The sequence below is a fragment of the Motacilla alba genome, chromosome 10 (assembly GCF_015832195.1).
Source record: "Motacilla alba alba isolate MOTALB_02 chromosome 10, Motacilla_alba_V1.0_pri, whole genome shotgun sequence".
Taxonomy (NCBI): domain Eukaryota; kingdom Metazoa; phylum Chordata; class Aves; order Passeriformes; family Motacillidae; genus Motacilla; species Motacilla alba.
In genome coordinates this window covers 15,546,716-15,690,894 of record NC_052025.1, presented here as the reverse complement: position 1 = coordinate 15,690,894, position 144,179 = coordinate 15,546,716, and positions in this window count along the sequence as shown.

Below are 144,179 nucleotides of genomic sequence, written 5' to 3'. Positions count from 1 at the left end.
ATGTCACGTTTCCCAAAATTGAATAAAATGCTAATAATACAGCAGATCTCCAGATCAGCAAGTAAAGTGGCTTTTAGCTCTGAGTTCAGCTGGAGACAGAGTGAATAACAACAGTCAGCTTACTCTGTCCTAAGCAAAATGGTTTTATTACATCAATTGCCTGTGTTTCAAGTGTTTTGAAGGGTTCACATTTATTTTCATAACCTCGCTGAATTTGGCACCCTTGCCAGTAGTGCTGGAAATTTCATATTGGGAGCTTTTCATTATAATAGGCCAATTAACTCACTCAGGTCACATTCCCTATATGAACTGCTTTTAATAGTCAGCCTTACCACCCATTTTGTGGCAAACAAAAATCTGCAACAAAACCCAAATTAATTCATTCATTTTGGTGAGTCCTTCCCAGAGGAAAGTATATATCAGCTGGTTAACCAAAAAAAAGGGGTGCTTGGACAAAGAAATAGAATATATGTCCATCATACTCCTCCCTGAAAATTACAGTGTCTGCTTTGTGGAAACCATAACACTTGTTTCTGTCTTATGGATCAGTATTTCTGCACAATTTTTTTTTGGTCCTTTGTGCCAGGTAGCCTTGGTGCAGAGGCTTGGATCTTTATCCTGATGGAAACTGCTGCAGCATGGGAAGGGTGGAAGGTAATTTACAGCCTGGCTCTGAGCTCCACAGTAATGTTCTGCTTTGCTGCGAGAGACAGAACTGCATTTCCTAGAATAAGGACAACAGTTGCCATTTAATGCATTTGTTGAAGGTAGCATTGATTTGATATTTTATTCTTGAATGAAAGTTAAATGCTCAATATATTATGAAAGATGTGAAAGAGGTACTTATGAACACTCTATATTCCATTGTAATAAAGAAGGTAGAAGAAACCTCACCACAGAGACAGATGCCACAGAGATAAGACTTTATGTCAAAACTTGAACAGTCACCCATTACTTCAGGGCTCATGATTTTTTCACTAGACTGAAGTTATTATAGTGAATTCCAGTCCCAAAATTTGTTCACAGTTTCCCACTGGTATAATTTTAAATAGCGTTTTAAATGGAAATAAACAAATGCATTAAGGCCATTATGACTCTTGTCCTGAAACTGGGGTAATAAGCAAACAAGAGAGACACCAGTGATGTCTAAATATTTTAAATACGTCTGAGAAATGATCTGCTGTTCCCACACAGCAAACAATTTGTGGAACATGGCAGATCTCAGTCAAACTAAGAGCTCCCAAACAAATGTACCTTTCTTCACTACAAACTGTTAGGAAATACATTTTTGAAGCTGAGCCTCTATCAGAATATGATATTACATGACACTGTAACCTTTTTCCCTCCAGAAAACCACCCTTTATGAATAAAACATAGGTGACCTTTAAAAACTTAGCAGTTGTACTAGGTGATTGCATATTAACAAGCTTTTTGAGGAACTAGGACAGGCACTGTACGTTTCAGTTAAGAACAGATAATAGAACTATTCAAATAATTTATTATTTTATACAATATAGGGAAATGTAAGAGAAACTACCTCAACAAGAGTCTACTTAAATTTTTGTACATGTAATTTTATGTGGCTTACTCCATTCATCTAAATTATACAGTCACTGCTAAATGAAAGACTTCCTTTTAAAGGACAACTCTGATTCTCCTTTGCTTGAAGTTTATGAGCAGCTTTGGTTTGAGGCCACTTGATTGGACAAGTTGCAGTGACTACAAGGCATTTTTCATAGGTGATCAAAGGTATCTGAGGCCTTCTGTCCTTCCTTTGCCAGGATGAAAGGTTTGGAGACAAAGACTGAGCTGATTTAAATCAGCAGAAATGGGGAGACATCACGGCACACACAGCAATGTATGAGGGTAAAGAGGACTCAGTCTTTTGGCTGACTTTCTCTAGGAAAGGCTCTTGACTTTATTTGATCATCTTTATTAAAGCCAAATGAAGAAAAGAGAGAGTAGGTTGACACTAAAGAGAACATTTCTACCAGAGGGGTAACTCTGGAAATTCATAACATTTATAAGTTTGAATAATTACACTAAATCTCATCTTCTTCCTTTCTTCATTCTCTCCCTAGTTCTAAAGTCTAGTTACAAGAAGGAGAAATTTAGGATGATATTCTGATGTCCTCCAGCTCTTGAATGGTCCATCATGTTGGCATCTCTCCTTACACATTCAGTACATGGACATCTGACAAATGAGAAGAAATAAATTGCTCAGCACTTTCCCTCTTTTTTTTCTTGCTACCCCAAAACCAATCCTGTGGCATGTGAGCAGGATTTTGTCTTTTATTGAAAAACCTAGTAGTCATAAACCTTATGCCATGAAAGCAGTCAATTCCCAGCTTAGTAAAGATGAAATAGTAGTAGTCACAAAGCAGATCAACCATTACAGAAGTCGAAATGATTATTTTGAAACCTGATACCCATTGAATCTGAATGTATCATCTGGAATCCTGGAAGGCTGAAAAATCGTGCCCTGTTTCTTGTTTTCTATGCACTATGTCAGGCATAATTGCCTGAAGGTGACTAGATTTTATTTCAACCTTTTGCTACCTCAGCAGTTCCCTTCGAGTATTAGAGCTATTTCCAGGCACAGAAAAGAAAAAAAATCACCAATTTTCATCATTTTATCATTTAATGTCCTTAGGCTGGCTGAAAAGTTTCCATGTGGGAGTTTTGGGGGTGCTGGGTGTGTTATCTTTCCCTTGTGCAGGCAGAGCACATGGTGGTTTATCCTTTGAGCCGGTGGGAGAGAAAGGGAAAAATGTTCCACCAGACCAACCTGATTGGTTTTTCTCCAATGTGTCATTACTGTGTTTCAGAGCATCTGTGTTGCTGCTGTATGAACTGGATAGGAGCACAAAGTAATCAATTTCAGTTGAGAGCACTAATTTATCACCTTGCCATCTTTTATGCAAGGTAGAGGATCTCTCTCTCTGTGTTTCTCTTTTACTTTCTAAATGCAAAATCAGGACAATAGAACCCCCCCCCCCTCCCCTTTTCCTCCCTCTCTTCCCTCCCTATTTGTTTATAAGCCCTTGTAATTAAAATAAATGCTCTGAGAAGCAGAAATGTACATTATCATGCTCCATCATTGCCTGTAAAAGGGCAAGAGTCATTCTGGTTCTTTGTGGAAAGTATACAGAAAACTCCAAATTTTAGCCTCTTCTGCATTGCTAAGAACCTCCTCTTAATGCACAGCTATCCACCAAACCATAGCAGATATAGAAATCAAGTATCCTTTTATCCTCTCCTATGAAAATGGAAAAAAACCCTGTTTTGTTGTCCTAGGCATGAATATTCTCTATCAAAACTAGGAAAAAAAAGTGCATATGGTGGACCCAGATTTTGGGTGCCAGAAACAGCTGCACTTTGCCATCTCATATCACAAGAGATCCGAAAGAAGCCACTAAAGAAAGTCAGAACCTTCCCTAATCATGTGCCTACATGTTCTTTTGGAGTCAAACATGAGCTTGGAATTTAAAGTCCATTAATTTCTTGGTTTGGTTTTCTTTCGGCATTTCTCCAAAAGCTGAATTTCCCAAATTCCCACTTATTTTAAATACAGTTTTCAAATAATATTTTCAACCTTCCCAAGAGTTTTTCTAGCCTTCATTTGAGGGAGGCTGTTTAGTTAAAGCCAAGAAGGTTTTGGGTCCATAAAGGTACAATTGATGTGCTTTTAGGACTATTACAGATAAATTTACTCACTATATATGTGGGCCAACCTGAACATAGTGAAACATCCTATCCAAGGTACTGGGTATTGTCCTTCCTTTTTTCCCCCACATTGTCTTTAAGTCCTTTTTACCTGAAACACTACTCACCAACAAGTTCTGTTTGCATTCACATACTTTTTACTTTCTTTGTTTGCTATTCTTTCAGTCTTTGAACCTTTACTGTTGATGTTAAAGTCTTTCATCATCATTTTCCTTAGAAAAAACACCCTAGTTTATGCACACACATGGATATGTATATATATTTTTGGAACCTGACATTCCTCTGCTGTTCCCAGTATATCTTTCTAGGCCCCAATTTCCTAACCAAAAGCACATTACAGATCTGATTCTTTCCACAGCCTAGCAGCACATCAATAAACTAAAGATTATTGTGCTTTGTCAGGTTTTATTTTGTAACATTATGGGAAATTCTCTGCTGCTTTGGATGAGTGCATAAACTCTTATTGCCTGACAATTAACAGAGCTAGTAATAGAAAATGCAATGTAATTTACCTTAGTACAAGGGATTTTGGTTAACAAAAATTAAACTATTGAACTCTCCTGTCGTAAGGGAAGGACATTCTCTCATTATGTGTGCAATTTTTTTTTAGGCGGTTAAATAAATAAAAAGCCCTGTACACAACAGCAACTGGGTGCTGAGCCTTGGGTGGATTTATTATGAAGTCCATGTGGAATTCTTCTAATGTGCTTGCTTTGGAACTAAACAACATGATCCCTTTGCAAAATAAGCATGCTGTAGCCTTTTCTGGGATACAGAGAGAGTTCACCAAATAAATAATGTTGAAGGGGGAGTTCCTTTATGTGCTCTGTAATTCCACTGTGCTGGAGATGACTTCTTACCTCTGTTGCTGAATTAGGAAGGTCAGAATTCAATTCTCTCCCTCAGCTACTACTTACCATAAATGTCGAGGGGCCACCACATTACTCTGAGGACCAGTCAATCTTTTCAGTTTGACCTCCAAAGAGGTGGCTTGTGTATTTTTGATCTCCCTGGCTTAGGAAGGTCATGTTTCTTTTCCTTTTTTTCCTTCTCCTTACCATTTTCTTCTCCTTTTATTTTTTTTTTAAATCTATTTAGGAAAAGAAAGTAAGCTAAACCTTAGAACAAATTAATTTAAGTTAGCATTTCCCCCACCAACTGGAAATTTTAATCTGTTTGAAAGGAAACAGCACATAAATGAAATCCTGAGAGAAACAAAGCTGAGGAATCAGGGTGAGGAGCTGGCACTGGGGTTCAAAGCATGGCCTTAAATTCCATGGTGCCTGATGTGAGCCTGAACAAATCCATGCAGAATTTGCTTTTTGTAGGCTACACGAATAAGTTTTACAGTCACTTTCCTCAGCATACCTAAAGAAGAACCTCAGTAAGAAAATTTACCTTGGCACTGCAAGTTTTAGCTCTGTCACTTGAATAAAACTAATTTTTTTTTTTATATCATAAAAGACCCACTTTGATCCATTGCTAATTTCAGGCCAAAGAAATGATCTAATAAAATGTAAGGCCATAATGATGAATTCTTTATAACCTCCTCATTTTGCATAGTTTCTCTATAGTGAGACTTATATCTGATTTTTAAATGAGTGAGAGGGAAAGGTTAGTGTTTGTGCCTACCTCTTTGTTTATCCATCCCTTAAGATTTCCAACTGCTCACAGCCAACGTTCTTCACTGGCACCAAATCAAAATTTTGGTGAGGGTGAGGTTTGGTCTTTAAAATATTGGACAGGGTTACTTAGTTTAGATGTCACATGTCTATTTCCTGTGATGTCTCTGTGGGTTCTATATTTTCAATTTCGGAGGCCATTTAGATAATCCCAGCCTAAGGTAAGAGTGTTTTCCTTTCCTGTAACCAGAAGTGTGCACATGAGTGAGAGAGTTAGGACAGTTTCAACAAGGGCACAGTCCAGTTGAGCGTGGCTTTTTCTGGAGAATTAGGTGTATTTGAACAGTGGGCTTTGTGAGGAAGGCAATAATAGCCTCACATAGACAGATAATGATGGATGTTATGGAATTGAGAATTGGGGTTTAAAATTGTGCCCTCTTGCCCTCAAACCTCCTTACACACGCAAGCAAAACAAAGCAGAGTTTGAGATGGAAGAATTAGACTGGATTGGTTGAAAAGCTTCCCTTTTACTGGAGGGGGTAAGCCTGTATCAGAGTGTTGAAATCACCTACTTGACCCTTGTCTAACCCTCAATCCAGAATGTACAAAGTGGGACAGAGCTAATCCCAGCAAGTAGGTTTAAGCAAACACACTAACAATTTACTACCACTCAGAGAATGTCACTTTCTGAACCTCCAGCTCACATGATTTTGGAAGTAAGAGCCATTTAAAGCAGAGATGCATTACTGGGAGAATATGAAGGTCCACTTCAAACCCAGGGAAAGCTTCTGGCTCTTCACCACGGCTGAAGAAGACACCTTTTGTCATTACTGGTGTCCATGGAGAAACATGCACAATATGTGACTTCCAGAGTACAATTTAGTGCCTCTGCAGCAGCTTTTCCCACCCTTGTCATTTCCCTGAAAGCTCTCAGGTCTCCCATCCAGCCACGTGCCATGACACTCAGCATCCTCAATAACACGAATGAAAGCAATTACAGAAAATATGAGTATGGGGAGTTATTGATATTTATGAAGATTTTCCTTTATAAAACTGCCTATGAGGAGGTATTTCAGGCTGGAAACCTCTAGACTCTTCCTATATCACCTCAAAGCACAAAAGACTGGGAAAAAGGAAATGTAAAAATTCTTCAGATTTATCCTGCCAGTTGGAGAAGTTTTCTGAGTTTTGCCAAGGGCAGGCTGTGCTGATCTTGGCTAGGTTGATCTGTCCCTTACCTCCCAGTTAGGTCTGAAAATTTAAATTCTTTTATCACGAAAGTTACAGTGGAGATAAAACAACCAACTACAATTGAAACTGGTCAAAGCCACAGGATACTCACTATGGAATGGACTCTAACCCTCAAAAAATACTTCTACACATCACACAGGGTCAAATAATGCTGATTTTTAAAAATGGTTTTTTTTGTAATTTCAGTAGAACAATCTGTGTGATTACCTTTCTCAGTCCTGAATAGGAAATTTGTGTGGTTTTGAACATAAAATGTAACTTTGTGGCTATACTCAACAATTGAGCTTTGTAGGTCCCAACACCAAAGTCCTCTCAACTTTTAGGGGAGTTTGGATTTGATCCCATACCAGGACATTATGGTTTAGATTAAGTTTTGATGTTCCTTATTTCCAATAAGATAATATGATGACAGAAGTTCAGAAAAATGTGGATAGACACTGACACAAAAAAATTATAATGATGTAAGGGTTGTTTGAGGGATTTTAATGTCTTATGAAGCATATATTACATTCCTTATTTTTCCTTGAATTTTCTGACTTAATTTGCCCTACAAAAATTAAATAGTATGTTGTTAAAACATTAATCAAGAACAGAAACAATTCTGATTAAGAAATAAAATACATTACAATGAGAAAGAAGTGCAAAACTACCAAGCGCTACCATAAATTACTGACAAAACCCAAATTGTAGTTATGTAATTCTTTGTTTGCCTGTGTTTTAATATTATTTTTCTATTTGTTCCAGCATGGGTATCTCCTTTTAAAGATAGATATAGCCTGGAGCAGGAAAATACCACCAGCCTGCAGCAGGAAAAAGGAGACAGTGAATGTTTCCCACTGAAATATACAGTGAGCTCATTAAAAATACAGTCAATTTTTTAATAGAAAAATCATTTTAAGTTTGCTTATATGGTGCAAATAAATCCAAAGGCCTGAATTATTGAGTGTTATTAAGCCTAGTGCCTTGAAACTGTCACTATTGCTCCCTCTGCACTTCCAAATGCAGACCTTAGTGCCCACAGTCCCCAGAAATATTTTCTTTCTCAAATGTGTGTGCTGAAGCCAACAAGACCCTTCCTGAATCCCTCATTCTCTTCTCAGTCCTTTCCTGAGCTTTCCCAGGAAATGGAGCCAAATTCCCAGTTTTTGGAGGGGAGGTCAGATTAGGAAGATGATCCCATGGAAAACAGGGGGAACAAAGTCAGTCCTATAAGAGAATGAGTGGAGTGTGGAAAGCCCTGGAGTTTGGATCTCCTCTTATCTGACTTCTCCCACTCTGCCTCATGCTGAATCTGCTGTCTTATCTGTTTCTCATATTTGGTATGTGATTTTGTTGGCACTGACAGGGATTCTTTTCTCTCATTCTGGAAGACATGCCAAAGAATGCAATGAAAGCTCCTATGACAATCTTTTAATGGTATATGCGAAAACACGAGGAATTTAAAAGGAAGAAGGAACGTACTTGCAATTAAAATCACATGCTCCATCCTGTAAATAGACTTCCACTGAAAGAGTCACATCTCAGGCACATGCTGCAACAGCTCCTGCACATGGCTCGAACTGTCATGGAACTACTTGCTGGTAAAATATTTACATTTCCTTAGGCTTATGCAGAGGGCACCTTCTCCTGAAGCAATGGCAGGGGAGGGAACTCTCTGGACACTAATTCCTCTCTATCATTTCAGTTCTCTATAGTAAATGAATCCCAAAACAACCCTGACATGTTTTTCAGTTGTCAGATTAGTTTAGTAGCTTCATGTTTTCTGAATTTGTGATGCAGCCTTTCATGCTCACACTTGCACAGAGATCTGCCCACACGCACCGTTACACTCCTTCATTTCCTTTCCCATTCCTGCTGGTTCTGGATCAAATCTGGAGCTGAGGGCTGGCCCTGGCACACATACCCAGTTTGTTTTTTTTCAGTACAGCTCATTTTAGCTGAAGGAAAAAGCTGGACACATTGCAGTCAGGTACTTACAAGCAGCACCAGTCCCATAGTCTTGCACAGCCCCAAACTTTCCACCCTTTATGTTCCAGGAATAAAAAAATGCGATTCTGCTGATGTTTTTTTGTTTGGAATTTATATTTATTTCCTTAAGAATGTGAGTTCCTTCTTCATGTAGCTCTGACAGGCATTTGTCACTCCTCCAGACAGCACAGAAAGGATGAGTGTGTTCCTGAAAGGCTGGATGAACATGTGGACTTGCATGTCTAGGACTCATAGTGACTAAACCACTTTGCAAAATTGGGTTTGTTTTAACCATAGCTTCACTGAGCTTTGCTGGCATAAAATCTTCTCCAAGACTTAATGCTGAAGAAATGCTAAATTCTGTTTGGAAAATTTAAGCAATTGTATGTAAGGTTATCATAACTGTGTTGAGTTTGCAAAGACATCTGTTGCCAAACCGTAGAATGGTTTGTGGTTGTCCCTAAACAGGAAATATTTTGAAGTTTTACCATGTCAGTATGAAAGAATAAGGTTAAAAAATGACATTTTCTCGCTCATTTTATAAAGTATGGCATGTTAGCTGAAGTAAAGTTTAACATTAGGATTAAATACATTACTGTCACATGTTGTAGAGAGCATCAGAAATAACACCTCATACATCTTTCTTCACAGTTAATTTTTGTCTTCTGTGCCTTAGACGCTCTGCCAAAATTTTCAGGTCTCTGTCCATGGAGTTCTTTATCAATTGGAAAAGAACACCAGTCTTGAAGTGATAATGTTAAGCACATTTCCACAAGAAAGTATTGCTTTAACAAGGGTGGAAAACGCTCTCCTTAGAAGAGCAATTATCATTAAAGATTCATTATCAAAAGAGTAGTTACCTAAAGCAGAAAAGTATGAACAGTACCACTGATTCATTCCCCTGACAGAGGATGACAGCAATCCCAAGATGAATATATTCCAAGGACTAGTACAAATTTGGTGTGTCTGTCTCTGGGTGTAATATGGCTATTGCTGTACGACCAGATTGAGCACATCTTTAACGGATGCCAACAGGCAGATACCTTTAACAATGATAAGTGCTTTACACTGCATGAGGACCTGCTCATATATTTTGACACACTGGCTGAATTTTCTCTTTGGTTTTTCAATTCCAGGTCATCTTCTCAAAAGGATTAACTTCATCAGCGTCTTAGAACTCAAAGTGGGCCTTCACCTTCACACCAGAGGCTCATGTGCTTTCAAAACATTTGAGATTCCACTTCTGCTCATCTGTAGGCACATGTGGCACAAACTGTGATCTGCCTGTCTTTATCATGAATCATTTGCATTCCTCTGCACAGTATAAAGCACTCAAGCTAGAGATGCCCCACACTTGTTTTGTGTATGATAAGGATTTATTCCCTCCCTGGCTCAGACTTTGGGAAAAGGAATTTTTCATAATTAGTTTACTCCAGAGTAGATTTGGGAGGAGCTAGACATTAAGATTTACAGAGTTCTTTGAGATTTTTAATTTAAGATAGAGATGAGTATCTTTTAGAGAATATATTTTGTATGCACACATTAAGCTCTGCATATAGACATATATAGACATGTATATGTGTGCCCACTTTGAATAATAGATTTGGCTGATTTTAGTAGGAACCAGCAGATTGAATATTTTTTGGTATTATCTTATTAAGTCACAATACACCTTTTAATGTGAAAATAATAACAAAAAGAAATTCTGCTTTGCCAAGAAAAACAATACAATGACAGTAACCAACTGAGTTGGCTTTTTCTCGTATCAGAGTTGGGCAGGAATGCCAGACCAAATTATAAAGTCCTTCCCCAGGCACAAAACTCAACAAAATCAATGGGAGTTTGTTTAAATATAGATTTAATTAAATCCAGAGTAGATGGCCTGTTATTGGTCACTTTGGTTGGGATGAAAACCTTAAGGAGACAGTTGGATCTTTCCCATCACTGCCATTATATAAATGTTATTTTTGCTAGGATATCTTCCTTTACCCCCACCCCCCAAGCAGTTCAGAGACAATAAAACACCAGGAATCCCTGAAGAGTGGTAAAATGCTGACATGATTTAAGGAGGAAGACTCTGATAAGAAGATAAAAATCTAATAAACAGAGTCTGGAGGACCTTGGCAAGTCTCAGCTGCTTGCCAGTGTAAGCAAAGCCCCTCCCAAGGAAAACAAAGGGAACCTTAATCTCAAGGACATTCCACTCACAAACCATCTGAAGGAGAAAGTCAAGGCCATGACCTCTGCAGTCTGAAGTTATGAGCATACTGACAAGAAAATATTTGACTTGGTTCAAGAAGCAAAATCAGTCTCTGGATTTTTTAATATCCCTTTTTTTCTTCCATAAGAGACAAAATAATGCAACGCTGTGCTACAGCTAAATATGTGCATATACACACACCTCATTATTAAATGCAAAAGATATTCAGATGTATAGGATGCATGTATATTATTATTATGCATGACATATACACGACTTCCAACATCTGCACCCCAAGACTTCCTCAATAAATAAGTGGATTGTATATGAATGAGGCTGTTTTTTGAGCAGAAAAGGCACAATGTCAGCAGATTAAAAAGTTGCCTTTTTGTCTTTCTTTGTGTAACCTTAGGCTACTTAAAAGCTTCTAAAAGATAGCCAGGCTGTAATTAGTTACAAGGAGTCTAAATTGGTTCAGATAAATCAGATAGAAACACAAAATGGCATCTAACAGCCAAAGTTTTCTCAGGCTGCAAAGATTCATTGGTCACCATCTATTTACCCCTAATACTCACTCTCCTCCCCTTCTGTGGGTGCTTCCTAGGTTTTTATCATTGGAAGTTATGACACCAGCAACCTTTGAAAAGTAGGGTCCTCAGAATGCCCCCCAGCTCTTTTCTGAAGTTTCTCCCCAGGTTGGATAGATTGGTAGGGTTTAGGCACTGAAGGTACATAAGGAGATGTGGGATCTTCTCAGCTCCCTGGGTGCTGTGGACTTTGTTAGTGATCGAGTTTTGGCGGTCAAGCTCAAATTTAAGAAATGCAGGTGACTTTTTCTGAATCCAGCTCTTAAAGCCAGTACAGCACCATAAAAATTCTTTCCTGTTCTACCTATTGCTGTTTATTGCTGGGCATCTGTAAACTCTCCTTATCTTGGAGGAAATTCTCCCCTGGTGCAGGGGATTAGGACGTGGCGTGTCAATCTCCACTCACTAATGGGAAGATCTCCAGCTAAATATTTCATACAGATTTTTAATGCCCCATTTGTTTCCAGATGCTGGTAACTTTATTAAGGTTAATTGTAGTGCCCTGAAACATGGCTGTGAAGCACATTATTCACACACATTGCTGCAGCTCACTAATCCTGTGGGTTTCTTAACCAATGCCCAACACTTGGATTTCATCACTGGAAGCTGTAATCTTCTCAGACCAGCAGAAACTTCTTGAGGTGAAGATCACTAAGACATAATGCCAGATATAAGTAACCCTCTACATATTCAGAGAGGATCCAGACTGACCCCAGCTCTTCTTAAAAAAGTAATTAATACAATCCCTGCATAAGAATGATCATTACTTTTGCCGTGCTTCACCAGAAGCTGGGAATGTGGATTTTGAGCTGTGGGGGAGGAAGTTGTACAACATAAAGAGAAGCAAGGATGATATGTTAGAGAGATAAGCCTGACAAGCAGAATTTGGGATCAGTCTGGAGCTAGGCTAGCATCCGTCAGAAGTCTGAACTAATCTGAACTGAACCCTGCCCCTCCAATAACCTGCCTTGTTGTTGTGGCACCTGATGACATTTTCTGCCGTGTTGTGTAATGACTTAAGGGCTGTAATGGGTTGCATGCTGCTAAATGTCATCAAATGCCATGAATCATAAACAATCCTGGCTTCTAAACCAGAGATTAGGGATATTTATGAAGTTTAGTCTCAGTTTGGGTTTTCCAGACTATTGAAGTTCAGAGGGTTCCTTTTAGTCTTCCTTTTTTCCTTTTATTTTTTTCTTTTTATTGCTCAGGCTGCTTCCTGCTGCTGTGATTGACCCTGCTGCTAATATACCCAAACTGCAGAGCTTGATGTTAATCCAAAGAAGTTGAATGCCTGAACTGATTGCCTGCTGACAGCCAGTGTAAAACCCGAAAGCATGACTGCAGATATTGAGATTAGATATTGGAAGATGGGAAAAAAAATAATTAAAAGAAAAAGAAAAGGATGAAACTGTGCAGAAGCATCAGGAAACAACCCCTGTTATCCCATTCCTCAAGTGCAATTTCTGGCTCCCAAAACTTTGCAAAGTGACAAACCTTTTATTGATCCTATAAGAATGAAAACAGATACAACACAGAAGCTGTAAAGCACAAAGATAAAAGAGGAATAAAAGGACAAGGCACTTACTGTTGTTTGTTACAGTCTTAAAAGGAATTAAATGTAGAAAAAAAAAGGAAGAAAAAAAAGACAAGCAACATAAAAAGTAGTGAGTGGGTGCAAAATCCTGGTTTGGTCATAGGTACACTGATTCACATTGCCATGTTCATACAGCATGGTGCTTCATGGGATGGCTCTCTAGATCCTTGATTTTGGTTTACTTTATACAAATGTCCTGAAGAAAGGACTGAACATTATTTTCATCTTCAGTGTGATATTTCTGTTCCCCTATGGCTTTACATGAGGACACCAGGGGATCACCCACACACATGTGCACAAATGCTCTCCAGTGCCCTGGAGTGATCCCTCTGGTTGTGCTGGGTTACAGTGTTTGATACTTACACATGTACTGATCATATTTGGATTTCTTCTCCCCACCCTCATTAACAGTTGTTAAAGATTTTCTATTTGACAAGGATCTCATGTTGTCTGCCAGGTCATCTGATGCTGTTCAAGATAAATGTCCAAAAGCCTTTTTTGAAAGCTCTTTTGAGCCAAATGGAAGCACTTTGGTGAAATCCCTAAGAAAAAAAAATAAATTACTTAACTGCTCTGTAAAAGGCCTGATTCTGCCCCAACCTATTTTTTCAGCTGCAGAGTTAACCTTCTTATACGTGTATTACAGCAAGGAGCACTGACACTGAGATAATGTAAATATTCATTAATAATGACAAATCATTCTGAATGCTGCACACAACACAACCAATAAATGCAGGGGTTCCTGCATAAATAAACAAGCAGAAGTGTCTTAAGGTTTAAGGCTTTATTGTGATATTTCCAAAGCACTTAAATAGTGGAACTCCTTTGGACACAATTGGAAATTCTGTATTTGGGCAAGCTGCAAGCACCTGAAAGCATCTGCTAGGAACCCAGGGTTAAAAGCAAACAGTTTGTGTTTATATGCTACTCTACTGCTGAGCCAAGCTCTTAGAAGTGTAGGCAACCATCCATCCCTCTTCAACTCTCCCTCCTCTGCACTCCCTTAACTTGTAGTAGGAGTTGAGGGAGAAGTCAGAGGTGGTTATTGTGCACAAATCATCTGCTGGCTGAAGTTTTTGGTGGCAGCCCAGAGAGAAGAAGGAAAAAAAATTAGAAAAATTTCAATTTCAGGACCATTATTATTTTCATTAATCATAAGAGGCGCTGTCACCCCTGTCCTTATTCTTTAGAGGGAGATCTATTATACGGTCCATTTAGTCCAAGCCATATTACCTCATATGTTTTCCTGGCTGACCAAATAAGACTTAAGAGATAAAACAATTTACTGTTCATTATGATCCGTGTCACTGGAATCAATCTATTAACCTACATTAACTGGATATGTGACGATAGCTCACATACACGCTTCTCCAATTTAAAAAAAAAAGAAAGAGAGGATGAGGGAGGGGCTGGAGGGGGGGCTTGGGAAGGGAGAGGGAGAGAGAGGGGAAAGGAAATCAAGGCCCATAAAGTGCAGCAGACGTATAATTTGCCAAGCGAATACAACTTAATTTTCCAGCGGCCACTGCTGCGCCCTCCACATCTTCATGCAGCCCCTGACCTGTGAAGAATTCTAACAAATTGGCTTCTATTGTGAAGCCAAAAGGTGCCATCAATGAAGGGACGGTTCGCTGGTCCTAAAGTATGATGGGAAATCACAGGCTGGAATAAAGAGCTGCAGTTTTATGAAGTTAACCCGTTGAGGTTAAATCCAAGCAGGGAGGCTGGAACAGGGCTCTTGCCCCTTCCGATGACTTAATAGGGAGGAGAGGGCTTATTCAGATGTGCTGCCCAAGTAAAGGGAAAACTCCCTGACTGAGCACAGCAGAAAGAAGAGTTTCTCTCTTCTCAGCAAGTTCTGCTGCGCCACAGTGAGGATTCATTGCCTCTGTTTTGCTCTCTGTGCTTGATAGATTGTAAATGTCCAGAGGGAAGAAAGAGAATCAATAGGTGGCCTTCCCAATGCTCGTTTGCACAGCAAAAGAACTTCTGAGTAAACAGCCAATGAGTGCAGGTAGCGCCACCTCTACACAGCTCCATCAGTCTATTTACTCTGGATTTGCCCTTATTAAGAGCTCATCTGGGTGCAAGTTCTATTTTTGTTATTCCCTCTTCCAGTGTGCTGGAGCTCTGCTGGCAGCTGAAAACTAGGAGATATTTTCTTTGTGCTGATTGCCTCAGTGATTCCCATCCCAGATGTGCTTGCACCCAAGCTCTGGCAGAAATCTGTCCTCCTCACAGTCACCACATTTGAGCCTAAGCTCCAGAATCACATGTTGGGAAGAGGTGGGAATGATATTGGTAACATTTCTAAAATGGTTTTAATCTGCTTTTTGCAAGCATTAATGTGGCAAGGGTTAAAGTTCATATCATTACTACAGCTGCTCTAATTGGATACTGGAGGTATATAACTTGGTCTGTATCCACTGATTCTAGCAGGAATTGTATCAAAATGGACTCACTTTCCCCCCCTTGAGATAAGATGAACTTTAACAGCAGGGACAAATGGGGTCATATTCACCTCCATGTAACATAACACCTGCCTTGAGGGTTCCTTCCAGCCCATAAAATTCCATATACATGCCTACAAAGCCTGTGAATATCCAGGATTTGTTTTCTCATTCTTCTCTTAAAAAAAATTAAAATAATGAAGGGCTGCTGCAAGGGTACTCACAGTGAATGTAATGAATGGTAGAATAAAAATAATGTTATGGTTGTGCCTCATGGTTTTTGCTCTATGCAGTAAGCCATCGTGCTAGAAACTGGACTAACATTTTGCAGAGACTGTCACTGCCCCACTGTGCCTTCAGGCAAGAATAGAGACTGCAAATTAACAGTCTGAGGGAGAAAAAAGACAAAAAGACTTGCCAGAGGCCATCCTAGAAACTCAGTGGTAGAGCCAAGGATAGAATCAAAGCTAACTGCTTTGCCCATTTGACCACATTTTCCTTAATCTTTATAATGATCCCAGCCATTCCAAAATACATATCTATATACAAATATTTTTAAAAAATCTCACAACTTCAGGGGGTTAAGGGAAAGCTGTGAACTCTGTCCTTAACCAGGTCTCAGGTTGGGTCTTTGGGCTCATCCTTGCCCTGTTGGGTCAGACACTGGTCCATGAATCTGGCTTCTGCTCAGTCATGTTCCCTGCTCAGCCATGCAGCCTCCAGCACTTCAGATCTTCATATCTCAGATTTCCCACTCACAACATGAGGCTAAAAATAATTTTCTCAAGTCAACGGAACAGGCTGAGGTGCTCCTGGAAAACTGCAGGGCATGAAGTTTACTGGGGTCAAAAAAATCAGTCACTGACACTGGCTAGATTCAGAGTTTTCTAAGAAAAAAGAAGGATTATAGAGGTTACAGAAACCAGTTCCTTATCCTCAAAAGCACAATCTTCAGAAAAGTGAAAAAACCAAAAAACCTGCATTGGAAAACATGATTTATTCTTAAGAGACTTTTGCAAAATCTGTATGAGTCCCTGTAGTGGAACAAAAAACAAAATAAATTTTCCAAGATTCTTAATCCAGGACTGCAATTCTTTAATTAAAAAAGAACCAAACCAAACAACAGACGACTAAAGCAATATAGCAAACCAAACTGGTTGCGCTCCTATGCTCAGAAATCTGTAAGGGCAGAACTTACTAACACCCAATTAAAGGAATTCAATGTTTATCTCACTGCAGGTAAATATTCAGTGATAAGTGAGATAGGCAGACAAGAGGAGTAGTAAAGACATACATATCTCTCCTTGAGAGGCTGGAGGCTTAAGAAAAACAGGGAAATTAATGTACTGGAGGTCTAGTCACAGCTGGAGAAGGAAATAAAAGGTTGGGAGTGCATTAACGTCATGGTCCCAGACTTTATTCCCTCTCCAGAGCACACACCATTGCGACCTCAAAATCTGAAAATTAAACAGAAAGGAAATGTTTGTTCTCACAAAATAGCGATTCATTACTGGGAATGGAGATATTTAACCAATAAATGATTGCTTAATGGCCCATAGGACCTTTTCTGCAGTTACAAAAACACTGTATGTTGTTAAACAACCAAGGATACCTCTTGAAAATGCCATGCTTACAAATAACATGAGGGTTTATTTGCTGCTTGATGAATGTCCATAAACAGATCCTCCCCAGGTGCCCTGACATTAAAGGACACCAGGGATCAAGGTGGGGTTGAAGAGAGGAAACAAGGAGTTGAGATGGAAGAAATTTGTGCCTGCCTTTTGTTACACACCTCTGCAATGACTTACAGCTTGTCCATCTGTCTGTCTCACTGATGATTCTTATCTTATCGTGGGCATCTCGGTGTATAATGAAGGGGAACAAAACCACAAAACCTATTCTTTTCCACAGAACACAATCTTTTGGAAGTGGAATGTTGCTATGAGACTGTTCTCAGGCCGCTGTAGAAATGATCTGATTGAATATTTTATGGCTGTTGTAAAGTTTTTCTGCATTTCTCATGAGAAGTCCAAGCTCACCAGAGACCACAATAACCTCAAGTTTTCCTGCTGAGCAAAAGAGTAAGTGTTGGACATTGATTTGGGGTTTGTCTCTCTGAAACAATTCCAAGCATGGGTTGTGACTGAGCAGATTACAAGATCTGCTGCTTGGTACAGCATTACAAGACTCAGCACTTCCACTGGTCCCAGTCATCTCTGCTTAACCCTGGGCATTTCCAGCATGACAACTGCAGCAGGAATTAACCCCTACTGCCACATGAACATGGAAACACAGGGCCTGGAGCAGTGACAGCACATGTAACTCATCAGAGTCATTAGCAGTGATATAAGTGACTTGTGCAATTGGAACTCAAGTGTGTGCGTGTGTGTATCCACATGTGTGTGTGCATAAACAAAACATCTGAATTCAGGGCTTCCAGGGAGACAATTTTCACTCCCCATTCATCCCAGGACACTGTTAGAGGTTCCTAATTAGAAACATTCTCCTTCATTAACATTCTCTTCCTCCACCAGTGCTGGCATAGACAAATAGCCTGAGTATTCTGTTTTGTTATTTAGGCAGATGATTTTTGTGATTCTCCCCATTCAAGAATCTCAGGTTCATATGAACATGGCCAAGAAATCAACCTGCAGGGAGTGAGGATCCTGCTTTCTTCATCAGCAGCTCAGTAACATGGGGAGGGTCGTGTGCTTCACTTGACTGCAGCCACAGACATACCCCTAAGGCTCTTGGTACATGGCAAAGGAACAGTTAAGATCTCAGTTTGATGTTTTTGTGAAAGTCCAGTCATTCTAGGGAAAGCAATGGATTTATCCTTAATGGCATTATTTCTGTCATATCTGTCAGAGACATTCACTAGCTACATATTAGTACAAGTATATTTGAATAATGCAAACAGATTTGACTATTACCAATTGAGTTGGTGATTATTTAGTTACCATTTCATTCCATGCAAGCAGAATTGATTACTTTGACAGTAAAAGGATGTTTGTAACCAGCAATGTCATTCCGCTGCACAAATATTCTTCCTTGGGGAGAGGACAGAAAAGCAGAGAGGTATGTGGTACCTGATAGTCTTGTTGCTAACTAGAAATTGTTCAAATGCAGTGATGAAAAAGACAGTATAGGGACATAAACAGAAAAAAAAACCCCACCAAAACCCAGGCTGTGGAGACTTACTCTTTTCATCCAGAAAAAAGATACAAGAAGGTGACATCAAGGCCAGAAAAAAAAGCAGTGGGGTTATCATGGGGACAGCAGAGGTGACAGTCAAATTCCAACAGCTGAATTTCAGATCATGTACAGCTTAAGAGTGGGGCAAGAAGTTATTCTGCCATAACACAAACCAACTTTTTGTTGTATGGACACAAGGAAAAGGGGTTTACCCTGTGGTCAGGTCACAGCACTGCCTCTTCAGTGCCTCATTCCTTTGGACCAACACTAGAGCACAGAAAGCGTGTTCCTAAATGAGTCCTGTCTGTGGCAGCTGATGTGTGGTGACAGGCACTGCTGTAACAGACCCGAAACTTTATCACTAAAATTTCTTCCCTTTCCTCTCAGCTATCCTATTGAACTTCTAGCAGAGAAAAAAACACTCAAAGGAAATAAAAAACTGTCTACTGGAAACTCCTCTGAGCAACCCCACAGGAGATATTTGAAGCTCTGATGAGGCATCAGATTCTCAATTACCAAGGCACGCCTTTTAACATGCCCAGAAACTGACTTGCTGACATGCTCTGAAGAGTATATGAGTTGCCAAGGTCTGCTGGCATCAAGCCTAAATGTTTCTCCTTTTTCTGCTCAGGTCTTCCATTTGGCATCAGAAGATGTCATGGTGCCAATGTCAGTCCACCTGGACTGCAAACAATGCTTCCATTCACTTCCCAGCTTTTAATCAGTAACTAGTATCACTGGTATTTTCATTCAGGAGTGTTTCCTTTAGCTGTGGCTCCAGGTGCCCTGGAACAACCACTGATAATGAGGGAGCAGTCGATTTACCTGCTGTAAGGACACACCATGGGATATTCTCAGCTGCAGCACAAGGCAATGGGTTTGTAAGGCAACTCCAACATGTTGTACCTGCCAATGGGTGGAGCAGCTGAGAGAGCAGAGCTGGCCAATTAGCAGAGTCACCCAACTGCTGGCTGGACCTACATTCTGTGCCCCTTGCTCGTTACTGCAGTCAAAACTCCGACTAATATTCTGACTTAAAGGTCTTGGAAATATGCTATGTGAGCACCCTACACAGTGAACTTTATTCAAGAGGAAAATCCACATATTCTCTTTGTGCTTGGTTGTGTTTCAGTATTATTCAACTTAAACTCATTGCTTATGAGGCAAAGCTCTGATGCATCAATAATCAAGAGGGCTGTATGCTGAGCCATAACTTTAAATTGGCATCAAAGATGACTTAACATGTCAAACCTTCTGACGACTCCTCAGGAAGGTCAGGAGGAAACAAAGAGCTAGATTTGTCCTTAGCATACTTTCCTCCTTTTAATAGAGTTATGCCAGGGCCTGAAATGTCCATCAGAAAGGAGGGTTAAGTTGTCTCCAGCTAACGAAGATGAAAAGAATAATTTAATGGAGGTGGGAGCCAGAATGCAGTGTAGGGATGAAAGGACGAGCAGTAACTGAGACTGAATTTAAACAACTCTGGAGAATAAAACGATCCTTTAAAAAAAAAAAAGATAATTATGTCTTACAACAATTACCCTGGCTATGAAGCAAAATTAGCATAGTCCTTTCTAATTTAAATGTGTTGAAAGTGCCTGAGCATGACAGCAGAAAATTACAAGGTTTACGACACGGGCTTTGGTTAAAGTGATGGCAATCGGATTATTGTAGCTTTTTGTCTGTTGATAGTAATGATTGCAAAGTTACCTATAAATATTAACTATTTAGTACTGGGAGACTTTTGGTTTAGATGGCTAAGATTTACCCCTTCTAGTCACTCCAAGGAATAAAGTTGTCACACATAAAACACTTTCCTTTTTAAATCAGAGATGGTTCCTTCTGATTCATCAGTCTGCTTTTCTAATATAATTTCATGAACAGCAAGATCTTAATTTATGATTGAAATCTTTGCTTAAAATGATAAAAATTATAATACCCATTTAATAACTACTTCCTACTTTATCTTCATCTTTCTCATGCAATATGGTTGTTAGGGGGTAAATAGAGCCTGGATCAAAACTATTTTTATTTATGGATTGAAGGAACCAAAATTGACCTTGTGTAGATATTTCTCCTGGTTTTCCAAAGATCTTTTCAAGGCATATCCTTAATTCCCAATGTCCAGGCCTGCAGCAAATCAGGAGATTTATTTAAAAAATTAAAAATGAGTAAAAAATCATGATCTGCACTCACACTGTAGCAACAGTGTGGTAGTGGTGAATTAAAATGTGAATAAATTTACCTGGGTTTTGTCCTGGCTTCAGCAGAGACACATTAACTGCCTGCATTGCTCGCATTTTCTTTACATGGCTTTTACCTCTGTTACAGTGATGGTCATCAATTTTTACTTTGAGATCTCAAATTCTTAACAGTGTTATGACCAGACTGTTTTTAAAAAAGACGCTTTTCTCCTCCTTGGAAATAACAGGCAAAACAACATTGGGCAAGACTCATGGACTCATGTGAGTTGGACTAGAAGTAAATCTTGGCCAAGAAAAGATGTGCAGCACAGGGCGGGACAGAGTCCAGTTGCATGTTGTACCCCAAAGTTCATCCTACACTTTTGTAAATATTCTGTGGTGGAGTCTGTTCCTGCTCCATGTGAATTCAAACATTGTGATTTATATTTGTACTAAGAAGGTCAGTTGCTCAAATACTTTCATTTATTAAATTAGCTCTGCAGTAAATTAATACGATTTTCTTAAACAACTTTACAACTTGGGAGGTTTGGGAAACAGAATTGAGCTCAGCTGTTTCCTGTGGAATCTTGTTTTCTTAACCTCACTGAATCTTCTCTGCTTGACTTGAGATATATCTATATGTCTATATATAGATAGATATAAATTTTTGTGCACACAAAGCAAAAAGCGTGTGTAAATTAGAATTCAGGTTCAAGTATTAGTCTACTTGATTAATGAATAAACTGATTTGTTCTTTGCATTATTGGGTCTGACATTCAGATTAACATAGGTTCTTCCCAAGTTTAGTAAAAGCTTTCTCTTTTTTTTTTCTGGCAGGATCCTGGGGAAAAAAAAATCCATGCTATTGAAACAGTGGTTTATTGAATTAATACAATTACATAAAAAAGCTATGTCATATTTTAAGTAGATCTCTGATAAGATGCTTTGCTCTGAATACTAAAAAGAATTTGGACTCCCTGTACGCCTGATTCAAATTATTATCAAAGACATTTATTTTTTGTATGTGACATGTTGTTAAATATGTTAATTTCCTAGAAGCACAGTGTATGAAGTGCAAGAGCAGCTGTGTGGGAAAGTGAGCTTCAAAACAGCAAGGCTGAGGTCTTCTTGGGAATTAGTGTGGTCCAATGGGTAGGCGAGTAGCCGACAATTCCAGACACCTGGGTTCTGCTCCGAAATCTGTCATTGACCTATTATTTTCCACTGGGCAAATAATTTCACTCTTTGCTTTTCTTTTCCTATCCAATAAATGATCAAGAGTAAAATCTTTTTTTACCTTAGTTTTGTGTCACTATAGTACACTCAAGTTTGATATGTAGAAATGCCTGAGAAGTAAAAACTTGGCATTATTGACGGATAATTGATTTCTTTTAGAGCCCTTGTATTTAAGGAAGAAGTATGAAGCCCAATTGCATCTAGATACAAACTCGTGGCAGAGCTCAAAGGCTTGGCACAGACAGCAGCAGTGGACACATAATTTAAATGAATAAATGATTTCAACTTGAATAGTAGTTCCATTTAATTTGTGGTGACGATGGGCAGGGCTATTTAATTGACATAGTAATTGATTTTGATGATATTACCTGCTTGAGTGAAGGTTATATGCTGCAAAGGGAGCCACTGTGCTGAGGCAGGCAGAGAACCAATGATACCCATAGGCCAAAAAGGAATAGATCAGGGAAATCAGATCTTGGTTCTATTGCTAAACTGCTTGGCAATTTTGATTAATTCACTTCAGCCCTTCCAATTAATATTGAAATAATAGTCCTTTTAGGAGCTAGGATGGGTAACTGCAACCTCATGCACATTAGAAGGAAAAAAATTTAAACCATTAATGTTGTATTCCTCCTGAACAGCTCCTTTCTTCTCCCTGAGGTACCGGGGATGAAGGTCCACCACAACATGTGTTCACAGCAGGTATTTTTGTCTGTATCTGGACTCACATTCTGGACAGCTTATGAGGAAGGCAACCTTTGGAGCTTCCACGCCTTTGTGCCTCTAGAAGGGTTTGTGTCCATAAACATGATTTAATCCACAACAACTACTGAGATCTTATTCGGACTTTTGATATCTCTAAAGAGTACATGGTTAGACTGCAGTCTGCCTGAGACTTCCCTGCATTTTTCCTGTTGTTCCAAACCAGGAGTCTGATTTCATTATTTTCATATTTAACTAGACCTAGTTCCAGGCCAGAAAAGCAGGGATACTCCTTGGAACAACAGAAGGAAAATACTTGATAAACCACTTTCTGCATCTGTCCATTTATTCAGTTGTTTCTTGTGTGTCCTTCTATAATTCCATTATAAATGTCTTAAATGTGAGGATTTTTCCAGCTTCTCTTTGAATGTTAACCCATATTCTGTTCATCATAGAAAGGCTTAGAACCATAGAAAGGCTTGGGTTGGAGGGAACCTTTAAGATTCTGTAGTTCCAACTCTCCATCCTGTTTTAAGATCTGTTTGGTGCCCAGAATTCCATGTCATTTCTCCAGTGAGTTGTTTCAGTGGTGGAAAACATTTCTGCCTTAGGAGGAAATGTTCTCTGTATTCCAGGGCTGGATCACTTCCCTTGAAAAAATCACACCAGAGCATCATCAGGGATCAGGACCTGGCTCTCACTAGGGCAGTTCTTATAAAGCCCAACACTTCACTTTCACACTGACACCTTTTTACAGAGTCCTAGAAACAGAAAGGAAAAATAAAGGTGATGCAAATGCTTTAGAAAGGCCCCTCTGCACTATCAGACTTTTAATGTAAGCAAAACACTAGCCAATAAAATTTTCAGATAGTTTATCCCTTGCCATTTATGTCTACAACTCACAGCAGAAATCCAGAAACAAAATAAACAAGAGACCAAAAGGATCTCCCTCTTAATCAGAATAATTAAGGTGTGGAAGATCTTTCTAGGGAACTGAAGTTAAGTTATTGGGAACTATGTTCTGAGCATTTTTTTCTTTTTTTTCAGTTTCTGTTCATTTTATGTCTGAGTTTTATGTTTGCACTTATTTAAGCTGTCTGGGAAAAGAGGCTGTACATAAAAGACGATTAGTTTTTAAAGCACTCCAGGGTTGGATTGAGGAAGAATTCTTTGTTTTGTTTAGTTTTAACTTGTTGGTGGTGTTGTTGGGGTTTTTTTTTGCACTTTAGATAGAAGACATAAACTGTAGCTCTTAAACAGCTGAATATTGAGAATAAAATTACCAACGATGTCTTTCTAGAAAAGAAAGAAAATCAAGGAGAGAACAAGTGAAAATAATCTGTGTCCTGTAGCAGCCATGCAATGATGCTGAAATACTGGGCCAAATTCTCAATGGATAGAAATCAATATACCTCCAGTGAAGTCCATGAAACAACATCACTTTGCACAAGCTGGGGGTCTGATAGCTACATATATTTTTATCTATCTGTATGCAGCATTACAGGGAAAAAAAAAAAGAAAAGAAAAGATAAAAGAGCTCTTGAAAATGAATGAAGTTGATTCTCAAAATAAAAGGGTTTTCGATGTTGAATATTTAATTCATGGATAAAAGGACCTTGATTTCCTGCATACAGCCACCACAAATAAAAAAAAAAAGAAAAAAAAAAAAGAAAAAAAAAAAAGGCACATCTTAAAAGGGAAGCAATGAGCAGAAACTGACCTTTCTGTGAGCAAGCAGATGAGAGAAGGTATTTGGTTAATCCCATCTGTCGCTGATTGGTCAGACAGAACCGTGTTGAAAATGTCTCCATCTGGGCTAATCTGCTCTCAGTTGGATGAGCTGAGGCCTTCAGAGTTAACCTGACATTTAACAATAATTACCCTTTCGGATGACCCCAGCCCAATCTCCTGCTCTCTTAGAAATCTCTCTTTTTTTGTGTGTGCTCCCAAACCCCTTGACTCCCATGTTAGAGATAGCTGAAAAGGGATGATACGATAATGAGATATGCTGTACAAACACACACACACACTTGTGCCAGCCCACACCCACAGATGCCCCATGTCCCCAACACCCCTGCATCACTTATCAGATTCCTGCGGCATATAGGAGGGGAGATATATTAAAAATCAAGGTGGGGATAATTTCCCAAATTAAAGAGTAGTCGTGCTCGCTTGCTAACCTTTGTGTGGAAGCTCTAAGTTTCTTTCTGGCAGTTGGAAGTCTCTTATCTGCAGTGAGGAGAAATGGTGCATGGAAATAGGTTCAGATAGAAAAGCAGAGTTCAGAGGTCACAAAGGCTAACTGTAGATGAAATGTGGCTATTTCTTTTTACCTGAGGCTGGCTTCATCTTTCCTCTGAAAGGTCATTGCGATAAAACAAAAACACATCTCAGGAGAGGAATCATTTATCTCTGGTCAGGTTCTCCCTTCCATTTTGGTACTTTATTTATTTTCCTCATCTTTCAACCACATTTCTTCCAAAGTCACCTCCTTCCAAGCCTCCTCTTTCCACTGAAGTCCAGTGCTGAGTTTTGAGTGTTGGTAGAAGTTTGGCTTTGTTATACTTATTGTCTCTGCTTTTACTTGGAAATCACGTCCAGAGACTTGGATGATTCCCCAAATCACTTTAATCTGTTGGTGATGAGCTGAAAAGTTTGAGAAAATAGCTATATTAATGGAAAAAGAACAAGGACAAGTCTATATGATAGGAAGCTCATTTCCAGGGTCTGATTTATTTAATATCTCTGCTCTGACATACATAAATCTTGTCTCTACCTCAGTTTCTTTATTTGTCCAACTAAAATTATAATAGTCATTTCACAAAAGTGCTATGAGATTAAATTTAAATCACCTTGAAATTCTTAAATAGAAGACAATTAAGAAGAACTATATATTTATACATGGTATATCCTCTTACATCTTGGATTGGATCCAATAACCAGTCTTAATTACAGTAATTATGCCTCTGGTCACAGCCAGGAGCTAGGAGTGGAGTGAAGAAATCAGGAAAAATGTTTAATTGATGCCCTAAGAAAAACTTCTTTGTAAAAGTCTTGTTTTCTCAGTTCCTAAACAGTTCTCAGCTGTGAATTCAGCTCCAAGCTTATGTGTTAACTTTGAACCAGCAAACAGCAAGGATTTTTCCAGTTATTCACTCTATAGTTCCTTGCTTGAAGTCCCAAGTTTATGAGGCTGGATCCCTCAGTATTTCTGGGCAAAGTTCCTTTGACTGCAGAACTGCTGGGAATTACCTGACCTGGATTTGTAGTCCAATTCTGCATATTTTCATGATCCAAGCAAACAGCCCATTTCACTGAACAATGTTCAAACAGTCATCACTTGGCAAAACCTTGGCTTTTGCTTTTGCCAGCCAAGCAAACTGTGGCTGTTTCCTGGCCTCACACCCTGTGGTGACTAAGGTGACATATGGAGGAGCTCAAGTTCAGTCTGAGATTTTAGCAACTTGCACATGTGATAGTTTCAGTACTTTTCTGGAGTCTCCAGATTAATTTAAGTGTGACATCATCTTTGATGATGGGTGGAAAGGGTGGAAGCTTTATTTTTAACCTTTATTTCTTCCTGGTTGCAGCTGCTGCTGCTGGTGTCATGCCGTTTGACATGTTCAGGTAGGACATTGGCTGCAGCCTTGGCTTTCACATGGTTATATCAAAGGTGGACTTTCTGTGGAAGAGATGGTGTTTAAGGTGGGAGGTAGGAAACAAGCTGACACGTGGGTGTCCACTCACCTGTATATCTTTGCTCTACAAAGTAATTAAAAAAATACCTGACTAATGTTTTTCTACTCTCACCCTAAGGACCAATGTCCAATTAATTCTGTGGTGGATGATCATAAAGCTAAAATGCTGAGCTCTTGGTTATCTGCAGAAGCATTTGAGAAGCTTAATTTGTTTAGGCTGAAAAAATGACTAATCAATTCATTATTGCTGAAATTGATATTCATATTGATCATAGGATCATTAACAGATGCCAAAGTTTCCCTCAATGATGTGAAAGTGTGCAACCTAATTTTCTACTAGATACTATTCATCTGTGAAGAAAAGCAGTCCACAGTGTGTTTACGCTGTAGTAAGTTGTTAAATGGCCTCATCCATACCTGATTCACCCTCTCTACCCCTTATAGGCAAAAGCAAATATTCTTCAATAACAAATGTTAGGTGAGACTAGTCTCAGCCCCACCAAATCCTATTTAAGGTATGTTCATTTGGATTTCTACAGTTTATGTACCTGTCCTTCAAAATATCTTTGGAGGATGTCATTCATTATTGCACAGTAAAAAATACACACTCAGGGGCCCATAGACACTCAAGCAGTTTCTCTTCCATATTCATATTAGCCAATGCTTTTTGCCCTGAATAAACCAATGAAGGGGATGAGATGAATAAGTTTTGCTCCATCTAAGAAAGGAGAACACAGTTTTGCCCTTTGAACTTCAAGGATAAAATTGTCTGTCTTATTCTCAGTGAGTGACACAGTTTGGAAGGTACCCTCAGCTGGACAGAGGAGCTGCTAACCCAGCAAGGGTGCTGAGGTGTTATCCAGACCAAACATGTAATACTCATTCCTTGCAGCAACAGAAGCTCATCAGGGTTTATTTTAGTTAGGTCATGTCAGTGCTGGCTTTTATTGATTCACATGATTCTCACATCTGAAATAGAACTATAATATCAGTGATACGTACTGCTGGATTAAGTGTTTACCTCTTTGTTGTACAGGAGCTATATCCCCTGACAGTGTAATTGAACCAATGTTTTGCTTCAGCTGATTTCCATCCACAAACTGTTTTGGAGTTCAGAGAAGAGATCACCTTAAACCATTGAATTCTCCATTTTCACAGTCAATTAGTGATGGTTGCCAATATGGAGGAGGGCAAGGGATATGGGCTGCCCTTGAGAAAATGTCATACTATGCTGATGTCATAAAATAATAATACTACATACTAGGCGTCATTACTTTTGCTAGTACATAAAGGCAGCCAAGCACCAGAGCTACTTGGCTGTACTCTTTACACAGCCTGGGTCAGGTAAAACTGGGCTGCTGGAAATGCAAGTGGAACAGCCTGTGCCATTTGGGCAGACTGAAATTTAATACCACAAGGTCAGAGTTTACAGCACCAGCCTTCCTATTATCCAGTCCCGATTGTCACCCTGTGAAAATTGGCCCAACTGCTTTGAAATCAAGAGCTGTGTGGGCGCATGGTGTTTTCTCATTTTATGCCCTGGGAGAATTTGGCCAACCATTCCTCTGTACGTCATTGAAACATGGCTATATATACACCTATTAATGGCCTATTGAGTTACTCAGAGCCTTATAACAGCCTCTGTATTTACAGGCCCTTAGGAAAATCTGCTTGATGATCATGCAGGCAATAATTAAGCACAGTAATACTCAGGCAGACAGAACCATGAACATAAAATTCTCCATACAGAATTTTCTAGGTAGGATAAAACACATGAACTACAGGTTGGCCTTTGCCTCTGTGCTATTTTTTTTCCTGTAACATGATCAAACCAATTATCTTGATCACACTCTGACACCTATCAAACTGCAAAGGGGAAATATATATTTTTGGTAAAGGCAAAGAACTCTCTGTACCCAGACAGATGGTAAACGTGTATCAGTTTCTTCCCTCTCCTCTTTAGTTAGTTTTTTTTTTTTTCCCCCATTTGGTTTAAGTCACCCAGACCTTGTCTTTTCAGTAATGTCATAATCAGCAAGCTGAAGGCAAGGCTGCTGATAATTGTTCTTTATGTTGCTCTCTGTTTAGTATCTGATTCAATACATCTGCGTGGACACCATTCCATCACCTTCTTAGTAACAGAGGTGAAAAAAATCAATGGCAATCAGATTACCTTTTTAACAGAAAGGCTAAAGGGCCAGTGTGTTAAGTTCACAGTGCATCACCTTTCATTTAAAACATCTCACTTCTGGGGGCTCTGTTTTATTTTTTTATTATTTACCCTTTATTATTATTTATAGCACCGAGGGTTCCTTGGTATACCTTGATATAATTGCATTGGTCTCCCCTCAGTCAGACTGGACAGCTGTGACATCTTTTCTGCAGGCTGCAGTGTTAGTTTTGATGAGACAGCTCTGTCCCCAAGTCCTTGTTTCACGTGTGGTTCATAACAAAATCCAGGAAAGTCTGAACATCTTGTATAATTGTGTGCTGGGATTTTTACTGTTCACCCTCTCCTCTCCCCCTCATCCTCTGGGACAGACCCAAAGGAACACTGTGACTTACAAGATGGGCTGTGTAGACTGACTGCAGCACCAGGTGATTTTGAAGAAATTTAGGGATTTTTAGCAATCATGAAGAACAAAAAAAAATTGATAACGATTTCAGGATATGGTGTTAATAGCCTGGGATTCCCCGAGCACCCTAATTGTAGAAATCTACATTAATGAACCGCTTAAATTGTTTGAAGTTCATAAACATGCTATATCCCTTTCAAATTACTGAGAAGATTTATTAGAACCTTCTTCTGACCAGATATAGCTTGCAGGATTATCTTATACTTTCCTATATTTCCACTCGGTTACGTCTCCCCCTGCACCTTCAAGTCCTTTCTTACTCTTTAGTTCCACTAAATTTGGGTGAGTTCTGTATCTGAATCAGTCATTTCTCTGCCATGGGTAAAACAATTGCCAGGCATATGCTGGATAAAATTGCTGGAATCTTTTCTGAAAAAAATAGTGCAGCACAAACTTTATTAATCAGGCTGGGATATCACAATTTGCTATCATATATATGAATGAGCAGGGAGTGTCTCTTACAGAGAACTTGTCATCTTTATTACATGAACCATTCTCATCAGCCAAGGGAGAGTTTAGAGTGGGCTTGAGTTAGAATTTTTTAGTGATACTGAATTTTCTGTAGTTTGAATAACAAAACAAGTAGTTTGTATATATTATTTCATCTTTCTTCCAAAGCCAAAGTTGTGCTTAGGCAGGTACTTTGTGCACAGCAGCTTACAAAGAGTTATGTCCAGCAAATCCCCGAGGGAGAACAACAGGCATGATAAAAAGAAGTGGATGAGTGATTAAATTCAACAGGGTCTTTATTTTTCATTCCTTGGAAAATGCTCAAGAATCTTTTAGCTTGAATTCCAGGTCGAATTGCAGGTAACTCTTAGGACTTCTTCATCACAGATTGCTACAGTAATTTCAATTCATTAAGTGTTGCAGAAATTAGTAATGATTTTAAGTAGTGGAATAAAATTACTTTAAGAAATGGTAAATTCCTTATGTGTTTTCTCCTCCCTTCATTTGGGTTATGGCTATCAAAAGCATAATTTTGACAATAAATTAAAGCCAACCTCATATCAAACAGGTTGCAGTCAAAATCCAGCTGTTTGTTTTTAAGAAAAGATGCAAAAGGAAAGTAATTCAGAGCTGATGAAATGTTTGTTTCTGCCAGTTCTGTAAGTTGTGTAAGTTTGCAAACTACATAGAAGACCTTTCAACAAATTAACATATATCAAAAATAGTAGGGGAAATATGGATTAATCAGACATTTAGAAGTGATGAGTGAGTTGAAACTGAGTGCAGACAAACATCTCCTCTCTCTGATCTTAAGACAGTAGTGTTTATTGGGTCCCAGCTCCAGTTTCCCTCGTATTTTTCCAGTTGAGAATTTTGAAAGCCTGAGATATGTTCCCTACCAGAGACAAATATGCTGCATCAAGGTCATGAGGAGGAACAGCTTTAACCTGGCAAAGAACTTGTACCCAAACAGCTTCAGCACTCAACTCCTCAAGCAGACAGCAGAGAATTTACAGCCTCAGCCTGCTCCAACCTCTCCATAATTATATATGCAACCCTACACCTCTGATAATTACCAGGCAGGCAAGAAGTTACCCTCTGGCCCCACATAAGGTGGTCTATTTTGTACCTTGAATTTTCCAGTGGAAACATCCCCTTAGTGGGATTGCAGGTTGTGCTGCTGCATAAGGCCCACGTCTGGTTTGAGGGTGGCACAAGGGAAGCAGGGAGGGAAAGACAATAAGAAGGAATATTGGTAAAAAGAAAGAAAAGCTATGATCTTGCAAAGCAGGATTCATGTGGCTACAGAGAGCTGCTGGTGCTGAGAAGGGTCAGGTTCTCAGCTTGGGTGATTGGGATCAACAGTGATTATCTGCACTGTAAACCAGAATAACTCCTCACAAAATTTTTAGCACATTGCATAGTATTTTTGTGACTGGTATAGAATTTCATACCTGGGGTACACATTATCCAGCACTGAAAGACAAAAGCAAGGTGTTTAGGACAGATCTATAGAGGATGCACTATCAAACCTTGCACATTTTCTTTGCTCAGTTCATAGAATAGGCTGCTTTGTGAAGCCCTGGTCAGTTTTGGGAACCTGTGGAGAAACACAGCATGAATAAAGAGTGCCCTTTACCTTTTACAATCTTTTAGGGACAGAGTTGGTTTCTCTATCAGTGAAACAAACTCAGGATTTATCAAGTGCACTGATGTAGAAAGCAGCACTGTCCATAGGTGTCTGAGTTTCTGGCTCAAGGAACCAGACCCTCCAGAAGCCCTACACACCTTATGCCAAAAGCCTGGAACAAAAGGACAAGTTTCTGTGTGAAATCTGTCTCTTCCCATGCTTCACTCTTGCTAAGATGCAGCCTTACAATGCAGAAGTGAAAAATGTGTGTATTTTAATAATTACAGAAACTACACCAAGCTGGGGAATTTGCAGGTGTGAGAAACTCAGCTCAGAGGTGACTCTGATGACACCAGATGAGATATACTGAGGGCTGAAGGAAGTGGGAGATTTTTCTCCCCCTCACTTGCTTTTATAGTGCTGTTATCCAGGGAGCTAGAAGCAAAGACTGTTATGGTGAAAGGAAGATAGAAGGGTTTCTGCAGGATCATCATTAGAGCTGGATGAGCATTAGCTCAATAAGTTTGCATTTTCTCTAGAAAATCAGCTCTTGTAGATGGAGAATTCATCTGTGGGACCTGGGTCTCAAGCAGGGTGGCAGCCTGAGCTGTGGGGCTGTCTTCAGTGGGGCTGTTCAGAGAGAAAGGAGGGGGTTTGGAGCTTTCCAAGTGTGTGTGCCAATACTACATGAAAATTATATCTTGTGCTGGCTGAGTCTGAATTGTACATGCTCAGGAGGTGGCTCCTGGTGTCCCTGGGGTGGAGAGGGCTGCTGGAGCTGAGGACTGCCACACAGTTCTGAGTGTGTCTGGAGCTGGAGGAACAGAGGGGCTGGGTGCCCCTGTCACTGCCGTAGCTGCCTCCAGCCTTGCTGCCCAGCCAAGTTCTGTCCTCACTTACACAACAGCCATTTAGATCTTTGACCAAAGATTTAATTTATTATTAGGGACATATGTTTCTCATAACTATGGTTTCTGTCAGAACCCATGAGCATTAGGGGCTTTTTGTTGAGAATAATGGAAAATTCCCATTGAGAAAAGTTCCCCTCTGCTGTGCCATTAACTTAGCTCCATATATCTTCAAGAGTGTGGAGAGGGAGGGTTTTAAATATTTTTAAACAATTAATTTAAAAAGCTTTTTCTTCCCTCAACTTTTCTCATTACAACTTGATATTAAGTTAAATAGTTTCATGAAACATTCTTCTTCAAATTAAAATTAATGTGTTTCCATTTTTATAACCAAGCAACAAATCTTTATATTTTTGGAGCTGAGAACACGCCAAAATCTATTTACTTAAAAAAACCCCCACAAGCCAAAGTTAAAAACAGAAATGGGTTGGGGTAGTTTATATCTGAACCATAACGCAAATTCAAGGATCTTTCAGGCTAAAGTGTAAGGATTGCTGCATCTGATTCAGCCAGGGATCTCTGCCAGGATGAAAGAGGAAGAAAAGTTAAGAGATTTAAACTTTTACTCCAGCAAAAGTAAAAGCTGATTTTTCTGTGGCCTTTCAGTAGTCAATGATGAGGTGCAAGGCAGAAAAACTCCAGTTATTTCTTTTGCAGATTTGATTCAATAGACAGCTAACTAGGAGTAGAGTAGAAGATGAATTATGGTCAAAAAGGAGATGGAAGCTACTCTTAATTGCTTTTCTGATCTCAGGGATACTTCAATAGCTGTTCTAAACCTTGTTTCATATGTTAACTTGGGTACTACATATTTCAAACTGGGCTAGTAAGTCACTAAAGGTAATGAGGACTCCATGGTGTGATGTGAGCCAGGGTCCCACAGAAGCCTAATGACACCAGATTTAATTGGAAGGTGTAGTTGATGGACCAATAAAATCCCTAAAACCAAAAGCAGCAATATGGGGGCTGAGGTTCTGCCCACAAGTAATTGCTCAATGGTGTAAAACATTGCAGAGAAAAGCCAAAGTCATATTTTTGCTATTAGGGAAGACAGAAATCAGTTCACTTGCTTCCTTGTTTTGATATTCTGTGCATTTAAGAGATTAGATTGATAAAAGTCTAAGACAACTGTGTGGTGGCTGGGCTAATCTTTCAATATGTTACGGCAGATTATGCCTGCATCTTAATGTGGGTTATGCCTTACATGATGGAAATGATCACAAAGTCTGGAAAGCCACAAAACCAGCACGGGGATTTATGTAGTGTCAAAAATATGTTGCTTCCCAATCTCATTATAATGGTTACATAATACTTGTACTTTGATTACAGTACTTTTCAACAGGTACCTTTGCTGCAGGTAGAGATAGAGGTGCTCCACAGAGTCTGACAAAAATGTGACTCTCAAAGGTTGTGCCTTGGCCATGCTTGGCTTGCCACTCTCCCAGACACCAGGTGCCCTTGGAGGATATATGGGATATGTGCTATCCTTGTCAAAGAGGATGCCTTCTTTGGGATGGGGATTATCTGCACACACCTTCTGCCTGACACAGAGAGCCAAGCACACAGACTTGTCTGGCTGAAGACCAAAAGAGCAGCTTTAGGGTGGATCCATGTCAAACTTTTCCACCTATTGCTTTTGTTTTCCATGCGTTTCTGTTTATGCTTGTAAAAAACACCCCCTCCTGTATTTGTGCCATTTCTTGTTTCTGGGTACTGACTTTTTTTTTGCTTCTTCCTTCAGCTCATTTCAGGGGGAAAAATGCTAAATCATATAACAAAGTTATCCTAAAAAAATGTAGGGTGGGAAGTGCTTTGAGATCATGCAATGAAAGACCTCATGAAGTACATTTCTTTGAGGGGATGTTTACCTTACCCACTGTTTTGTTGCTGCCAAGTTTGTTGGTGGAAATATTATTCAGTGGTACGGAATGACCCTTTTACTCAGAGCAGATGTATAAAATTAAAAAAAATATGTATATCAAAAATTAGAAGGTATCAACCCTAAACTTTTCTATTTCTATCTTTATACAGTATATATGGGCACATCACTACTTTCTCTAAGGAAGAAAAACATATTTATGAGATCATCTAATGTGTCAGCTTCTTCATGTATTGGTGACAAGGCAGAAGACTTCAGCCTGATGGCAACGACTGAAAAAAATCCATGTAGGTTATGAAGTTGAACACTTTAGGCTTGCACAAGTGTCTGTCTCTTGCAGGGCTCCTGACAGGAGCACCAAGACAGCGCCTGCTCCCTGGGCTCAAGAGCTCTCTCCAAGGCTCAGAGCTGTGCTGAACAGCCCAGTATGTGAGAAGAATGATATTTCAGCACTGAAAACCCAACCGTTATATTTGTTTATACTTTTGATTATTCGTAAGTTCCCTAACTACCCCTGCATATGTGACTCCGAGGCTGCCATATTGCACAATGTGTTACCATGGTGGGTCAGATTAGAGCTACATTGCCAACCCTATTCCAGTAAGAGAGCTGGCATGAAGAAAAGATGACTGAATTAGTGGCCAATTGGGACATTTTCTGACCTACTCTTTAGGAACCAAGTCCTCTGAACTTTCCCATTATCCTTCGGCTTCATCCTTTTAATAGGGACCAAATTTCCATTAACAATTGAACACCGACAATAAGTGCCATCAGGAAAAGGAAATTCAATTTTAGTGGGGGATGACAGCCTTACCTTTTCGCGCTTAATTGGCCGTATTGTCTCCAAAAGTTAATTGGTTACTTAGTCCAGGTAGTTAGTAAAATGTTTAGCTGCGTCAAAAAGCCCAGGCTCCTACTGTTAATGGGGCATGAAATGGAATGTTTGATACTGCAAATAAAATCAGTGATATTCAAGGATGTTATGGTAGGTAATGCGTTGAAACTGCCATTTAATGGGTCCTGGAAGATTAGGGTAGTGTCAGCTGGAACCGCCCGGTCTCTTTTCTGACATTGTTAGTTGCCTCTTCATTTACTTAACGGCTGTCTGCACTGATTACATAGGCATAAAACTCCCTACAAAAAAACAACAGAGACACGCTCTATTAGCAGTCCAATTAGAACTATTTGCATATTACAGTTCATTTCTGCTTAAGTGAATCCCTAATACAACTTTAGGAAAAAAAAAATTCTATTGTCATTTAAAAAAAAAAAAAAGACAGGAAAAGAAAGGAAAAGCCTTAAAGGTGATCTCTTCTCTACCTCTTCTTTTTCCCTGAGCAAATTTAGTAAAGGGCCATAAAAAATAAGTGGTGGTGGAGCAGTCCAAAGGTAAGAGATTTCTGTTGCAGCCTTATATGATGATGACGACTTTTTAAAATATCAGGAAAATCATGTCAACTTTTTTTATATGGCCATTGGGGATTTTTTTTCCCAGATTGCTTTCCAATATGGGTTTTTTTGGAAAGTTTTCTTTAAGAAATCCAAAGGTAAATGTTAGATCAACCTTCACCTTGGGTTTCTTGAGCTAGATAGCTAATGTGTCTGAGAATGGATCTCAGGAGGAGCACACTTGATGCTGTGCAGTTCACCTACCCTATTAGCAAATGGTGGAAAATGATTCCTCCCCTTCTCCCAATCCTCTCCCCCACCCTTAGAGGCTGGAGCTAATAGGAAGGGAATACAGCTCTCTGCTCCTCTTGAAAATACTTTTGTCTAAATTTAAACCTATTGTCAAATGGCATAGAATAGATGTCTTGGGACTGAACTGAAGCAGGTGAGAACAAATGCATCCAAATTATCTGAACTTCAGAGGAGCCATCTCCTGCAGGAAATGTGGGAGACTTGGGATGACCTAATTGTGGCCTTCAAGTACCTGAAGGAAGCCTACAGGTATAGAGGCATTTTAGAAGGGCATGGAGGGGCAGGACAAGGGGGAATGGCTTAAAATTGACAAAGAGTAGGTTTAGATTACATATTGGGAAAAAATTCTTTACTCTGAGGGTGCTGAAGCACTGACACAGGCTGCCCAGAGCAGCTGTGAGTGTTCCATCCCGGGAAGAGTTCAAGACCAGGTCGGATGGGGTTTGGAGCAACCTGGTCTAATGGAATGTCCCTGCCCAGAGCAGGATGTTGGAAGAAGATAAACTTTAAGGTCCCATCCATTCTATGTCTCTGTGAAGTAAGAGAAGCTGGAACTGGTGGTGGATGTTTCTGGAGGCCTCTCTTTACTCGTCTAGAATGGGAAGAATATAATCCCCATGGCCAAGTCACTGTGCGACTTAAGTGAGAGCAGTGCTTTGAGCTCTGCATCTGCAAAGGCAGCAGCTGTGCCCATACAAACAGCAAGAGAGCTGAGGGCCATAGAAACAGAACCCTGCAGGACTGTGAGGTGAAGGCTCCTTTAAAACAATAGCAATATTGCTAGTAATAACCAAAGGAAATAATTTCTACTCCTCCTTTAAATTTCTACTTTCCTGTAGTCTGCTGAGCCTGTTGTATTTAAAGGCCCCTTTTTAAGATGGTAATTACAATTTGTGCACATGCTTGCTCGCAGGGTAAGTAGGCTGTTTCTCCTGTGAAATAAAAATGCTGGCTTTTTTTATTTTTTTTTCCATCTCTTTTGTTAGCATGTTTCTCAGGGCCCCTTTCTCATGGAAACCTGGGGGCTGACAACCAGCAAGAAGTTTCTCACCTGCCTCTTGGTTGGCTGGGATATCTCTCCGAGGGTCTCCAAGCCGGGCTGGCTGGGTGGAAAAGCTGAGCTGGTTGATTGGTACTTGGATTAGAGGCACCTACAGGAGCCCAGGGGAGATCTTTGATGTTCAAATGCTAGTGTAAATACCGACAGAGTTATTTCCAAAGCTCGCACAGTTCAATTCCTTTTTACATGCAGACCTAATTTCACAGGTCAGCCAACCCACCTCCGCTATTATCTGGATTTAGCGATTAATAGAGGATTTCAGTAGTTGACTGTGACAAATAGTGACTAGGGAAGGGGGGGGGGGGGACTGTTCTAAAACAAGGTTTTTAACAGGTCGCTCTCCCCAAATCCATTATTTTTACTCTGACACACAAACAATTGCAAACAAGCCCAGAACCAAGCAAATCCCTCAATGCAAAGAGTGCAATTCTCTGTTTCTCTCTCCCTCCACCCCTGCCTTGCCCATCAGAGGAGTCACAGTGTGCAATATGTATTGTTTTTATGCCCTGTTGGGTCCTTTGTGTCCGGCCTCCTGCTTTATATCTAACACTCATTCACACTTACCAGAGATGAGTATTGTCAGACAAAACTCTGGCACTCAAACTCCCGCTGCCTCCTGGGGCTGCCCAGCCCCAGAGGGCACAGCCACGGGGGGACAGGCCCTCTGCCCCCACAAACACTCCCTGCCAAGAAAATGGCTTTCTGGAAAAGAACTGCCTGCTAATAAAACTGACTTAAATCAGTAAGCAATGATTAAGGATTGGGCAGTGCTTTCTGCTGTTGTTACTTGAATACACCTTTTTTTTTGCTCAGGCATTGGGGAAAAAAAAAAAAAAAGCTCCAAGTTATTTTAGGGACTAGTTTCTTGCACATGAGATGAATGAAAGAGAAAAGCAATACTCAGGAAATATTCATTTTCTTCCTTATATATATATATTAAAAAAAAGAATGGCAACCAGAATTGCCTTTTTAAATAAAACATCAGCCCAGGAATGCAAACTCTACTCTGTTTATATTCAACATCTACTCTGTCTTTTTTTTTTTTTCCTGGTTCAATGTCATGCCTAGTGGAATAGCAATTCACAGAAAACATGGGATAAATCATTAGTTCCAGTTTATTCTACTTTTATTTACAACAAGGATTTCTTTACCACTGAACAGAATTGATTGCTGGTGAGGGACTATTTGACTATTGGTGTGGGACTACTTGGGCACTGCGGTAGTCACTGAGGGAAGGTGGCTTTTTTGGGTGCAGAGGGATTATGTAAAGGCTTGATCCATGGTGTGGGAACGTGTGCCTCTTTCTAAGAGTTATTCTGCAGAGTACTCCAGATTCTGGAAACCGTTTTACCTTTTATTTCCATTAATTAATGTGAACAAGCAGAGGATTTGTTGATTTAAAAAACAAAAAAAAGGATAGAATACTAGGTACTGCAAATAAAATCTACTCACTTATTTGTTAATCACAGTGGTGATTTTATTTTGCTTCTCTGTGAGTGAGAGGGGAGAGTCAGGTTGCCAGTTGCACTTTGCATTTATGATTAGATTTCCTTACTGATCCTCCTGGGACTTCCAGTACTGAAACAGGAGAAATTTATTTCCTTTTATTTGTGTATTTTGGGGTTGTTTTTTTTTTTTTTTTTTTTTTTTGTTCAATTTTTTTTTTCAACAGTCTTACTCTAAAAATATCCAAGTTTTGCCCTCAAAAAATTTGCCAGAGGCTTTCAAACTGAAAAGCCACATTTTGTTACCACTTGGAAATTTGCATCGCAAACTCTGGTGAACTTTAGCTGCACGCTGATGACCCGTGTGCCTGCGAGCCAAGAAACTTGCCTTGTAAAGGGAATACACGGGCTGAGAAGCTCCAGGGTCAGCTGGAGCCAGGAAATGCAGTGTCACAAGAACAACAATTTGCATGAGTCCTGCAAAAATAAATGCGCGTATTGACATCTCTGGGCCTGAGTCAAACTCTGAGGGTGGGTCATTCTATTCTGGTTTTGTGCCCGTCTATTAGGGAAAATCAGAGCTGTTTTGTTATTTTGTTTGTGTAAGCAAGAGTCATCTTTCTCCAGTCTTGGTTGCCTGTGTGGGACTGGACTCCAGCTCTGGAGCCCTGGCTCTGAGCACCCTTGTCCTGACCTGGCGTTCAGCAGCAGGATCACATTACTAATGAGTGCATGTTTGAGCTCAATTAAAATAAATACATTTTACAAAACTCAGCCTAGCTTCAAATATTCAGGCAGCTGTCTCTGCCAGTCACCTGCCAGTTTATTGCTTCAAGTCCTTTCCTCTAACTTAAAATCCTCTTAGCCTCTGCTCAGGGACAAATGACTTTTGTTGTTCCTTTTTGTTTACTGCTTTGGCTGTACACACAACCCTTCTTGGAAATTGCTTCTTTCCCAAGTATGGTACTTTGGCACATTAAATAATTTGGCTTTTAAAAAAAACCAACCAGCTCACAACATTTCCAGTATTTCTGTCCCACTGGAAGGGAAAAAAAAAGCCAAAACAAGAGAAGAGTGGATTCCTCACTTGTTGAAGAACTGGCAGAACAAATCTGTTCATTAAAGGGAACACAGACTTAAGGAGAGCATGGTATTTCCAACTTTTTAATATCAGGATATATCTTTCAAGATGTTTTGCAGTATTTTGGGGGAGAAGGAGGCTAAACCATATTTTTTCTGATTTTATTTCATTTTCCTGTTGCTCTTTCTTCTGTTAAATGATGGAGGCTCCCATATTGACAACACTGCTTTGCATCCAGCCTCCTGACTGCAGCACATTCCTTACTTCCACAGCACTTCTCTCCTGTAGTAACTTCAGTCCCATTTCTGCTGAACAAGTTGCTCTAATATATGTATGTGTATCTACTCATATAAATAAATACGTTCCCTGCCCTCTGTAATTGCATCAGTGGCTTCCAAACTTGTTGAAACACAGGCTCATTGTTAGCTTCCTGAACTGGCTGTGAACAACTGTGTTTTCATGAGCCATCCTAAAAATTTATAATCAAACTGGTGGTGGAGACAATGCTGCCATTGACCACACTGAGCACTCACTGCAATTTACAGAGCAGTTGAGTACATCTTCCAGCCATTTTCCTCTGGTTTTGCCTTTCAAAGTCACAATGAACACTTGTGCTTTCTTCAGATTTATGAAATTCCTCCATGTTCTATCATTTTATTTTTTTCTAGCTCTTCCCCGGGCTCTGCCCATGTGCTCCTGCTAATTCAGCGTCCAGTACAGAATTACATGTACACTTGTAACAGAGTTTTGGCAGACAGAGCTTTTTAAAGCCAATGGCAATTTCATGCATACGTATCCAAAGGTATTGACCCTCAAGGACTCTTGTGGTTAGACATGGATAGCGAGCATTTGATTACCTGTGTGCACCTTCAATTATATCAAGGTGTATGTAATTAAAAACGAAGTGCCTGATTCCCTGCTCTGTTACTCCATTTCATGCTGGAATTATTGAAATGAACAATGTGCCCTGCTGAAAGTGCTGTAGAGGGGTGTAAATGTGCTCTCTGGTAAGTTTTGGTAGAGTTTATGAAGGAACTTGGGAAGGTTATCTTTCTCTGTGGATATCCCATCCCTGGCAGTGTTCAAGGCCAGGTTGGATGGGCCTCTGAGGAGCCTGTTCTAGTGGAAGGTGTCCCTGCACACAGCAGGAGATGGAATGAGATTATCTTTAAGGTCCCTTCCAACCCAAACCATTCTATGATTCTACATTCCTGTATATTTAACAAACCCATAGAATGAAAACACACCAACACATGCTATGTTTTCATCATTGATTAACCGGTTTCATGACCTTTTCAGCACGAGAAATAATTGGCAGTTTTAACTAACAATAAATTGATCCCATTATTCAGTATAGAATATTCCACTGATTTCAAACAGGATGCATATTAAAGAGGCCAGCTACTCTCTATCAGTGTCATGCACAGGAAAATAAGCAGGTCTGTTATATGGCATCTATGACAATGGCAGGACAAGCCATAAACACAAACATTCACACATAGCCAGGTCTCCAAAGCTCCTGTTTGCCAATTACAGTAATGCTGATGACATATCTAGTTTAACGCACACAGCATTAAAATAGTTCCCCCTTTTCTAGGAAAATCTAATTACAACAAGCCCAAGCACTCAATCAAACCTGTTATTCTGTGGCTAAACAGCCCAGTGTTAATGCAATTTGAGGAGATCCAGGCCGTGACTGGGAACGTCATGTATTAACAATATCTAATGGGAGCTCCCGTAGGTAAATGAATATGCTAACAAGCAAGGTCGCTGCTAAATCTAATATCTTTAAGCTGTTTAATTCCAAACAGTCCCTTAATAAATCAATTGACCGGGAGAGCTGATGCCCCTATCAATTATTCAGGAGGGCAAATAAATATTTCAGATGATTTGATAGGAAGGCTAGTGTTGGCCTTATAGAAAGCTTTGCATTTCATTAGCCTCTTGCTAAAAGTTTTATAATGTGTGGAACAGTGGTTTCCCTAATCTCAAAACCCCAAGTGTGGGGAAGAAGAGGCTGAGGTGTCCTGCTTCAACCACCTCATCTGCCAAGGACTTGATGACAGCTGAGATGGGAAGAGATGGGAATAGTTTCAGGCTTCCTAGTGACAACTTCTCCACCCCAACAAATGATGAGAGGAAAATCAGAACACACTTTCATTTCTGGGGAAACCAAAAAAAAAGTAACCTTAGGAAGCTCGGATTAGTGGTTAATGCCACGTGCCATGCTGCCTTTTGTAAATGAGGGAAGTCATTTATGTTTGTATTGGATTATTTGTGTGTTTATGTTAACACTGAGCCGTGATTCAGGTTTGCCAAATGCAATTCCCTTGAAGGAAAAGCAGAGTTATTAAAAGAGGTGCTGCCTGTAATTGATCTGCATTAAGTAAGTGAAACTTGCAAAGTGCTTGAGATACTTGAATGGAAGAAGCCAGGAGTACAAAATATTATTCTATAAGAGCAAAAGTATTATCATTGTATCTGAAAAATTGCTGATCATTGAAACATGTGGTTTATTATAAAATCAATAAAGACAAAGTTAAAAGAGAAAGGCAGAGAAAATGTACCTGACGCTGGTGAACAAAGAAGAGGGAAGTCCCTGAGGAAGCTTCTTCAACCGTGTGTAAATTTGCTTGCCTCTGCCCAATCCATTTATACCACTAATACAGATTAAAAGTCAATGATTACTTACATAAGCATTTCAGTTTATTGAAAGAAACCTGTGCCATAAAACATGATCTATTGTTCTGCAATGCACACGGATCTGTGTCTCCCTGTGATAAGTCAGGGCCTCATTCCTGCCATAGCTCTCCCACCCATGTCTCTCCTCCACAGAGAGTGCCTGCAGCAGAAGGCTGAAGAAACAGGCTTAGGGTGTAAGTGTGTTGGCACCAAAGTCATCAACACTGAGCCTGAAGCCTCCCACTGAGCCTCATCACTATGGAGAACATAAAAAATGAGATTTCTTGCAACAACAGCAAGCAAGGAGGTCTCTGCCTGGCATGGTGCTCACAAGGGAGCTCAAACTCCCCAGCAGTGCTCTCCACGTGGCCTGGGTTTAGGCTCTGATGAGAAAGGGGACTCAAATCCTACTCCTCCAGAGTTATAGACTGTATGAAACTCTCCAAAGCGTGGTTTGTAAAGATTTCCTCCCCACTAACACAGCATAAGGGATTTTCCACAGGTGAAGAGTTCCAGCTACAAAAGTCCTTTTGGTGGGAATATTGTTTAAAAATTAGATGTAAGGCAAGTTTTTAAATCATTTTGGACACATAAGAAAACACTACACTTTCAGAACTTGACTAGAAAAGCTTCTGACACTCCAGACTGGGTCCTCAGCAGAAATAGTCTGATTTACGCCTCCTCTAGAGCAGGCTTTTGGTTCTTTCTGCTTCTTCTCCCTAAATAGCAAGATCCATATAAAAATCACTGAATGAGGATCTTCTATGGCAGCAGTTTTACATTGCAAATTACTCAATGAGGTATGAAAGAAACATCTCAGCTGCGCGAAATCATAATTTAAATGTTAGGTTTGGTTTATTTTCAGCTTCGTGACTCAATGGGGTAGATCCTCTCTATGGCACTGAAAGTAAAATCTGGCCAGGTTTAAAATCCAGTGCAGGGATTTCAACTCAATCATTAAGTAACCTCTTTCTTGAACTCAAAATGCCATGTTGTCATGTGTGTGCTGAAGCTGAGCCTGGGTGCCACATAACATTGCATGGCAAAGTGGGAATGGGAATTACTCTGCATGGGGAAAATACAGAAGTAGTAGAAGGATATTAAGGGATAGTGCAATCATTTACTAAACATAAAATTTGAATTCTAAACCACTTTTTTGTTTATTTTTAGTTCAGTTTCTACTTGTTTAAAAACAACAGCTTCTTTTAGGAATGAAATCTTTAGTTGCAGAGAATATATGGCTCCCATAAACTCATGTAAGAGTCCCTGTTCCTGTTTTTGAGAGGGAAAACTTTTTCAATCTTTTGCAAAAGCTATTTCTATCGGAGGGGACACAATCCATAGGAATTTCTTCCAAAAATAAAGTTATATGGGAAATTGGTGTGAAAGGTTTTTTTTCTTTTCTTTCCCATTAAAAAAGAAATTCTCAAAACATTTTCTTTAGATTCAGTTCATGAAAGGTCTTTCAGATTCAGCTGTCCTTAGGGACCTCATGGACAGTGTTGGTGAGGATTTTATGAAAATATTGATGCAGAAAATCACATGAAGTTTTTTATTATATTGAATTTTGGTATTCTGGATAAGGAATTATGAAGTAAGTACATGACAATCAGGTTAGTAATTATTGAAGCTTTCATATTTCTTTTACTCCCATCATTTCAGATTTCCATGAAGGACAGGGTCTATCCTAGTGGGACTCTAGATATGGAGTAAATATACACAACTGCTCTGATTTGTCAGCAAAGCTCCTGCTATTAGCAAGAAGTGTTTTGAAAATGTGCCCCCTCACAGAATTACATGCAGATGCTGTTGACGTCACTTTTGTCCTTTTGTTCTTTTTCTTAAAAAAAAAAAAAAAGAAGAAGAAGAAAAAGAAAAAAGAAATATATAAAGAATAATAATGAGAAAGTGTTCATCTAACTCATTCACAAGGTTCTACCTGCCATCCCTTATGCTCAATGAGGATGTGAGGGCACTGTTAGGCATATGTGCATGTAAATTACCTCTAACTGCACATCTCTATTATAGGCAATTACACTAATGTGCTAGAATGATACATTTAGTGTCTTCAGAAGATAGAAGCTGGGTGGAGGGCAGACTGATTTGAAGATCAATCTGGATGAAACAAAGAATGGTATTTATTTGGCAGACCACTGGGGAGAGCTGGCTAAAACTGCAGAATGAGATAACATTAGCCATTTGATAAGTGAGGGTTGCAATTTAGGAGTCTTATTTGCTTTTAATTTAAAAAAAAAAAAGTCTGTGGATTTCTAAGCTAAGATTGGGAACTACTTTTCTCTGTATAATAGGTGTCTCAAGCAGCATGAATTGGCAACCAGGAAACGTGCCAGGTGTTTGAGTTTGGCCTACCCAGTCTGTGCCTCTATCCAGGCGTCAAAATGTGAGTTCTTATGCTCATATATGCAAGGCAGAGCCCCTGTGGTCACTCCCTGTGAACAAGAAAAAGTGGTGCCAGCCTTCTCTGTGAGGTTTCCAGCAAAGTTAGGAAGTGTTTCTTTATGGAGAAGGGGAATTCAGTGTACTTGCCTGCCTGTGCCTTCACCACTCCTGAAATGCTCTTTGCTGGACAACTTCTGTTGACTAAAAAAAAAAGTTCTGAATTCATAACAGCAATAACTTAGGAGGCGTTTGTTGCATCCTGGCTGCTTTACAGTTTTGTGCAGAATTTGGGTGGCTTTATATTAGTGCCTGAGTCTCAAAGGCTTTACTTAGAAGTTAAAGGAGGAAAATTCTTGCTTCAGCAAAGGAGCCATGAGGTGTGGAGGAAGAAATGTCTGTATTAAAGCAGGTGTTCCTATGACTTTCCCATCCACAGACCCACCATGGCTATGGGCTGCTTCTGTTACTTGTTCATGTCCTAGCCTTGGGAAGAAACAGAGGAAAGCTGCATGAGATTACCTGTGAGGGCTGAGTGACAGCTCGGGTGGCACCACTACCCAATATTGGTATCATAACATGAATTTTCTATTTCTGTTATTGTTATACATGTGGCAATCCCTATGGAAAACTTAAGACAGAGAGTTTTCATACTATGACAAGGCATAAACTCAAGATGTAATGACATATTAAAAATTATTATCTGATAATATATGTTTTTGTATGCAGTAGAGGCTGGGGGCTGACCTGCTGGTCCTGGTGGACAACAGACTGTCCATGAGCTAGCAGAATATCCTGAATATCCTTGTGGCCGGGAAGGCCAGTGGTACCCTGGGATGCACTAGGAAGGGCACTGCCTGCAGGGCAAGGGAGGTGATCCTGCCCCTCTGCTCAGCCTGGTGAGGCACACCTGCAGTGCTGTCTCCAGTTCTGGGCTCCTCAGTACAAGGAGACATGGAGTTCCAGGTCCAGGAGAGACACTAAATCAATCAGGAGCCTGGGAAATCACTCCTGTGAAGAAAGGCTGAGGGAGCTGGGCTGGTTGAGCCTCAAGAAGAGGTGAATGAGAGGGGACCTCATTAAAATTGTAAAAACATTTGATAATCCTGACTGCTTGCAGGTGACAAAATGAGCACACTTCCCTTCAGAAGGACACTGGCCAGGCTGGTGTTACAGGGACACAGTGCATGAAGATCAAGTGGTGGGACAAAATTTTGTGCATTTGTGGGATGTGGGGGAAAACAAAAAACAGTGGAGGGAGAGAAAAGAAACACAAAAAAGAGACAACTCTATTCCATAGAGGCTAAATATCTTTACATGCTTTCTGGAGAACTTAGCAAATTTTCCACCAAGGACCTGCTTTTTACAGGGATTTCCTTTGCATGCTACAGACTGCTTTAAAGAGTTTTCTGGTTTTACATTTGGCTGTACCATGAGGAGATTACTTCCTGATGCTTAATAAATGCAGAAAGGAGATTCATAGGGCCATGCATTTGCACACACGCACGCATGCAACCGAGATGCCCAGCAGATAAGTGCAGTATTTTTGTTTACAAGGAGATATTACACTGGAAATCCTATTAGCAATCAGACAGTCTGCTGGCTGGATTTACTGAACTTCAACCAAAGGAGTTATTCCAGCTGCCATATTAACCCCCTAAAGGCTTAGTTTTACATTTTAGATGCTCCCCTAACTTGTGGAGGGATAAATGCACTGTAGGCACAAGCAAAGTTTTGCCAGTTAAAGTGTTCAAGATCAAGAGAGAAATTCATGGGCACTCCCAGTAAGGTGATTTTATTGCACTTACATCTGCAACACAGGGATGCTGATGCATCTGAAATCATGCCTGGTCATCATAAAGTCTTCCCCCAGCTCAAACCTTAGTCCCATGTAGTTTGGTGCTGTGAGAGGGATGGAGGGACACATCCCTTTTCCAGGGAGCAAGGCTGTGATTTGGAAAGGGGATATAGGCAGTCAGACTCCAGCCCCCCAGTATCCGCCTGTGTAAGGCTTGCTGCAACATCCTAGCTTAAAAAGACAACAAGCAGATGGAGAGCAGGGAAATAGGATGCAACATACACAAATTAAAAAGTCGCAGATGTGGTAGACGCATATCCTATTAGTTTTGTCTGGAGCTGGTTGAAAAATGCTAGGGGTAAAAATTCAAATGGTTGCTAAAAGAAAAAAAAATGGTGTTGAGAAATGTAAAGATTTTAACCTCCTTCTGGCTTTACCTTGTGCCATTTCACTCACCTTGGGGCTGGGGATGTGCACAGGTGAAAGTGAGAGGCCAGAGGAAGAAAACAGTGTTAAAAGAACCAGAGTATTTGAATGTATGAACCTCCAATGTGTGATATTTTTTATGTTTACACCCTAAAACCTGTTGACTGTTTGTGCTCTCAGGTGCAGACTTCAAAGATCCTGAAATCTGCCATCAGATTTGAAATGTTTATTTTTTATTTTCTTCAAGGATTCATTAGGTCAAATAATTTGGGCTCTGGTTCAGAAAAAAGAAAATTCAGATCTGATTTTTTCTTTGGTCAAGTGTTAACACAGGATCAGAGAATCCTGAAATGACTCTTTTCAGCTGTTATTTGTCATACATTTTGAGCTATTAGCAGTGATTACACTCACAGTTTATGACTCTTTCTCAGCTTATTTAAACTCAGCCCTCACCCTGTCTGCATTTCTAACTGGATATCTTTTCCTGAGGATGAATCATTCAGCACCACTGCTCTGATTTCCACTCTCCTTTACTCTCTGTGAACTGAGCATGTTTGACAAATTCTGACCCTTTATAAAAATACCTGGCTTAGTTTTACAAGATTATTTATTTTTATAGCTCAAAGCCCAGCAGGTGAAGAAAAAAATGAAGACAATTTGGTAAATAATGAACACAGGGATGACATATTGTTTTCCTGCAATGAGGAATAAATGCACTTTATTAAGTGACCTTTACTCTAGTGGCTGCCAAGAAAATGGAGATAATAAAGCTCCTACTTAAAGAGGATTTTAGTTGAGAGGGGGTATTCCTTAAAAAATAAAAAGGGAGCCATTTCTTTATTAAAACATTATTGTAGCAACATTGGTATAAGCTAAAGTGTGTTATTGAGACCATTTGTGTTCTTGTTCTGTCTTTTAATTAATTTATCCTTGCAAATCCTCTGATTGAATTACTGTAGCAAATGAAAGTTTAATTCCCCACTTTTCTGGCTTGCAAATCTTTATCCTGGGTCTTGCTTTATTGTTCCACATCTTTCCAGGAGGCAGAGTGTATTTCCTGGGGATGGCACCGGGGCTGGCGAGTGCCACCTGCCTGTGTTTAGCCATTGTTTCCATGTATGATCATAAGCAACTTAACCAGCTCTGCATCTAAAGAGATTACCATGACCAGGCACCAAGAGGAACCTTTCCCCTGCTCTCAGTGTAGTACTGGTCTAATCCTAAGTGTCAGGGAAGGCTGAGAGAGAGGACAAGGGTCTCTGTGCCTGTTGGTGTGCAGGACAATGTTCACTGTGCCTGGGATGCTGAAGTTTTGAGGTGAGTTGTGTCTGGGAAGTCATCAGCCCTCCTTATAGGGTGTGCCCAGGGTGAACCATTCACACACACCTGTAGACATGCTGTGTTTGTGGGGTTTAAAGATTTTATATGTCAGGCAGGAGATTTAGCTCTAGAGCAAGGTATAGTTTCTTTAGGTAGGGTTGTATTATCTAATAGTATCACAGAATGGTTTGGGTTGGGTGGAACCTTAAAGTTCCAGCCCCCTGCCATGGGCAGGAACACCTTCCACTAGACCAGGTTGCTCAAAGCCTTGTTAACCTGCCCTTGGATGCTTCCCAGGATGGGGCCCCCACAATTTCTCTGCACAACTTGTTCCAGTGCCTCAGCAGCCTCACAGGGAAGAATTTCTTCCTAAAACATAATCTAAACGTTCTCTCTTTCTGTTTGAAGACATTCCTCTTTGTCTTATCCCACCCTGGCTTCCTTGTAGATCCTTGTCAGACACTGGAAGGTGCCTATAAGATTTTCATGCAACCTTCTCTTCTCCAAACTGAACAGCCCCAACTTTCTCCTGCCTGAAGACACAGAAGTGTTGCCCCAGTAACTCCACAGTCACTCTTGATTTTGACAGAATTGATTTTGTTTGAGCACTCTGTTTCTTTCATACTTTTAAATTTAGGGGTAACTTCCATTGGTGTTTCAGCCCATGAAACCTACCCTTAGGGCTCACAGACACCAGTAACCAAGAGCTAGACAGCTCTTCTAGCAGGGCTAAATATGTTCTTTAAGTTTCAGTTAGGGATGAGCTAGACCACATAACAGGCTCATCATCCAGCAGCCAATTCCTGGGGAAAGCCAAAGCCCAAATGGAAAATCTGGTCCACGAGCCCCACAGCCAATGCCACCATGTTCTAACTGCACAAGGACTAGGGACATATCCTGCACTAGAAGCTGTGGTTTGAGCTCAAGCACTGACTGTGGGGTATAGGTATATGCTAAAGGATGTCATATCTATCTTAAATATGTATGAGTGAAGACGAGGTGAGGGAAGCTGACAGAGGATTCAGAACATGAGCCCACAAACCCTTTTTAGAGATCATCCCCCCCCCCCCAAGTTACTAAAAGCATCAAGGAAGAGAAAAAGAAGCAGAGATGTAAAATGCAAGTAGCACTTTTTAATAGATTTTTCTTCCTTTTCCCCAAAGGGTTCAGCTGCAGAGAAAGAGTGGAACATAATAATCCTTAGCATTTATATAGCACTTTACATTTCCAAAGCTCTGTACAAACATTAACTGATCAATCTTCACAACACCTCTGTGAGTTAGGGATGTGTGATTAACCCCATTTTACATTGGGGGGAACCATAACATTTCAGAACCTCTCCTCAAGAGGTGCCTGGCTCCTGCGGCTCCCAGTAATTCAAATTGGAGTCATCCCTGACACTTCTGAGCACCGGGCGCTTCGCCACCGCCTCAGGGCTACATGGCCACTCTGTGCCTGCTGCTCCAAAGGCTCTGTCTTCCCTTCCCTGCTCTGACTGTTGGACAGCCCATGCTTTTGCACACCTCTGCCTTTCCATTTCCTCGGTGGAGTGATACCAGTGACTGGAATTTCAAGAAGCAGAACCTTACCTGGTTGATGTGCCCTGCCCTTATCTCGACCCACGTGACTTTTGTTACATTTTCTCTCCCCTCCCTGGCTGAGTAGGGGAGGGATGGAGCTTCTTTGGTGGCCACCTGGCAAATGTCTAGGGTCAACCCATCACAAAATGTATTTCCTTTTTCTTTTTCTGTCTTTTTTCTTTTCTTTTATTTTCCTTATTCTTTCTTTTCTTTTCCAACCCCTGGAAGGATTTAAGCTGAAATGTAATCCTGTATTGAGTGAAAGCACACAAATACAGTGATATACCAGCTACCTGATGCCTTTCTCCCCCATTCTTTTATCAATCTTTTCTTGATAATATCCTGTGTTTTAGAGAAAATGGCAGGTAGAGTAGGGGATTAATGCAACAACACAGCTATCTTACTTTTTTTCCTCGTGCAGGAATAAATAGATGTCTTTAACATGAAATCTTGCTGTAAATTGTTGAATTGTATTAACTTTTTCATGCTTACTGAGTTTCCACCCCCTGAGCATGTGTTGCCTCTTCAAGCAGAGCTCTGCTTTTGCAGGAGATGGAACTGTGGCAAAGCTTTCATTTTGCTTCACTCCGTTTTGCTCCTTCAGCTTTGGATTCCTGAGGCACAAGTGCTTCCATATTAATTCATCCTGGGTGACTGTGAGGACAAAACCAATCCATTCACTCAGAGAGGTGCCCAACTGTGGCTGGAAGAGATTTTTCCCAAAGTCATGTTCTAAAGGCAGGGATGGCTCAGTATGACATGCAGCAGGATCATGACCAGAGTTCTTCACCAGCTGGTGTGGGCTGACCTCAGCAAAGGCCATGCAGAGAATGCAAATAACAATTGCAAACACTGAAAAGAGCTACTGGATGTCCCACTAAAGCACATTTCTCCTCTACGATGTGGCATCAGGTACTGAGGAACTCATGGGAGTCACTGCCACTTCATCATCAATATTCACTGCTTTGGGTCTCCTAATTTTCTTGAAGAATGTTGTATCTAGTTAGGAAATGGATTTCTTGGTGTCCTTCATCTAAAAGGTTTTAAGAAGAAGACAAAAGGCTCTAAATAAGACTGATGGAGAAGAGGGAATAAATAATTTAAAGAATTTCCTCAGGTGTCACTGCTTTGAGTATTTTGTGCATTTATTCATTTGTTCACCTAGAAAATATGGCATTTGCTACAACAACAGAAGGCTCAGGTCTGGATTGATACTCCATTTCTGGAAAAAAATCTGTTCCTTCTGCACTGGGATGTGACCTGTAGTCTACTGCTTTTTATCTGTATTACTGAATCTTCTGTTTTGGGAGCTGCTCAAAACAGCTTTTCAGTCTGAATGCTAATCAAAAAAAAGTGTGTTAATTGAATATACTTCTGATGAAACTGGTTTGAAATGAGACACGCAGACTGGAGTCTGCATTTTCTGAAGTTAATAAGAGATATTGAGGGGACAGGATTTTTTTTTGATGGGGGAGCAGCCCACTGATCTAGAGATAAGTATTATTGTAATGAAGACTTATAAAATAAGATCATCCAATGATCTCTGTTGTACCTGACACTGGTGGGGTCTCTCCAGATCTGCACTGGTGAAAGAGAAGCCCTGAATTTGGTGCCCTACTACTTAAAAATATGTAGTTGCCCTTTAAGATGTAAATCTATTGAAATCCAACCTTAGACATTGCCAGGGTCACTCTGCTTATTACTTTATGACATTTCCAGATTAAAGGTGCAGTGGGGGCTCACATTAATTTGCTTTATGTTTGACTAGAAATGCTTCCCATCACTATTAGAGCACACTTGGAGCTCTCTTCATTTTAGAATGCTTGTCAGTCATTCGAGAATGATATGCCCTACGTCTGGGATGAATAAGCACATCATATATTAGTCAGAGGCTTTTCCTCTGGAGAGACTCAAGAGAGCTGACAACTACTTCCAAGGAAGGTGAAAAACATACCCATCCCAGCAGCTGAATGAAGGAGGAGAGGGGAATTATTCTGCTAAAATGTTATCTGCTGAGGTGATTGAAAGCATTTAGGCACTTCTCCTGAGGTGGCAGATTTTAGGACTCATCTGTGGGAAATGGGCACCAACAATTCCAGATGCAGTCTTGTTCTGTAGGAAAGAAATCTTCCATAGGGATCTTTTACATGTTGTGCAATCCCCTAGGTCCCAGGCAACAGTGGGACTTTCCTTTTCTATTTAATTTATTCCACTGATTTCCATCTTGAAGTTTTTCCTAGTTTTGTTATCAGCTTTGAAGCTGTCTGCATGCTTCAGAAAGTGATGGTTGTACTATGAGGGTGGAGGTGATGGAGTACCTCTTGTTTACTGGTGTTAATGTGTTTCTGGGCAATATTGGAGCACTCCAGCATGGGAAATATTTGTTTCTGCTCTACCAACAGACAGAACATCAGCCTGGAGTTTTGCTAATTTTATTTCACAGTGAGAGGATTTTTGCTGAATGTCACAACAAAATCCCCTTTATGTCTCTTTAAGGAAGTGCACCCCCTCACATCACTGTGGGTCACAAATCCTGCAAAAACTGGGTGAGAAAAAGCAAAAAAAGCAGATATTTTAGCATTTGTTTTTGAATCGCTGGGGTTGCTTGAAGCTGAAGCTCAAAGCCAGTTGTGGAAATATCCTTCTCTAAAAATACAAGGCCTGATTCTGAAAGAGATGTCTGAAAATTGCATTCCCCTGAGACACCAAATTTTTGGTGTCTCTGAGGACACACAGCCAAAGAGGCATAAACATCTTTACTTTTATACCAAGCCCAGTGGAAGTGTCTATGCACTTGATTTGTGTCTGTTTAAATGCCTGGTGTCCCTGGCCAAGGAGTTTTGGAGGATCAGGTCCTTCAGTCCCAAGTGATGAATTTCAGGCAGTCTTAAATGTCCTCTTCTGTTTTGCAACTTCAGAGAGAATTTTTTAAAAGTATGGATTGGCCTAATTATTTATTTTTCCACCATTAGAATTAGGCAGTCTCTGGAAGGAATGAGATGACAATGTGGCTAAAATGCCATCAAAATATGACACTTATGTGGAGGCAAATTAGAACTGTAGTGAGCAACACAGAGGCTCTAAAATGTTTTATACAAAATTAACTGTGTGCTAATGTGGCACCTTGAAAATGAAGGCAGTGAATTTCTGACTGATCTGTGTGTCTATCCATCACTACTTGTAACAGATCCCTACCTCTACCTACTCCTGTTCAGCCCTTCTCAAAGGTATATCCAGCTGCTGCAGATCTGCTCCCCCAGCAGCTTTGTCTGGTCTCACTGCTCTTTTCCCTGGGAAACCTGTATTTCCTGTCCCATGTGATACTCTAAAACACTTTACAGAGCAACATTACCTGGTAAAAACTTACACTTTCACAAACTCAGTTCAAAAACTGCTGTAACCATTTGTGCAGTAACTCATTTGTGCATACCCTCAGTTAGATATTAAGTGCTCCATCCTCTCTCTCCCCAGCCTCAGTTTAATGTCCTTCCCTCAGTTATCCACAGAATTATAAAGCTTAATATATAGCTTAATCCATTCGTGGGATTTTATCTTTTCTTATATTAACTTATCTATAGATGCTCTTGCAGGGATGGCATATGTTGGAGACAGTCATTTTTAAAGCCATATGCAGCTGGTTCTTGTGTGAATGCAGCACCCTGCAACTCATGATTCCTCTTCACTGCTAATTATTTCCTATGGCTTTTAATACTGCTCAGAGTCTTAGAATAGCTCTGAATGATGATAGACATATATTATTATTACAGGTTGTATTAAGCAGTCGTAGCTCAAGTTCTAATTACATTACCCTTCAGCCACGGCAGCAGTAACACTTGGTTTGGTTCTTGAGTTTCTAGGAATAATCTCACCAGTAGTTCTTCATCAGGCTGCAAGGTCAGGGAGAAAGGAAATTCTCCTGCCCTCCTTTTTATGCAGGAGCTCAGAGGGTGTATTGTGGAAAGGGATAAAACCGGTCATGAAGGGAGGGGATGCAGACGAGAAGCTCCATGCACTCCATGTAAACAGGGACTGTGGCAGCATCCTGGCTCTGCTCCAGGCAGGGTGGGTACCCTGGGAAGTGAGCTCTGGGGATGTGCACATGGACATGCAGGTGCATTTCAGGGTGCTGGAGTTATGGGGTTGGTCTTCTGAGCCCCAAGGAATGCAACAGTGAAGATTTCTAAATCCATCCAGTATAGAAGTGTTTAAGTTAGAAAAAAACTCTAAAATGAGTGAGTCCAACCACTAACCCAGAACTGGTAAGTCCAGACACAAGAAATGCAAAACACCCCTTCTCCCTACAGTGCTCCCAACAGCAATGACCCTTTCCATAAGCCTATGATTTTTACATGGTTGCACAAAGTCCAATAGAGTGGGAACAAGGCTGTGTGTGTATCTCACTTTCATTTTTTTTGGCTGAGTAAAAGCACCAATGAGGAAAGGATGGCATTTGAACCATGGAACCATGGAATCCCAGAACCATGGAAATGGCCTGGAGGCACTTTACACACCATCTAGTTCCAGCCCCCACCAGTGCCACAGGCAGGGGTGAACCCACCAGCTCAGGCTGCTCTGGTCCCCGTCCAACCTGGCCTTGAGCATTTCCAGGATGGGACAAAAGATCTCAGAGCCAGGAGGCAGTTAAAAAGTATTTCTACTTTATTATTCTAAGTCAGTGGGTGGGCAGGGTCATCATACATAAATGCTTGTTGATAGCAATCCTGATTTGGGCCTGTAACATGTTTATTAGTATTCAGTAGTTGTTTATAAATCTTAAGGGAAATATTTTTACTATTTAAAAATGGACTAGAAATATGACAGACATTTTTCAAAGAATATTTGAAAAAATTCCTGTGGTATTGAAACAACATGTGCTGAACATAAGGACATGATTTTTTTTTAAAATGTTTGGTTATCCAAATACCCAAGTAAATAAACAGCATAAATAACAAAGGGACTATTTCTTTGTTCTAAAATTCCTTTATCTGATAATCTCAGGCAGTATAAATAACTAAGGATAGGTTTTATTATGTCACACTGTGCAGCAATATAGTATTGCTGGTTCTTTGGGACAGCAAGTCTCTCTCCACAGTCCCCAGAACATTTTGGCTACCCCTATAAACTTATTGCAATGTATTTCTCTATTGTGGAATTTTCTTACAGTGCCTATAAAACCCAAGCACCTGATACTAGAATATCTCATTTATACAGCAAAATCCATCCCTCAGCACATGAATTTTTACATGCATATCTGCATGCATCCCAGGTAGTTTATGTTGGTCATGTATGTATCTCTGAAAATCAATATGCATGTTATAATCAATTAATGCCTTGCAATTAAAAAATCTAAAAATAGAATAACCATGACTTTTAGGGATTTAAAAGAAAAAGAGACCAGTTTTATCAGCTTGAAAATGAATGGTTTCCTCACTATGTTAATTAATTGCAGTTGACAAAAGTAGGATCCTTCACTCCTCCTTTCATGTTGCTAATTCCATCCCTCCCTCCCTCTCTCTCGCTCTCTCCCCTCAATTAAACGTATGAGAGTATACCCTCCCCTTTTAGAAAGAAGCTTTTAGATTAATCATATTATCTTAAGGTTCCAAATCTCAATGCCTGCGTGACCTTTCTTCCGTTAGAATCCATTATCTTAAACTATCACAATAATCCTGGCTTTAGGGAGGGAGAGCGGGAAGCAGGAATCAAACCTAATAGATGGCAAATAAGATTAATCTATGATCTAAGTGCCGATTACACTTGGCCCTGCCCTTGAACACCCAGGTGTAACCTTGAAATTCACATCCGCTAAGACACTGCAATTGGATTGTGGGTCCCCGAAGGGCTGGAAGGGGCAGCTGGCCAAACTTTACCCGTTATTCCCCAGCAAGAGGAGAGCTGTCTCAGCCTGCAGCTCTCTTACTGTGGAATTTGGCAGCAGCACAGCTGAATGTTTGTTTTGGGATGTTTAGCATTTTTTCAGATAAAACAGTTATTTTCAGGTCCTTAATTTTTTGTTTGTCAGAAGCAAGCAGCCGGGGAATGGGTGAACTTTTACCTGGACCTCACAAGAGGAGAAAGCTCTCTTTTCAAAATCTGATAACTCTGCAGAAGAAAACAGAGATATTTTCTTTCTTTATAGGCTGACCTATGGACCCTGCCAAAAAAAATGTTCCATGTGAACTTGAGTTTGCAAGGCCCTTGTTTTTCAGTCCCAAATACTCTGCTCTCTGAGAAAGGACATCTGTGATAAGATGGAAATTGGCACTGGTAACTCATGTACTATGGGTGAAACACACTCCAAAGAGGCAGACCCAGAGGTAATTTTTCATCAAAGAACTTTTCAAAGCCATTATTAAAACTAGCATAAATTTCCTCTGTTTCTGGCAGCTTCAAGAAGCAGGACAGGATTGATTTTGATACAGCAGCTCGGTAGATTTTTTTTCTATTTATATGTAAGGCCAGATTCTCTGCTGGAATAAAATGAAGAGTTTACTGACTTGTTTGAACATTGATGGAGAGATGTCACCTAGAGGTGGTTGTAATGTTCAACTGGAACCATCTAACCTCCATCAGCTCCATTTGGGGGCAACAACTGAACCCCCCCAGCAAAGGGGCAATATTTCTGGTTGTAGCTGTGTGCACACGGAAATTCGTTTGTGGGACAATAATGCAAGAGAGAGGGGATTAGCAGGAATGTACACTGGAGGAGAAGTCTAGTGGAAGATTTCCTGCCCATGGTGGGGGTATTGCAACTACATGGTCTTTAAAATCCCTCCCAACCCAAACCATTCTATGATTCTGTGTCAACATGAGGCACATCTGGTGGGAGGCTGGCTCTGAAGCGGCCCTCCAGTAAACTCACAATTAGAGGAGAAGGGAAGAAGAAAGAGAGAGGCAAAATGACATGGATAACAGGTACCACACTGATAGCCTTGCAGGGCCAGAAGTTGTCTGAGGGGTGAAAATGCTGCAGCCCACAACATCAAACTCTCCAGAGGGCTGGGAGCATCCTGCCCTGCCAGGCTCTGCCCACCTCTGGCAGTCATATTTTAGGAGGTATCCACAGGATGGGATTCCCTGCCTGGAATATCATGGACAGAGGCTATTGTTTCACTGCCTCTTCACTTTCTTTGCCAGCCTATGAGTGTTGGCTCCCACAGGTATTTTAAAAGCTTTGCTCAGCTCCTAGTGCTGCAGGGCCAGTATATAAACAGCATGACAGAGAGTTTGTCACCAGCTCCCTTTCCTGGACACTGGCCTGCTGGGACCTGTGGATTCTATGTAGGTATGTAAATAAAACAGGAGATAATCTGACCCCACTTCTATTTAATTTAAAGAGAAATCGATGGGGAGGGAGAAGGTACAAAACGGACTGGTCAAGTGGGCTTTGATCAAAAAGTAAATCTGCTCACACAAGTATTGATCAGCAACATAGTTTCTTTCTCAATTCTCTTTGTGAGTACATGAATGCAGCATTAAAGGTGCCCATGGTCCCAGAATTGTGATATTTTAGAAGTTTTGTAGTGTCATGAAATGCTGTATTATTAGCCTACCCAGCTGGATGGTCATTATGAATATGAATCTGTTATTATATTTCTCCAAATTCTGTGAAATTCCTCATAGGGATTTTAGTTTTATGGGCATATCTTAAGGACCCTCTAGGAGCAGCTCCCAGCTTCAACCTGTGCTCCCCTAAACCTGGAGAAAATGAAGAGCTGGATACATCCATAAGCTGATCCATGGAATACTCTGGGACAGGGGGTACAAGGCAGAACTTAGAGGCACATCTGAGGATGATGATGGGGATCCAGGGGGATGCTCAGGCAATGTGGTGACACCAAGAGCCAACCAGAGCACGCAAACTCTGTGTCTTCCATCCAGAGAGGGTTAACTCTCACTTGCAGCAGGCAGCCTCATGCCATTAAGTCAGGGAGAGTAATGAAATTTCATTTAATTTGTCAGGAAGAAAGTGCTAATGTTAAAAGGCATTTAATAAAAAGGGGGAGATTCTTTGAAAGGAAGCCTTTAAGTAATTACTTCAAGTGTCTTAGGCCTACTCACCAGAATATTTACATTAGTGTCTCCCAGCGCCAAAGTGTAATTAAATTAGTGCAGCATTTACATTCCATCCTGGGTTTTTTTTTTTTTCAGAAGTGTGATTTTATTAACAATTCTCAAAAAAAAAAAAAAAAAAGAAAGAAAAGCAAGCCTTGATCTAATCAAATCAGGTGTTAGTATTTTTTTAATGTTCTCACTGAGAAAACTACTTAGTGAACTGGCTTGGACCAGGCGGGGAGAGAGGAGAAAGAAAACTTGAGTTTCTGCCTTGGGACTGATGTGGAAAAACTAGAAAACACTTTAGAGACTGCAGAGATCTCCTGGTAGAGCTCACAGGGTGAGTCTGGCTGTCTGCACCAACCACAGAGGTGCCCATGGGAGAAGAGAAGGGGATGGAGAGGAAAGGGAGTGGGAGATGGCATTGGAGGGAAGAAACAGACCTGCAGAGGTTTCAATATCAGACAAAAACAAAGTTCTGCAAAATGCTAAAAAAATATGTTTTCCATATTTTCTATTAAAAATTTGTCTTTTCTGAAAAATATGCATGTAATAGTCTTCTAGAGGAGGAAGACTTTTCTACCTTGAACTAAAGGGAATACAGTCTATTTTCCTTAGCTTCATTATAGAAGTTGTGTTTTAAAAGCAAATTTAAAGAAAGACAACAGAAATCCACTACAAAAAAAACACATTTGGGAAAAAAAAATTTCTGGGACAGAAATGGTTCAGGTTGTTGAACACAGTCAGGGAATTGCCACTGCCAGCACCAAAGGACACAGGAACTGCATACCAAGAAAGAAAAGACTATGGATTTTTTTTTTTTTTAAATAAAACTGAACTAAGCAATTAATGCATCATTTTACAAATGTTGAAATGCTTTGGCAAAAGATACATAATTACAATTAAAAATTCTCTCAGGAGGTAGCTCACCATTACGTGTCACTTTGGTCAAAATGAGAAAAAGACATTTCCATCACAGAGAAATTAATATCTTCTGTTAAACTTCTGGGATGATATGGGGGATACAAATTCAAGAAGAAGCTAAGCCAAACAGTTTTAGACATGACTCTTTCTTTATTATCTAGAGAGAGGAATCTTGGCTAGTTTTATTGCATGTGAAACTTTCCTAGCTAGAAATGTATTTTGAGTGATGATGAGAACAAATAAACAGGAATATTTTGCAGAGTTGCATCGAAACACTGCCTATGGCTATATAAAACTGAAACCACTGCAACTGCTGCACAGCTTTCACCTGGGACCTAGGAACTCCAGATTCACATTTCTGCTGTGTTTATTTATCAATAGGAATTTCATCCAGCATCTCTACCAAAATATATAAAAGAAGTGCTTAAAAATGGCACAGTTATTTGTCCTTTGCTTGAATTCACATAGTCCTGTATCTTACAAATGCTCTGGGTGGGTGCTCTGGCTCCTATTTTGCTTGGTGAAATATCATTTTTAAAATATTTGAAGTGTGAATGGTCACCAGTAGAGAGGGTCCCAGGGTCCTTCAGCAGCTCTTGATTTTCACCAGGTCCAATTTGCCTGTGAGTGACTCAGAGATGTTCCAGCAGGAACACAGTACCCTGCACAGTGAAGATAAACTGTGTCTGTGTTTAAAGATTTCTGAACACAAGAAGGAACACCTTTGTGGCTGAGAAAAATCTCCTGCTTTTGCCACTGCTTCTCTAAGCATCTACAGTGGAGGTTGCCTGGGATTTGGTGCTAAATCAAAGGATTTTGCAGGATAGCAATAGCTGAACCTTCACTAGGGCAGGAGCACACGTGTGTAACTCCATCCTAGGCACAACAATTTCCTCTTCCTGTGGTATAGTGGATACAAAGACAAGCTAAACACTCAGAGATCCTAGAAAAACATCTGAGCTAGGGGAAACTGTCCAGCATGTCAATGAAATGTTGACGGGCTGACACTTTCAGAAGGAAAAGAGGAAAGAACTGTAAAAGCAATGCACTCTGCTTCTTCCTGCCAGGGTTGTGATGTTATTTACAACTTTCTAAGGTCTCTTGTATGTATCTGCCTGACTCAAAGTGGCTTTTTTATTTTTTCCTGTGCTCTGCAGACTTCACACTCTTTGAAGGATGGCTGACTGAAGGCTGTGTTTGAAGTTGCTGTGTGAGTCATGACAAATGTTTTAGTCTCCCAAAGCGACTCTGATATGGGTCTGGTTGGGACAGCCTGGATGGTGCTGCCATGGCCAGGTATGGATCTGGATGGGTTGAACTGATCTTGGCTGTCTGATCAAGAGCCAAGATGCTTAATAACAGCATGGTTAAGAGGAAGGAAAGGAATTGAAATGCCTGTGTGCATAAAGAGGGCCTTGGTCATGGAGATGTGGCAACTCTAAGGCTTCTTCATGTGTCCCAATGTGTCTCTATCAATTTAGTTTGTGGCCAATCAAACCCCCATAAACTAATGCTGTTGTTCTTGTCTGTAATGACACCTCACCTCTCACAATTGTTTTCCAAATAATTTAGAGATTGGCAGCACAGGTTTTATTTTACCATAGGTTTGGCTTTTCAGGTATTGGTGTTTTGAGTGTGGAGTTTTATTTGTGGACCAGCAAACAAAAAACTCAATAAACCATGCTGGGATGGCCATCATCAACCCATGATGTGCCTGCATTGCTCATCAGACCTGGTGCCATCAACAACTGAACAGTCAAGGGGTGCTGTGTCTCTTTATATGAGGTTCAAACCAGGCACCCAATCAATGCTTTAGGAAGGTACAAGACCCTCATGCTGCAACCATTCCAAACACGCGTTTGTAAGGGAGATGAGGTTCAGGAGGAACAGCACTGTTCTAGATTAGGGCAAAAATAAATCAGTCCTGCGAAAAGACTCTAAGATCTGAAGAAAATGGAACTTGCTGAATGCTGAAAACTTTCGAAAAGCCGCACTTTTCCTTTAGTGCCTGAGCAGGAGCTAATCTCTTTCAGAGTTCTGGTCCTGCCTCTTAAAAACACATTTTTTTATGGTAGAACAGCTGTTGTTGCTTCTGTTGTGATGATCTGGGTGAAAAGTTTGGTAACAGAGAGGGAGGCTTTAAAAAAAGCAAAAGATTAAAAAACTTCAAAAAAATTCCTCCCCAAACTTACCCACTTAAAAGAAAAAACCCCTCCTGCTCTGGCCTTTCAGAGACATTAAACATCTAGAGCTTTTTAATGCAATTAAAACAAATGCTGACGTTATTTATAGTTAAATTACTGGCAAGAAAAACAACTAATGAACAAACCCCTAGTTTGTACCATTAAAAAAAAAAAAGAAAAAAGAAGGAAAATCCTAAAGGGAATGATTTGTAAGGATGTGGTTAAACCTATTTATACCCTGGGTTCTATTTGTTTTACAACCAGCGGTGCACGAACAACATGAAAGGTTATCTTTGACAAGGTTTTAGCTATTATTTTCTTCCAGTGAAATGGTATTTCTTGAGAAAAAAAGGTCTTCAGAACAAAATAACAATAAATCCTGATTTAGATACATAAAGCTGCCATCGATATCACATAATATCAGTGTTCTTTCTCACTCGATACAGGCGTTTTTAAGATAAATGGTAAAACTGAACTGGAAATCCATCTGGCCAGCTGCCTGATCTAATGAATAACCCCACTTTGGCTCCTGCAATGTAAGCAGAAAGAGTTCTCTCCCGGCCGCTTTCGTCTGTCATGAATCTACAAGACAGCCGACATAATATCTGGGCGACAACAGCGTGCTAACAGTGCAGTGACTTCCATTTTCTTTGCTTTCTATTGATTTTCACTTAATAACTGGCGAAATACTAAACGTCCGCCCTGAGTACCTAATAAATCCTGCCTGAGCTTTTTATTGAGGAGAATTTAATAAAAACAACCATTGCGGCTGAGGGATTTTTCTTCTGGACAGAACATGGTAAGGGGTGGGTGGTGTTCATGGAGGTGGGGGGAGAGACATTTGAATTTTCTAATTTTTTTTTTTTTTAAATATCCCCCCCTCCTTCTCTTCATTGCTCTCTTGAGGACCCAGAATTGTTCCTTCCAAGAGGACCCAGTTACTTTGCCTCGTGTTTGTTTTCTCCTTGACCAGAAATGGCTACTGCATGCACGTATTGCCATTAGGTGGGGAAAGAAGGACATCTGCAGAAGGAAGGCACTTCCATCATGTCCATCCTACGCACCCACACTTACTTCTTCAATCTGATTTCAATTCTGTTAATTGTTATGAAGGCTCCCTAATTGCCAAGTGCGGGGGCTGTCAGAATCCTACAGTAACACACTTTTTATTGTCCCATTTTACAGCTATTTTATGTTTGACACTTGACACGCAGGCGTGAAGATCTCCTGTCGGATTGGTTGGCTACTGTAACAAAATGGCATTTTTAAGTTATACGAAGTGTTAAATCTGCATCCAGTTAGAAACAAAACAAAACAAAACCCGGTGGTTTATAAGTTGACAATTAATCCTAATTGTTAGCTTGGGAAAAAAAATCCACTGGAAAAACAAAGTAAAAGGCCAAACTCCTTCTTTCTCCAGCTGTCCAGCAAGTGTGTATGTGTGTGTTTATATGTTAATACATATGTTATGTACAGTTTTCCTCACTGAAGATGAAACAGGCAAGAATGGGACACCATTCCTAAGCATAGTGCATTATTTTCCTCTGCATAACCCCACAGAACGGCTCTCTTTCTTTGCCAATAAACTCAACAGAGTTCCTATTATACAAAGCTGCTCTTTTAGAGCATTTGACAGTTTTTATTTTAATTGACACAGAGGCAGTTTCAAAGTCATTGGGTTTAATGAACAATCATCTTAGCATTTGCCTGCTCAAATCCTCTTATTCCCAGCAGTTCACAATAAAGTTTATTCTAACGGTTGAAATTAAAAAAGGAGAGAGAGGCAAGTAGAAATGTTGAGGAGCTTATATAAAAATCTGCAAATCTCAAGTTTTGTGCAGTGCTGTTATGAAAACTACTCAGCCATGCAAAGCAATAAGAGGTTTAATTACTCATTGGTAGTCCCTCTGCTGCTCCTGATGTGGCGTGTGGTGTTGCAGAGGCCTGGGAGAGATAATTGAGGCATATGGGTGGAGTACAGCGCTGCTCTGGCAGCTCATCTGTTTTTTTTCTCTCATTTTTGTGTGCCTCATTTCTCCTGAGGCAGCAGGCTCAACAGTTCAGCACGGAGAAGGATCCAGTAGATGACCATGATTTCGAGCACGTGAGGACCTCACAAGGGAAGAGGACAATCTCCTGGTGGTCTGGCAAATCCATGCTGACTCAAAGCAAGAGTCAGCGTGAGAAACATCTGAACCACTGAAAAAAAAAAGATCTATTTTCAGGTTTTGTTAATTTATCCAGTCTAGGCATTACTGGGCTCATGTGGCCGAGGATTTAATGGCTTGTAATAGGCGTAACATCAGTGACAGCCATGGCCTCTCCCTTCTGCAGGGTATTACAAGGTAAAGGGAAGGGCAGGATTACTGAACCTGAACAGAACCTGGACCCTGAAAACCATGTGGAGGGAATATCCAAACCCAGAAATTATTAAATCTATTTTTTATTTAAGGGCATACAAATTTGTCCATTTTAGGGCAGACTAATTCATGAAACACCTCTGTTGTACAACTTCATGTGGCAGCTCTGTGAGAATAAGCACTAAAAGTTTCTCCTCTGGTTTATTAATATATGTTAATGACATTCAGCAGCTGGAAGTAAAATCGATGTTCCAGCAGGGTGTGATCAAATTGTTCTTCATAGCTGACCAGCCAGTAATTCATGTAATACCTGTCATTACAGCTTGGAATCCTCTTTCCTAAACTAAAATCTTTCTGCAGTTTTCACCAAATGGATAAAACAAGAAGAGATTTTATTACTATCTAAATGGAGTAATAGAGTGACAGGACATATTTGCATTCTGAATAGATTAGCTGGTCTTTTAAATATTTATTTGTGTCTATTTTCAAAGTCCCTGATCCTCTGAAATTTTCCAAACACTTCTGATTTGACAGACTGGGAAATCTGTCTGCAGCTCCAATTATACTTGAAAAGATACATATAAATGATTTGACAAGTTAAAAATTAGCAGCGAGTTCTATACCTAGCATGATTTGGTGAGCAGCAGTTCATAATTCATGATACTTCACTGTAAAGTTCATGTAAATGCTGTATGTGTGGGATCCTTTAATTGGTAAGCATAAAGGTGTATTGCCATTCACCTAATGTATTCTATTGCTCAACAAAAGGTTGTTGTAGTGAGCCCTGATTGTGACAAATGATTTACTATTAGGAACATTCTGTAATTATTGTTCAGTGGTACCACAGACCGATACATCATTAACATGATAGACGACCTTTTATATCAGCAAAAATAACTAAATTAATAAAAATGGCTTCATTCCAAACCCTGTCAGAAAGCCAATACTCGAAACAATCAAGTATCAGTGATACCTGAAAAGACCAGAGTTATATTTTTGTTAAGCAAATCTTATTGTTTGTGTAATAACATTGACGTGCTGTAGAATAGAGGGTTGGATTTTCAGCTGCTGTGAATCAATGATCTAATTAATTCTATTTATGTGGAGACACACCACTCCACATCTGTCAAGGGTATGATATGTGGGATTTTATTGTACTGCTAAAAGCACAACTGCAAATGAAGTAACAGAAAACTTTTCTTTTTCCTCCTCAAGAATTCTGGGAAGAAATGCAAGTGTGCTCTGACATGCTGGTTCTTCAGATGCTGCTCCTAATTCCATCCACACAAAACCAGTGTGACTCTCCTGAATGACATGCTTCATCCAAATTTTTATCTGCAGCATTTGAGTTTGGAAAGGACAAAATCCATTTTTTTTACCTTTGAAGTTAAGGATTTGGAAAACTACCTGAAGAATTGAAAATAATTTGGTTTCTACTCAAGATCATGAATTCTTTGTTATCTACTATCCATATTCAGTTTTTATTTTTTTTCCCAAATATTTTGTAAAATATGTCTAATGTCTCCCATTCCCTCTCTTACTTCAGGATGGGGCAGCCTCTATTTTAGAAAGGAAGAAAAACCATGGTGGGACTTATGCTGGAGAAATCCCTGCAGAAAGCCATCACCATGGTTGAATGTACCACTCTGGAATATTCCTCTATGGTATTTTTTGTTTTATTTGGACACCCTCTAATTTCATCTCCTCTTCCTCCTTTTGTCATTCCACCAAGCTTTGCATTCCCAATCCTCAAAAAAAAAATTAAATTAAAGAGATATAATTAACTCAGTTGGTCACTTGTCAAAGGCTCACTGTCTCACTTCTCTTTCCCCTCATTTTGCTCAAGTTCCTTCATCAGGGACTGCTCTGTGTACAGATGTGGCTTTCTCAGTTGTCCATGCAGACACCACAATGATAAACAGGGAAAAGAAATGCAGAAGTTGGATCACAAAATATTGCAGGATACCTGACTTTGTTTGCTTCACCATAATAAAGTCTCCGGGCATTATTCCAGTGACACAATCTGAAAGAACAAAAAACCAATTAATGTACAGGACATTGTCTTCTAATAGGCAAGGAACAAGATTTTGGGCCTTCACTCCTTCAGCAGCCGTGTTACAACTCACTGTAACCTTCAGCAAATCCCTTTATTGCATCTCTGTAAAATATTGGTAATGAATTTACGTTTTGTAAAGTGCTGGGAGATCTGCAGATGAAAAGCACTATATAAGCTAAGTGTTATTAATGTGATTCACTCAGTGAAATGAAATCTCTGTTGAGCAAAATACTGTTCTATAAAATTTGTATTTAAAGTTACATATTTTACAGCACCAGGAGAATGAAGGTTGTGTCACTTTTTCCAACATATAAACTATATTTAGCAATTTATTCCTTGGCTTCTCTCTAAGTAAAAGAAAACAGCTTGATGTTTAAAAATAACATTTTGTAGGCTTGACATTCATAATTTGGACTGGAATACTTTTTAAACAATTATTTAAAAAGAATGAAAAATCTCTTTCTGCTCATGTAGATCAAATTTTAATTCTTGCATGAGCCATATATGTGAAGGTTAACCATTTATCTTGAATATTTATTTCAATTTCTTATGAACATTACTATAGAAAAATGTTTCTAATGTCAACCATTTTTGTATTTTCTTTTAAAGCATAACTTGCCTATTACTCTTGCAGCCTGTTAAACAGTGGGGCAGTGTTTGGTTGCTGGACAGTTCAGTTTGGTAGCAAAACCTCTTTTACTGCTGAGATGGGCTAAGGTGCAAAAGGTTATACAAATCACATAAATGTAAGAAAGTATATTTGACTCTTAAAACCCTTTTGATTTTATTAACTGATATTACCTAAAACATCTTCAAGGAAATTGTTTCAAACATCTGAGTTTTAACCCAATATTATTTTTTTTTAAGAAAGAGAGCAGTAATTCCTGATCTTTTCCCGTAATTCATTTTTAAACATCTTTTTGTATAAAAAGGTTTTGGTTCACAGTGACTTCTGCCAGGAATACAACCCAGATTTTTTATCTTGAATCAATTAATCAATTATCACTATTACTGGAGTCTAGGGAAGGAAGGAAAACCTTTTACAGAGCTTTACCAGAGGATGTAACTACTCAAGAAGAGATGAATCTGGATTCCATCTTAAGCGAAATGTTGTTATGATTCTGATAAAAGCCCCCAAAATTTCTGTGTAAGGGCAGTGCAAAACACTATTCCCATTTGTTTCTTTGACTCCAACTTGTCATCACCATGCTAAGACACACCAGGGTTAGACTCAAAAGTATCTTTTTATGAGCAGGTCAGACTAAATGGGCACTTTTTCTAGTTCTGGCATCTGAATTGCAACTCTAAGCTCCTATCACCTGAGCTTTTTTGTGAAAATTTCCCTCATTAGATATGAGTTATTATCTAAAGAAACCTGTTTGAACCACTATAATATTCAACCCTCCTTTAAGTAGCTTGAGGAAGCACTGGAGCATTTACCCAGCTATTTTCTTCATTTATTACACAACATCCAGATCCTGATGCAAGTGATGCCCTAATTTATTGTGGACGTCTAGCCACCCAACATTAGCTTCCCCAAAAGTCTGCAGGCTAGAGTTAACCTGGAGAAGCACAGCTTTGAACTGGGAATAGAACCTGCAGAGAAATGTAAACGTAAACCCAACTGATTGAGGAGGTAATGCAGTGTTTTGTAAAGAAAAGCACACAATAGCTCCTGGAGCCATGGTCCTGTTTACAGTAAAGAGATGAAGGTGCTACCTTGAATTTTTTTGTAGCAAGGTCTGTAGCTGCTTTTAATTCTGATGTAATATAATGTTCTAAAATATAATATAATATAATATAATATAATATAAGGGAATTAGGCAGGTATCTGATTATTTCTAGTCTACAGCAAGCACAAGAAAGGGCAAGCCTTGTTACTTGTGCATTCCCTTGGAATGCTACATGGAGATACTAAATAAATCTAATGTATTAGTTTCATTGTTCAAAAAGGTCCTTGTTTTCCAGACTTTAGACTCAAAGAGATATTCTTTGTCCAGTTCTTCTAGATCAAGGCTAGACTTCTTCCTAGCAGTCATCAGTGACTCTTTGAAATTGTTTTCAAAGCCAAATGTTGGCTGGAACTATTTTAGGCCCTGCCTTTGCTACCTTGGGCCTATCTGAAAGGAAGAAGTTTGCCCTTGAAAGAGAGTTAAATTGCTGTGATTCACCGACTTGGAAGAATTGCAGGATGCTGATGCCTGAAGTGGTGCCTCCCACTGGACCAGTGCAAGTTTCCTTCCTTCTTGTCTGACCAAGCCATTAAGAAGTTAGTTAATTCCCTGATGGTTACTTCCAAGGAATATCCAAAAAGGAAATACCCAGCCCTGGAAAGGTAATTTACCTAGACAGGATTTGAAATGCAAGGTTCTCAGCTGAGGGAGAAAGTCCTATATTCCATCTGGCTGTGGGAATACAGCTTCACAAAATTTTCATCCCTTGAGCTAACAACTGCAGACGTTCCACTGGGAGGTGTCCTATAAAATCCAAAGTACTTGGAGATCCATATATTATCACATCCAGCCTATTGGAGCCAGAAATGTGGCCCACTGTTGTTCTCAGAGAAACAGTGGCAGTGCAACATCCTCAATTTGAGAACAGTTTGAATCCTCATCTGTGTGTGATGTCTCCCAAACTGAAGCTATTTTTGACTTGGTGGAGGCACAAGTGGGAGGAAATGCCAGCTCTCTGTCCTTAGGGACCTGCTGTAATTTGTTTCCTTTGTTCTTAAGGAGCAGATCCCCAGCTGGTGTGGAATGGTGTTTCAGATCAGCTACGCTGGTGCGAAACCAGTCCCAGTGCCTGATGCACTGGTGGAGCTACAAAAACCACTCTACAGGCCAAAATATTTTGTTCTCTACCCAAACACAGCAATTCTATTTGAAATCCAAGGGGCTGGTAGGCTCAGGGGAAGAAGCTCGCACTTTATCTACTTTTTGGGGTCAGAAATACCATTCAAAGGACCTCTAGCTGGTTAAAATGTTTATCAGAGATTTTAATATTAATTCCTTCTATGTCTTCAAAGTCCAGTTTACTCCTGAGGAGAATGCACTGGAAAGGGAGTTGTAAAGGGCTGAAGCAACTGCATGGAAATAGGTTAAAGTGACTTGGAAACTCTGGATCAGTTTCTTAGGAGCAGGAACAGCCCCACTCCTGTGTTTCTGGGCCTCCTTGGCATTTTTGAGAAAAAAAAAAATTCTGGCTGTAGGAAGAAGCAGCACTGGGAGTAACAGACTGGCCTGAGAGTACAAGCACCTTATGCAAATGAAAAAGATTTTAGTAGATAACAACACACTTTTGATCCTTAATCAAATGTGTTTTGGCCTGTGGGAAGGCTGCATTTTAAAATAATTTCCTCTTCCCAGCACTTCTCTCCTTCCCCACCTTCTCTGCACTCAGCAGTCCATCAAAAAATGCTGAAGGTATCTTCGCAAAAAAAAAACCAACCACCACAAACAAACAAAAAAATCCCACCCCACAGTGTCTCCATAGTGTCAGTGTATCAAAAACCCTGACAACTGTGTGAACATATTTTCAACACCTGTTCAGTCCTTTGCCAGATGCTTCTTTATTTCAAGGTTTGTGAATACCTACCTGCTTGCTTAATATGTTTGGTTTAAAATGTGCAAAATGATGCAGCAGGAAGAATTAGTGAAAGTTCCTTGTCTCAATCATGCTTTTTGAACCCTGCAAGTGAAACTTTGGGATCTGATGTACAAATGTCTTAATTTTCTTTCTTGCTTGTGTGCCTCTCTCCAAGCTTCTGCCTCAGTTTACCATTTATAAAGAGTGATTTTTGTTTAGAGTTAAGCTTTACAGTGATCTGTTGATGCACAGTTGTGCTCTATCCTACACTACAATATCCAAGTAAAGAATTTCCCTTCTCCATGATGGTCACACTGGGCAGTATCTGCATGAAGATGTAGCTGCATATCTGGGAAAAAAAGGACAACTTCTTCCTTGGACTGTCCACTGAAATTTCCTCCTTTACACCATTCTCCTGGCTCAAATCTATTTTGCACATAAAGGTTTAGAGGACTGTTCCTTCCTTGACTGATATGGATACATAAATGCATCAAAATTTTGTTAAGCCTGAAACACCCTTTTCTCAGAACCTTAATTTTTGATGTTAAAGATTTATCTATCTCTCAGAGTGCAACAGGCCTCAGCCTTCCACAGCTCCAAGACATAGATGTCTGATTACTTAAGCTCTATTTGAAATTAAATTCCAGCCTCAGGGGCATTTTGATAATAAATTCATTTAGGGAAGAAGTTTCTTTCACAGACAAAAACATCCTCTGCAGCTATGCTCTGTGCCAGCATACCCACCAAGAAAATTTTAGGGTACTTTCCCCACATTTCTCTTTCCTGTATTCTTGTCTATGGTTTGACTACCTGATTCACCACTTTGTTTGGCAGGAATTGCTGTCCTGCACTTGACTCAGCTTTATTGCACTGCCAAGATTTCCTCAAGCTAAGCACGTCTACATCACCTCTCAAATCTGCCTTTAAAGATGCCACCAGCCTGCCAACACATCCGAGCTTCCTTTCCCCTCTTAATCCTGCCTTGGATTCCTAGCAGAGTCACCTTGATGACTGTTTGTCTGTTGTCCTCAGGCTCACTCATATTTTGGGGGATTAGAGAGAGGGATTAAATATCAGGCTGGAAGTGGGGCTCACAGAGCTGATGTTGAATCCACACAGCACCACCCAAACAGGCTCTGGGCAAGCTGAGCACTCATGGAGGGGGACCAGGAGGGTGAGCCCTGATCCCAGGCTGGTACTTGGTATGTGTGGAAGGAGAGGGAGTTTCCCAAACCATAGTGGTTTTGCTCCCTTGCAGGGGGAAAGGTGAATAGAATTTTAAAAATGAGGCTGAGAGAAGCGAACAGCTTTCTACTTGCTTTGGTTTTCCCCCAGGAATCATTTCTGATACTATATCTTTGTCTCCAAGAAATTTAGACCGTATTTTCCTGTTGCTGAATTTCAGCCTTCATTTGATACCAGACTACAGTGGCTTACAACAGTGATCAAAATGAATGTTGAATTCCCAAGGACTTTACTGAGGTTCCTGTATCCAACACTTAGAAAAGCACTTTGAAGAGGGGACTAAGGATTATTATTCCCAGTTTATGGATACAGTGTCATAATTATCACAGACATCAAGACAAAGGATTGTCTTGTACATATTACTTGTCCATAGTAAACCAAGGAGGGAGGTGGAAATCTCAAGGTAAAGAATATTCCAGCAAATTTGCAGACTGCTTCTAGCAAAAAAAAAATAAGTCCTTCATCTTCTGTGGTTTGCCTCACCCTGATTTCTATCTTTTTTTCTCACACTAACCCCGAGTAGGTAGAATGAAGAGAGAACATTGATGAAGGGCTTGCAGGAGTTTTGCTTGTAGACAAATTCTGCTATTGACCATTTCCCTGGAAATCTTGTTTACAGGGACTGGATTTTAGGACCACATTTGCATTCAATGATAATGATTTTCTTTTAGTCCAGCTGGGATAACTGCAAAGATAGTGTCCAACTGCAACTCTGTTGAAGAGTGAGTGAAAAATAAATTACACTTAGATGGTGGAGCAGTGGGAAGGCAAAATGCTCAAGAAAAATCTACACTGTAAGAGCCACAACAAGGACTCTTGATTATCCAGGTTAAAATAACTCCTTGGCTATGCCTTGTATCCAGCGTTATTATCACTGCCAAGTGAGGCACACCTTGTTTTGTTGGCTTTTTTTAAAAAAAAGGTAAAGCTTTAAAAAAAAAATAGCCTGGATCTTTAGATAGAATTGAATGTTCTGTGACTTTAAATGAAAGCTCCAGTGTTGTTGGGCAAATAAATTTAAACCACTTAACATGGCAGAGAAGGTCAGGCAAGCTTATTATAGTGATCATAGCGTTACAGCTATTGCGATTGACCGCTGCTCTTTGGAATCACCAATAATCAGAGGCCGCAAGCTGTGTTTGCAGAGAAAGGTCATCATTCATTTTTTTCGAAGCATTAATATCTTTTGTTTGTTTGGCTCAACATGAAACAGGAATCGATAGAGGTAATTCACAGAGCAATTAGCCCCTCATCTGTCAAACGGTGTCTGGGTGTATTTAACAAAAAGACCTTTGGAAAGGTTTAAAAAGGAGGAAAGTGCCTGTACAATCAACAATTTATATTTTCTACATGACACGTTGTGTATGTATCTGTGAAGACAAGGGACCTTGGGACTAAAAAAATATACATAAAACATGTTGTAAATCTGTACTCAGACTTTAAAAACCTGCAGTGAGACAAACTGTTAACTGACTTGGAGAAGTTTTCCATGCTGTTCTTAGCGAAGATAAAAATTTTCTACCCAAAGCTCAGGGAAAAAGTTAGACAGCTGTTCAAAAACTTGTCAGATTAATTACATGAAGGAGAATGGAGCAGCACATAAAACATAAGAGGGCAGAGACGGAGGCAAAAGGTCTCTTGCTGCCCTGCTCCTACAGTTCAGGGCACTGTGAGTCCCTCTTCCACCCAAGAGGTTTTTCTTTATGGGGACACTTAGGGGAGTTAAGGAAAATGGAGAAAAAGGGCAGAAATCAGAACATAAGTTATTGCTCTGTTACACTTACGAAATCTGGTGAACTTTCACATTTGAGAGACTGAACTAGGAGAGTAAAGCTACAGTAGATCAAGGGCACTTTATTTCTGAATAAGAGTGTCTACCAGGGGATTTCACGTACATTAAGAGTTGGCTGCATGGTGCCTGTATTTGGAGGTAGAAGACTGGCAAGGAGCATATGGACTGTTAAAAAGGGTGTATTTCAGACATATCATAAAAGGTTTGGAGGTCGTCCCAGAAGTTCAGATGCTTATTGCAGATAAAATTTGGTTATCTCAGCTGCTTAAGAATAAGGCTCTGAATTTTATTAGATGAGTAATTGTAGGTTAAGCTTTCCTCATTTTTTTTCGTCTCAATGCTGAAATTCTGTATCACATTAGAAAGTGTAGGGTTGGCAAAAATTAAGATCTCTTTCAAAGGTCCAGGATTGTGAATTCCAGTTAAAATAAATTTGAAACTTGAAAAGAAAACTTTCTGCACTTTCAAATTTTCATTGATTTTTACACCTTATTTTGTGATGTCCATAGTATTTAATTATTTTTTTATTTATTAACCTTCAGGACTCAGAAGGTGTTAAGGATCTCACCCATTGATCATACTGGGAATCTTGCTTAATTGGAGCCAATGGAAGTTTGGATCTTGGGTGCTATAGACCCTGCAGATGCTCATTCAGAGAATGCTCTCAGAACTTTCTTCAGACCCTCAGACCAATGCCATGGTCAAAAGCACTTGATGAAAACAAACTGTCAATACTTGTAAGATGCATCTGGATTCTGTCTGTCTTCCTAGATCTGAGGAAGCTTGACTCAATCAAGCTTTCAATAATTTTGTTTGGGACCTTTCTTTTAAACAGAAACACCAAAACTATTTTAATCTTTTTATTTCATGGGTGGTCATTTGAATTTGCAGTAAACTGGGAAAGTTTTCTTTGTGAGCACAGAAAGCTCAACAGTGATTAGGAAGACTTTTATCATATACACTGAAATTAACATTAGCATTCAAATGTTTATGTTCTAGAAGAAATGTACTTCTTTAATCAGAAGAAAATTTAGTGCTTTTTATTACAAGATCTTAGTTACTTAACCTTCAAAATTCAACAAATATAGTGAATGACACTAAACTATGACCGAATTTAATTTTTCTATCCTGAACAGTTTCCTAATAGGTTGATCTACGTGTAATACCTCTAGTACTGTAGTACTAATTCACAACTATTTGGATAGTTTTTCTCATTTTTTTTTTCTTTTTCTTTTTCTATTAGCTATTGCTATAAACTCCCACTGCCAATTCTGGGCTTCTGCTGAGAAAATATACAGGAAAGACTTTTCCTTACTACATACACACTTTTAAAGCTAACACATCCAAAACTCTATAAACTGAACAGTCAATGAGAGTTTTTTACTCTTACTTCACTAATTCTTAACATTTTTTATTTAGGGTGCTGTGCAGATAATTTGTACAACTTAATATAAAACATCTTTCAGATTTTAATCTGAGGGCAGTCAGTGGTCTCTGAGGTTCTGACAGGTTGTCTTCAAAGTCCTATTACCCTTGTGGTCAAAGTTCTATTATCTTTTCAATGTTTTTTCAATTAAACATTTGATTAATTGTACTTGGTGGTTCATGACAAATTTGGAGCGCTGACAATGCTCTGTTTGCCCCCAAAGTGTGAGAACCAGTGCTCTAGAAGAGGATTGTATTCCTTTCTCTTTTGATAATAGTGAGTTAAATCCTTGCAGGCTCTTCTGTGAATTTTCTCTGATTTTATGAATCTATTCTTAGATTTTAGCTAGATGGATATGCTGCTGGGGATTTTGCTACTCTGTTATTGTCACTGAGGTAGGATAGTCCATCAGCAAAACACCTCTTAAATATCAGTCCTGGCTACCATCCAGAGAAAACCAAGACATGCTATTGAACAACACTTAGGACCAAATCTTTCTTTCTCCTCTGCCACCACTAAGCAAATTCGTTAAAGGTCTTGGCCTGTATTTAAAATAACATGGGCTTAAAGAACTTGCTAGTGTTTCATCTTAGAAGACATTAAGTGTTAGAGGAAAGGCCAAAAAAAATGTTGGCAGACTCCTCATCCAAGGAGTTCAAAGATGGTGTTGATACCTAAATGTCCAATCCATCCTTACACATCTGCTTGCCAGGCAACTTGTCTGAGGAGCTGGGCAGGGTTTTCAAAGCAGCAAATGGCAGCGAGATGCCTGACTACCATTTGTGCCTTTGAAAAATCTACCTTCCTGTCTAGAGTGACATTTCCCCGAAAATTTACCATCAGTGGTAAGAATAAATGGTTCTGACAGTCCCCCAACAACTGCTAGCAATTAGAACCATCTAGATCTGTGCTGACTCTACATGCCACGGCGTTTAAAATCCTGGCAGTCAGTTTGTTAGCACTCCCACTGGTGAGCACAATCTCTGTCTGTATCTGTGAAACATTTCCAGGTAAGTCAGTTAGGTATAATTGCCATTCAAAACAAAGTTGTTTTTTTTTAAAAAAAAAAAAAAAAGCTGGAGACCTTTGTATCTTGCACAATAAAGGGGAAATGTTGCATAGAAAGCCAGAGAACCCCCAGAGAAAAGGACAAAGCTGATTTAGAGTATTTACAGTAGTATTTTTACACATTGCAGCAAGTCAGAACTGGAAATAAATGAGTTTAAGGCATGCTGTCATTCAAAAAAGGAACAAAGCACTAATTGCTGTTTGGCATCACGTTTTTGTTTATATTTATGACTGCCTTTCTTAAAAGCCTGGCTTCCTATTCATGTGCAGGTTTCCTTAAACAGTTTTAAACTAAACAATTAAACTTTCATTCATGGATATAATCTAATAGGAAGGAATTCTTCTGTCACTTTTTTTTTTTTCCTTCTTCTTGAAGAAGAAATTATTTCAAATTAGCTTTCCAAATCTTGCAGGGAAATAAAATCCCATAGGACAGCAACTCTCAAGATTAACCCACAATATGTCCCTACATGGGAGAAGACAGCAGTTCTTTTTTGTGGTGATTTTGGCAACTGCATTTTCTTAAGTGAGAGCAATATTTCTTGGAAATGGAAAGGATATTTATCTCTGTTTTGCAAAGGCCAGGGTACACCTGTTCTTTATCTCAAGGACCCATCCAAGGGTAACTTGAAGACTCGCCTGGTTTTCCAGACTATTGGCAAATATTCAAGCCAGGAAGAATCAGGGATGTTCTTTAGAGGGGGGATGTGTCCTTTCATACTGAACAAGCACAGCAGCTGGAAATCTGTTTTCAGCCATGTGCTGGACCACAGAGCATCCTGCCCTTACAACTGCATTCTGTACTGACTCATAAAGTATCCAAACTTAAAAAATGTGAATGCTTTGTCTTTGAGGATAGTAAATTTTGAAGGAAAGAACTGATGAAGTATAGATATAGTAAAGGAGTTTGGCCTGGGTTACACTGAAAACTCATAGTGGAAGTGGAAAGTAAACCAAATTTCAAGGAAGAGACATTTGCCACACTCCTCTTAGAAGTCCTGTAAATAAAGATTCCGTTGAAATTTAAATACTTCCATTAAAAAAAATTAGCTTAGAAATAGCATATTTTATTGAAACATTTCCAGTTAACCTTGCTGTTGACATCCGGCCAAGTCCTGAAATCCCTTTTTCAGGTAGAAAGAGCGACAAAATATGGAATAGCTTCTACAGTGAGCTCAATAGGCATCAGATGGAGAGAGGCACCTGGAACAAAGCTCAGGTCTGGATCAGGAAAAAGTCATGGTTCCTTCATGGTGCCATGTCATATACGGCAATGCTTATGCAGATTGCTCTCAGAGCCTCCACAGTGCTTTACAGAGGATAGGCCTCTTATTTATCCAGATCCAACCTGGAGCTGGGTACTGATGAATTTTTAAGGGCCCTCGTCTAATGAGCTTTGGACCACAGTCAAATCAGTGTAATAGAGAAGACATTTTCAGAAAAAAAAGCCTGTAAACTTGTTTGGGTTGGATTTTTAAAAGTACCTAAGTGAACCACAATTTTTCAGAGATTTCAGTGCCTTTAAAAATCCCATTCTTGGAAATTTGGATTTCAGAAAGCATTAGGCTGACATGAAGAATAAAGTTTTTTTATAATAATAATTGCAAAATTAGGGCTTGTCCATTCTTCTTTTGCTTTGAATGCCAGCGCATTCCCTCAAGCCAGGATAGGATCCAGAGTTTCTGGGTTTCTGTTTTGCCATGTCTGGTTGAAAGCAATGAGAATGTGTTGTGTTTAGGGTTTTCTTTTTGCTTTTTTTGAAGTAAAGACCTGCTAGAAGAAAGCTGTTCATTCACCTACAGTTAACAGAGCTGTGCTTGAGAATCTGTCACTCTGCTGTCACTCTTCTCATCTTTATTATTAACTCCCTATATCTCATGGATGGGCTCTGCTTATGTCATTTCAGCTAATTCAGCTTCTCAGGTAACCTCACAGGATTCTAGGACTCAAATTTTTACTAAAAAATGGCCTGAATGTCACATTTGTGAGCAGAACTGGATTTTCAGTTCTCCCAAAACTGTCATTAAATGTTTTTTGGCTCCATCTCAATCTCTGTCAGAGTCTAGGTTGTACATGGACTTGTTTATGACTGCTGGAATCTACACAGAAATGTCTTTTGACACTCTTCCATGTACACAGGCTCTCGAAACCTTTCCAAACCTGCTCCTTCTCCTGTAGATATATCATATTTACTTTGATAGTTGATCCATGTGTTCCCAGTAGGAATCTTATGGCAAATTGTTCTTTCTCAGCATTGACAAATGCCTCAAAGTGAAAACATACTTTGGGTGGAGAATGAAAGCTACTCATAAGTTCAACGAAAGCAAAATTAGGGACCTGTTAATAAAATTAGATTTTCTCGACGCTTTTAGTCAATGCAAAAATAATTGTGGGAATATAAAAGGGTTTTTATGGTCAATTATTCTTGTCTTAGTAAGTATCTATAATCATAACCACCTCTGAATAGGTAATAATCCTCAGCAGGGAGAAGGGAAACTTCCCTGCAGGACCATAAGTAAGGTATAACGTTATCACATGCATGCATAAAATATATTAATATTGAGATGGTGCCAGTGCTAAAGTCAGATGGTTAGACATCTTTTCTTCCCCAGAAAATATACCATTCCACTTTATTTAACTGCTGACATCCAATTGATCTGCATTTTTGCTCTTTGACAAATGTATGTGCACCTAAATTTTTCAGATAATAGGAATTACAGTATTAGTTAAAAGCTTCCTTGAAGTCCCAAGCAATATCAAAGATGCATAAACTGTATAATAGTAAAGATGAAGATGACACTGGAAAGCTTTGAATGAGATGTCATTATGCATTTAGAAAGACACCTGAAAAAGTTAAGACAAAAAGGGAAAATGATATCCCCTCATTTTTTTCAGTAAATGCCCTCAAAAGCTTGCAACTGACCTCTTAGCAGAAATGAGCTTTGCTTGGGACTCAAACACTGTTTGTTATCTGGGAAAGAGATGGTGATAAAAAAGCAATGGAAAATTCTGGTGAATTGTGCATATTTGAAGTTAAAAAGCTTCCCATCAGCAGTGCATGAGAACATACTGTACATGTCAGCTGGAAGTTGAGACATTTGTGTTCTTCACAGGGTCCTTCACCGAGCGAGGACTATGAGGAACTTTTCTAGGGAAAATCCTGCTGGAATCTCAATGGAGTGACATCACTATCCCACACATCATGCCTGGGAAATCCAGATTACTCCTCGTAATGAAAGGGGAAAGGGAAGCATGTTCTGTAAATAGGGAGCTTGAACCCAGATTCTCTGGCTGCCACCCAGATGTCTCTCAGTACAAATGGGCTCATCTGATCTTTCCAGTCAATTTTATTCTGGAAAGTAGCCAGTGGGCCTAGTTCATGACCCAGTGATGTCATTATAATTCATTTTCACTCACCACCAAGCCTTCTGAACTTTCCATTTTACAATGGGTCTTTTTAATAAAGAAGACAGTCATGAATAGAATTCATAAGCACTCCTAATGATTTATAATCTCTTTTTTTTTATCTTTAAAATGGACAATCTTGCCTTCTCTGTCAAAACTGCTTAGGAAGGTTTATTTCCTCTGTCATAAAACACAGTATAGATTTTATAGATAAAGCGAATACTATTGCCACCTGCTTAAAAAGGGGAGTTCTTGTGAATATAAAAATACCTATTCTGTTTCAGCAGCATAAAGTGACTACAATGAAGAGGTAGTTAGTGTATTGATGGGTCTCTGCTTGTGGCAGAGGTGTGGAGGCTTTTCTTGGAATGGCTGGAGCCCTTCCCCATGCTGCTGGTGAGGCAGTGCTGCTCTCCTGGCCCAATCTGTGTGTCTGGAGAAGACCAGAACAGCTGTGGAGTGTACAGCCTGCAGCCCTTACCTGAACAAACAAGACACTGCTGAACTTGGCTCCAGCGCCCTCCCAAAGCCTTGCCTCATTGAACTTGTTTAACCCCTCCCAGCTAAAATAAACTTTCCTGAGATTACTTCACTTATCCTCGGCATGGATCTTTTCACCCCTGGGTTGTAGGAGCTGAGTGGATGATCAATGCATTTGCAGCCTGCACTGTAATTTAACTTGCTGTGTCTGACAGGAGATGTGGAATTGCTAAAGAGAGGCTTTACTTGTAATCTTCTTATCATCTTATCCTGGAGTGTTTGTGAAGGGGGAGGCCCTTCCAGCAGAGACTCGGAGTTGAGGGTTAATGCTGAGAAAGAGAAATTGCCCTATGGTGCGTCTGAGTCAGTGACCTGATAAAACATGCTCAGGACAGCTCATGAACTCTAGCCCCTAACTGCACACTGGCTCAGGCTTTCCTGCTCTCACATCACCTTCCTTCCTTTCCTAAGCTCATTAGGAAAAGTCACTGGCTGTAAATATGATGGTGGGAAAAAAAGCAAATCTTTCCTCCTCTTGTCTCTTTCTTGTTCTCTTTCATTGCTGGTGCTATTTCAGATCTTGGCTGAACAATAATTAGCACAAGTCTGATGTGATTAATGGAAATGAGATGAATGGCTCAGTGGTACTAAGAACTGGAAGAAGGCAAGGATCAGTGGCACAAGGGGAAAAGGTGCAGGAAGTCAGGAACTAAGAAATCCTGGAAAGAGGCCTTGGGTTAGGAAATGGAAAGAATAGAAACAAGGGCTAAGGAGAATAGAAGGAGTGAAAAGAGGAGCAAGAGGTGAGAGGAACCTGGAGATGGTGAAAGGAAAGCAATACCCATGGGGAACTGAAAAATGTGAAAAAATCAAGTATCTGTGTAAAAGTTAGGAGTTTTTGGCTTCCAACTGGTGCTGTGCAATGGAATTTTTGCATGGGGCCAGCTAAATGGCTTTTTTGAGTAGTAAGGAAAATGAAGGGAATGATCCTGCCAAGGTCCATTTGTGAAAATCTTTCTGCTTCCTTTACTAGGAGCTGGATGAAGCTCTAGGAGAAGGATTGTAAGAGGGGCCAAAGGGAGAAAGTGCAGAGATGGCTAGTTAAAGTGGCAAAGCAAGGAGGAGTGGGATTTTAAGATTACTCAAGAAGCTAATGGGGAGCAGTGACAAGCCATGAAAACTAGTTTTTTTAACATAACATCCTGCAGACATAAGTGAAATGTCTTAAAGCTTTCCCATGGAGTTGTACAGTAAAGTTGATAATCCTACAGAAGCACATGGAATTAATTAAAACTCCTTTAAAGGGCTATTAAGGGGAATTCCAACTTCTTTACTGTCTGAGTGCTGTTTCACACAGTTGTTATTGATTAGACTTGAGTTGTAAAGTGGTTTGTAAGAATTAGGGAAGGGCAAATGATTTAGAAATATACACTGTGGGTGTTCAGACAGGAGCAGACCAAACTCAAATAGTTATGGCTACTGTATTATTAGATGCTCCTCTCATTTGAGAAGGAACGAGGGGAAAATCTTCCCTAGGGCAAGGAGTTTTCCTATAAGTCTTTTCCCACATCTGAGAAATTTTTGTTAGGAGAGGGTAGTCAGATCTCAAGCCTGGAGATCTTTTGCTGGCTCTGAGCTACATTCAATGTATGTGGCCCATCAAACCATAGGTGCCTGTGATAGGAAATGTACTCCTAGGTGAGCCTCCTTCTGATCCCAGTCTTAGTCTAGTTTTATTAGTCCCAGATTTGATGTAGCCTTCACTCACAGTCCTCACTGTGATGACATCTTCAAGAAGGGGTTGCTACATCCAAGTGGAGATGAGAGAATCAAATTCCAAGATAAATATGTAGCTGCTTCTACTTGTATGTTTATAAAAAATAAAATACAATATTAGAAATAAAATAAAATCAAATAAAATATTAATAAGCAGAGGACTTTTGAAGTGTCTCCACTGCCCTCAACTTGCCTTGTACAGATCCAACCATTCTCTCCCCTGTGCTTCTGCCTCAAGTTGAGATGCTGAAATAGCTTCTCCAAGTCTAAAGAAAGCAGTTGTGACTAACAAGTGTCATCACTTTCCTAACATAAATAAATTAACCGATTGTACTAGATACTTTTTTCCCTCTTTTCTACACCAGCAGCATGTGATTGTAAAAGGGGTGTTTTGGGTCAAGTCCAACTCACTGCCACTACAGACAACATTCATGAATAATAAAAAATTCATGGAGTTATCAAGTTTGGGGGGTTTTGTAGCTGATTTAGTAGTTTTCTCCTCTACTCCCTTGCTGGAAATCTGTTCCAAGAAATTTCCTATAATTTCCAGCCTAAGGGTAGACAAGGTTACTCTACGGGCTTTTGTTACTGGTTCAGCGCTGTCTCTTTGGTTAGAGAACTCTCTGTGCTCACATCAGTTCCTTCTTGGTGCTTTTATAGAGTGAATTATAACCCTTCTCAGGCAGGATTTTGCTGGATTAAACAACCCCTATTCCCTTTGTCCTCCTGGAAGATGGTCTCTCCTGCAGGATTTGAGGTAAATAAAAAGAGATGTCCCTACACAGCATCTTAGGTCCCTTGCAGTGGGTGTAAATGTGCTGTCTTGAGGAAGCAGCCAGTCTGCTTTCCAGCCTCCAAAAACACAGAACAGATGCACAGGTTGTTTTATGGGGAGAGATTTTGTAATCAAGCTTGGGTGGAGCCCAGCTTTGAACTTCATCTTTAACTCCGGTACAAGCGAGTTATACACAAATATAAAATCTGAGGCAGAGGAAAGGAGAAGCTGACCTGCTTATGACTTTAGGGAAGAAGTAAATTTGGAGTAGTGGGAAATACTGTGATCTGTCAGTCTGATTACAGCCCACACTTCTCTGTGCATTTCAGTCATCGCTATCGGCTCCAATCCATCTGTACCATGACCCCAACCTTGTTATCTCTCAAGGTCTTGAGTCTCGGGGTACTCAGAGAACTTTTCCCTTTCTGGCTTCCCATGACAAGAGCTGTTCTTTTCTTCCCCCTCATCCATCATATTTCACAGAAGATCCTTAAATACATCTAGAGTTTGCAAAGCTACCAGTTTTTTGCTTTACAAGTATTTATGTTGCAAACAAAAAAACCTGATGCTAAAATCTCACCATTCCTGTTGGCGAAAACTGAAATAATTGCTCAGAGGAAGAAACTGTGAATTTTCACAGTTTTATTCTGGGACTGAATTTTGGCCATTTTTGCAGTATATATGTTTTTTTTATGTGTGTGCCTGCATTCAGAAGGCCTGGAGGAAGCACACCTTTTATTTAGCAGAAGGTCATGAAAAAGATTTGGATAAACAAACCCAAATCACTTTCATTTTCATAAATCTCATTATTTTGACCTTTGCTGCCTGGTTGGGAAAAGCATGAAACTTGAAAGCTTGGCTTTGTGGGCTCAGAATATGGGAGTTGTTAGAGTCTAACCACCAGCAGAATTCTTTATTTATCAAGTAAGATCATAGGTACCTATTTCCTTGTAAGAGTTATCTATTACTAACTGCACTGCTCTTGGCAAAATGTTTTGATAGCCTTGGGAGAAAAGCACTGAATGAACCCAAGTATTTAAAGCTGATTTTATACCAGGCCATTCTGCTTCCTCTATAACCATCCCATGCCATTCGATTGAAAGGATTTTATCATGGCCTTCAAAAGTGGACACTAAGTTGTCCTACATGAGCAAGAAATTGCCACTTCCTCACTTCCTCATAGATTTAATCTTCTGGGTGTGAGAGATTTTTAAGGATTTTTTGTTTGTTTGTTTGTTTTTTACTTCACAACTGGGACTATGACAGGGACTTTAAAGGTAAAACAAAATTAAAAATATTTTTTTCTGCAACAATTTTGGTTAATCGTCATTTAAGAAGAAAATAGAAACTCCCATTTCCAGAAGAACATTCTGGTAACATTCTCAGAGCACAGTGGCATTCCAAAAATGAAATCACCCAAAGAAGGAAACACAAAATTAATCAAATCTGGTACATTAAGGAGCACTTGCTTGACATTTGCTGCTCCTGTCAGGTGTAATAGAGAGATTTTTACCTGTATTTGACTATTCAACATATCAGCCCCTCAGCCAATTTTGGAAATTATTTCTGATTTATGGCTCTCATTCTGGCTAGTGTCGCCTCAACCTGTCAATTATCCCTCAAAGCAAATGCTAACTGAATGCTGGCTGGGCAAAATTAATAAAGGAAACCTTTACTTTAAAGAACCTGAAGACACAGCCTTATGAAAGGGATAATTCAGCCAAGGTTTAACTCAATTGCTGCTCTTTATATTTTCCAAAGACATGGAGAACATGCTAGAGAAAAAATGATGCAAAGCACAAGGAGTCCAGTGGGGGCACAGTAGTTTTTTAACTCTTCCTGTGTAGAACCGGTCAAGTTGCCTTCTGCCCTCTCGTCCCAAGCTTTGGTTGGCCCTGTATAATGCCTTTAAGTCACCTGAAAATGCACAAACCCTCTTCTTTGCTTTCAACTCAATTCAAAACACACTCAGTGCAAAGAGCTGTGACCAGTTTTCATGGTGTGCTTTGTGTTGGGCTTCCATCCCACAGAATATGTGCAGATAAGCCTTAGAGAGAAGCACTGTCAGATTCTTGTTCTCTTTCCTTGTGACTCTTTGCATTGCCAAAATTACATCAAGGATTTCAGGAAAGCACAGAGATCAGACAGTACATAACACATCAGGAGACACTGTGGTGAATTCCTGAATATTCATCATTAATACCTTGTTGCAGCAGGTGCCATGTGGCTGGGAAAGCTTTTGTGAAGATCTACCTCACTGACCACAGGAGATGGTACCTGGACCTTCCCTGGCTGTACAGCCTGTGGGTTTTGTATCCAAAGGGAAATTCTTTATCATCATTTGGATAATATCAAAAAGTTTTAGCCATTTTTTCAAATGATGGTTCTTTTTAACTGATCATGTTCCTACTGAGTTTGTGTTTGCAGGACTATTTTGAGAAAGTGGTAAAGCTTGAAAAAAGCCTTCCTGATCTCATGGGAGACATTGAATAGGGTCCAAGGGAGATGCAAGGCCTTCTCTTGGTTGCAAAAATTTAATTCATCTAATTGATGACTGATAATAGTGACATGTGAAGAAAGCCTGGAAACTGAATACTAGGTGTACAGTCTTGATATTCAATTGGATTAAATACTTACCAACTCTGGTGCTTAGAATTCTTTTGATTTGAATTCTCCCTAAGATCCTTTCAGATCGTTTTGCCCAGTGTGATATAATACCATAGTAAAAAATATTACTGTGAATGCCCAGTGCAACAATGTACAGCTGATACCTTCTTTGTCTTTCCAGGAGGATGGCATGGTCCTTTATGTTATGGATCTGAATACAGAAAGACTCAAACAGCTTATCTTTTTTTTCTAGAGCTTTTTGAATCAGAAAACTGTTGTGAAATTGTGCCTGAAAAAGTTGATGTTCTACTGCATATAATTTTATAAACTTCATTGCAAATGTAATGTCAGTGAAATGACATTTTTACCAGCAGAATAGTAGTGAGGTATTAACATTTAAGGACTTCTTCTTTATTTCTGCATTTCTTCTCCCATAATGGGTATCTTGAATCAGAAAAGAAAATTTTAAAAATACAATATATATATAAAAAATATATATATATATATGTACAGATGCATTTCCTACATGTTCACTTCATAGTTTCACCCAGCTGCTTTCTTGACTGTAAATTCTGCTTTTTCCCTTCTATGTGAAATCGATATACTGAAGGTGTCAGCCTCTGGACCAGGCAGGCTCCAATGATCTTCATGATTTTTCAGGGTTGACTCTGACTTTGTGACCTGCAGATGTGAGTGTTAGATCTATACTACCAGACTTTTTTGACCTTTGGGAAGCCTGGATCACACATGTGAAGGAATCCAGATGGCCTGAGACTCAGAGGTGTTAAAAAGCTGCAACACAAACTGAATTTTCATAGGAAGCAGGACAGTTAAGCACTTTTCATTTTCAGGTTGAAAATTTCCTTGATCTATGTGGAGCTGGATTGTATATCTTTATATTTACCCGTTCATCAGGTCAGATTACCTCTGCATAATTAAGAACATTTTAGTTCCTTCACATCAGGATAAGAAATACCTTATATTTAGATACCACTGTGTAAGAATTCACATGAACCAGGAAAAAAAAACCCTGAAAAACCTGTTCTAGTTTCATTTCTCACTAGGGAAAGCACTGACTATTCAATTGGTCCATCTGCCTGGGAAAAAACTTTTCATAGCTATCCCTGCATGACAGAATCCTTATGTTGCTCCTTTTGGATCAATAATTTTTCATCTGGGGGCAAGCAGAGCCCTCTGAAAAGTGTGGTTCAAATCAAACAGGTCCTGCTGCAATACTAAACTGAGTGTCTCTACATCTGAATGTTTATACTGTGTCCATCTGGGTTAGGAATTTCTTATTTGAGGCCTGGCTATGTCACAATTGCGTCATCTCCCTTGAAGGGAGGAGGAAAAAAAAAGAGAAGTCTGGTTGGGTGTCAGAAACCCATATAATTAAAAGGCAAGAGTTCAGTGTTCAATGACACAATGGTGAAATGCCCTGTTTTTCTACAGCCTCGGGCTATTGAACCACAAATAAATCCCATTTTAATGAAAGAAATCTTATTTTGTCTACAAAAATCTGAAAGTCCAGGAACATAATGAGTGTGCAGAGAAAGCTCACATCATCCTGGCTGTGCAGGGGTTTGCCTGCACACTCTCATATAATTATATACAGACTGCATATGCACCTTTATCACAGGCAGCTGGAGAGAAACGAGCAACAGTTCCACAGTCAAAGAGAGTCAAGAACCACAGGCTGTACATTTTTATGTGACTGTTACTCTGAACAACCTCCTTTAATTTTCCATTCTTTCATTTTAACAAAAGCTTGAACACTTCTCCATTGATTTGCCTATTCCACAGAGAGACAGACAGAGGGAGGGGAGGGAGTAAGTGAGGGGTGGGGGTTGATTTCCAATATTATGTAAAACATTTGGTTTCATGAAGCAAGCTGGAAAAGGGGATGAAAAAAAAACCCTTTAGGAAAATAGTTTTCCATTGAAATCAGTGTATAAAGTAGGTCCCATTGGGAATATGTTTTCTCAAAGCTAAATTTTTAAACTCTTTCTACACTTCCCATGCCACTTGTCAGCAGAGAAATGAAAGGGAAAAAAATAACCCTTGGGGTTTCACAGCTTTGCACATTGAAGAAATGAAGGATCACTCAATGGTTATCAGAATTTCTTGTAGAGGAAGAATCTGGCATCCCTCAGACTGTTTCACACTTGTGGACGTAATGACTGGAAAGATTAATATATGGTGGCATTAATTCTGCAGTTTTGTGTTGGTTTTATTTCCTACATTGCTACTAGAAGTCAGTAAAGGAAACCCTCCTACATACCACGTGTGTGTGATTTTGCACATATCAAAGTTGTGCAGTTAATGGCCTGCAGTGTAACAGAAGCCACCCCACTTGGGCCAAAGTGGAGGACTCTGGCCAGTGAGACAATGGTAGCAATATGAAACCATTAACTCAGACTACTAGATTGGCACAGGCCAGCCACTCCAAAAGCCTGGATTTGGGCCTGAACCACACTAAAATAGAGAAACAGCTCCAGGGAAGATGGGAAACAATGCCTGCAATGCTGCTTGAGCATCACACATCTCCTCAGAAGGAGAAGTTTACAGTTCTCATTGTTAAACTTGACAGGCATCTTCTCCAAAGCCAAAAATTTAATACAATGCTAATAGTCTCTAAGTAGAAGGCTCCTCCCTGGCATAAAAATACCCCCAAAAAATACTTTCACCTTTGCAAACATGTCAACTGCTGTGCAAGAACAGTTGCATAAAACCAAGCAGTTTCTCCATGCAGAAGTATCCCTCCCTCCTAGTAAATAACACCTGAGACATCAAGGAGAGAGCAGGTGAGCACTCACCACACCTATAAGAAGATTTTTCTTTATATGAATCTATGAATCAGGTTTTTTTTTTTTTTTGTTTTTGCAAAATCTTCCAGCACTTAGACCAACCACAAGTTTTGCACAATTTCTTCTCAAAGCTATAAATTAGGCAAAGGCTTTCTCACAACATGACCCAGATTTGTGGACAGGCTTGCACAAAGCATTTTGTGAATTATTCTCCCAAATATGTTTGTACTTGGATTGAAGTGCATGGATGAAAAACCAAAATGAGCAGATAAGATCTGTCATTAGCAGATATTCTAAGAAATTTCTATTATTCTATTAAATATTGTGGTGAAGCCAATGCTTCTTTCTCTATTTTCCCTCAGGTAATTCCTTTCCCCTTTCTTTGTTTTTTATTTTTTTATTTCAGAGATGTTTCCTTCTCTGTATTTGCGTGTAAGAATAAAAAAATTCAAATTTAAGGATTAAAAGAAAAGAAACCCCAAAAAGTTTACTTCTGGGATACAATTGTGTAATTTTTCTATATGAAAAAAAATGGAAGAACCTTAAGCAATCACTACCAATTACCAGACATTTTATTGGCATCCAGTTACTGAGGGATTTTGAGGACTTTTCCCATTTCTGGCAATTCTGAAGAATGCTCCAAGAGATGTGACAAACAAATAGATGCTATTGACATATCAACATGACACAGAAGTAAATTTGTCAATAGTGAAAGAAAAAATGACTGTATTATTGACTGGTCTCAGTTGTTGCCCCGAAAGTGTGACAGCCATTCAGCTCAAGCATGGGGAAAAATTCCATCCCTTTACCTCTAGCAGCTGCCTTGGAGCAGATGACCAATAAGGCAAATTTCATATGGTCCCATTTCATAGGGTGTTTCAGAGATGGTAAGGGTGAAGAGAGAATCCAGCTTATCATGGGAGCGCTGCCTTTGCCCTTGATTTACCAGTAAGTAAAAGGTGATGTTAAAGTGACACCAGTGACTGGCAGTGCTTCTGCATCTGCCTTTGGAATTGATGCTTTATATATGAATAGGTAGGTCAGCCTGGACCTACATTTTATGTTCCTAGTCATACATATTCCCTGAGACTTCCTCCTGTGTAGCCAGGGCCAAACTTGGGGGCAAAAGTCTTCCTTGAGATTCTTGCATGAAATTCCAAGGGAGGCTAAGACAGACTTGTGTCCCTGAAAAACTTGGGCTTATAATATCCATCATTGAATTCTGTAAGGCTTCACTTAGAGTGGAAGAACACAAGCAGACCACATTTCAGCTTGAAACAGTGTGAAAATAGCAATTCCTTTTACGTGGGATGCCTGCCTTGAGTGACACTCGCTGGTGAGGAAAGCTATGGACCATACTGTAGGGAGATTCTGCTCTCCAAAACCAAAGTTAGTTCAGAAACTTTTCCTGTTTTCCCTCCAAAATGTGTGCAAAAAGAATTGGAGGTTTCCTGCCTGCTCTGAGCCAGGAGGAATGGAGAGCAGGTATTTATTCACATGTTACTCAGCTGCCCGTTTGCGAATAGGGGGGCCATGTTTTCATAGACCATGTTTCATAGGCAGCATGTGTTCAATAAAAACCTTTGTACACTTGCCAGAAATCAGGCTGCCAGAGTGATTTTCATGGATTGTGTCAGCAAATGTTATTAGCAAATTGTGTAGTTAACCTGGTGTAAGACTTTTATTACTGCTGGGTATACTTACATATCAAAAAGCTTCTGATCCCCGCCCACTCTAAGCCTTCAGCAAAGAGAATCTGTAGTTTTTTTAAGAGACCGTGTTTACAGCTAACTGGTATTGTTCCTAATCCTGTAAAGTCTATGTGGGAGAGAACCCCATCAGTTTCAGTCTTAATTAGTTTTGGCAATTAGTTCTCCTGGAAAGGACCATGAACAAGGTCCAGGAGGCTTCTCAGTGCATTATTCCTCTTCAGAAATGAGCCTTCCCCTGGCTGTGTGAACTTCTGCAGGCATGAAAACAAAAAATAAGCAACGTAAGTCACTACAGATATTGCCAGCCTGACTGAACAAGAAGTTATGCTGCAGGAAGGCCTGGTGAGAAAGCTGTTAGGGTACAAAGGAGAAATCTGTGGCTATTTTATCTATAGGGAATTAGAACAAAAAAGCCGTGAGCTACATCAAAGGCTCCATGACTGGAGACTAAGTCTTTTCTTATTTAGCATTATGTTAGTAATTACTGATTTGGAGAAAAAGAGAAGGAAAATGTATAGGACTTTCTCTCAGGATATGTCATTACATCATCATCAGTACTCCAGATTCTGTTAGATTATCAGATTTTATAGAACTTGATTAATTAAAAAAAGGTTTGTTCTTCTGCTGCATTGTAAATTATTTAAATCCCAATGTAGCTTAACTTTCCTAGTTTTCTATTAGGCAGTTGTCTTGGCCAGGGAAGACAAGAGGACAGATGACTTTTCCTGAAGTAGAAATGTAGGTACTGAACTCAGGACCTGAGCTTGTAGCCCATCCTTAGCAGAAGTTGCTTGGCCTTGCTCTGGCTTCTCTCCACAGCTGTTAAAAAATGCTGGACATGAGGCTTCCCCCTATCCCTCTTTAATTGTCCTCATCAAATGCTGTGTGAAGAGGCATCTCCTTACACATGAGCAATCACACCTTTCTGCATAGAGCTGAAACCTCTCAGAAACACAAAAAGTAGCAAGGTCTGCTGTGTGTTTGGAACGAGTGCATGATGTGGAGTTTGATAAAAGAAGTTGAAAATATTATTTCCTTTTGTCTTTATGCTGACCTCTGTATTTAACTGGATGATGCTGTGCACCTGGAATGTTCTGTTCTGAAGCACTGGAGACACTTTGTTCCAGTCTGTCCAGTACAAATATGTTGACAAATCCACCTGTGCTTTTTTGTGTTTGTTTTAACCAGCCTGCAGAATATACTGGGGAAATGGAACAACATCAATTTGTTCATCTATTTTGTCTCTTGGGCTTGATTGTTTTATTTCTCTGTGTCCTGGTGTCAGGGGCCTTTAGTGTAAGTCACTGAGATGACAAAGAATAATTTCTTACAATGTCTCACCTGTTGGCCAGTGTGATGGGGTGTATAAACTGCTCTCATTTTTAAAAAGCATGAAGCTGAGAGGTTTTTATGGTTTATTTTTGGTAATATTGTGAAGCTGTGTTATTGGGATCTTGGCAAAACCCCTTGAAACCAAACTGAACTGCAGTAGATCTTGGTCTTGGTGTGTAGAGGCTACTGGTTCCAGTGCATCAGACACTAGGATTTCTTTGCAATTTCTTATCATTAAAAAAATTCTTAAAGTTAACAGATGTATTAGCACTTAGTTGCACACAGGAATCATATTTTATGTCACTTACAAAACATGCCACAACTCAGAAATCTTTCTTGTTTTATGTGTAAATGTCATTCAGTTGTTTTGGCCATGAAACAGGTCAGAAAGGAGTAATTGCACAGCCTGGCCATAGGAGACATGGTAACTTCCTAAAGGTGGAAGGAATACTCACACTTGTGTTATGTGCATGAAGACAGAGTTCCTGTCATGGTGCAGCTCAGATTGGGGGTTGTGTCAAGGTCATTACTTTGATAGTTGTGTTTCAAAATAGATTATAGGAAAAAATTTTCTTCTCACAGGTCAAATAATGACCAAAGAGCTGGAGGTAAGATACAAAGAGGAGGTGGGGAAAAATATTTAGAAATTATTCCCAGCTCTTTGCTCCCTAATGATGCCCCAGGGTGTCTCACAAGTTTTCCTGTTGGAAAACACTTGGATTTTCTATCAGGCTTGAATAGGAAATGGTTAATGCCATCAGCACCAAGAATTGCTGTGTGTGTGGAATAAAAAGCCAGGCACTCTGCCGATCAGCCACCAAGTACATGTTCTGTGTTAGACATTTAATCATATTACTGCTCCCAAAGCCATCGCAGCCAATTTAATCAAATTGTATCATGGACGTGGTGTTATTGTTTTTAATGCCTATTAGGAAAATAAAAGTTAGCACTTATTAAATGAGGATCCTCTTGCATGTTGATTGCTTTGCTAATTTCTTGCTGATAAACCCTTGTTTTATCTTCAGAGAGAATGGTGGATTTTTATCAAGTTTCTCAGTGAAGGCTGGTGTGCTGCAGGGTCTCAGACATAAGCTGCACATAGGAAATGAAAAATAAAAATAGAACCTTGTCCTTCTCTTGGCTTGTACCAATACCAAGTCAGAACAAGTACAATAAAGTCAATGGAGTTATTTCAGTGTAAAATGAATGGATGTCAGTGTGACTGAGAGAGGAAGAGGGATGTCCATCCATTTTTTTCTGGCAATAACTATATTATCACCCTCTTGCAAGAAGGTGCACAGAACCATAGCAGTGAGACAGGCAAACAAACAAAATGTGATAGAGTTGAATTTTGAAGGTGGTGCATTTATCTGCTAAAAATCACCCAGTGGATTTCAGCAGAGAAAATGGGCTTTGACAAGATGGTGATATTGGAAGGTGGTGGGTGGAAGGTGGGGATATTAGGTACTGATCTGATCTGAGAAAAAAAGTGTTACATTTGGTTTGAGGCAGAGGTGACTAGAAACCATTCTTGTTATTCCTCCTTGATGATGTGGAATGGATCTCTGAAGGGTTATTATATATATGAGTTGAATTAATGAAGTTTATTTGCTGGGCATCCCAAGGCCCTCATATATGACCCTACTTTTTAAGCCATGTTTAATGACAACAGAAAGATGATCCAAATATTAATCAATGGTCACAGGAGATCACCATCAGAATTAGAGAATCACAGACAGATGAAGTACTTTCCTTTTCAGCATCAATTGGTGAAATGAATGAGGTAGTTCCTGTGGGTTTTTTTGGAAGCATCAGTTGAGAGACCACTGCTGAGACAGGGAAGATGTTTTGATGAGGCATTGCTTTGTTTCATTAAGGCAGAGCCTTTGGCAACAGCATAAACAAGACACACCACACTTTGAGGAGTGCCATTACAGGAGTACCAATTGCAGTGATACTTGAAGAAATTGTATTTTTCTTCCTTTCTTCCTGAATCTAATTTAAGTTGAAAGTCGTTTTCTGGAATGGTAACAGAGCAACAGTAACCACTGGTTCTATTCAGCTTACGCCCAAATAAAATGGTTCATTTCAGCTAAGTACAATATCATGCAATGCTGGTTAGTTTAAATGCTTTGTTTAGAAGGTTGTTTTTTGCTAAAAAAAAATTATGCAGATACTGCTGAATGAGCAGTTAGGAAACACATGTTTCCGAACTGCAGTTACAAGTATTGTAAAATATGATTGATACCATATGCTTTCATTCTTTTCTTTTCTGCTTTTTAAAATGCAAACTAAATTTTGGAGTAGGGGTTTATGCTATTTTTATATTTCAAAATTAATAATAATAATAATTTTAAAGTGGTCTGAGACATGTGGTATAAGAGGTTATTGCTCTGTTCTGCCACTAAAGAGTCCCAGCTTTGATTCTGGGTGGAACATTTGACTCCCTGGGGCTGGAGGCTGCTGTATCAGCCAGCTGGTGGCCAAGTGCTTGAGCCAACTCCACCAATTAGTTGAGTCCTCCCATCCGGTGGCTGGACTCGTTCAGGGTATGTCTTGCACATTTTTTGCAGCTGAGATGGGAATCAGGACTCTCCTAATATATGGGGCAGTTCTGCAAAGCTTACCAAAGGACCTGTAGAAAACAAGGTTTGGCTGGAAAGCACCCTGCAAATGCACCATGGAGGCCCACAAGAGTTGTGTGGTCAAACCCTTAATATGGTCAAGTAAGGGAGATGTTACTTTTGGAAAGTGTACTTGGCAGCAAAAAAAAATCTATGGAGTTTCAAAGATGCTGTAAACCAGAGATCAGCAGATATGTGAAAGCTTTATGTTCAAAGACTGGCAGAATTAGTGAGAACATTCAACGCAGAGCCAAATATGGTCAACATTTTAAATGCTTTGCTATACAAACGGCTTGGGTATGTCCTCAGAAGGGGCTGCACCCTGTTGTAAGAAATCCTTGCATGGACTCCGTGAGCTCCAAACCTCATTTAAGAGCTATGCTGACTCTGAAGCAAACACAAAGAAGATGCAGAACTCACAGCTCGGGGGTGAAAAAAGCCTACAGCTGCATTTCAGTGATAGTCCAGCATTAAGACCCCAGTACCATGTGAAAAGCTGTGTGACTATATAATATTAAACACTCCTCTTATGAAATTTTTCCCTTACTGACTTAAGTTTGTTAAAAAAGGTGTCACAGCTTAACTCTGTCCTGCCAGGCATTCTGCCAGCACAGATATTGTCTGTTCATGCCACTCTTACCTTTAAGCCAGATCAGATATTGTCCGTCTAGACACATCCAGTATAAATCTGGCATAAACTCCACGTTGTGCAGCCTGGTTTGTTCAACAGAGATGGAGCTGTGTGTATCAGCCCAATCTGAATTAAGCTGTTACTGCTGAACTATCACTTAGCTCAGAAACATGCTGCTAATGACAGCAGGGTGATGGTCAGCACTTGAAAGGCACAGAAACTTGGCCTCCCCTTCCCTCTGTCAAAATCTAATATTAATAGGGGAAACTCTCTTAAAAGCCAATGGTATAAGTACAAATGCAAATCTTATCTTTGTCTTGTTATTTTAATATTTCATTTCCTTCTTTCCATATGAATTCAGCAACTCTATTATTGCCAACTGTCAGAGATATGTGGGAAAGAGGAGGTGGTGGGAATAAAATAGTTTTATTTATTGTAACAGTGGGAACCATGGAAATGGACCCTTTTCTGCAGTTTCCCCGGAGTACCACTGTGTCCTGCTGCATTACATTTTGTACATTGATGTCAGCGAGGCAATCCCACAACAAGATATGAAAAAAAAAAAGGGGAAATACAAATGTAAAATTTTAAGAGTGAACACTTCAAAAGCTTTTCATGTGTATTGTATTTCACCTGTAACTCCCTGTCATTATTACCACTATTTTCTACTTCAAAGGAAATAGTGTGGCGTAAATAAACACAATCCTTTTGATACGTGTCTCTGGCCTAGATGCTTTTGCAGCTCAGCACTGAAGTGAACTAATTTATGACAAATGTTAACTATACCCTGTTTCATTGTGGTACCTTCGTAGTTGGGCTGCACTCCCTGGGAGTCGCTGTCTTTGCTCCATGTGTTCCTGAAGCGCCGTCTTGTTCTCAGAGAGCCCAATATTGCCAGAGCAATAAACCACAACCCAAATATACAATGGTGGGAAAAATACCCAGGAGCATTCCAGGGGTGCTGTGGTCCAGCAGCAAGTTTCTAGTATTAGGGAGATTTGTGGATGGGGTCCATGCACCAGGCTGTGCAAGAGGAATGCTCTCGCTCTTGTGGGCAGCGAAAGGAAGAGCTGGATCTCATGGCAAACCTTGTCTCATCCCCTCTCCACCTCATTCCTCCACCCCCTCATTTCTCTCCATGAGATCCTCGGCTTTGTTTATGTTTTAAGTGACAAGACACAAACCAGAAATGGGAACGGGAGTGAGCACGGCTGAGTTTGCAGGGCTGTGCTGGAAGCAGCGGGCTGTGATTCCAACACATGCATTTGGCATTTTGCAATATACCGCCTCTTCATCCTATGCTCTGCCTGGATTCCAAGGAGGTGATTCATCCTGACAAGGGAGCCCATGGCTTCTTTAATGCCAAGCATTTACTCTGCAAAACGTGAGAGACAAGAGGAGAGGTCTATTTCTTTCTGTGTTTCCTGAAGCATTCCCTCCTCTTTCCCACCCCCTGCCCCGTCCTGCATAGTTGAGACAGAGACTTTCCTATGAGAAACTTTGTGTTTATGACATAATTCCATGGTTTTCAACCCAACTTCTTCTGCAATTTTCCCCCCTCCCTCTCTTCTCACAATTCACAAGCTGTATGAGATTGCCAGTACAATTAAAGCTACGGGAAGAGGAAAAAACTGGGTATAAGGCCTTGATAACCCTTTCAGGGTCATTTGCCAATAGGGAATGAGGGTCAGCCACAAATTCCAATTTTAGTGTCAGTGACAAGCGGTTATAATCAAAGGAACACAGGAAAAAAGATACGTGATCTGAAATCATCTATAACCAGAAATGTTTATCTAGAAATGCTACTCTCTGGCAAGATGTCTATCTTCCCTTTTTTGCATGTATTTCTCTTTTGGAGAATAGTCCTTATCTAACATCTAACTCCTTTTACAGTCCTAGTTTGGAAAGGTCTCACTGGTCACACGTACCTTTGCCTCCAAAGGAAGGCAGCTGATTACATATTTTTCTTAACTGGCGAGTGACTTGCAGAGAACAATGCAAGATATAATTATAGAGTTGCTTTCAAAGATGAAGATAAATGAAGCTGTTGCAGCCATGGGGGTAAATGTTGAAAGGTTCATTGCCCATTGAGTGCAGAAAGAAACCATTTTGTGACCAAAGAAAAACCCAACAAGAAGCTCCTAGGGATGGGCCTTATGTGTATTTGCTCCAAAGCAGGGCTGGAGTTTGGAAGGGCTGCCTGAAGAACACCTCTAGTTTTGGCCAAACCCAACTTTGACCATGGAGAAGAGGATCTGAAATCAGATTCTGAGAGATTTGGGAGCTATAATGAAGGTGTAGCACAATTGTTTCTGTTTAGGGCTGTTATTGTGTTTTCCTTCTCATTTTTGATGCAGTTTTACTTTTTGAAGCAATGAAGATTCTTCCCAGAAATTTTTTGCATTCAAGAAATTAGGCCAGAAGTGCAAATTGATTCAAGCTCCCTATAGGTGACATGAATTCCTCTGCTGATGATACCCCAACACATAAAATTCCTGGATCTATTTTCTGGCCAGAAGTAGCACCAGACTGAGACAGCAGCTGGGGAAAAAGCTCTGAGGCTTGGCTGGTAGAAAAACATGGGGACTGTTAACTTTTAGTGAAAGCTTCTGTGGATTTACCCTAAGTGGGATTGATTCTGAGTTTTGGGGCTCTACAGTATTTCAGTTCTAGGGTTATTTTAAAATCTGGGCTTTCCATTCTGGTCTACATATAACCTAGATACTTGACAAGGAGCTGAAAACGTGAAAACAGAGATTCTAATGAACTGTAGGTCTTTCTTTTGATTAATTTGTGCTGAAAATATAGTGAAATTTATTGTATTTTCTTCCCCTGACTGTATGGAATTTCCCCTTACTGTCTGTGGCCATCATTAGGAAGTGCACATCCATGCAATAATTTACAACCAGCAACAAAACAAAAATAGGCATAGGAAAAAAACACCTTTTAATATTTTCCAGAAGATTTCGTCTTTTCCTCTAACCCATCCACTGTGTTTAATTTAGAACAACTCTTAATTTAAGGTGAGCCAATTTTCTTACCTGTCCAACATTAAAAGTGTAATGATAAATACTGATGTGTGAGGTGCATTGACATTTTGAATAAAGCTCCAATATTGTTCACTGAGTGGAATCCTGAAGATAAACGCAGGAAGGAGACAATTTATTTTTTTGTTTTTAAAGTCTTGTTTACTTCTGGTCAGGATGAGTGAGAAGAAATCAGGATAAACACACCCAGCACATCATTGACTGACAATGCTACGCATTGGAGATGCATAGCAGCATGGCATACAGGTATTGGGCTGTGGAAAATAAACAGTTGGAGAACCATGAAGTCCTGGACCTGACTAATCCACTTGGCTGAGTCAACAGTGTGTGTCTGCAGGTGGAGAGCAGTGTCATTATAACACTTTGATTTTCATTATGTTCTGTATTTCTGGTGATGGGTAAGCTCACCTCTTCCCTACAGGTTGATGATGCTGTAAACCAGAAGAGCAGAGGAACAGCCAGCTAACCAAAAGTCAGAGTGCTGGGCCAAGTGAATTGCTCTTGATAAGGCTAAGACCCCAAACTGAATCACAGCCCTGCCACAGCAGAATGTGGAGGGGATGTGCACATAAAAGTTGCACTCCTAGGAGAGAGAAATCATGGTCAGTGCAGAATCAAACAATTTCCTTGTGCACAGCTGTGGACAAAGTATCCAGGCACATGAAGGAAAACTTACAGCTATTTGGAAAACAGACAAACCCCCCCCAAACAGTGGGTCAATCAAAGCCCTTGCCATAGGGCATTCGGGCCATTCTGGTGGTTATGATGTCTGACTTGTGAAAACACCACAGGACTTTCCAAAGTTGTTAAGAACTTAGTGAAACCCAGATGGCAAGATGGGGGATTTTTTCTGTCTCTTTGTCAGCTCTCTATAGGGGGTGTGAAAAGTTATCTGACCCTTAGCTTTACTTCACATAATCCCACCATAACTCATTTCTGTGTGGCTCTGACATAGGATGACATGCTATGCTCAAAGCCAGCCTGGAGAGGCATGCCGGAGATTGGAAGACTATCAAAGTATATCCAGACTTCCAGGGTCTGAGGACAGGTCTGCAGTTCTCACAGATGGCAATGTTTATCACTCTGCCTTTGGCACCTGGAAAAGCAGCACAGCAGGTACTACTGGGGTTTGTTCATAAACTGGTTGCTTTACCATGTATTTTAAACAGCAACCATATTTTTAGTATATCTAAGATCCATTAATGGCAGCATGCTTTATGAAACCACTTCCATCACAACATAACATTTGTGTTTTCTGTTTCATGGAAAGCAATATATTTGTGGTTCTTCACAGTCTTTTGGCCAGGGTCTCAGCTGGTAACGATTGGCATCATTTCATGGACTTCAGCTTTGATGACTTACAGAGAATCTGGCCTCTGGTATGTGGATGAAACTGTAGTGATAAATGCCTAATCCCATTTCTTGGGAGTTAACAAGTTTATTTATGCCCAGAACAAGAGAGACAACAGCCAGCAGAGAGCAAATTTCTTTACTGTCAATATTTCTCAGGGTTCTCCCATACTGCTGGACACAGAGGCATCCCCCCATGATTGAAGTCAGCTGGATGAGAGCCATTCTAGTCAGAAAAGCAAACACAGATCTAAAGTGAACAAGTGAAAAGCCCAGGGCATTAGCTCAAGCACAGAACCACATGAGTGCCATTTTGAAAAGTCATGACAGATTCATGCTGAGGTTAATGTGCCACTCATTATAATTAAAGAATTCCTATTTATGCTTCTTACTTTGATGCTGACTTTCAGTCATTAACACTGTGGGTGAGAGAAGTTCACTGCGGTCTCAGCGCCTTCAGCTGCTCAATCTCCACTGAAGGAGAAGGTGAAGAGCTGTTTGGATGGGATGAGTGTCACTCAATATTGCTGGGGACAGTCTGACACTGCTTTTGCAGCACATGTTAAAATAGTGCAGAAAGACAAGGCTCAGGATTAAATCTGGTTGGGTAAATCTGTGTAAACTTTTACTATATTTTATGGGTTTTGGAAAATGTCCAGCCAGCAAAGGACCTCCTATTTGCCTGGGTACTTTCAGTTATAAAGGGTGAAAAAAGGAAATTCGGTCATGACTCTCCTTCAGCTTCTTGTCATCAAAGTAAAAAAAAAAATTAAAAAAAAAATCTGTGTCTGCTACACTGTGAAAGACAGCCTGTGGGCTGAAACACTCTCCAAAAAGCAAAGTTCTGTTTTGAGTGCTGCTGAGCACCTATCTGCCATATCCATAGTCATTCAGCAACTCTGAAAATCTGTTTTTGAGATGCTTGGGTTGATCTTTATCCAAGACATGAGAACCACTTTATTATCTGGGTCTTTGGTCCCTTCTGTCCATGCTTCATCTGCAACCTACTGAAGGAAGTCATGGGAGAAAAATTAATTGAAAGGCTATTTTCTACTGTATCAGTAGGAAATATCACCACAATAGAAAAACCACAGAATCAGAGAATGATTGAGGTGATTCTGTGATTTTCCCATTGTGGTGATTCTCACCTCTAGTCTGTCTGAGTACAGAGTTTGAACATTCAGACCCACACAAACCTCACATGCTTTTTCTCCAGTGAGTGCTGTCCAGCCCAGTCTGTAACCACTGCTCCTTTCAGCTGCCGTGCAGAAGGTTCCTACCCAGCCACTGCCTGGTTTTATTTGAGGAGTTCATGTCTGTGTTGAGAGATGTCCTTGGAAATTAGCAGGATTCTAAAGATAGCCAGTATCATGTAAATCAAATGTAAAGCAAATGTTCTTGCAAGCGAGGAGATGATCCTCTGAGGAGATAGATCACCTCACCCTGTGTTCCTCTCTGAATTGTGAGGCTACAGCAGCCATTTGTCCACCAGAAGGATGGAGATGGCAAGCTGCAGACCGACAGTGTTCAAAGACAGCAGTTTCACTATTTGACATGTTTGTCCATGCTAAGATTTATATCTCCATCAATGGGTTCCTGAACCAAGTGCAGCTTCATCCTTCTTGAAGTCTTCTTTTCCAGGAAGAGTCTGAGCATGAGGGCTGGGGACACAGGGGATACAGGCTTCAAGAGAAAACAGCTGATTGGGACGTTTAGGTGACATGTCCCTCAGAGCCAAGAGGTGGCTGATGTGACTAAAAAACTGTTGCTGCATTGCAGAAGGCCTATATTCATGTACACAGCTGGGAAGCAGAGAAAGATTTAAAGTCTCTGTCACACCCATGATAAAAAAATATTGGCAATTCAGGTTAGCTTTCTACTTCAAGGACCCTGCAGTCCTCATACTTGTGTCAGGACTAAATTATTTGGCATGCAGCATTAAATGGTTTTCATGCAAGTGAGATAAGTCCATCCCAATTTTTTTTCCCTCTTTTGAGCATCACGTTCAACAGGTCATTATGGAAAGAGATGTGAGCAACTGGGGCCTCATATGTTCACTAAAGCTTGGTTCCTTTATCCAGGAACTAAACTAAAACAACACAAAACTACAATTAAGTACTTACACAGATATAATTTTTCTCCAGCAAGGTGTGAGAGAGGAATTCAGCCACTGCAAACATCTATGGACTGCTCAAAACCTGAAGTCTGGCCACTTCAGGAGTGACAGATTTTGCATGGTGTGGTTCCCTGAAGATGGTGACAGAGAACTCAGACTTGCCCTACCTCAGCTTCTCCCTAAGTAGAAGCTAGAGAACAAACCTTATCTATTGGTGTTATTGTTTCAAAGTATTTGGACAATTAGGAATAAACTGAGTTGAACAGCTTTTGATAATTAACACTGAGCTGAACTGCGTGGATGTTGTTTTATGCGTCCAAGGAGGTCTGGCCAAATTCATGCAAGGATCTTAACAAATGCTTAGAAATCATGAGTTGTGGGTGGGTGGGGTGATATGCTTGACCTGTTTTTATACTTTTGGCTAAGAAACTGCTTTTGCCATAGATGGAGACAGGATCCTGATCTGGATTAAATTCTGTTTTTCTTCGGTGTGGCCATTCTTCTATCAGGGCAGTTCCTGTCTGTCATGGAACACATGGACATTTGGTCTTTGCTAAGTGCAGCACAGGGACAAGTGATTCCTTTCTATTCATGCAAGGCAGTGAGCTTGTTCTTGTTCCAGCACATAAGGAAGGGCAAGCCCTTCCTAACCCATCCCTTGCTCCCACAGTTGCTTCTGTGGGTGGGAGAGGCAAACCACAGCTCCCTCTGGAAGAAAAGCTCTGGAAACTCCCTCAATTGAAACTTTGCTTTCTTTTCCTGGCAACAAATTACTTGTGTACAGCCAAATCCCACACTCACCATTATAGGGATTTGGTTTTTCATGAGGGAAAAAGGGCTTTTTCAAATGCTGCATCAGAACGACCCCTAGATGTGAGTCTGACAGTTTTGGTTATGTTTATAAAAATGATAACAATAAAAAAGATAAGAATATTACTGTCTTCATTTTCTCTTATTTTTAATCCCAAATTCACCTCAAAGAATCTGCTCTGTGATGTCATTGTGCTACCCCAGCAGCCAGCTGTGACATTGTACAATGTGAGGGTTTCAGGCTTCAGTAGAGGAATTCATAAACAAGACAACTTGTGCCACCTGGGCATAGAAAGAAGAAGAAGAAACACATATCTCCTGCAGAAATCCTTAATGCAACACCAAAGCAAAGAGAGTGTGGATGTGCAAATAAAATATCTTTGAGGTTTTTTTTTTTTTTGGTAAGAGCATTATTTCCTCAGACATCAAGAGCTGTTTAAGAGATCTTCAGTAGGGAAAAGCTGAGTGTCCAAGGGGTTCTAAGTTACTTTTCTTTTACAGAATAATTCAGTTCTTTGCACAGACACATTCAGTGAAATACTTGATATTACACAATTATTTCTTTCTCTTCTTTTAGGTGCCCAGTAATAAGCACTTCAGACATAAATATAGTAATTTCAATGAAAATAGAATGAACATGAGAAAAAAAAATTACATTTAAAGTGTATATGTGCAGCCATGAAATCATTAAAGAGACACAAATGTTGAAAAAAGGAAGTTTACAAACTCCATGTCTAACAGAATCTGGCTGGAAAAGAGTTTAGCTGTCCTTCTAGAAAACAAAAATTAATTTGCTTTGGCCAAATTAAAATTAATTAAAATTATGCAATGTTGCCCTTGTGTTAATTTTAACGGTGAGGTTGTTGTGATTTAAGGCTACAATTAGTTCTAGTGTTTGAAAGAGAAGCACTGTAATCGAGACAGGACATTTTAATAATCCTGGTTATAAACATTTAATACATCATCTTTAGGGACTCACAAACACATTGTAATTAACTTTTACAACTGAAATAAATCAGATTGCATTAGCATATTGCAAAGGAAAAAATCATTTGCATGATTGAAAACAGCTTCGGAAAATTATGTATAACAGGCTTCGTGTAAACATCAATGCAAGCTAGTCTCAAACTTTTACCAAGATATTTTTAGGTTATTTTTAGAACATTTAAAAAACCATTCACATTTCTTTTACCCCTGTTAAATCTCTCCCTGCATCAGGAATGTCACTCACTCTACCTTGTACCTTTTCATACCAGTAATAAACATGTACATGACCAAGGTCAACGAATAGCATAAAACACAAGATTAAGGTCCTGATCCTGCAAGCACTTCAGTCATGTGAGGAACTTTGCTCGTGTAAAAGCTCTGTTGACTGTATCAAGCTTGCTGATATGAATAAGTTATGTTCAAGTATCTTCAGGGCTATGGTATTCATCATTCATCTCTACTCTTCACCAAAGAAAGCACAAACAAAGTACACTGAGGGAGGAGGGAACCCCCACAAAAAAAAAAAAAGCCCAGGATTTGAGCATCAACTTCATCAAGGGAAAAGGAGAAATTATGAAAACAACCAAAGGCCGTGTAGGAAACTGCTTTCAGTTTATTTCATTTGTTGCAGATACAAAGGAAATTACTGACCTTTTGCCCCGACATGCAGATACACCTGCTTACAGGGAACTTTGATACAGATTTGGACAGTGAACATGTGAAAATTCATACTAACCGTTATCTTTCTATCCCTGAGTGTTAATCTGGACAAAATTTGTGTTCCTCTGAGCTGAGAAATTCCAATGGTGGCATTAAAATTTTTGGGAGAGTTTTATATGGCATTTTCTGACTTAAGATCTTCATTAGATGATATGGGATCAAAGTAGCTTATTAAAAACCAAGCAAACAGCAAAAAAAAAAAAAAAAAAAAAAAAAAGGAAAAAATCTCTTTTACATAAGTCTATAAAGTAGACCTCCATTGGGTGAATCTGACTTTCCCTTCTTGAGAGTGGTCTGTAACTTGACCTAAGCCTGTGTTGATTGTTTAAGATATATTTAAGATAGTCAGGTCTGAACTTGAGAGTTCATTTAAAGAACTACTTTTTTGAAACTACAGCCAGCTCTGGGGATAGTGGTGTAAAAGTGGCTGGAGATAATTCTAACTCTTGCCCATAAAGCAAAGACTAGATGCAGAGAAAGGAAGAAAGTGGCAATGTGTAACTTCAGGGGGAAAAAAGATATGAGATTGAAAAAAAAGGGGAAGTTTGAGATGAAGTCCTTACAGGATGAACATAATTTTCATTTGTCATTGGGAAGGGTCTGGATTTTATTTCTGTTGGTTGAAGAACCTGGCTTTCTCTTAACACTTTCTCACTCTCCATTTAATTTTTTTTCTCTCACTTAAATTGAGAAGTTGCTGTTTCAGTAAGAAGAGGAAAGGAGATGAAGCAAACTTTTCTCTTTTTTTTTGCCCCAAAGACCAGGGGGAGAAAGCTTTTCCTCCTGAGGCCACAGTGTATTGATTCAAAGGAGCAGTAAGTTAATTAACACGAGTAGTGGAGCCTCCTGCATAATTAACAAGACATTTACCTAAAATCAATAATCTAATTGCCACACCTACCGTACATGGGGGACAGTGTTTATCCTGTTGAGAAAGGCTCATTTATATCTGCATGTTAACATGGTGATTCGTGGTTTGTTTAAGAGCCTAACCTGATCTGTAAAGTGATAATTTATTGAACGATCAATTAAACTTTTTAACCTTGCAAATATAAACAGGTAATGAATAGCCGCAAACCTATTTCCACACGAAAGTTCACGCATCACAGAGATTTTCATGCAGTTCAGATTATATTTCATCAGTCCACTTTGAGACCTAGTGAAGAAAAATGAGAGAGGAATAATTTTTCTTTGAGAGGCATCATTTCATCATCCTCCCTGGCTTTTGGTCCTGTGTTTATATTCCTTAAGATCAAGCTGATCTTGAATTAATCTGCCAGCTTTCTTGTCCCTGGTTGTTGAAAAGAAGGAACTGGGGGACATGGAGTGTCCTCTTCTAAGGAAAATAAACTGTGTCATCAACAGAAGGTGACAACCAGAAGACTGAGAGCTGGGCAGAGATATGACAACACAAAGCACCATTAAATTGCTCTCATTGCACTGAAGGACAGCCCAGTGTAGATCCACCTTCATGTGTTTTCAGTCTCACCACCCAAGGAGAAGGAAGGGAGGCAAGTGAGAGTAGGTGGACGGGGGGTTTACACTACCAGAGAATAGCCTTGCACTGGGGCTGACAGCTGGCATCCCTATCTGAAAAGCTGGGTCCAATGAAAGCTGCCAAAATCTGGAGCCTGAAATTGTTTAGACTCCTTTAAAAAGTCCTGTCTTTCATCTTGCAAGTGTAAAATAGGAATTGAAGATATCCCAAGAAGTAATTTTCTTCTGCATTTTCGAGTATACGTCCCAGCTTGTGCTAAAATGGCATGGGGCCCAGCACTGAGGTGTCAGATTGTTTTAAATTGTATTTTTCATTTTGGCATGTTGATGTTTTCTAGTCTTACCCAGATTTTGCTGGTGTGGAGAAACAGGAGACAAAATAACAAATGAACGTAATGGTTTTCAAACCTTATCTCCAGAAAGCTGGGACTCACAGTGATGCTGCTTTTCCAGAGAAAAGTTTTGATTTGGTTTGAGGCAATGCTTTTTTTTTTAATATTATTTTGCAAGACCCAAATCAGTACTTTGGTCCTCACCAGGAAACCATTGGGATAATTCAACTTACCAGTAACATAAGTGCTTGATAATGCACAGCACCTAATAATACTTGCTAAAATGTGCCTATGTGTTTATAAATTGAACAATAAATCTATCTTTGAATTCTTAGGGCCTTTTGACTTTTACAGGTACTACTGTGAAAGAGAGATTTGAACCTGTCAGCCACCATCCTTAGCAGTATCTTAAAGCCATGGACTGTGGCTTAGCAGGAGTCTTGGAGGCAACAACTCTCAAATCCAAGGTCATATGTGAAAAAGAAAAAAAAAATAAACCCAGATAAACTAAAACACTTTTAACTTCTCTGCGAGTAGCTACGGTTTGGTAATGAAATCATTTATTCCAATACATTTCAATAAAATTGGGACTACCACAGTCAATGAAATTTGTCACAGGAGTGAAAAGAGCAACTTAATGTACATGTAGGAGAGTGGGACAACAATGCTGAGAGAATTTCAGTCCCACCATGGATGTCTTGCTGGAGTGTAGCACTGTGTGAGTTAATGAAAACATTTGGGAGTTAGGTGAGGAAAAGAAACCAAAAAAGAGGGCTGGATCACTTAGGTACGCATCAAAATAGTTTTCAGTATTATTTGCTTTCTACCTTAACTGAGATAGCAATGAAGTTTGAAATATAATGTCCTTAAAATTGATTTTTCAGTAAAATGGTCTCTGTCTCAAAAGGCCCTGCTTTTTTAAAGTGTAATTCTTTAGTAGTTTTTACATTTCTCATTTCTTCATTTTTATTTCTTTTAAGTCCTCCAACTATACTTTCGTCCACTGAGTAATTTAAAAAATTTGGTATAGCACCCCATCTTTTTCCCAAAAAAGTAAAATTTTGGAATATCAGTGGAATTAAAAGAGGCAACAAAGACACAGCAGTAAGTGAGAGTCACAGTCCGTGGCTGAAGTACGAGACCACAAGTCCAAAATACTTCTGTAACAGCTCAGCCTCAGGACTTATGAGATTTCAGTCTCCTTTTCAGCAATATTTTCTGAACTCTTCATGAATTTTTAATCTTTGCTTGACCCAGTTCCACAAAAAAAATTGTGAAAACAAAACCCAAATATGAACACAGCATAATGCTTGTTATTCTTTTCTCTAATCTTGAAGTAGCTCATTTTCTCCACCTGCATGCAGGGAGTTGGGGCTGTTCCTCTGTTATGTGCAACATGCAGCAGTCTCTTATGGATAAAAATTTCAAAAGTGCTGTGAGAAAACTTCTGCCACTGGAAAAAGGGCATTTTGCTAGGTCAAACCTTTCTTTTCAGGAACTGGAGAATTTTTTTTTTGGTTTTCTTATCTGCATGCCACCAAGATATTCTAACACACAGGACAGGGCTGTGATTAACCACTTTATCTGGCAGTAATTTTTGTGTGTTGCACCAGGGCTGCAATCCACCTCTATTTTTTATCAGAAGATTTACCTGAGCTTGTTGAAGTAGCATTGTGAGAGATGCAGCACTGCAAAGCCCCAAAACCAGCTTGATGTTGCCATGATGTCAATGCTGCTGTGTGGACCCTGCAAGGAACGAGTGCGAGGAAAATATCTGGATTTTCTTATCTGAGGAGCTGGGAGGGGCTCCTGAACAAGTGTCATGTAATTATATGTAATTATATCCCCCTTGTATTATCAATGATATATGCTCTGCCTAATGATCTACGTATTATCAGCGTTTCCTCTTAGCCCCCTCCTATGTTTTCTCCATGTTTTATCTTTAACCCCTTGCAGATTCCTCTCCCCTTCCTGCCTCACCATCTTCACCCCACTGACCCCCGTGACAGGAGCGGGGCCGCGTTAGTTGGACTTTGTACATGCACCAAAAAAAGAAAAAGAGATCCCAGCTAATGTTTTCAAATTAGCACAGCTCCAACTCTGGAGATTCTCATTAGTTGTTGGCTGAGATTTATCAGCTCTCATTTGCCTAATATGGAGCCTAACTTTAGGCGCCTGGCCCTTTCGGTGGGGGGTAAGAGAGAATAGGAAGGGGTCTTTTGTCATTGCCATGTGGGCTCACTAATTTGCTCTGCCTAATAAAATTACAAATGAACACAGCTTTGCTCATGTTGCCTTTATAGGTTATAATAACCTTGGTACCCCATAACCTCCCGCTAGCTGAATTAATCAGATCATATTAATATTTCTTCTTACTTTCTTTTAACTGGTTCTTCTCTTAATTAAAGGGGCCAAAGATGTAAACAGGGTAGGTGACTAGAAACATGGCGTCAGGTTATAAACAAGGCTCATTAAAAAGATGGATGTGCCAGCAGACTGCGAAAATTGCTTACTCCGCAAGTGTACATTTTGTAATTTCCTGACGACTAAAAGGACTAATACCAGATCCTGCTTTGCCTCCCTAGCCCCCACCCTTTTCTTTTTAAAGCATGTATAAAAGATGATAATTTTTGTAAGCTGGGGGAACGCAGAAGAGTTCATTCATCAGCTGGGATAAAGGCCATTTTTATTAAAAATTCTTTTTGCCCCTCCGACAGATTGAGATACAAAACGGGATGTTGTTATAACAATAAGTGAAAGAAATCAATCTGAAATCTGAAGATTTTGGAAAAGGATGGGGAATACTAACAAACAAAACAGGTTTATGACTAATGTTAAAACATTTTTATTATAATTATCATTAAAACTTTATTCAGCTGTAGTTGCATTTCCAGGACTGGAATCAGTAGTATTTTTGTGCACAGTTTAGAGTTGGCAGGGTCTGTGCTAATGGAGACAAGCAGGGTGTGCTGTGCCCACAACCCTCTCCTCAAGCACGCAGATCTTTCTGCTGTATCCAGGCAGAAAGCTGCCTGTCCTACCTGCTCCAGTTGGTGGGAGAACCCACCAATTCACATTTTTAAAGTTATGGGTGAACTTCATATGAAAAGACGATCTAGTTATCTTACATAAATAATTTATGTTTTCACTCATTAGTAACTTCAGTCCCCTTAATATTGAAACTTGGCCTTGTAATATGTAATATTGAATTCAGCTCCAGTACAATAACCACTGAATAAAGCACTGCACAGTTTTCTCTCTTCCAGTGATTATTAGTAGGAAAGACCAAACCCCTGATTTTTCCATCTCCCTTTATCCCTTCTCAAGAAGAAGGAAAGTCATTCTGACAGGATGATGCACAGCATGACCAGAAAAGACCTCTCTCCTTCATGAATAAATTAGAGATGAAAGTTTCACTGATCCCCTTGCATTTTTATGGAGGGACCTCATCCTAATTTACCTAAATGCTTTGAACAAAACGAAAGAAAAATGTAAGCGGCGAAGGTGAAAAGGTTAAAATCTATGTTTAAATGGAAGGGCATTTTAACAAGAAGGCTATGTGGGCTACCTGCATGTGATTGGGGGATCTTATTTTTAAGTTCAAGCATTTAAATGAATAAATCACAACAAAGAGTGATTTTTCTCCCGCTCATTACTATTAAGTTTTTTGCATTGTAGAGCCTGTGTGAGTATTTTCATTCTGCACCTATGAGTGCCTAAACTGAATTTGATTGATGTCAATGAATGTTTTTTAGTATTAGTCAAAAAATGATTATTATTAATGATAATAAATAATAATAAAATCTGAAGAGTCTGTGATGCATTAATTTTATTTGAACTATGGAACAATAGATTTCAGCCTTTAGGGTGCTTCCTCAGTTATTTAACATTCCTTTAGGTTTAGGAGGAAGGAATTGCCTTTTCTGTAGGTAATTTTGAATTCTGCAAAATAGTCTACACTATTTTAATCCAAAGTGGAGAATTCTACAAGTTGCTTAAACATTCATTCTCTGAAGTTGTTCAGGTGTACTTCTGGAAAAGTACTTTAAAATCCTGTGGAAGCCAGCAGTTTCATCCCTATTATATTCTCCAGCAGTTTCCTTATAAGCTAATATATTTTTATGAGTATCACTTAGGAATAATTAAAATACAAAAAAAAAGACTCTCTCATTTTCACATCAGTTATTATAGTATTATTCAGAAGTTTAATGACTTTGGAAGATGTTCTTCCAAGCCCAGGTGTACTTTTTTCAGTTTAGTGTCTTCTTTGCTAGTGGAGCTTTAAGCTGGGTCCAAATTCCACAGGGCAGAGCAAGTTGGACATTTTTCTGAGAATGACAGCCTTTTTTTGTTTTGATGCGACTCAAAGCCTTCTGGATGCTTATTAAAAAAAAGAAAATAGTCACTAGGTATTTTATAAGAGCTCCAAATACACTTTGTCTATCCTGTGGGTGAGAAAAACACCTGCACTGAGATTCAGGGCACAAGTGGAGAATGTATTCTCCAAAACACCCCAGGATTTAATAGATGAGAGAGTATTGGACCAGTTGTTGAGGATGTAAAATCTTTCAATTTAAATGCATCTTTCTTTGTTAGTTTTGATGCTTTATCTCTTTAAGTATAGCTCAAAAAAAAAAAATCAGTTTGAGCAAAGGTTTCTAAACAGTGCAGGCAAAATGCAACACTTCAATGACTGCAGAGAGGGATCCTGGCATGGTGGAAGGGGGTCACTGTCCCACTCAGGCTGATGTGGGGATGGGTGAAGTGTCTGTGATTGTTGTTGTCCAGTTTCCAGTTGTCCTGCTTGTTCCAAACTAAACACCTAACATATAGACAGCTACACCTGGGCCACAGGAGTTCTGGTCTGCAAGTTGGTGTAATTTATCCTGTCACCAAAACCAGCCCTGGCTGAAGCCCTGTGTTTTCAACATCCATCACCATTTCAGAAGTTCCAAAACCACATTAAAGTAGGTAGAGTTTCTCATTTCTAAGCCACCCTATATCTTTAAAAAAAGAAGTCAGCATTTCAGATCACCTAAAAAGCCGGTTCTGTTACCTCAAAATCTTTAGAAGGTTTATACCTAAACTAAATTTTAGAGTTTGAACCAAAATGATTAATATAGTGTTTAGGAGGAATCATGACACATATGCAAATATTTTTGGAAAGAAAAGGTACTGTTCATGCAAAATCATGGTTATGTCTGTGGCTGTGTCATTGCATTTTGCATTAGGATGCAATTTCCCTCACAGTTTGAACTATCAAATGTGTGTTAAAACTTAAAAAAGCCTATTAACCCTTCATGTGCCTTAGTTTTTCTACCTACAGGCTCATGAAAATACAGTTTGTCTTTGTGTTATATTTGAACATCTAGCTATGACAATACCTGATTATATATGGTAAGGGACTCTTGTCTCTTTGCTCCTCAAATGTAACTTGGTTTTGATGCTGCCAGCTTGAAACCAAACATTGCCAAAAGAATGAGTGAGCAAGAAAAGTTGGGGATTTTTTTTTTTTTTTTTTTATAAAAAAGACTTAGAAGTTCCATAAGCTTCAACCCTTCAAGCGCTTTGTTGTTTTTTAATTGGAATCACTATTGATACAACAAGGCAGAAAAGGCATCCGGGTAGACACGTCCCTCAAGCCAAGCTGTCATAGCACACCCATCCATGTCCATCCATTAAATGTCAGTGCCTTTGTGGAAGAAAAATGCCCCTTCCCAAGGACACCGGCCAGGCCACGTGCGTGTGCCTTGTGTGTGTGTTTTTTGAAGGCTGACAAGGCACCTCTGCCATTTCCTCGCCTGGAGCTCTACCCACAGGCAGCCGCGCCGGCCCCCCTCTCCCAAATGTTATTATTCTGTCATGAGCCCTTCTTCGGTCAGGATGTTACTTCATTTCCACCTTTTGTCTCAGGTTGAATGTGAATGATGCTCTTTCAGCAATATACGGTCGCTCGAGCTCCCCGCTGCAGCCTTACATAAATATACAACACCCGTCTCAGCCTATAACTCACTTCAGGCCTGGAAAAATAGTGACTTCCTTTATTGGCCAGATTCTTTCGCAATTCCCAACAGCTGTATGTTTTCACCTCCGAGGATCCTTATCTTCAAGTTTCCATTTGTCTCAGCACTATTCCAGTGGATTGCCAATAAAAATGATTCCCATTTTTATAACCCCTGAGAACGCGGGGAGCGGGCTTTCCAGAAAAACCTATTTTTTAGCAGGGGAAAAAAAAAAAAGGGGGAAAAAATATGGAGGAAAAAAAAAAGTGGCTCCCCACAACTTAGCAGAAGGCAGGATTTAGCCTTCACACAAATATTTGAAAGTGTGAAACTTCCCGAGCAATCATCACAACTCCGCCGAGATGGGAACGGAGACTTCCAGCAATCTCTGAAGCCGCTCAATCAAGGACTCTTAATTTTCCATTTGAGCAAGAGGAACGGCTGCAAACGGAACATTTATTAACACATGCGCCTCACACGCACAAAGAGAGCTATATTTACAAAGAATTAAACTTGAGAGCATGAAATAGCCTTGTAACCATATGACAAAGATACACTTAAAGAGATGTAAACACTAGGTGCAGGGAAATTTGCCAGGTTAGAGTCAGCTGTATCACTCTGTTTTATTACTATACAACTGTTTACTGAGAAAAGACAGATGATGGCTGATATACTCTGTGTGTTATCATAAGGGCTTGCTTGGGAGCTCTTTGTGACTGACAATTGCTACAGCCCTATGCAAAAACCTGGCCTGGGGAGTTGTTTTTCTTTTAATTCTTCTCTGTCCATCATTCGAAAGCATTAACAATTCTTTTAGAAAAGCAAACTGGCAAAGCATCCTGAGTGTTTTGTATCACTCCCATGAGACAGTCACTAAAGAAGTTTTAATCATTCTTTCTTCTCCTTACAGGGTTATTGGGCTTGGTTTTTCCAAGGATAAATTTTTTAAAGCTTCTCCCCTGTCTGAGCTATGTAAATCCCAGATTCTCACAGCCCTTCCCTGACCAAGTCTTGAAGAAAACACCGTGAAATACCTTTATATTAGTTCTGAACTCCAATTCTGCTGCTAACAGCTCCTAGAGTGACTTCTAAGAGGAGGTGGTGTTCCTGTGTCTCCCTGGAGACATGCAAAGCTGCCATCAGGTTGCCCTGAAATGGGTTTGAAGGAACCCAGAAGAAGAGTGAATGCAGCACATGTGCCCCTCTCATCTGATTCATTTCCACAACTAAAAAAAGGATTTCTAGGTATCAGAGAGAGATGGTTTAGTGCATATTTGGCTTGCTTTATCCTTACTGAGGTCACAGCACTAAGACTGCAACACAAGACAGCTTCAGTAGTGCTCCTTTCTGCTTCCCAGAGTGGGTCCCTCAGGTGGGGCTGCAGGGGAAAGGAGGGGAAGAGTGGAGAGCTGTGGAGGCAGGTGTTGCCATTTCCCCATCTCTATCTCTGCAGACATTTACACATCAGGGAATTCAAGGCCCAGGTCATCCTGCTTTACTTCAGGTACCCTAAGCACTGGGGTTAAGAACCAAATCACTCCCTTCTTCCTCTGCAGTCAATGGAGGGAATGAGAGGGATTCTCAAAAGGCATGAACCATCCCTCAGGGTCTCTTCCAGCTGGGGTGAGCCCAGGCCCTGCTATCTGCTGTCACTGAACCAGAAACTTGCCATCACCTCCCTCTACTCACTATTTATTTTCCCTGTGACAAAAAATTTGGCCTGTTCTTAGGTTCAAGTATTTTGCTCTGTCTCGCCTGAGGAGAAAAGGGGAAGGGTTCTTTCCTTATGGGTTCCTGATCTAAATGAATTATTGCAAGGCTTTTTTTTTTAAAGCCTTGGAAAGGGAATTTGAAGCTATTGTATTTATCTGACCATTATGAGCACTGTAAAACATGCTGTTTCACATTGTAACATAAGCTCTTTTTTAAAGTATGCCCAGAGTATTTGTAATTGTTATCAGGCCCAGATGTATCCGAGTGTCAGCATGAAGCACTGAGAGTTGGCTCAGATGTACAGAATGTAATTAGCTCAAAGCCCTGTGCGCTTAGTTTGTAGTGGAAGCACAGACTGATAATAAAACCGAAAAAAAATGAAAGTGGCAAAGGTTAAAATCTATTGTTCACAGTGCTAAAGCTGTTCTGGGGGAAGCCAGTGCTGGCTGCTGCAGTGCTGGAGTGCTCAGACTCCAAACGAGATCAGAAGTGAGCCAGTGACAAAGGTTAGTTCAAAATAGGTGATGATAGACTAACATTAAATTGACATTATTCTCACAATAGTGGCCCAGACATTTGGTCTATCTACTCTGGTATCCTGCCTCTGACTTGCGCCAATTCCCTCATGTGTCCGCAGGAAGAATAGCATATGATCCACACACCCACTTCCCACTGAGCTTCCAGTGACTTGTGAAATCCCAGATGTGGTGGGAGTGCGGGGATGGTACCAACAGTTCCTGAGCTGCATGGGAACCATCTATTCACTCATGCACTCATCTGCATGGCTGCCAAGTTGCTTAGCTTGGGGGTTTTTGTCTGTTGTTTTTCGTCATATCCAGGAAAAATCTGATTTTTTTGATAGACACTTGCTGGGAACATAGGAACACCCCACATCTTCACCTACTGCTGCCCTCTACTGAGTGGGAACACAAGCCCGTGTCCAGGATTCTGGAGCTCAGCACTGCCCAAATTAAAGAGTCTCCTCTTGCTTGAGTGACTTTGAAGCGTGTGGATTCGATCTCTATCCCTACAGCCACTATGACATTTCCAGAGGCTTTTGTGTGCACTGTGGTGACAAGCACGACTTTCCAAGGTGGCTATCGGCTCGTTAAAGTACAGACACTTTCTGGGCTGATTGTTGTTAAGGAGACAAATCTTAGCACTTGCAAAAAGCTCTGATAGTTACAGTGCTTTGCACTGATACAATGCATAGGGATGTGGGTGTATTTAAATTTAGATGTGTGCACTTGCATCACATTCACAAATGCAATAAACAATATCTAATAACATTAATAAGGCACAGGCACATACCAGTTCACAACAGGAAATTCAAATCTGAGGGTGACATGCTGATCTCAATTCCCTCTGTTTAGAAAAAATAAGTCAGAACAGCTTGAATGAAGGACAGAGTGTCACAGCCTTAACTTGAACATTTCCTGGCTTTTGTTGGTTTGTTTCACAGCCTTCACATTCCTTAAACACAGGTTTGTTTGATTTTAATTTCCTTTTCTCCGTTAAAAGAATGAAGAAACATGTTTGAGGGTAGCCCTGAGCATGATTTCTTTTCACAGCCACAGCTGAAATTTCCTATGTTTGTTTTTTCTTTTACAATGTTTAGTGTTAAAGAGGACTTCTGGGGAGGTGATGCAGCCAGAGACAGGACACATGTTTCTGAGAAGAAAGACAGTCCCAGGCTGCGCTGGTCATCCAGCACGAGGTGGACCTTGGCCCAAGTCCTTCATCACCAGCCCCAGATTTTGGTGAGGGGTCTTAGGCAAATGTGTTTGGATCTACATGAGGATTGTGGTGTTCCAGGGTCTAATTCTGTGGTGTTTGCTTTGCAGGTGGGTAAAAAGAAAACAAGCAGAAAACCATAAAACCCATGTGTTTGGGCCACATGAGAGACTTGTCAGTGTGAAAGTAAGTCCAGCTACCTGTGTTTCTTTTGCAATTCTCACACCCAAGTGCACGAGTGCTGCAGTCTTAAATTCCATCTTCTCCAGAGCCTGACAGCCTTAGGCTCTGCTTCACAGCTCAGATCCACAGAGTTTTCCCATATCATATGATAATATCATAAAAATAAAAAGTTACAGGGAGTGAGATCCTTCTTTTCACTTCAAAATTGCTGTTTTCACCCCAGTTTATCCCTCCTACTCACTCCTTTTGTCTGAAAGGATTCCTATAGAGGAACAAGAAGCTTGGCCATTGTCTTGCTCATATTTTCCCATGTAGAGCCCATCATGCAATTATATTTCAAGAACTGACCTTACCTACAGGATATTATGTTTCTTGTGACTCGTCTAACCCAATGACAGAGGGATCATTCATGTACTTTCTGTTTTTCTGTATTGTAAAAAAAGGACCCAGAGAGCTAGGAAAGGATTGCAGAGTCATCAAGAAACGTGCATGATATGCAGGAGGAAGAGAAGTGAAGGGGAGGGAAATTCCCAGTGCCATTGGCTCCTTTCACTGATGCTCATGAAGGGAATAGTTTCTGATAGATCCAGAGCCTGGATACAAAGCCCAGCGAAGGTTATAAAACCATGTTAGTGGGTGCAGTAAAATTGGTCTACAGGATGCTCCAAATGGGTTATCTGTAACAGTGAAATAACACAAGGGCAGAGATGAGGGGAAAATGGCAGCTTTGAAATTACATCAAGAGCTTCTCAGAAAGGGAATTTGCCCCACCCACTCTGTTCCCTCTCTCCTGGGATTTTTGCAGGCTCTCACACCTCCAATTACTCATTAATTTTTTCCCCTCTAGCCTCAGTTCTGCTAAGTCAACATGGCTTATGAAAATCAAGTTGTATTCTGTATACTTAATACATCATCTCTAAGAATAATCATTTTGGAATCTGAACTTGTTTCTGTTATCTGGCTCAGCTTGACAATGATTTATGAAGCAGAAAACAAGACAGCTTCATTTTCATAAGGCAGCCTGAACCTTCTGGACAAGGAAGAGCTCTGAAAGTTGTTTTGACTAGTAAACTGAAACAAACATGACACAAAAGTCAATACAACTGCAACATCAGCCTCTCATTTTACAGAGTAACTTTCCTCGGCTAGAGCAATCTGACAGTCAAAATGTTGTGATATTCGATAACATTCTGCATCTTCACTAATTACAACTGCGGGGTACTCGCCGTGATGGGCATTTTCGATGCAGACGGAATACATGGCAGCCATTCACAAAGCATGTCTGGTTAGCAGTTAAAAGGACACTGTCATCCCATTTGGCTTACATTTTATTCCTGTGGATAGAGATATTACACATCATATTTGAACATTAATCTGGATTTATATTAGCTCTCGGAAAATACGAGCTGAGTTATGTGAATCAGCCCGTGTTTATTCGGCGATGAGCGTGTTGAAATGCATGTGATTGATTCTTTGGAGTTTCATTCTATATTCACTGCCATTATGCAGCTCTGAGAAACTGGAAGATGAAATTCCCATGAAGATCTTAGAAAAAGTCTCAACAATTTTAGTTCAAGTAGACTCCTTGCCCATTGCTAGTAATATGAAACATATGGCATGTGCCAGAGACAGTGTAGCTGTGTATATATCTACTGCTTAGCTTATTGCACCTCCTTTTAGTGTGCAATAAGTAATATAGATAGTACAAATCCTTCCATATGAGATTAATTTATTTTGAGCCTTTCCTTAATGATTTATAAAACATACCAGTCAAGTGGTTGTGGTGGAAAAAAACATGAAATGACGCAAACTGAAAATTTTTTAGCTGTCCAAAATATTAGGGGAAAAGTTTGATTTTGTACTCTGTATAACAGACATCCAGAAGGTGAAGTTAGTCATTGTGCTGAGCTAATTGAAATATTTCAAACCATATTCTGGAGGATTTTTTCAAAATATATTGTTAAAAATATAAATATGAATGTTGTAAAATAAAAATAAAAATAAAAATAAAATTTAAAATAAAATTAAAAATAAAAATAAAAATAAAAATAAAAATAAAAATAAAAATAAAAATATATAAATCTACAAAATTATTACATTAACTTTATAGATTTTATTATTGCTACAAGAAATATTTTAGATAATTGTATTTCAGGTTTTATTTGAAGTATCCATTTTTGTCTTTCATCTAGGCAAATTTGGTGCTAACTTTGTCCAGATTTTGAAATTATGTATTTATAAAACAGAACCGTTACTGCTGAGGAAAATGTATTAAGGAATCTTGTCAGACAATTTCATGCAAGCATTTCCTGAAGTCAGCTGTTGGTGGATCTCTAAACAGAGCCTAGAAGATACAGCTGCATACTGCAGCCCTTCATTTAACCACAGAATCATGGAATATCCTGAGTTGGACGAGAGCCATAAGGATCACTGAATTCCAGCTCCTGGCCCTGAACAGGGACACTCCAACAATCCCATCCTGTGCCAGAAAGCGTTGTCCAAACACTCAAGGAGGAGCTCAGTTAAAAGGTGTTGCTTCATGGGTTCATCTACTTGCTTTGCCATGAAAAGTGCTTCCAAGGAGGCAAAGCTGGGATGTACAGTGCTTTTCCTCTGTTTTCACCCGAGCAATCAGGAGTAGCTCCACTTTAAATCTGTATGGCTGCACAGACAGAAACGTGCCCAGAATTGCTCTTTGCCCTGTCCCCCTGCCTCCCTAAAACACTGATTATTCCTATTCTCAAGCTATGAGCTTGCTTGTAGCTCTGCTCATCTCCACATGGTTCATGGTGTGGCCATCCCTACATGCGAGGGTGACCCTCCACTGGGTGGTCAGTGTCCCCAGCTGCACTGTGACAGGTGTCCAAGCTGGCTGGGGACATTCCAGTGACCCAGTGGTGAGTAGTCTCAGGCCATAATATATTTTCATTTCCATGTTTCCCTCCCAGACTTTTTCTTACCCCTTCATTCTTCAGATCAGCAAAGCCAAGAGCACATGATGCTTGGAGAGTTTTTGGTTTTTGAAGCTTTACAGTTCAGTCAGTCAAATATGGGTGAAAAATCCCTGATGTTTTAGTCCCAGCGTCAGTGCGGAAGTAGATTGTGTACTTGACTTCAACAATCTTACAAGATATAAGCCATTTGACTGAGGTCATACTTAAGATAATAAAACTCCCTTTGATGAGGTTCATTTACATATTTGTTTTCTTTGCTTGAGCCCATTTTTTTGTATAGATTTAGTGCAGTTGTTTACAATGCTAGAATTTTTATGATTAAGGTCATACATGAGAATATTTACAACGTCAGGAATAAACACAACTCCTATTTAAGAAGCATATCCTGTTCCCAAATGAGATCCAAGCCCTGCTTTTAATGTCATGCATTTGTAGAGCACTTAATAAATGTTTATTTTCAAATGCAATTATAAACAATTCTTGCATTGTTGCGGTAGGACGTGGACTTCACATCTCTTGACATTAGCACAGGAGATATCCATTAGGCAAGATATGCCTCTTTGAGAGGTAGTCTGACCTCCAGCCCTGTCTGCAGAGGGCAACCCCCTGCCTTGTGACACCCTGCATTGCAAATAATGCTTTAACTCGTATCCTGATGGGTTCAAGGAAACACTCTAAATAAATAAATGCGCACAAGCATGTCTTGGATATTTAAAAGAAATTAAAGTTAGCATACAAGCATTAGGCCACCATTACCTGCTGGGCATGATGAATTTTGGGGTGAAGGGATGTACAGTTGCTTGAAACAGCAGCAATATCACAAACATTTTCAGAAAAGTGACCAAGAGCTTGGATTTGGTTTGTTTTTATTTCCCGCTCATGGCCCCTTCCCCTATGTATCAAACCCACAGACATTCTGGCAACAGACCTCTCCTGTTGGAGGGGCAGAGAAGAAAAAAAGAGTACCAGAAAAAAACAATGGGGAGATGTAACACGTGCGCTGCAATTAGATGAGGAAGCCATTAATTATGTTGTTTGCAATATCCTCTAAAAGGGTTGCCCACCCCTAACTACATATTTATACATATTTACTTGTTAATCAATAAAGGAAAATGGCTACATTATTTTGATTAAAACGTCAACCAAATGTGTGGCAATAAAATCAAATTTCAGGGGGAAGGTAAAAAAAAAGAAAGAGAGGGAGAATGAGAGAGATAGCTATGTATGCCTTCCTCTGGACCATGATATATGATATTTTCAGGCTGCTAGGAGAGCAGACACATTAAGAAAATAGTGCTAATGATATTAAAGTACTTTACAAGGCTTGTTACTAAGCGCTGACAAACCTGTCAAGTGTATAATGTAGGAGGCTATTGTAGCGTTCTCAGAAAACCATACCTCTGCCCCATTTCAGTGCAATCTCCTAATAATGGAGCTGCTATAAATTCTAGCCAGCAATGGGACAGACTCCTGGCTTCTCACCCCAATGTGAAGACATGATAAATATAAAAGAAAATGGCTGTCAGTTTTGGCGCCCGAACCTTATTACAAAGTCTTAATCTTACTGGCCTCAGCACCTTTTATCACCGCCTTGTTATGAGCTGATGGCTTTTTTATTTGCTGGGAGATGGAGGATGTGTCATTTGATGTCCTTTTATGTAGCCACTGCTCTGTCCTCTCATGGAAAAAAAATCTTTTTTTATATGTTTATTACAGTAACCGATTAAATGCAAGGCTCATGCTGTGTTTGGTGCAAGCATCTTCCCGGCTGATTTTTGCAGAAGCCTGGATTTAGATAGTCAGATGCAGAGTTATTAAGAATGTGGGCACAATGGAGTGTTATTTTTATTTTCTGGCTCCTGGAGTGTTGGCATCGCTGTTGGTGTTATTATTTATTATTATTTATTGTTTTGCTTTCCGTATGGATTTTTCCCTCTTGCCAAGGTCAGAAAGAAACCGTAAGTCCTGGCTCATTCTCTTTCACTCTTCCCTCCACGTCGCCTCTCTCTCTCTCTCTTCCTCTTTGCAAGTGTCAGCCACAAAGATGATGGGCCTGTAAACAAAGTTTGACTCAAAACTCAGCTCAGGTTCAATCAGTTTGAACTTTAAGATGAGATATCTCACAATTATCTAAATATTATTCCTAAACCTCACAGCTGACTTCCTGTCTTCTTCGTTTATGGCAAACAAAAGACTGAACTCCACTTGAAACAATGACCCTGTCAGAGCCCTTATCCCCCCAAGAACTGCAGCAAAGTGCCAGCATCAGGTACTTAACTCAAGATGACATTGATGGGTTGCTTTCAAGCTGTGGCCGGAGACTCCATCACTTGTTCTTATCCTCAATTTGAAGTCGGGGCGGCCTACTTTGTTGCTGCAGAGGAGTCCCCTCCCTCTGATTTTTGCCTGCCAGATGGTGACCAGGCTCTGAGCAGGGCTGGACCCATTAGCCGAGCTCCCCATCTAGTGGCTGCCAGCGTGGGGGGGACAGCAGGCAGGAGGAGCTCCAGCAGGACCTGTCGCCCTCCGAAGGCTAAAGCTGAACCAAGGAAGAGGGCAAAACCAGAAAAAAGGTTTTTTAAAAAATAAAAATATAATAAGAGTAGGCTTTCCAACCAAGTTCATCTCCTGTGAGAGTCTGTCTTGTACACTGACCTGCCCAAGACCCTGGCACCACAGCTCATGAGGACAGGGGGTGCATCTGCACATGAGTGCACTCAAACTTCCCTGGCTCTGTAACACAGCAATGCCCAACACAAATATGCACCCATGCCTACTCCTGTTCTCTAGAAAAGCTCCAGAAGGAATGGCTATATTTAACTGGTCATCATGCAGTCACATTGTCAAGGAATCTTCTTACAAAATTCAATTTACAATCTAAATGGATTTAGGAGACAATGCAGTAGAGAAAAAAATCACAAAGATATGAGATAAAGTTAGAGGTATCTCTAACTTGCCTCAGCAGATCAGTGTTAGGAGTAAAATATTTTTGAGTTTGGGACTCACCTGAGTCAAACTGGCTGTTCTCAGTCTATGTGTATTACAATTGTCATGTAGGTACTGATATATATGATGTGAGGTTCATTTTTAGGCTGCAGCTCATGAGAAATTAGGTTCCTAGGAGTTGCATGGAGCTGAGCAGCTGGGTAAAGGATAAAGACCTTATAGTTCCTGACTCTGGGAAAAGACTGCGCCTGAGTTCATACATTATAAGACATCAGAAAATGTGAGGGGATCAAGTGCTTCTCATCATCCCCTTTGCTCAGTGCTGCCCTGGCTCTGGAAGGAATTTCAGTATGAGTTGGAGATCACAATCAATCATCCACAAGAAATTTGGTCAGTTCTGCTGCACAATGAGCTGTCATAAAGCCCAGGCATGGACACAGCTGAAGGGTGAGAAGCAGACCCTGCAGAGAAAGAGCTTTTCTCTCCCTGCTGGGCATTTGCTGTATTGGTGTTTCTAAAGGGTAACAGCTTCTCAAGCTGGTTTCCATTAAGATGTATCTGGTGATTGACATATTAAGAAAAAGGACTAAGCAGATGAATAAATGGTTTGACCAGGGATATGCACAAAGTTTTTTACACTTGTGTCTATCACACATAACACCATTCTGAGTCTTACATCTCAATATCTCTTATTGTCTGTTATCATCCTGTAGCTAAAATAAAACAAAATAGTCCTTAATGTGTCCTGGGTATTAGCTTGTTGCATATCTTTGGAAGTCTGTTTGCACTTTAAAAGCAACCTTGAGGGTGAGAGAGCACAGGACCACTGTGGTAGTTACTGTAATAAGGCACTTGTGGTTTGCTAAAGCACAAGGAGAAGAAAAACAATTGATGAAAAACTCAATAGGATGGGAAAGGCAAATTGCTTGGCTGGAGATTTAATTAAAAAGGAAACAGCCCTCCCTACTTAAAGGTCGGTTTGCACCCCTTAAATTACAAAGAGAACTCGGGGCTGAAATCAACACACAGTGCATGTTAATAAGAGAGAGCAGCAGACTCTGTGACTGGTCCAGCTCTTCTCAGGCAGGGCCAGCAGGCTGCAAGGCATGGCCAGTGCATGTCAGCTATCAGTGGGACCTGACTCCAGCATCTACCTCCGGCAGAAGTGATGCTCACCTGGATGACATAAAACATGCAGAATGAAATATAATGTGACTTAAGTCTCTGTTTGCCATTTTTCTCCTTCTATCTCCCACCTCTCCTCAACAGCCCTTTATATATTACCCTTGGCTTTGTGCAGCACTTTCACTGCCATGAATGCCTCTCTCCCATGGGACAACTTGATGAAGGTTATCCATTGTCACCCAGTGTTATACTGGGATGTCAGGACACCTTGAATAAACGGTTTACATGAGATGTTGCCTCTAAGTGCATCCTCGGAAAAACTGCCATTGCCCTTTGCTGAGAAAGTTAACATCATAAAGTGAAGGCTGCCTCCGACCAAATGGGAATGACATTGCAGATTAAGGGCTCTTTAAATTATGCATTTAGTTCAGACTCCCGGGGAGACAGTATATGAGATAAAGCTAGCAGACTTACTCTGCAGCCTGGCTCTGGAACCAAAGACATTTTTAAAACATTTTGCCAAAGAAACTTCTGTAGAGGTAAAAAAAAAAAAAAAAACCCTACCCAAAACCAACAAATCCAAAACAAGAAAAATACCCACTTGGTCATCTCTTTAAGAGCACACGTAACTCAAATGAAGAAAAAAGAAAAAAGTGAAGAAAGGAGAAAGAACATTTCCCGGGGATTTAGAAGGATGGTGACTATCTAAGTTTTAATAATAAGATTTTTATTTATGTCAAAATTCCCGCTAGCAGAACTAGGATTATGTTTCCCAAACATTTATTAGATTAGGAATGCTCTTATTTGCTTTCCAGGCTGATCACCCCCACACACATAATGTCCCTGGCAACACTGAAGTATTCAGAACATCCTCACAGCTTGTACCTGCAGAGACAGATTTGAGAAAAAAAACCTCTTGGTTCCCGTTTGCATGCAGCTCTATAACCTGTAACTTCCTGCCTTCATTTAACAGAGTTTAAATTGCAAATTCATGTTTCTTAAAAATGCTGTAACATCATAAGTGGGACAGTTTTATGACAGCTCTGAATTACCAGACAATACTGACACATGCCGCGTGCACTTACTTTGCCTACCAGTTATGGCTGTATTTATCTGCCCATATGTCACTCTGTGTCTAACGCATCTATTTACCACGTTGAGATAGATATTCCACAATTGAGGACTCTTAGTGCATCCTTTAGAATGTTAAAAAAAAATAAAAAGAAAAAAAATCTCGTTCCTCAGATAATTTATTTTATAGGTGATTGTTCTGCCTTTTTAAGGGATTTTACAGGCATCTTTCTGCAGTTCCTTTATTTCCAGATGACACTGACTTGGAACACTTCCCTGACAGGCAAAATGGGTTGGGCCTTCGTTTTATTGATGGTAAAACAGAGACAGCACTCACAGGCATCTGTAGGTGAATCTGGGTTGGATTATGCAGAAGACAAACTCCCTTGGCTGGGGGATCGACAGAAGAATTCAAAACCAACATTCACTGAAGACTTGTCAGTCTTCTTCACCCTCTTTCCACCCTCCACAAACTCACACACACCCCGAAATGTGGAGAGCCTCCCTGCCCTGCTTTCATGCAGGCAACTGGCACCAACCAGCCACGGTTCTGGTGAAATGAGACAAATTCCCAGCACAAAGTCACTGGTGACCAGGAGGAACAGGCAGCTGGGGGAGAGATGTTCCATCTGCAGTTCCACATAACCACTGCGCCAAAGCAGTTTTAATAAGTTCTGACATTCCTTCTGGATATTTTGCCCAAGCTGGAAAATTGGCAATCGGCTGGTAGCTCCCATCTCCCTGAGGTGACAAAACTTGTGCAATGAGGTGTTTTTGTCTTTTATCTTATGCTAAGATTTTCATGTGTTTTGTAGCTTAAGCTGTATTTCTAAATATCAGGCAGTAAAAATTCCAAAAAAACTTATAAGGTTGTCAAATCTGCAGAACATAAATATATATATATGTACAAATGCACACATATGTGGAGAGAGAGAAAGAAATAAAGGCACGGAGAGAAAGAGGGAGCAGCATATGTATATTTAGATGTGTGTATATTATGCATCCATATAAATATGTGGTTTTTTCAGGACCTTTACCAAGATGTGTGATCTGCTTTGACCAATGCTCACCAGCATACTTTGCAATTTTGCTCTCAATTATTTTAGACAGAATTACAGTGATCTTTATTCATCCAAAAGAAAGCATAATGTTCTGTCCAAATACACCAACAGATGCAGCTCCCTATGATTCAAATCCTCATGAGTTTTGTCTGAGCTAGAGTTGCCTCTACTCCAGAGGAATCATCTCTGCCACCACAGAAATGTTGGTATTTTGGGGTGAAATACAGCAACTGTGTGGTTAAGGACAGAAACACTTCACAATAAGCCAGGCCCAGGTCTGAAATATGGTGTGTCTGATGGCGATCAGCAGGGAGAATTTTGGTCAGGGAACAGGTTTTTTCCTTCAGGTCTTTATCTTGCAAAAAGTTCCACAGGTCGTTAGCACCCACAAGCTGGTTTACCTCATGGTCAAAAGTTATCTACTCCTACCACACAAAGCCATTAAAATTGCACTTTAGGTGCAATTCAGTGATTCTAAGGACTGTCACTCCTTCAATCTGCTACCACTTGCTTGCAGCATTTGAAGCTTGAACATCTGCATCGTGTTGGAGAAGGAATGGAAGCCAGGTATTGACCAGACCTGACTGCTCACGAGAGCTCAGAGACAGATGAGACAACCTCCTTCTTCCACAGATAAGGAGAAATCTGGCTTTTTTTACTCCACTTACTAGACAGACAGGAAAATTACTCCTTCAAGGTAGAGCAAGAGCAATTGCACTATCCCCTTAATCAGTACTTGCAGCATATCAAGCTCATCATCTTGATGGTAATAGCTGTTTGACAAGTCAGGATAAAAGTGATAGTCTTCTGAAAATGAGATAACAATCTAGTTTAAAAAAGGAACCAAAAGAAAAGAAAGGAAGAAAAGAAAAGAAAAAAAAAAAAAAAAAGATGTGACCCGGTGTGAGGTGTCTTTTAATTTAATTTCATCCAAGGATAACAGTTTACCCAAAAATGTCTTCTGCGAGTCACGTACAGTATTTCAATCTGTCATCTTATATTGACCTGGCTAACATGGAAATATACTGCACTGAGCTTTTGTCAGGCTCACCAGCTTGGTCTAAAATCTGATGATTTCTTTTTTAGATCATAACTGTGCTGAGCTATCTGCTTCCACTTTCTTCTCTCACACGCAGAGAGCTCAAAATGGAAAATTCATCCAAATGCAAAAAGAAACAGCATGATCTGGCTCACAGCTCCTCAGAAGTAAAGGCAAAATTGAATTTTACTGTTTTCCTAAAAACGAAGGCCCAGAGTCAAGCCAATGCTATCAAGGAAAAGGGAAATGACTGCAGTGGAACAGGAATGGCAAGAGCCAGGCAGAGCAGCAACATGGAAATGTGCTTTTCCTACTGTTATAGCATCTCTAATACTGCTTTATTTTAGCAACAATTACTTTAAAAAGTTATTTACAAACTTTCAAAAGAGTCAACTGCAAGAAATGGCTTGTTGTATACATAGATAGTTTTCAAAATTATTATATTAAATATTAATTTAATAGTTATGGCATTAAATATTTAAAATACACCATTATTCTGTAACTGGATCAGTAGCAGAAATTAGTTCAGCCTTGCATTGGTTAATTCTGAGAAAAGGTACCAGTTTGTCAGGTTGCTGCTCTTTAACTGCTGTAGTGTCTCTGAGAATTTAGTTTCCAATTCAAATATTTATTATGTCAGAATTAGTTTTCTGGGAACCTTCTCTTCTCTTTAAGGTATCTAAAAGAACAAAGTAAAATTCCCATGCTGGTGTACGAGTATTCCTGACAGTGGACTTGGTTCCTGGAAGAAGAGGGGGAGAAAATACATTTAAAGCAAATGTATTTAAAACTGAATAAATCTTCACAGGGCTTTGCTTGAACATTTTGTCTGCTCTGGTATTTGCTCTGCTCTGGTTGTTGCTTTTCATGCTTCAGTGATCAATCTCTCTATACTGTTAAAGCTGTGGCACCAGGAAACTCTTATAAACCGCAGCAAATTCTGAGAAATCCAGTGGGATTTCTGCTGGGCAGCCAGGCAGTAGGATGAGATTTCTTACCAAACCTCTCCTTAAAAAAAAAAAAAAAAAAATCCCAAACCTACCCAGAACAATAGTCTGTTTTTCAGCTGGAAAAGGAGTATCTCATGGAAGCCACACTGTGCAATCTGTGATCTTAGAAGTTGTGCCAAATGGCCACAAGAACAGGAAGCAGAGAATGGCCAGGCATGTGTTCTTACAGGGCGTTCAGCCGATTAAAGGCTTACCTGAGACTGATCACAAAAGCAATCCTAAAAAAATGAAGCTGGGATTTTCACAAGCATGACCTTCCTTGTAAGATTTGCAGAAAGTTGTCCCTGTGCATGGCAGTGGGGTTAGAGCTCCACGATCTTTAAGGTCCCTTCTAAACTACAACATTCTATGATGCTACAATTCCCTGCGTTTTCAAAGCCCACAGGGAACTGGGTCCTTTTAAACATCTTTTTGAAATCTGTGGTGTCAACAAGGTAGTTTGTACCTTTTATTTTCCCACACATTTTCTTAACCTAGCAATGCCCTTTACCTTCAGCTCTTTGTGCTGGCAGGACCTTCAGATCCCAGCCAAAGTCCTACAAACAAGCAGCACTACATTTGTTGTTGAGAAGACCTTGCAATCTAAACAGATCAGACAAGGTAAGAAGAGAAATGGAATCACATTAAGGGATAATGATTTGTCCATGCTCTTAAAGAACTCCTTGGCACCAAAGTAAGCCCAAGCTCTCTGCCTGAGGCCTTACTGTCAGCTCGCCAAACAGATATGGAAGGACTAATAAAAGTCAGTCAATATTTAGATGGTGCCACAGTAGCTTATTATTTAATGAAACTGAGTAGACTGAGTAGGAAAGTAGATGCAGTGCATCTAAAGATCTGTATTTCAGCAGAATCCTTCCTTTATGAAGATGAATAGGCAAGCACTGGGACAAGGAGCATTTCTTTCACTCCCTGATAACGCTTAAGACAAAGTATTTTGAACAACGATAATTGTGCCTTAGATTTCTACACTGCTTTATGACAGAGAAAATATTGCCACAGATACCTAATTTCTTCCTGGAAGAATGTTTTATACCGGCCACTTGTTGATACCCATTTCTGTTTTATTTTTCTGTCCTCTGGTTTGTTTCTGCTTTCAGCAGCGTGTTGCAAGTTCTTTACCCTGATCTATAATCCCGATGTGGTGATGTGGGAGTTTTTACCAGCGTGACAGCCTGTCTCTCTCCCGCACAACACAGCCCCTTAGCAGGATCTCTGCTCAGCATAAGGAGGTTATCTCTGAATACAGATAAGTGGCTGCCGAAGGCCAGTTAGAAGATTTTTGGAGAAGTGCTGGTCACAGGCAGGCGAGGTCTCTAACCCACATTCTACCCCAGTAACATGAGAGACTCTGTAACTTATATCATTCTGAGTAATGTTCTCCATCACATGCAATTCACCTTCCTTTCTTTTTTTTTTTTCCCTTTTCAGCGGGCTTTGTTGTTCGCGTGGTGTCAGTAGGAATGTGCTTGGAGCAGAGTTATATGGCATCATTTGGAGAAACATTGCGTTAATAACCAGAGTTCAAGGGCAAAGGATATAAACGGAGCAAATTACAAGTCTGAGCAGATATATGGCTTTTGCTAAAAGGGACACAGGCTGCTACTTTTATTTACTGGGTGCTGGAGCGCTTGCAAAAAGGTGCAAGAAAACATGAATACATTTTTAAATGATAGTTGGGGGTTTAGAAAAGCAATGCAAATTTTTAATCTAGAGAGAAAGGCTGTTTTAGGGTAAAAATAAATCAAAATTTGCTTATCCTTGTAGTGACTTAGTATTTTTTAACCCTACCGTTCTCAAGTACTAGCATCATTCAGATGTTTGTGACCCAACTTTGCCCTGACTGAAATTTGGAGGTATTAAAGCAGACATTAACAATAAAACAACGGCAGATTCAGAGCAAGCATTCATCTAACCTCTATTGTAATTAAGTTTCAGCTTTGAATGTCTCAGTCCACTCCCTTGATCCTCCCGGTTCAGGCACCACCTCTCCGTTATCTCTGGATTAGGTGTCGAATCTCCTGCCTCCGTGACTCAGCACAAACCCCAAACCCCAGTCCCTGGAGGGATCAAAGTCTGCTAAAAGGCTGAGGAGTTTCAGGCAAATTCTGTCAAGCTTGTCATAGGCTGGGATTATTTCATTTCACAGCCTGTAATACAATTTCATGTACTGCTATTGACTGTGGCAATAACTAACTGGAACATTTTGTTTATCTGATTTTCTGAGGCTGCAGATTCATCACTAGTTTTATTTCATTTTTTTCTTAAGTGTTTCATAATTTATTTTTTCTAAACTACAAGATACTACTGAAATTCATTTTTCTACTATTGCTAGACATACATTACTGCTGATTACCAAGCAAGATATATAATGTAGCCTATAAATAATAATCTCCTCTAGTGAAAGGATATCCAAAATAAAATCTTTCCTATTTCAAATTCTTTGACTCTCTATTTTTGTAAAATCAGCTCATTCTTCAAGTACTGTTTTTACAGCTTGTTCTACAAGTGTGCAAAGAGAAAAAAAAAACAAAAACAAAACCACACACACCAAAAACCAGAGTTTAAAAAATGAATTTTCTGAAAACATCTGGTCTCCCTCCTTTGTCACAGTGCCACAGAAAATATTTCATCTAGCAAATTGCAGGTGATTTTTAAACACACAGAAGTTAGGAAAATATTAAGGAAGATTTACTCCCATCTAAGAAATGTTTTATGATGCAAAAAATGAGTACAAGAATTAATATGGAGAAAAAAGATACGAAAATCACAATCTTTGTGGGGAAGAGAAATGCTGGGGGACTGTTTAATTTCGTATTATTCACCGAAACCCCTGAAATTCTCTTATATTTGCTGTTTGCCATTTAAAGGACACTTCCTTGCATGGTGGTTTCTGAGCTGAAGTTTTTACACAAAATAAAAATCTTACTATGATTTTAATGTCATACAATATAACAACAGCTGTGCACATCGGAGCAAGATACAAGTAAGAAAACCAGAAACTGGCTATTTAAGTAGGAGATTGAAATCTGAATTTATTTATTTTTTAAATTTTTTATATGCTGTGCGCCACTCGCAGCAGCAATCACAGTTTAACTCACAGATTGGCAGAGTTATATTTTATAACCAGTGGAAGCACCTGGGCTTTTTGGGGGTCTGTGAGCCCACTGCAGTGGCTGCACAAGCCGAGCCACACCGGCGAAGCGGGTTCTCTCCCCACTCTGCAACATGAAGCCTATCCAGTTTCCCATACGACATATTCTCTTCTCCCACTGGGACATAATAGAAACTAATCTTCGACATCTAAACATTCGGAGTCGAGTCCTTTTGTTGAGTCCTTTTATTCATTTCAGCCGGTGCCGGTGCAGCGCAGAGCCCACGTGTATTTACATACACGAAGAACCCTGCTGCTCCGGACTCTCCGCTCGGAAGACAGGGCAATTAATCATCCCCAAATCCTCCCGCCGTGCGCGCCGCGGCTCCGACAGCCAGCATTACCAATCAGCCAGGGCAGGTGGGACGCGGGCCGGCAGGACAGCCTTGCACCCTGACCTGGCACCGGTGTGCTCTCTTCCTCTCCCCCTCTCATTGCTGAGTAAGAATAACACCGTTAACGGTGTCCTTGTAATCAGCCGAACGTATTAAAGTCAGGAACGGACAGGTATTGCTGTTGTGGGTTTGGGAGGTCGAGGTTTCTGTCTCTCTCTCTGCTGTTGTTTCTGAGGTTGGGAGTGTGGAAATCCAGAGCTGAAATCCAGCCCCTGTTGTAGAAAAAAAATAGGTGATTTTGTGATAGTTTTCCGTTTGAGAACTGAATTTGCCTTGGTCGGCATCTGTTGCCTTTTGTAAACCAAAAACATCTGAGAGCCAGCGAGATGTTTTTGTGACAAAATAATTACCAGGGACTGACCTGGTTAATTGTACCTAACAGCTAAAATGGTGTGACTGGCAGCTATGTGAGAGCCTTTATCCAAGTACCTTCCCTCCTGCCATAGGCACATGGCCATTAAAGCACTCACTACCTCTGTTCCCCTGCTTTTCTTGCCCAACGTAATACCTGCCTTCTCCCCTGTCATCCCTGCTGCACTTTCATATTTGTATCTTCCCTTTTTCTCAATCTCTGGACTTAAATTCCTGTCTCAATGAAATGCTGCCATTTGCTTTCAGTGTCCGTCCATTTAGCCCACGTGTGGCAGGACACCATCCCTGACAAGGTGTTTTTCCCTGTAGCAGCCACACCTGTGCTCAGGGAGGCAGGGAAGTCAGTGGAAAGACACCCATGGACACACTGAGCTCAGAGTTAAGCCCATACACTTGTTACCAAAGGTGTCTTGTTCCTCTTTGTAAATTATAGGGACCATTGAAAATAGCTCAATAGAAGCAGCAAAAGTCAATTGTTAAAGACATCTGGAATATTAATTCTCCAGGAGAGTAATTCTTAGTCAGGCTTTCCTGAAGACTGTTTCTTTTATTTCTAAACATGACAGGTATTCTCTTTTTTTTCTTTTTTTTTTTTTTTAGGAGTTGTTGGGGGTTTTTTTAAGTTGCTATTTCCAGCTCCTGGTGAGGCTTGCCCTTCAGCTGCATTGTACTAAGAGCATCTGTGATTTTGTCATTAAATGTTATGCAGATTAGGATGTGCCAGGACAGGACTTAGTTGTGTTTGGAGCTGACTTAAAGTTTTGAACATTCTTAGCTGGTTTTAATTAATACAGTGGCAAAACGTGCCATTTTTTCATATGCAAATTGTAAATGAATTCTTTAAAAAAATTAATTATGATACTAGAGGTGTATTTGTTACAAGGTATATTGCAATTGTTCATGGCATTTTGAAGCAAAAAAAGTCAGTGACTGTGATATATGATGTCAGTTGACTATAATTAGTTTCCAACGAATCTTGAAATATACATACCTTTAATATTCATATCCTGAATAATTTAATAGTTTAAAAACCTGTCCAAGTCTTTTGGAGAAAGAATACAGAAGATCTTGAAGTGCAACAGAGATTTCTAGCTCCACTGCTGTTGTATGCTTTGGGACAAAAATAGTCCAAAACCAAGAAAACATCTTGGAGATAGGAGAAAACTATGTCTTAAGTACAGATAAACCACATTGTTCTGCACCTTCCTTTCCAGGAAAGGCAGCTGACTGTATTCCTTATCTCTAATCATACCCAAGAAAGGCTGTTCTCTCAGGCAGAAATTGGGCAGTGTACAGAAAACTTGACAAAAACAGGTTTTTGAGGAGGGGGAGATGGGGACAAGCTGGAATGATTCCTTGTCTGCATGAAATGATGACATTTGTGCCCCTGCGCAGGACTTAGTCCTTTTGGTGAGCACCAGCTTACCTAAGCTATCTTATTGATTGTAAATCAATAGCAGTTTCAAGGTCAAAGGAGGTCTAGGCACTGCTCTCCAGGACTCTCCACTCTGGTCCAAAATCATTACTGATGTAAATCCAGGGAGCTGGGCCCATCAACCCTCCATCACCTGCTCCCTGGCAAATGCAAAAGGGAAACAGTCCCAACAAGCAACAGAGGTCTTGCTAATGCGCTAATGATTTTCTTCCCCCCTGCCCCATAGCACTGACAGTCTGCTTCTAAGGAAGAAAAAAAAAAAAAAAAGAGGAGGAAAAAAAGCCCTTTTTTGGCATGGAAATTGCTTATCTCTAGAGTGCAAATCATAAATCATTCACAAAGATAGTGGTGACTCCAGCCTTTGAGTGTTACTTTGTTAACAGCACAAACTGGTACAAACCAAAAGGAAGAGAAATTAACATTTGAACCATATTGTTTCTGAAGGGCTGGGAGAGCCCTTGCGAGCCTTGGCTCTGCCTTTGTGATGTCACTCCTGGCGCAGGATGAGGCAGTGGTGAACTCTGGTCCCCAGTTCAGTCTCAGAGCCTTGCTTGGAGGATGATACTGTGCAATCTGTCTGCTTTTCAAACAAAATTGGGAATGAGGAACATTCCTCTGACTCTCTCAGCACTTCTTTCAATTAGCATTTTTTTCTTCTTTAGCATGGATCCCTTGAGTTTAGCATTCTTGCATTCCACATTTTTGATTGCACAGGCATTTCTTTATTAAAAAAGAGGATGGGCTTTCTATGCTATCCTTCTACTAATTATCACTTGTTTTCCAGATAAATAAATATTTGATCAATTGCATTAGTGGTCTGATTATAAATTGTCTTTCAGGCTTTACCTCAGAATACTAGAATATTATTTAATAGTAATTTCTAAGGGACATTGCCAACTTGAAACCGAGTAATTTTTAATACATTAAAAGCACTGTACATAAAACACCAAATCATAAAGCCTTATTCAAAAATTTGCATTTTAATTACTCTGTTAAGAAAAAAAAAAGTTCTGTAGTGGTTTTGTAGGTTTTTTTCCTTTAATTTCCCTATGCTGAGGAATGAGTCCCAGAGAAGTAGGGGAAAGTGGAACTAAGTTGCTGTAACAGAAAGAGTAGATCGAGCGATCCAAAACTCAAGGGAACAAAACTTCAAAAAATAGAGCAAAACACACTTTTCCTCCTAATTTCCTTGACTTGCAATAACTTTACTTACATTTTAATAAGATTTATATAAAATCAATCTAATTTTTAAGTTGACATGCCTTAAAATCCATGCATATGGCGAAAGAGAGAGAGAGAAAATCTAAAGTTTTCATCATGGCACGGAGACAGCATTTAGGTTTTGATCCTTCTGCCAATGAAATCAGTTGCAAAACTGCTGCCAGATTCCCACGAGGGAATCAATTCCTTTAGAACTAACAGCAGCAACAAGGCTCGTCACAATCTGCAGCCACCCCAACACCCCTCCCCCCCAGACCACCAAACTTCCCCAAAGGTGCGGCTCCTGGGGTGGGGTTTGGGGGCAGGGGTGGCGAGTTTCTGGCTCTTTGTGCGCTTTTCCCTTCACAGTATTCTGTTCCTGACTGAGACAGCCTGGCCTTTCACAGGCATTGATCCCCCATCTCGAGGCCAGCCAAGGTGGACACCTTTGCTTCTGAAATGATGCCCTGCCGCAGGCACCAGAGGAGAATTCAATTTCCAGCTCCAAGCATATACGACGGCAGAACTCCTCCACAATTAGGATGATGGTTGTTATTATTCTACTTTTATTAAGCAAGCTCCAGCCTCTGCTTTCCAGTCTTAGCTTTTACTTACAGTAATCAATTTTTCAGTGTAACTGGCTGTAATTGTTAGCCAGATATTGAGCCTTCATGGTGCTTAGACAGAGCATGTTACTGCGAAGCATCTTCCCCATACTTCTCAGACAGATGGGTAATAATACTATACATTAATACCTCCACATTGGTTTATGTGTGTTTGACCACAGCGCTGGCATAATTATTTTTCCTCAGTAAAAGCTATTAGAGATCTATTTGGTAGGTTTTACGATCAATAGCTCCTGTGATATTTGTGTAGCAGGCCCAGAATAATCAATTGAAGGTCATATAAAGTAAATTACCATCCTCCTATAATGATTCTTTTTTCTAGATGAGAATGGGTTTTATTATTTCATCAGGAGAGCCCTCTCAATGTGTGCTTCTTTTTTTTTTTTTTTCCTTCTTGAGAGAGAGAAATAAATGTTGTGGGTGTATTTTGAAATGTGGTATTAATGTCGATTATCTAAATTTATATTACTAGATTATTGAATTAGTGGATGCCAACACGTGGAATAATTTTATATGCTTGGTGACACAATAAATAGCCAGTTGTGAGGGTATCCTGGCCAGTATGTTGTCTCAGGTGACTTAGCTAAAGCCATTTCTCAGTAGATTTAACACTGGTCAGGCACTGCTCTGGATACAGGGGGTCACTGGCTGGTCACAGAGCCACAGTCCTGATTCCTGGAGGGGAAATTTCCCCCCCATGCTGCTCTGCCGAGGTGTTTTCTCTGTTTCTCCCCAACACAGTCTCCAGTGCCCATAAAAACACAGCCCAGCCCCAGTCCTGTGCCTCCTTATTTCAGTTACAAAGTGCTGGAAGTGGGGAGGGAAATTTAGCAATGTGGGAGATCCCTGAGAGCCCCCATCTCCTTCCCCACTGACCAGAAGGAGACGCCTGTGGATACTCTTGACCTTGGCCGCCCAACAAGGCTAGGGATGTTTTGGAGATGGAAACACAATTGCACAAACATACTTTTCCTTTCCAATGGACTATGTGTGTGGTCACAGTCATTTGGATGAATTTTAATTTCCAACTGACTCGCATCACACATGAGATAAGCTGGAGCTCATAAATGTAGCATTCATACAGTTTATCCTCTTATTTAGTACTAAAAGGTGGCTATGGGACTCTTTGTCTCCTCTTGTCAGAAAATCTTTGCACTCCTAAATTTAGTCCATGGAAGGCTGCTGCCTTCCCCGTGAACAAAACTAGTTCTAATATTTTTAGGAAGACATCAACTTCATTGAAATAGAGCTACCTACCCTCATGTGATCCCAGTCACCACCATGTTTGAGTTCATTGAGATTAATTAAATCACTTCTCCTAAATAACACACAAAGTATAGTAGCATTGCATGAGTGCTCCAAAAAGGTGAAAGAAGGATGTTTAAATGAACAATTTCCACCGAGGAATGCTGTTTCATCAAAACTATTTATTAAAAAAGGCAATAATGAACAATTAGGGCTGGGGAAACTGAGGCACAAGGGAATTAAAATAAATTTCTTGCTTTTATATGGAATGGTTTGTGGTTGAAACAGTCACTGAACAAAAACTTTTACAGCCTCCAGCTGGGTATTTCATTCACTGGACCAGCCCTCCTTTCCAGGAAAAGGAAGTCACATTTCAAAGTAATTATAGTGAAAAGACCCCAAGTCCCTCACTGTTGCAAAAGGCTGCCCAGAAGCTATTTAACATGAATCATTTTAATCTCTTTTTTTTTCTTGGCTAGAAATGATTGGCAAATGTTAACACAGAAAGAACCACAACCGGACATTCAGAGACAATAAAGTGAAACAGTTGGGAAAAGGACAGAGCTCAAGGAATAGATGCCAGGCTGAGCAGGTTGGAATATCTGCTCTACCTGCCTCCATCTGCTCTACCTGCCTCCATCCTCTTGCAGGATGAAGTAGTCCCTGCAATCTGGGTCCTTCCCCCTCACACATCAGCAAGCGATCCCACAATCTCTGTCCTTCAATACTGAATTCTCCTACCCACTGAACTCTCCTACCCCCTGACTGTTTCAGCAGGGCTTTGCAAGGTTATGATGATGGGGGGGAAAGGGACATTTATTCCCAATGACACAAATTAATAGTTATCCTTTTTGGCTGAGGCATAAATACCTCTTGAGACTGCTTTTTTTATAGGCTGAGGGTGGTGCTGGTGTGTGTGGCACCTGGGCAGTGAGGTGCATTGCTTTGTGGTAGGGGGGTCTTTGTGCTGAGCCATAGCTGTGGTCAAAATGGCTGAGGGAACTCTGCAGAGAGGAGGATTGATCAGCTGGATGCCACTGAAGGAAAGTAATAAGGCAAAAGTGTGGAAATACAGCGTCTGTTCCTCAGCCAGGGAGAAACAAGTGGGGCAGCCTCACACCTACCAGTAAGCCTTAATGGAACAGAGGTTAAAGCAAGGGATGAGAAACTTGCAGCTCCTTGTTCTGCTGCAGATGTTCTCAATGACCAGGACACCATTCAGTGCCTCAGTTTCCCCAGATGGAGAAGGAGTATAAAAACACCCTGGAGAAAGAAAAGCCTTAATGCCTTCAAGGACTGCAGTGTCAGCATCCATGTGTCTCCATTTGGAAACACGGCTTCTCAGAAAGAACAATGGAAATCCCGAGCAGCTGAGCTCCGGGGTCCTCCAGTTGCACAGCAAAACTCATTACAATATCCCTGTATTTATTTCCAGCTGCATGGCCAAGTGGACCCAAGGGCAACCTAACAGAGAGGAAAAAGGCCTAACATAACATCAAAGCGGCTCAAAACCCGGGTGGATTGCCATTTCATCAGTGCTGTGTGACATCACTTTCCACATGACATCAGTCAATGACCCTCTTCCCCTCCACCCCCGCCTCCAATTTCTTTTTAAAAAGATGATGAAGCTGCTTGAAGTTCAGCAGAAGTTTGGGGGGAAAGAAGAAAAACAGACTCTGTATCCCTTCAGCTGAATATAACCCAATGTGCTACACAAACAATATTAACCAAAACAAAGCTAGCAGGAAACGTTTGCACACAGCATCTGTTATGATCACATAACCACCAGACAGATGTTTAATCCCAACTGCTAACATAAGATCATTTGTATGTTTGAAGAGGGAGAGATCCCATTTGGGTTCTTTCCCTTTTATTTATTTCTTTCCTAAAGGGGAAAAAAAATAATAAAGGGAGGGTGATTTTCTCAGCTGTGGGAAGCAATTTTGTTTTGTTATTGTTCTTTTTCTCCCCACTTTCACCATCAGCTGCAGAAAGGGAAGGAGCTGTCGCAGCCTCTTGCAAAGAAGGGAGCCTGAAAATTGTGTGGCCTGGTAGCGGAGCTCCACACCATCCTTTTCCATCTTAAGGGACCAGAGCTGGGTTTCTCAGAGGGCTCATTAAATAATTCTGGTCCAATGAGGCAAAAAGGGAGGCCACACATGAAACAAGTATGGTGGTCTCAGCCAAGTTCCCGGGGAGCCGCGCCGCGGTTTCCCAGCACCACCCCGGATTCCCTCCGCCCCTGGAAATTTCATCTACAAAAGTGAAAACAAACTCATTAGCTCTACGTAGCTCTGCAAGGGTCACAAAAAGATGTCAGCGTTTTGTGTGGCCTTTTTTTTTTCCATTTAGCAAACAGCCAGACACCTACAAAGGGAAAAGAAGGTTTGAGCTCTTCAGCTGTGCTGAGGGATTATTTTACTTTTAATGATACCGGGAGGATTCAATGGAGATTTATGCAGATAGGAGAGATTATTAATAACACATTGCACTTCTATAGCACCTTCCATTCAGGGTTTCTCAAAGAACTTTCCAATCTGGAATGAATTGGTCTTTACACGCCCCTGGTGAGTGGAGTAACTGTCATTAGATTAGGAGGTAACTACTGCCATAATGAAAAATCAACCAGGGTATAAAATGTAAGTGGGATACCAGGCAGTGCTGGTCTCAGGACCTTGTTCTTCCACAGATCACATATGACCATAGGGAAACCTCGGAATTTCTCATTGTTTCAGTCCCCAGACAACAAAATTGTTTTTATTCACAAACAGGAATCGTCGTTTTGTTTTGTGTTTTTTCTCTTGGAGGTTTGGATGATACAATATGGCCATTTTATTAGATAGCACTTATAGGGGTGATATAAAGAAATTGAGGCACAAATGTGAGTGATGAACTGTCTCTAGTTCCAGTCACTACTAAATCAGGAAAGAAAAACTTCAATTCTGACTTCTGGCCCTTTTTTAGGTACAAAACTCACTTTCTCCCACCTTGCAAATGTAGAAGACCTGTGAATCTTAAAAAGGAAAGTGAATCTCTTCCAGCACCTTAATATTCTTCTGCTGTCACTGGTTATCAGCGATGGGATTATAAGAGAAAATAAAAGCCAAAGTTTCCCAAGGCTGGAAAATAATAGCTTTACTGTGCATTATTAAAGTAAATAGTAGTAGGCCAGAGAAGTGGTAGATTCTTGCATGCTGAATGAAAAATAAAACCAAAAACAGAGGGAAAAGAGAAATGAAAAGAGCATATCCTGCTAAAATAAGAAGGGGTTAACAATTTTCAGGCCTTTCTGCTGTGTGTGTGTTCGCACTGTGCACAGCAGAAATGCATTCACCTATGACATCCTTTGGCAAAAAAAAAAAGGAAAAAAAAGAGAGAGGAAAAAAAAAGGGCTACATCCCACAGTGAGGACAGTTGTCCCTACAGATTAGGAATATCCATCTTAATGTGCAACTTCCCCTGCACGGGTCAAAATTGCCAACAGCTTTAATGGGAGAAAATGCTCTGTTGACTGATTCATTTCCACGTTTTGTTCCTGCTGCTAGACGGGATATCCTGTAAGGTGGCGAAAAGGGAGGGAAAGCTGGTACTATATCAGTTTATGATTGACCATTATTATTATTATTGTTGTTGAGAATTTTTTTTTTACTCAGTTTTAAAGTTTGGTGTTCCATTTGTCTACCGCTACAAGAATTAATTCTCGTAATTTTTTTTTTTTTTTTTTTTCCTCCTAGAGGTTACAAATGGTATCTCCGGGCTTGAACAGAGACGCCCCAACTTTGGCAGACAATAATAGTGATATATTAAGAATCTCTGCCTTGGATCTCTGTGCAATTTTCTTCCTGCTTTTCCCATAGACATTTTACAGTCTCAAAAGTGCCTTCAGATATTCAGGTAGCTGCATGCTCCATGGAAGGGTAGCTGCTGTCCAAGTGCTTTGTACACTCCTGTGCTGGGTCACAGGGACAGAAGGGATACATCCAGTAATCACAATAATGAGGAGAAAACTCCAAGCTGGGCAGCTGTGCTAGCTCAGTGCCCACCTGGGAGATCCTACCCCTTCCAGCACCTGCTGGGGCATGGCTGGGGCAGGTCAGGGAAGGGCACTGGTCCTTCACTTCATGTCTGCAGCTCTTCCTGCAGGATTGCAGGTCCCAGCCCCAGTGTGTGTCAGATAAAGCTGTTATAGTACATGGGATTTTGCACAGTGGAGAAGCTGCTGTGCCATGGAGGCTGTCCCACAAGCACTCTTCCTCCACTACTCCTAGTTACTAGGTTGTCCCTGTCCTGTGAATAACTCTGTTGTGCTCAAATAGACATAAACTCCAGCTTATGGTCTTGCCAGTTGCATATGTGGAGGTCAAAGGGGCACTCTGGGTCACACATCCAGAGTGGCCCAATGTGTGATTTACACTTCTGAGCATTTTCTGCTCCTACTGAGGCCTGAGTAGCATCCTGCTGTTACCAGCCAGATAGGACTAATCACCATTGAATCAACTAGTGGAAGGTCTGGAAGAGACTAATAGCCCATTTGATGCAGTAATCTGATTCTGAAAGCAAATGGTTCTGCATACTCTGACCCAAGGATAGAAAAAAAAATGCTTTAGTAAATAGGTATGGCTGTACCATGAGAAGAAATAAATAATGTTGGGTGAAAAGCAACAAAAGTTTATGAGAAAGCACTGGAAGAAGCCCTTTTCTGGAGAAAATGTCTTCACATACAAGACAGCTCTAAAGAATGTGGGAGCATGATACCAAGGTGTATTCTTGTAGATTGAATTTACACCAGAATAGAATTCTTACAGTAAGAACAGTAAAGAAACAGAATAAATTTCCTGGAGAGATAGTGGAGTCTCCATTGATGAAGGTCTTTAAGAATGGATTGGACAAGAATGTGTAAGGAATTATATAAATGCACTTGATTGTTCTTTAGGCAGAGGGATGTACAAGATGACCTCTGGAGGTCCTTCCCCACCTTATTTTCCATGATTTCTCTGGGCAATCAGACAAATGATTGCTTGTTGAGCTCAATAATCGTGTAGGAAGCATAATGTAATTGAAATATAATTGTACAGAGAAGACAAGTGAAATGCATCTAATGCAGGCTCATTCCCCCTCACCCACTGCCCTCAAAAAAAAATCCCCAAAAGATAGGCCAGCCTTGTAGCTAAGCAATCCTGCCAGCAGAGAGCTGATTACAGAGTACATATGACCATTTGTTTGAAAAATGCAATCTCAATTCAATGGGAAGTCAGGATGTTTGTTTTTATTCTAAAATGGGATGAAAAGTTGAAATATGAAGGAAAAAAAAGGCTTTGAGGAAGAAAATGTAGCCAGGATACGAATGTTTTTGACATTTTCAATCAAAACTAAACTCTTTGCCTGGAAATGTCAAATAAGAAAACATAATGCTTCTTTTCAAAATGTCGACATTTCGGACATTTCAAAATGTCGACATTTTAGAGATTTTTCAACACTTCCAAAAGTAGAAATGTCAAAATGTCAGTTGAAAATAAAACATTTCCTTTTGAATTTTCCCATCAGAAAATTAGAAATTTTCATCCAGTTTTGACATTTTTCCCATAAAAAGATGTAAGAAGGTTGATTTTTTTCTTTCCTGGAAAACCTACATTTTGCTGAGAAAATATTTCTGTCGAGGAATTTTAGCCAGCTTTGAAAAATAGTGGAGCTGACTGAAAGTCCTCTTCAGCTGACTGCAGACATTGCAGCTTACTACGAACAGGATCGTGAAATGTTTACTCCTGCGACTGGGGACATTTCCATGCGAGCCATTGCTTTGAAAAGGAAAAAATAAAAACCCTCAGTTATTCCTTTTCTCCCCTTGTGACCTGATCCCATCAGTGAAGCAATACTGGAAATGCTCCATAAATACTCAGGGCTGGTTTGCAGACCTGGAATAAAAGGCCTTTCCAGGAAGTTATTATCAATGACTCTAAGGAAAGGGGTCAGATCCTCGCTTCCTCACCGGCTCTGGAGAGCCCTGCCAGGCAACAGCAGGCAGGTGAGGGATGTCTCTTCCTGTCCTCTGGATTTTCCATCCCGTGGTCGCTGCTGAACTCCGAGGAGCTCAGCCTCGTGAAGCAGAGCTCTCTGGAAGTGGTACCCGCAGGACTCGGAGGGCAGAGCATGGAACAAAGCAGTGGCTAAAGCACAGACATGGAGCCTGCAGTGTCCTTCAAGCACTAATTAAAAAACCTTCAAAAATATCTTGCTCTCACCCCCTTGCTCACACCCTTCCCCTCCCCCACCAACGCCAAAGCATCTCATTGTGTAAACTTGCTTGCTGAAGAGAAGTTAACTTGGCACTCGTCTTAAGTATTGACTATCTGTCTTCAGGGTGAGGGCTGTAAATTCTCTCTCCTAAGATCCAAGTCGATTTGTTATCAAATCAGGCATTGAGAAGCTGATTCATTGCTATTCAGCGCTATGCTGATTTATATGCAGAATGTAAAACAGATGCCTTATGTGATACATATTTATGGTGAGTGCTGTTCTAGGAAGATTTATTACGGATTCCTTTGTCGGGGTGTGCATGAGCAGAGCCATGATGACTTGTATTTCCTCTCAGCTGCCAATGCCAAACTCATTAAAAAGAGGTGTGACTATTAATATACATTGTAATACTGACAGGCTCTAATTTATAACACCCTGGCTGGCTGGAGTATTCTCCTGACTTGAGAGGTGTTTTCTGCATTTCTTCCTCTGCAGTTAAACGGTACAAATAGAGGGGTGAGTGCCTATGTGCATGCGTGTGTGTTCCTCTTCCCTGCCTCACTCCCCATTTCTCCCATCCCCTCTTTGTTTTCTTGGTCATTGAGATAAAGCTTCATTCAGCTGGAAACAGCTAAATGCATGGCAGTCACTTTTTCCAGGTCAAATACACTGGGGGTTTATAACAGTGTGGAATGGCTCTTTAATGGCCCTGTAAACACATGTTAACAGTCTTATATCCAGCTCTGGCACAGTATCTCTGTAGGCTGAATAAGCAATGAAGAAGTTGGAGAAGGGCACATCAGGCATTCTTGGCAGTGACCATGGCTGACAAGAGGTAGCAAAGCTAAGGAACATATGTTGTCCTATACATGGAAATCGGAAATCGTCTGCCCAAAGGGTGAAAAAAAGAAGGGAAAGACACATGGCTAATAACAGGGATCTGCAGCAGATGGAGGTAGTTAATCAGGTGAAGGATGTAGGCGAAGGGAATGCTGTCTACCTAGAGAACAATGCATAGAGGGGAAAAAAACTGGGAATATGGCTGAGATGCAGGAAGTTATAAGACGGGTGTTTTTAAACCATGAAAACTCTGGCATCAGATTCCAGCCATGAAACAATGGGCAACAGAGTAAATAAAAACGCCTCTCTCCTGATCTAATTGATTAGATGGACAGGAGGACTGTCCATGGTGTCATTTTTCACCAAACATATATATCAGAAAGGGGTTGCTGAGAAAGGCTTGCCAAAAAGATTTACAGTGGTTAATCATCTCTTGCAACAGTATTATCTTGATTATCCATGCCATGGGAATATGAGTGGCTATTCTGAGGCATTATTTTCAGGAATTCTTTCATTACATGGTAACACATAACCTATACTGAAACCTCATGGCAAGGAGCAAAGACATTTGCCCTTTGCATTTCTGTTTGGTAGATATGGGCATTTGAAGAATCTTGGTAGTTAGTTTTGGATTTTTTTAGGCTATTTGTGGAACTGGTGGACTGCAGGATGGGTGTATTTGTCTCATTTGCTCCTTTCTGTAGCTGATTCCAGGCTGGATTCTCATAATACCAACCAACTAAACAAACAAACAAAAAGTATAAAACCCCTCCCTACTTTCCCATAACTACATTAAATGTCTCTCAGAAGACTGAAAAAAATCAAATAAACCCAAAGATTCTGTCCTGAAAAGCTAAACCTGAACAGATTAAATATTACAAAAATGCTGTGTATGGGTTTGTTGCCATTTTAAAGGAGGAAAAACTAAAGCAGGGAGGTGAAATGACCTGCCTGAGATCACAGACAATTAGTCTAATGATAGTGCTAAGAAAAGGAGCCAGACTTTTTATTCTTTAATCACCAGATAATCCCTTCTGGTTATATTTAACATGTGAAATGTATTGCTAGAAACACTCCTTTGGATGACTCATGACATACTAAGCAGACTTAAAAGCCTCAAACAAACTATAAAATCTTCTGAAAAGACAAAGACCAGAAAAAAGAAAGGAAGAAGATAAGAGATTAACGAGGAGGAAGAAGTGATAACATCTAGGATTAATATGCTGTATATTCAACTGCAGTCCAAGGAGGGTTACTGTAATATTAACCCTACTTTGCACCACCCTGGGGGAGACGTGGGAGGAAATTATTGTGCAGATTCCACAGGTCACCCGTGAGCTCCTCTGAATAACTATCACAGACCTGGGTCTGTGGGAAAGGGAGCAATATGAGCTGCAGGCCACCTAATATTGCGGGCCAGAAGTTGCTTTATCTGCCTCCATGAGCAGAGAGTGTGGATCAAGGCTTTGTAAGGATCCATTGCTCTCCAGGCTGCTGCCTTTCGGGCTGTGGCTGAACTTGCTGGTGTCATTTAGCTCCATCCCCTGTGTCGAGCTCTGTGAGGTGGCACATGTAATGTCACACTGAAGCACCCATGGGAGAAAAAACACCTCTGGAATGAAATATGGGTGAAAAAGCCCACACCTCCCCTTTGGGTCTAATGCCAGCATGAGAGTCCATCCCAACCTTGAAACTAGTCAGGTAGTTTTGTGAGACAGAGCAGTTGAAAGGCACTTGGACAAAGAAGGAAGAGCTCTGATTAAGGCTGGGGTATTTCTCTTGTCTTATGGAGAACATAAGTCTTATGAACGTTATATGTTTTTTAAATATGATATTTTAAATTGATTTGATTACCATAGAGCTGACACATACAGCACAAAAAGAACAACAGGCAGGGAAATTCATTTATAATAGCCAGTAAATGAATTTTCCCAGTGCTTGTTTTTTTCGCACAGTATGTGTCAGCTCTATTGTAATCAAATCAATTTAATATACCTTCTTTGAAAAATATAGCAGTATTTATTACTAGCTCATACCTTTTTGATCTGACGTATATATATGTATATGTGTGTGTATATATATTTATACATATGCATATAAAATACATTTTTTTAAAAATAAAGTTGTATTTATTGCTGGCCTACCTTTGGATCTGGACTGTAGAGAGTGTGTGTGTGTGTGTATAGATATATATGGAATAGGTTTTTTATGTATATAAAAAGATAAGGGAACCTGAAAGTTTCATGAAGTGTTGATGGAACCCAGTGAGCCTTGAATCCAGGCAGAAATCCCTGAGGAAAAATGACTCCATCAAGTCTTCCATGCCACACCAGCAGGACTTAGATAAATGCATATACTGCATTATCAAATGCAAACACTGGGTATCAAAGCTGAGCAGAAGGAAATCTTCACATTTCTCCTTACATCTTATGGCATCGAGGCAGGTGGATTTTGTAGGGCTCCAACTCGGCTCCAGTTGCCTCCAAATATCAGAACCACAATGACAGAGGAACGAGCTGACACTCTGCATATGGCCTCGTGTTTACTGCAGCCTTTCCTGCAAGCATGTTTTCAATCTGGACAGCAGAGCAGCACGGTAGCACAGTCCAGCTGGTAGCAGCAGGACTGAACTTCACAAAGCAGGAAAGTTTGGTCTTATCCTAAGAGCTGAAGGAGCTCATTTTCATCTGCTCCCTCTTCTGCAGCATGAGAACAGTCAGGGGCAGCTTTGCCCACTCAGGTTTGGTTCATCAAGGACAGAAAGATGTGATCCCTTTTTCCCAAAGTAAAGGGGCAGGGACATTTTACCCAGCAGCTGAAGACCACAGGGTTTGGTACATATGCATCCTTCCACCAGCTTTTTCTAGGTGCTGAAAAGCTAGAACAACAGCAACAGAATTAAAAATTCAGACCACAACTTCAGATGAAAAATCTTTCTTCTGCTTTCCTGAGCCTCACTTCCTAGGAAAAAGCATCTATATGGCCATAATATTTTTGGTGTCTTCATAGTTGCTCTTCTATTTTAAACCTCTCCAATAATTTCTGAAACCTCTGTCTGCCTTCAGTGGTATCTGGCAGAGGGTAGTAGTGGCCTCCAAGCTAGTCCATTCCCACAGCCAGTGACAGGATAAACCACCAGGCAGAGGAAAGAAGTCCTGCTAATGGAGGAGATGGTTGAGAGCACAACCTCTATTAGACACCAGAGAATCAGGGCAGAGGAATGTCCCCGAGGCAAGGCTTCATTAGGTCCTGCTGCTTGAGGAATGACTGGCTTTTCCGTCCTGCCCCCTGGGGTATAGGTTACGCCTCTCACAAAGATAATTGCAAAAGGATGCAGCCAATGATAAACAAAAATGGTGCCACATTTTGGGGAGGGCAAAGCCCTTTACCGCCTGTGGGATTCTTCCTTGTGGTTTCACTAAGCCTTAGTCAGCCCCGCGGAGTAAAGGGCTGCACATCTGGGTGGAGTTCAATGGGAAATATCTTTCTCAGCCCATGAAAATGTTAGCAATTCCAGCGTTTTCCTGTTCTGGGCTGGGAAGGATCATGTGGCTTTTAGAGGTTTTTCATGAGCAAACAGGGAAGGAGAGATGAGAGCTGAGGTGAGGGAGTTGCCAGGGGTCAAGACACCCACCCAAAAGCCAGGTGCCTTTGTGAAAGCCCTTTGCCTGACTCATTCTGCCAAAGGTTTGCTTCTCAGCTCCTGGGTGGTTTGTGTTTTCAGGGTGGTTCTGTCATTTACTGCCTGAAATGCATCTGATCTTTGTCTCATTCCAGAGGTGGTGCAGTCCCAAGGAAACACACTGCCCATCATCCATTTGCAGCAGAAATATGTATGGACTAGACTGACATGCAGGATGGCTCCTTGCACCCCTGAGCCCTTCACCATATGAAAATCCACACGTGAATGGCTACAGTCAGAAATCATTTGCTATATGGGGGCTGAGGTACTCATCCCAGCCTGGTCTGTGCATCGTGGCTTGAGCCTTTTCTTTTTTCCTTTTACTGATATTTTTGCTTTCTTTCTTGGTTTATGGGCAATTTTATCTCATTTATTCACGTAGCATTTTATTTTTATTTGGTTCTCTTTTTTTTTTTTTTTTTTTTTTTTTTTTTTTTTTTTTTTTTTACCTATGTCTTCCTGAGAAATTTATTGAAATAACTTATTCACACATTTTAAAAAAGGTACAACAAATCTTCCAACCCTCTTCAATGACCAGGAATGGTTGCAGAAACAGGTACCTCCAGGCACTACACTTAGAGTACAGCAGCTTTTTAGAGATCGATCAGGCAGCTCCTGCTGGATTTTCCTTGCCACCACTAGGGGGGAGACTGGATTTTCTTCCATAAATTGCCTAGTTGAAGGAAAAAGGAAAAAAAAAACCTATCACATCACTGCAATGTTGAAGGCACTTCAAAACGACTCAGATGTTTAACTATTGTGCTAGTGATCATACATTCACATTGGGCTGCAGGCCAAAAAAAAAAAGGAGAGAGAGAAAAAAAAAAAAAAAAGCATGAGTCTTGCAGCTGAAATGCTATAAAGTGCTGAATTTTCCTGTAGAGCTAAACACTCTTCAGTAACAAATTTCAAAGGCCATATGTATGGTATTTTCATGAAAAGCAGAAGACCCTAAATTTCTTTGTTTAACTGGAAGCAATTTCCCTCCCTGAACAGGAGGCTTCTGTAGTTCACCTCATTTATTGTGAGGCTACACATTTTGCTTTCTTTT